Source organism: Dromiciops gliroides, chromosome 3 (assembly GCF_019393635.1).
Source record: "Dromiciops gliroides isolate mDroGli1 chromosome 3, mDroGli1.pri, whole genome shotgun sequence".
NCBI lineage: Eukaryota > Metazoa > Chordata > Mammalia > Microbiotheria > Microbiotheriidae > Dromiciops > Dromiciops gliroides.
The window spans coordinates 281298831-281443009 of record NC_057863.1 but is presented as its reverse complement, the minus strand read 5'-3'; the positions used below and the strand labels follow the sequence as shown (position 1 = coordinate 281443009).

At 37.6% G+C, this 144179-nt stretch overlaps 1 protein-coding gene across 1 annotated transcript; it reads left to right on the top strand.

Annotated features, from left to right (window-relative positions):
- Window positions 1-23376: 23376 nt before the first annotated feature.
- Window positions 23377-138057, top strand: TSPAN7 (tetraspanin 7). Its single transcript, XM_043994625.1, has 8 exons — window positions 23377-23516; window positions 103177-103365; window positions 106374-106448; window positions 108268-108363; window positions 110888-111043; window positions 125286-125369; window positions 136023-136098; window positions 136986-138057. The coding sequence occupies exons 1-7, from the start codon at window positions 23436-23438 to the stop codon at window positions 136089-136091; spliced, it is 750 nt and encodes a 249-aa protein (XP_043850560.1). The 5' UTR covers window positions 23377-23435; the 3' UTR covers window positions 136092-136098; window positions 136986-138057.
- The last annotated feature ends 6122 nt before the right edge of the window (window positions 138058-144179 follow it).

Below are 144179 nucleotides of genomic sequence, written 5' to 3'. Positions count from 1 at the left end.
ACTTTTTCTTTTTTAGTTTTTGTATTTTTAGTCTGTAGCTGCTTCTGAAGAAATGAGCTCCAGAAATTTCCTGCTTCCTATATAAAATAGTACTTCCTTTTATTTGTCTAAAATATTCTATGTTTAAAACTTTAAGAGACACTACAGAGTTCTAGCATTCTGTGATTTGAGATACAAGTCTTTATTTATCCTGTCTGTAACCATGAGTAGAGTAATTCTGATCCAGTCCTCTCTAAGGCAACATGGTGTGGAGTCAGATGACCCAGATTGGAATTTGATTCCTGTTGGGCAAGTCACAGCTTTTCTAGGCCTCAGTTTCCTAATCTGTAAAGTGAAGGAGTTAGATTAAATGATCTCAGGGGCAGCTAGGTGGCACAGTGGATAAAGCACCAGCCCTGGATTCAGGAGGACCTGAGTTCAAATCTGGCCTCAGACACTTGACACTTACTAGCTGTGTGACCCTGGGCAAGTCACTTAATCCTCATTGCCCCGCAAACAAACAAATAAACAAAATTTTTTAAAAGATAGATGAAATGATCTCTAAGATCCCCTCCTTCTAGCTCTAAATCCTATCATCTTTCAATCATGAAAAAACATTATTATTTTACAACACCATTATATGGTAGGTTCCCTGTCCTCTTATTATTGAGTTAACCTTTTCTGGTTCTTATTTAACTTCATTATCTCTTTCTTGAGGGTCCAGGACCAAAACTGCAGTCAGTATTTTAGGTGTGAAACATATATATATATATATATATATATATATAAATAAACAAGGACAGAGTAATATTCTTAGATTGAATTCTAACATGCTTATTTTAAAAAGTCAACAGAATAGTGGGGAGAAGATTGAACCGAAGCCTAAGGCCAAGTCTTATTGTACTATTTCATAGCTTGGTCAGAGCTGGAAGGAAACCTCTAGTCCAACCATTTCATTTTACAGATAAGAAAATTAAGATCCATCGAGATTAAGTGACTGACCTTCATTTTGAAGATGAAGAAACTGAGACCTAGAGAAGCTGTGAGTTGCCCAAGATGACACAGATTTTTTCTATTAAACTGTAAGCTACTTGAGAGTAGGGACTGGTTTTTGTTGTTTATCTTTGTTTGTTTTTGCCTTTCACTGTATCCCAAGAGTTTAGCACAATGCCTGGAACATAGCTTAATAAATATTTACTGACTGACTTACTGTCAACTGAGCTCAAGAAATATTGCCAACTCCTTTCATAAGATCACAGATTTGCAACTCAAAGAGATCTTAGAGGTCGTTTTGTCTAATTCTTTTATTTTACAGAAAAGGAAAGGAGAGTCCCAGACAGATTAAATGCTTTGCCCAAGGTCAGACAAGTAGCCTTATAACATTAGGTAGGATTAGAACCCAGCTCTCTGCTCACTGTGCCCCAAGTCACCTCTTCTCCACAAAGAAGGGAGATGGAAGATAAGAACATGAAAATCTAAAAAGTTTCCCTACTTGCTCAGATCCATACTCTACCTAGCTCAGCATTTCTGAGCACCATGAAATGTGTCATGAAAGCAGAATTGAATTGTTTTTCCTTGATCTTTATTTTTCTTTCTCCATCTTTTCCTATGTCGATCACATCAAAACACCAAGATAAAAACAGAAATATTCCCTCATCCAGGTAGCTATAAATACTTGTCATAATTTAAAGAAAAACTCCTGAGAACATTGATTTTTTTTTGCCCACTTTTCATCTGTATTTTCAGGAAAATGTAGATATTGTTTCTGGCAAAATAATGTGCTCTGAATCTTTTGAAGGTCAGTCATCATGAGTAAAAACAACCTTTGACTCTCTTCCATTAGGTATGATTATAAATAATTAATCTGGCTCTGAGTATCTCTACATTTGGTGAAGTGAAGCTATTGTTTGTCTTTGCACTGTTTTTTAACATATCTGTGTGACCCTAGACAAGTCACTTAACTCTATTTGCCTCAGTTTCCTTATCTATAAAATGACCAGGAGAAGGAAATGGCAAACCACTCCAGGATCTTTGCCAAGAAAACCCCAAATGAGGTCACAATGAGCAGGACATAACTGAAACTACTGAACAACGATAAAAAATTACAAGAGCTTAGCACAATGGTTAGCACATTGAAAGGCCTTAATCATTTTTTATTCATTCATTCATTTTTTCATTCATTTTTCATTCATCAATCCTCCAACACTCTGATTTGCACACAAGTTGATGGAAAGACTCTTTCCCTTTTCCTCTTTCCAATTTCTCAACTAGAATGCAAAGGAGGGTACTTCCTAGGAGGAATTTTTATAAAATGTGATCCTCACACACAGGGTTGGCTTTTTGAGTAGGCAAAGTCATGACCAGGAATATCTTTCCTATAACCTATTGTAAGTGAAAAGTGACCCTTAGAGATTTATTCCTTTTCCCCAGCTTTCCATTCATGGAGAATCATCCACTAAAATGCAAATACTCTTTTTATGCTGAAGTCACATATAGCTTGAACATCTTATCATTCCCGATATTTTGTTAGTACTTTCGGCTGAGCTCCTTTAGCCAAATTAAAGTTAGTTATCAACTCGCATCTGGGGGTATGGATTGAAATTATTTGAAGAGACTAATCTTGGTGGAGTACAATGTGCACTGATGTGGCAATCAGAAGCTCTAAATGCCAGTCCTGGTTCTATCACAAATTAACTGTGTATGTGACTTTAGAAAATGTTTTTTAATTCTTCCTCATCTGCAAAGTGAGAAGTTTGGAATATCTGCTCTCTAGGGTTCTTTTCATTTCTGCAATTTTCTATATGACCCTGGATTTGAAGCCTAATGAACTTTAGAGTCATCCAAATATTAAGTTAATTGTGGTTTTTGTTTGTTTTCCTTCATGCTGGAAGAGGACCAAAATTAGGTTGGGGTCAAGGTACTGCGTGTCCAACAATGGCTGATCAATCGATGCTAGTTCAGAAGGTAAGGCACAAATAATCTATATGAACATTTGGAGTGAAGATGTCTCTAAATTTGTGCATTTCACTTTTGTTTTGAGTTCCTACAGTTCTGTTTTGTTCATAGAGCATAGCACCTTCTTTGATGCAGGCACAGCATGCTGGGTGGTCTTCTGCCAGCGTCTCCCATGTCTCAAAATTGATTCCAAAGTTCTTCAGAGAAACCTCTAGAGTTGTACTTATATTGCTTCTTTTGACCTCCCTGTGAGTGCTTGCCCTGTGGGAGTTCTTTGTAAAACAGTCTTTTAGGCAAATTTATGTTTGGCATTCAAACAATGTGGTCAGCCCAGTGGAGATGCCTCCTCTGTAGTACAGTTTGAATGTTTGGCAGTTTAGTTCAAGAAAGGATCTCATTGTCTGGTACCTAATCTTGGCAGGTGATCTTCAGAATCTTCCTAAGACAATTCAAATGGAAGTGATTCAGTTTCTTGGCATGGTGCTAGTAGACTGTCCAGATTTCAAAAGCATACAACAATGGGATCAGTACAATGGCTCTGTAGACCTTCAGTTTGATAGGCAGTCTACCTCTTCTCTCCTACACTTTCCTTCAGAGCCTCCCAAGCACTGGGTTAGCTTTGTCAATCAACCTCATCATCTATATGCACATTCCTGGAAAGTATATTGCCAAGGTAAGTGGATTTATTGGCAATATTTAAAATTTCTCCATTTAGTGTAACTGACGGTTCCACATATGGTTGGTGTAGTGCTATGTGGTGAACCAGTATTTTCTTGGTGTTAATTGTTAGGCCAAAATTAGCACAAGAAAAAAAAATTAGCACAATCAGCAAAGAATCGATCCATACTTTGTTGTATCTCAGCCTCAGTGGTTGCTTTGAATACTCAATCATCTGCTAATAAAAAACCATGCACCAACCCTCACCCTGCTTTAGTCTTGGCTTGAAGCCTTTTCAAGTTAAATAATTTACCATCAGTGCAATAGCTGACCTTGATGCCATTTTTGTCCTCTTTGAAGGTGTCTGATAACATCACTGAAAACATCATGCTTAAAGCATGGGAGCAAGCACACAGACTGCTTCACTCCATTGGTGACTGGGAAAGCACAAGAATATTGTTCATTATCCAGAACCCGTGCAAGTATGCTGTCATGAAGCTGACATACAATACCAATGAACTTCTCTGGGTAACAAAATTTTGCCATGATCTTCCACAATTCCTCACTATTGATAGTAACTGCAGCTCCGGTCAGATCAAGGAATTCTGTGTATAGACTTCTGTTTTGCCCTTGGAATTTCTCCTGGAATTCTTGGGCAGCAAACACCATATTGACCATTTCTTAGTCATTTCTAAAGCCACACTGGCTCTTGTGTAGATGACCATCTTCCAGGTGAAGGATCAGCCCATTAAAGAGAACTCTGGCAAGAATCTGGCCACATATGACTAAGAAAAAGACCTTTCCCCACATTGCCACACCCTGCCAATCCCCTGTGATTGTCACAAGACAACCTATTTCCCTTTTCTTTATAGAAATGGGCAGTAAACTTGAACTCCTGGGGTATAACCTCCTCTTGCCATATAACCCAGAAATTTTCAGTCAGCTTTTGCATGAGCAGCAGACCCACTGCCTTGTAAATCTCAGCTGGAATAGAATCAGCACCAGGTGTATTGGCACAGGAGAGGAGCCTAAAACCTATAAAACCTATAAAAAACCTAAAACTTAAAACCTATAAAACCTCTTCTTCAGTTGGAAGTTCAACTACAAAAGGGTATCTTCAACCTGAACTATAAATGGTCAATGGCTTCAGCACTGGTTGATGATGGATGGTCTGTCAAGATCATTATTCAGCCCAGATCTCCAGGATCTCGTTGTTATTACCAATGATGCCGCTCCATCAGCCCTGAGTAGTTGAGATGCAACCATAGGTCTTTGGCCCTGTAAATAGCCTTCAGGACATCAGAAAAGTGCTTTGGATTGTTACTAGCAGCATAAAACTGAATTTTATCTGCCTTCTTACTGAGCCGAAATACTGCATCTCTTTCTTCTCATGCACTTTACTTTTGATGGAGAAATTAACCTCATAACAACTCTGTATAACAGGTAGGTATCAGTGATTTATCATCCTAGTGTGCAGATTAGGAAAGGAAGAGTCAAATTTAGCAGTCTGACCAGTATTTCATAGTGAGTGTTCCTAATAGGTAAAGTGGTTCTTTGTATTTGTGTGTGTGCGCATGTGTGCTCGTGCATGTGTGTGTGTATAAGAGCTGGGAGAAAGCTAAAATAAATATTTGATGGTATTACTTTGTGTTATGTGTTCACACATGTAGAAATTAAAAGATTGAAAAAGCTCTGAGTACAAAAGATGGCAAAGCCATAATTGCATCTATAAATACACAGTAAAATCAAAGGCTAGAAATCTAGATTGACTCAATTTTCTGTTTAGTTAAATATTGCCAGAGTAAACATTTTACTTCTGTAGACATGTAATCTTAGTTTGACTTAATATATACAGCAAAGATAATCAGGAGTCCATGTACCCTGCTGAGCTGTTATGGTTCAGTAGAATGGGCTCCTGACTCAGCAAACTGTAAAATAAGTAGGTAAAGGGGGTATATGTTATCACCTTATTTATTTACCTTATATGCAGAGTTCATATGAAATGCCAGGCTAGATGAATCAAAAGCCAAGAAAAATATCAACAATCTCAGATAAGCAAATGACACTATTCTGAAGGCAGAAAGTGAAGAAGAATTAAGAAGCCTGTTGATGAGGGTGAAAGAGGAAAGTGTAATGGCTGCGTTGAAAGTGGACATCAGGGGCAGCTAGGTGGAGCAGTGGATAAAGCACTGGCCCTGGATTCAGAAATACCTGAGTTCAAATCCAGCCTTAGAGACTTGACACTTACTAGCTATGTGACCCCAGGCAAGTCACTTAACCCCCATTGCTCTGCCCCCCCAAAAAAAGAAAGAAAGAAAGTGGACATCAAAGAAACCTAAGATCTTAGCAACTTATCCCATAACTTCCTAGCAAATAAAGGGAGAAGAAATAAAAGCAGTGTTAGATTTTATATTTTTGTGCTCAAAGATAATTGCAGATGGCAACTGCAGCCATGAAATTAAAAGACACTGGCTCCTTGGAAGGAAAGATCTGGCAAATCTGGACAGCATGCTAAAAAGCACTTTGTTACTTTGCTGACAAAGGTTCATATAGTTTTTCCAGTAGCAACATATGACTTTGAGAGTTGGACCACAAGGAAAGTTGAGGTCCATAGAATCAATGCTTTTAAATTGTGGTGCTGAAGAAGAATTTTGAGAGTCCCTTGGACAGTAAGAAGATCAAATCAGTCAATACTTAAAGAAATTAATTCCAGCTATTCATTGGAAGGATAATTTCTGAGGCTGAAGCTAAAATACTTTGGTCACATAATAAGAAGACAAGAGTCATTGGAAAAGACCCTGATGTTGGGAAAGATTGAAGGCAAAAGGAGAAGGAGATGGCAGAGGATGAGATGGATAGATAGTGTCATGGAACCAACAAACATGAACCTGGATGATCTCAAGAGATAGTGGAGGACGGAAGAGCCTGGTGTGCTATGGTCCATGGGGTCATGAAGAGTCACAAATGACTAAAGAGAAATAACAAAGGGGTTGGAGACTGGACCTGTGATTTCATTGGTAGAGAAAGCTCTCTCCACCAGTGCAAACTGACATCTTCTTGGAAACTTAAAGCCTTGGAACTCTGAGACGTTGAGCCTCTCCCAGGATCCCACAGCTAAAGGCTGCCTTTAGCACCACAATTTGAAAGCATTGATTCTATGGGGCTTAGCTTTCCTTGTAGACCGACTCTCAAAGCCATACACTGCTACAGGAGAAACTATATGGCCCTTTGTCAGAAAAGTGATGTCTCTGCTTTTTAGTATGATCTCCATGCCTTTCCTTCCAAGGAGCAAGAGTCTTTTAATTTCATGCCTACAGTTGCCATCTGCAATGATCTTTGAGCACAAGAATATAAAATCTGGGGGCAGCTATGTGGCACAGTGGATAGAGTCCTGGATTCAGGAGGACCTAAGTTCAAATCTGGCCTCAGACACTTGACACTTACTAGCTGTGTGACCCTGGGCAAGTCACTTAACCCCAATTGCCTCACCAAAAAAAAAAAAAAGAATATAAAATCTGACACTGACTTTGAGTCCACATCTCTATTTACTACACAGACAGTTTTTCAAAGTGTGGTCCAAAGACTCCCAGGTGTCCCAGAAATTCTTTCAGGGAGATCTGTGAGAGAAAAACTTTCTAATAATACTAAGACATTGTTTAATCCTCCCTTTTTCAACTATATATCAGTGTGTCTAGATTTTCTTTATATACTTCGACTGAAACAACATATTGCAAAGGATTGAATACAGAAGCAAATATGAGAATCTAGCTGTCTTGTATTAAGTTAGACATTAAAGAGATTTGCAAAAATATGTAAAACAATGTCACTCTTCTCACTAATTTTTAATTTAGTCATTTTTCATAAAATAAATGGATTATTAATCAATATTTTGAAATTTATCAGTTTTAATTTCTAATAGAGTAAAGTATTGATAGATATCATTCACATAACCATTCTTTGGAGTCCTCGATAATTTTTTAGAATGTAAAGGGCTCGGGGCAGCTAGGTGGCACAGTGGATAAAGCACCAGCCCTGGAGTCAGGAGTACCTGAGTTCAGATCCGGCCTCAGACACTTAACACTTACTAGCTGTGTGACCCTGGGCAAGTCACTTAATCCCAATTGCCTGACTAAAAAAAAAAAAAAAGAATGTAAGGGGCTCTGGGGCAGCTAGGTGGTGCAGTAGATAAAGCACTGGCCCTGGATTCAGGAGGACCTGAGTTCAGGACCAGCCTCAAACACTTGACACTTATAATTACTAGCTGTGTGACCCTGGGCAAGTCACTTAACCCTCATTGCCCAGCAAAAAAAAAAAAAAAAAAAAAAAAAGCAAGGGGCTCTTGAGACCAAAAAAGTTTTAGAGTTGCTGCACTACTGTGCTGCCTAAGTAGGTGGTACTTTGTAGCATGTTGATCTCCACATTTCCAGTTTTTCTCCTATATTCCCATCTATCCTTCCTAACTGCTCAAATATTCAGTCTCTCCATTCTCTTCCCCTTCTGACCCTCCTGATTTCAAACCTCTCTAAAGGAAGGATCAGATATATTCCTTCTCTCAATTGTAAATCACTGATAAGGCATAATGTTTTATTCTTCCCAGAGGTACTTGCCTTTTAACTAGATACAAAGCCTTAAACCAAGGGAAATTGTCCTTAATAATGAAATTTCAGGCAACATCAGTTAGTAGGTGAACAAGGCAGTTAGGTGGTATAGTAGATAGAACTCAGGGCCTGGAGTCAGGAAGACCTGAGTTCAAATCCAGCCTCACTCACACTAGCTGTGTGACCCTGGGCAAGTTATTTAACCCTGTTTGCGTCAATTTCCTCATCTGTAAAATGAACTGGAGAAGGAAATGACAAACCATTCCATATCTTTGCCAAAAAACAAAACAAAACAAAACAAAAAACCCAAACAGGGTCACAAAGAGTCTGAAACAATTGAACAACAAAATTATGTGAATAAGTATTTTGTGGGATGTGGGAAATTGAGAGAGGTGGGAAAGGGGAAGCCTGTTTCACCTCTGAGATCTACCTGTAGGCAACTTGCCCCATTTTAAGGTGTGACCTAAATGTCTATTCTGCTTTCATCCCAGCTACTTGAAATGTTTTGTGAAATCAGCAAAATGATTATTTTAGGACAAAATCAGGAATTAATTTCCCAAGGCCATGCAGCCAGAGGTAAGTCTTGAATACTGATTTTCCTTTCTTTGATCTCTCTTCTCTATCTTCCACACCAAGCTGCCTAAGTAGGTGCTATGTTTTTGATACTTCAACCTTTCCCACATACTCAGTCTCGGCTCTGATCATTTATCTTCCTTCCTTTTCTTCATCTGGACATTAGCTATGTGACCAGAGAAACTTTACCTCTCTGATTATTGTTTTTCTTATTTGTAAAATAAGGGGTTTTCACTACACGATCCTTTCCAGTTCAATTTAAATCCCATGAAAACCTAATTGACTTGGCTCACAATGGTATTCCTAGAATTATGTAATGAATGACTGAGAAATCCTTGGAAAATACAAAGAGCTATTTCAATTCTAAGAATAATTATGCTCTGGGGTTTTTAAATATATACTCAGGCCTAAAACTGGATAATCAGCAGCAGCAAGAAAAGATTCCATTTCAATGCGTAGCAGAAAGTGTCTGTAACTTGAAGTACCACCAAAATGACACTATCTCAAATTACATCATCTCGCTTATGAATTTATGTAATCTAAAACCATGAAGCGAGCTGGAAAAAATCAGAAGTTATGATTGCTTGGTTGTTCCAGGTTTTACTTTTCATGTTGGGACATGAATGGATAACTTGTGGTCATCAAATATCTGTGGATAAATTAATTGATTTTGAGAGCTGGTAAAACTAGATCTTGACCATAAAATAGTGGTAGGAAGAAAAATAGCAGAATGCCAGAGGATGACTAAATTTGAGCCTGGGAAACCAAATCAGGGTACTTAATACAAAATTTTTTATTTTTGAAGTGAATATCTTTTGGTTTTTTATCATCTTTATTTCCAAATTTATCCTTCCTCCTCTCTTCTACCTAGACAACCTTTCTTGTAACAAAGGGAAAGAAAAAGAAAAAGAAAGCAGCTTAGTGAAATTAAACAACACTTCAGCTGAATCTGACAGTATATGCAGTGATCTACACCCATAGGCTACCACCCACTACTCCCAAGAGGGGTAGTTGTCTTTTCTCATGTCTTCCTCAGGAAAACTCTTGGTCAATATAATTACACAGCCCTGAGAGTTTACATTGGTTTCTGTGTTTTATTTTCTTGGTATATATTCTTTTCCCTAAACAAAGTATAAGTTCTTGTGGGCATGGACTGCTTTATTTTTTGTTTGTTTTGTTTTGTCTTTGTTTTTATTTTTTGCTTTGCATCATCAGCACCTAGCCCAGTGCCTGGCCCATAGTAGATGTTTAATAAAAGATTGCTGAATGAATGAATTTACAATGTTGTAATGATTTTGTTTTCCTGGTTCTGTTAACTTAGATTTATACAATTTCATATCTCGCCATGTTTCTCAATATTCTTCGTGTTCATTGCTTACAGTACATTAATATTCCATTATATCCGTGTGAACAGGATTTTGCTATTTATGCCCAAATTACTTAAGATGGAGGGTTCTGCTTCTAGAAGAAAGCATCCTCCGTTCCCCTACCATGTGGGTGAGAGCAGTTTCTTTCCATTGGCTGCATAGCCAAAACAGTCTGTGTCTTTAAAACTGCCAGACTTGAACAATCTTCCTGTCTTTAGCAGCATCTAAGAGATGGCGATCCTATTCATCCAAAGGTTAGGTACCATGAATTAAGCTGGGTGTGGGGGAAGGGCTATCTTTCTCCTTTCTTACATTAAGCCCTGTTGCCCTAAGAACTGGGCTTGGGGTTGGGTCTCCTTCATCTGTCCTTTCAGTTCAAGGCTCAGGCAGTGGAATCCCTGGACCTAAGATCTGAGCCATGGTGACCTGGGAAGCAGGATTCCAGGCCACATGTTACCAGAGAATCAAATGAAAATTATTTGTAAAGCACTCAGCACAATGCCTGTCACATAGTAGGAACTATATAAATGCTCTGCCCATCCCAGCCCAGCAGGAAAGCCCAGAGAAGCCAGGGCTTTGAGATGTAAGCCCAGGGAGGTTTTGGACTTGGAACTTGGAGGGGCTGGTGCCAGGATTGGAACTGAGCCTCCTTCCCCTCTCTATCCTAGAGACTAAAAGGGTGTAAGGAGGAATTAATGCACCATGTTTGTTCTTGTTCTACTTGATTTGTTGAGTGGCTAAATAGAACTAGGGTGCAGGAGACCCCTAAAACTAGGGGAATATAATCAGCTGGGGTCTGAGCAAATGGCAGAGATTTTCCCCACCTACCCCACTCCTTGAAAACCCTGGAGGAGGGGTGAAATGTAACTTCCCTTCAGGAGTCGAGGCCAGCATAGTCAAGGTTACCTATGTACCACAATTTGTTTAGCTATTCCCCACTGGATGGGCATCTCCTTTGTTTCCAATTCTTTGCTTCTACAAAGAGTGTTACTATTAATAAATTGGTGTATATGGAACATTTCTTTCTTTCTTTGGCTTCTCTGCCTATATACCTAGTAATGTAATTCACTTTTTTTTTTAAAGCATAATCCTAAATTTCTTTCCAGAATGGTTGGACCAATTCACAGCTTTATTAATAGTGTGTTAGTATGTCTGATTTTAATAGCTTATCCAACATTGTTCATTCACACCTTTTTGTCATTTTTGCCAATTTGCTGGGCTTGAGATGAAACCTCAGAGTTGTTATTTGCATTTTTCTTACTATCAGTGATCTGAAGTAATCTTTCAAATGCTTGTTAAAAATCTTTATAAGGCTATATCTTCTATCACTGTTTACATTACTACGAGAATCTCTATTGGAGTCGAAAATATTTAGAAATGACTTGCTAGGGATTAAAAATCAGAGCAATATATTTTTCAAAAATAGTATTATGACTGGTTATGGTACCACACACTCTGTGCTGATGGGGATGCTGAGGGTAGTAGACCTCTTGAGGAGTTCTTAACTATAGTAGGCACAGTTGATTGTCTGCACTATCTGGCACCAACACAGTGAGCACTACCAGGCTGTCTAAGGAGGGGTAAACCAGTCCAGGAAGCTCCCAAAGTTGATCAGTAGTGATATCAGGCCTTCTGTTACTTCACTGAAAATTGGCAGGCTATGCCTGTCCTAACCTCCTCCTGTTAATCTCCTTATATTATCCTTCTACCTTCATCTTAGGCTTTAGTTCCTTTGTGAAAAGGATTTTCCACACTCCCTGCCCTCTCCTCCTCCTTCCCCCTCAATATGAAAGTATTCATTTCCTCCTCAAATATTCTTATAGAACTTTATCTGAATATGTCCTTTGGGGCAGCTAGGGGGCCCAGTGGTAGAACACTGTACCTGGAGTCAGGAAGACTTCAGTTCAAATCCAGCTTCAGATACTTATTAGCTGTGTGAACCCTGGGCATCTCATTTAGCCTCAGTTTCCACAACTATAAAATGAGGATAATAACAGCATCAACCTTGAGGTTTTTGTGAGGATCAAATGAAATAATAATTATAAAGGGCTTAGCACAATTTCTGGCCTATTTTTATCGTTGTAATTTTTCAGTTGTATTCCACTCTTTGTGACCCTTTTGGGGGTTTCTTGCCAAAGATACTGGAGTGGTTTGCCATTTCCTTCTCTGGTGGATTAAAGCAAACAGAGGTTAAGTGACTTGCCCAGGGTCACACAGCTAATGAGTACATAAGGTAGGCACTCATAAATAGGGTTTGTTGAATTGAATTGAGTTTCAATTTTGGTACTGATATGTGATTCATCTTTTCTCATCTTAATCAGGTTACCTTGTAATTCCGGAATTTGTCAGCAGGAACTAAACAAGAGATTAAATGGTTTTATTGGATTAAGCTGCAGAAGATCTAAATGGATAGATATAGTAATAATAACAAACAATAGTAATAGCTACAGTAATAATGATAATATGAGCATTTATATAGCACCCCACTATGTACCAAACACTGTGCTAAGCTTTTTTTTTTTACACAAATACTATCTTACTTGATTCTCACAATAATGAGGTAGGTGCTATTATTATCCTAATTATACAGTTGAAGAAACCGAGCCACACAAAGGTTAAGTGACTTGCTCAGGGTTACCCAGCTAGTAAGTGTCTAAGGCTGGATAGAATTATTTCTCAAAATTGTTTTTGGTGAGCCCCATTTCATATCCTGTACGGCAGACAGAAGATGGGAATAATTCCATGGAAGATATATCTCTTTAAGCCAATGAAGGAAAGGGAGATTATTTCCCCACCCAGGTAAAGTACAGTGACACTTTGGTTGTCATTCCTGGGGGACACCTGAGTTGGTAAGTATTATTATAGATGATGTTACTTGTTTGTATAGACTCTAGACCAGTGATTGATTAATGAAATTGCTTAGTCAATTGCCTTGGCTAGTATTTGATTGGTGTTGGGGCTGGGAGGATTTGGTCATTAAAGTATAGAAGCTGGATAGGACCCCATTTAAACCAAGACATTTATAGATGAAGGAACTGAGGCTTCTAGAAAGGACTTATTTAAAATCCCTTTAGGAAGGCTAAGAGGTGGGAAGTGGCAGAGCTAGGTGATAAGTACCATATCAGTCACTAAATTGAATTGAGTATAAGCCTATTTTGAGTGGAGAAGGTGGGAGGAGCTTAGAAAGTCTTTTTTTTCTCTTAGATTATTCCAGAGACCACATGCTTTGGACCCTCAAAGAAAGAACTTACATGTTGTTTTTTTTAAAACTATAGGAGGGAGGCATACATATTTATAAACACAAATATCTGAATCTTAGGAATATACAATAATTCTCTTTTTTATGGTATGACTTCACGATGTTGACACATATATTTCTATTCCCCTCCTTTGTTCTATGGAGCATATGCTTCTGGGAATTGAGAGAACAGCTTTTTTTCATTGACTTTTCTAGATTTTCTCTTTAGCCTATGCTTTTGCCTAGCTATAAGGGAAAATCAGATGAATGGACCCAGGTTACTTTGCATAGAATTCAAAGAGCATTTATCACATATAACTAAGTGTTGTAGTTGCTTTTTTGGTATCCATATGTCATCTCCTTTACTGGAATGTAAACTCAAAAACAAGGACTGTAGCATTACTCTGTGTGTGTGTGTGTGTGTGTGTGTGTGTGTGTGTGTATACACATATATATGTGTATATATATCTTTGTATATATTTTTGTATGTGTGTATATATATGTATATATATGTGTGTATGTGTGTGTGTATATATATATATATATATATACGTATATCTATTTACACATACATAAATAGATATATAGTAACAGGAGTAATCTAAGGCTAAGATCAAGTATAGGTTGGGCAGCTGGGTGCCACAGTGGATATAGCACCAGGCATGGAGTCAGAAAAACTAGCTCAAATCCAGCCTAAGTAGCTGTGTGGCCCTGGGCAAGTCACTGAACCCTGATTGCTTCAAACAACAACAACGACAACAAAATAAATAATATTGCAAAGGTAGTTTAGGGCCATTGTGTGAAGGTCTTTAAATACCAGACAGTGGAGTTTATATTGGATTCTAGTGGTGATAAGGAACCACTGTAGTTTATGGAGTAGTAGAGGAACATGGTCAAATCTTCACTTTAGGGAAATCATTTTGGCAGCTGTGCAGAGAATGAATTGAAGTTAGAGAAACTTAAGGCAAGGATACAAATTGAAAGGCTATTAGTCTCAGTCTAATGGCCTGAGGGCCTGAAATGGCATGGTGGCTATGTGAGTGGAGAAAAGGGAATGGAGAACGGCGGTGGTTTGTTAACAGAGGCAGATATGACAAGATTTGGCAACTGATTAGATAAGTGGGCTGAAGGAGATTGAGAAGTAGAGGAGGGCCCTGAGGGTACAATCCTGGGTGACTGGCAATGGGATTGTGTCTTCTACAGAAATACTTATATGTGTGTCTATCTCTGTCTCTGTCTCTGACTCTGTCTTTGTCTCTATCTCTATCTTTATCTATCTCTATCTTGAGAGTCAGTGTGACATAGTAGATAGAAGGTTGGCCCTGGACTTAGGAAGGCCTGGGCTCAAGTCCTCCCTCTGAAACTTAAAAACAGAGACTGTAGCATGTATATATGCATGTATGTTTGTATGTATGCATGTTGCTAGCTTGCTAGCTTCATAATCATCTTCATCTATCATCTATGGACACACATTTAAGATGTATGTATACATGCATAAACCAATTAACAAGCATTTATTAACTTCTCAGTGACCAATGACACTTGTCAAGACTATAAGTAAGATGCTAATGAGTTGTCAATATGTATCAACAGAAGAAATTTCCACACTGACAGTTCCTCACATCACTGAAATCACAGGTCTAGATTTTCATAAATGTATACAACATATAGCTTTGTTTATTCCATGGTACTTAATATGGTGCTTTGCATGAAATAAACATTTAAGTAATATTTTGAAAAATATGAATGAATAAATGAAAAAGTTAAATTATCAAGAAACAGAAATCACATCCTCATAATTTTCCAGGTATGAGACATATGATTCCTTATACTTACCCATAACCATACACACATGTGTTTTATACATATATACACACATATATATACATGCATGTACATATACTTATGCACATATATAGTATGTATATAAAATTATGTGTATAGATATATATGCACATTTTATATATTTATATAATCTCTGAATAGTTCCATTACTTCCCAGCTTCCATATAATCCAAATATAGCTTTTATACAGGAAAAAATATATAGCTGCAAGCAAGTTGGAGGGAGAAATTTATTTTTATCTTTGTTATTCTGCTAGAGAGAGAGAGAAAGAGAGAGAGAATTGAGAGCCTCTAACTCCAACTCTAATCCACAGAGTGTAAATGCTTCATGTCTTTGGAGTTTCTAGAGAGAGAAACTGGTGAAACAGAATTCATGAGAAGCTGGAAACAAGATTCCATGTATTCTGATCTTCTTTAGGTCAGAGGGAAGTTGGAAACAATGTATTTGCCCAAGTGGACTCTGGAAATGATATGTGCACTAAAGTGTACTGGGCTGGACACACTTACTTAGCTTCCTTTCCATGAACTGGGCATGGATGGTTTAGGAATTCCCCATCAGTCCTTACTTCCATAAGATCAAGCTTCAAACTCAGGTCTTCTGACTCCAAATTGAGTATCTTTTTACTTGCTGCCTTCCTAAATCAGTTTATTTGAAAACAAAGCAAAACAACAACCCCCTCTCCTGAAAATTTATGAAAAAGACTTGCCAAAATGCATAGAAAAATATTATTTAGAATTTATAAACAATTAAGTTAGTTAAAAAAGTAAACATACAATACCCAAGAAACCCAAACATTTTTTTAGTAAAAACATTCAGTCAACAAAATTCATTATGAGCTTACCATGTGCCAGGTACTCAAAAACAATGAGTGCAAAAACAACTACGTTAATGAAACTTTTTAAAAAAGTAATAAACATTTTTATTTATAGTTTTGGGTTCCAATTTTTATCCCTCCTTCCCTCTCTCCCCTCCCCCCTCCCTGAGACAGCAAGCAACCAGATATAGGTTATACATGTATGATTATGTAAACCAGACCATATATATTAGTCATTTTGTATAAGAAAACTTGAATATAAGAAAAAATGAAAGAGTGAAAAATAGCATGCTTCAGTCTGTGTTCCATCAACATCAATTCTTTCTTTTTTTTTTTTTAGTGAGGCAATTGGGGTTAAGTGACTTGCCCAGGGTCACACAGCTAGTAAGTGTTAAGTGTCTGAGGCCGGATTTGAAAACTCAGGTACTCCTGACTCCAGGGCCGGTGCTCTATCCACTGCGCCACCTAGCTGCCCCAACATCAATTCTTTCTTTGGAGGTGGATAGTATGTTTCATCAATAGGCCTTTGGGATTGTCTTGGATCATTGTATTGTTGAGAACAGTTAAGTCATTCACAATTCTTCATCAAACAATATTTCTGTCACTATGCACAATGTTCTCTTGGTTCTGCTTTCTTCACTATACATCAGTTCAAACAAGTCTTTCCATGCCTTTCTGAAATCATCCTGCTTGTCATTTCTTATAGCACAGTAATATTCCATCACCATCTTATACCATAGTTTGTTTAGCCATTCCCCAATTGATGTGCATTCCTTTTATTTCCAATTCTCAGCCACTACAAAAAGGGCTGATATAAATATTTTTGTACAAATAGATCTTTTTTTTTTTAACCTGACCATACAAAGATACTTTAATGTAAAAGAAGATCTGGATTCATATTCAGAAGATCATAAGGTTTTTAAAAAATTTTTTAAATAGGTCTTTTTAAATGAAACTTTTGTACCTTAAATGATATAATTTATATTACCTATAATTAACTCACCACCTAGTTTTTAAACTTACTGTTTTAGTTTGTAGATCATAAATCAGTTCCCCCCTTAATCAAGCTTTTTCATCCTGCATTTGGGGTAGGTATCTTCCAACCATTTGCAAATGAGCTCATAGCAAGTAGGCCAATCTCTGAATAAAGTCCTCAACACATAGAGACATAATGACTTTGTATGCTTTTCTGCCCATTACTTTCTCTTATTATTTCTGATTAAATTTTCCTTTCTTAACTTCTTGCTTCTTTTTTTTCTTATCAAACAAACATTAAAAGAATTTGATCATGACCTGAGGGAGAAAGAGATCTGGTTGAGCACAATATTGTAATATTGTATCATTTCACTTCTAAACTCCTATTTTTAAAGTGCTTCTTACTCAAAATAAATAGGTCCTTCTAGACTGGAATTTATCACATTTAGTCTCACTGTCAGAAATACCACTATAGTTTGCTAGGAACAACAAAGTAAATATCTCAACATTTGAAAATGGTGCCTTTGCATTCCTAGCTACTTTATTCAAAATTATTTATTTTAATGTGATTTTTGGTAATTGGTATGTAAAAAAACAAAGGGTTTACCTTTGAGAGAGAAACAATTGTGGTGATAGTGTTTATTTCTTTTTATAGATTAACTTGTTGTTAGGGGAAAATTATAGTTTGGTTTTTTTTAAGTGAGGCAATTGGGGTTGTGACTTGCCCAGGGTCACACAGCTAGTAAGTGTTAAGTGTCTGATGCCGGATTTGAACCCAGGTACTCCTGACTCCAGGGCCGGTGCTCTATCCACTGCACCACCTAGCTGCCCCTAGTAATCTTATTTTATGTGCATATTTATTAGATAAGCACAACCAAAAATAATACCAGAAAAAAAACAAGTGAACCCAACCAAAACTTCGGCCCTAGATCTGCCATCATTGTGTAGACATAATCCTACTTAAGATAACCGACATGTTTATCTGCCAGAAACTGAGTCAACTAATACCATGCTTTGAATGAATGAAATCTGTGAAACTGTGCACAGATACATTGACAGAGTCAATCTCCTTGACTGGCTTCATTTACGCCAAATCTCCATCTCTTTATGTAGTCAATATAGCAGATATAACAGGTGCTGCAGTGAGTGTAATAAAATACCATCGAATTTGAATAAAAGATTCCTACTCAATGAATATTCATGCACCTGTTTTCTAGGGCTGGACATGTGCAAGGGATAAATGTCAGCAGGATGCTTCAGCAGCTGCTACGCTGAAGAGTCTTAGGATAATTGGAAGGACAGCAGACAGAAGTGCTTTAGACTTCACTTTAGATGATGTAACATAATTGCGGAGTATTTGGAAAGAACTGTGGTTGACAGAACAGACATACTATATGATAATCAAAGACTGGGTGGACTTTTTTTGTTTTTTTTTTTGAGAAAAGAAGTTAGGACCACAAATAGTGATGTTCCTGGAATGCCAGAGGAGGGTCTGTATTGTGCATGCAATTTGAAAAGGATCACTCAGAAAAATTAGCCAAGTGTATGCATGGCCAATAAGCTACCTGTGGCATTATCTTGGTATCTAAAGGATGATGGAATATTTTCTAGGGAATATACATAAGAAAAGATTCATATTCCTTCCTTTAAATTTATGTTATGATTTCTCCAGAGGGATGAGGGGGTAATAATAATAATAATAATAATAATAATAATAATAATAATAATAATAATGAACTTAAGGCACCTTGTTCATGTTCTTTAAGGGATATGATGGTATATATTTTCTTTTATTTTTAAGCATCAGTATTTTTTATTGCACTGGTGTCATAATTATATTAAAAGATACATAAAAAAGCCTGCAGCATGTTGAGAAGATCCTCTAAGAAGAATTTACTGAAAACCATGGACAAGAATAATATAAGAGAAGAAGTTACTACACTGGCAAAATCAAAGATCCATAATGCAATCCATCCATCCAGCAATCTACAAGAATGCATTAAGCTCCTATATGCCAAGAATTGTGCTAGCTGCTTGGGATACAAAGACAAAATTGAAACAGTTTCTCTAAATGGCATGTAAGGGGCTAAAATTCTAGCTAGTCTGTTTAAAATATCTTATGAGTGGTCGCCAATAAAATATAAGCTTTAGCAAGGGTATTTAAGTGTTTAAGTATTTATTAAAGAGCATTAGGATCAGAGATAAAACTCAAAATTTAACTATTTCTAAGAGACCCTATCATCCGACCCACCATGGTGAGGTCATGAACCAAAAGAGAAAAAAAGCCCTCTGCCAGTGTCCACTTCCTACTTCGTGTCCTCCTCCCAGAAATGGGAGGCTCCTCGGGGCTCCTCAAGTTGATTGGCTGGTAGCCTTGATAGACAGTACCCAGGAGCAAATGTCACTTCCTGACACCAAAGACCTTGACCACATGGCTTGCCTTCAGATGCCTTCTCCTCAGGGTGGAGCTTTCTTACAGTAGCTCTCTAGCAGGTGGCATCATTCCAAACGTTACAGACAGAGAGATAGACAGACAGATAGATATAGATAGATATATTTAAAAGACTACTGAAGTTACTTCATGTCCATTATATGCCTAACTGGATTGTCCACTTCAACATAGATTGCTATTCTCCCTCTGCCTCCTTAGAAGACTAAGCCATTCAAAAGATATTCTTAATTTTAAAAAACTCATAAATTTTTTAAAGCCCATAAAAGATACATGTATGTATGAACATGTGTACATATGAAGAGGTGTGCTGATAAATATTTAGCTCTGGGAGGGTGAAATGCAAATATGATACACTTTTAAATTTATTTGGCATAATTGACATCTTTTCTATTATGTTCTTAAGTCTAGACAATCAATAAAATGGTAATTCAAGCCCTGATTTACAGTGTCTGCTGATTTCTGAGGTGGAAATATTCACTCTGACAATTTAACAATCAACCCTCAAAAGCCAGTTAGAGCTGGCTCCAACACACCACAGTGTACACTTATACTTATTTATACATACACAGAAAATGAAACCTCAGGCTTTAGAGAAGCCTTTGGGAGTAAGTTATTTTCGATATCCAAGAGTTCCAGATATCTAAGTATTCATAGTTTTCAAGAGCAAAACTGAAACTTTTAAGTATTTAAGATGGAAATCTTTCAAAAAATGATAACAATATCTTACATTTTTATAGTCCACAAAGCTCCTGTGATAGATATTACTCATTTGATCCTCACAACAATCTTTTGAGGTTGGGCAGTGCAGATTTTTTTTTTTCATTACACATGTAATTAATTATTTTCATTTTATTTTTGGGCATCTGAGGCAGAATGATTTTGTTCAGGCATTCTTAACCTTTTTTGTGTGTGCCACAGGTTCCCTGGGCAGATTGGTGAAGCATATGGACCCCTTCTCAGAATGTTTTAACATGAATAAAACAAAATACATAGGATTACAAATGAAACTAATTATATTGAAATACAGTTATAATGTATATTTTTTAAAAGTTCATAGGCCCCAGATTAGGAACCCCTAATCAGCTGATAAAATGGAGAGCTTGGCATCAGGAGCACCTGGGTTCAAATCCTACTGGCAATACATTCTACCTATGGGAGAATGAGCAAGTCATCTTTTTGGTGCACCAGGAAACTCTAAAATGATGTTGTCTATCTAAATTGATGTTAGGAGTTCCCCATATTGATGATATAATAGATCCAACATTGCGTTCCCCCTAAAAAGAGGCACCTTACTTTGGGATTGCTCTAATAATAAGAAATTTTCCCTTATACCAAGCCCAAATAGGTATCTCCGCAACTCCAATCTAGTTCTGGCCTCTGATGACAAATATGTCTAATCTTTCTTCCACATGATCTCTGACTATGTGAAGAAAGTTATCACTGTTCTCACTAGGTCTACTCATCTCCAGGTGCATCCTCCTCAGTTCTTCCAACCAATGCTTATTTTACATAATCTTGAGGCCTTTTTATCATCTTAATGACCCTCCTTGTCAATGTCCTTCCTAAAACATGGTTCCCATAATTGAACACAATCACCCAGAGGTGGCCTGAAGTGTGTGTGTGAGGAGACACCCAAAGTAGACCTATCCCCTGCCATTTTCTGTACACTATACCCTAAATGCAATCAGTTTATAACAAGTCTTTTGGATGCCGTGTTGCTTTGTTACTCATTTTGAACTTCTGTTCCGTTGAACTTTCAGATCTTTTTATTGGTACTGTCTCCCCCATCTTGTTTTCACTTCAAATCTTTGTGTCTTCTGCATGTTCTCCTCTGTATGCGTGCCTTGCACACATGTAGGTGTTCAATACTTTCTGTGTCGTTGTTAAAGGGGGCCCAGTAGACTTTGATTCTTCATTACCTTAATAACCCACCACAACCACAAGGCTGATCCTGGTAATTACAAAAGAGCTCTTCCAAGAAGCCACTGCATTGACTACAATGTCTACCTTAGCTTGAGAAGAAAGGATTGTGGAGTTTGCTCATCTTCTTCCACCTGCCCTTTTGCCCTTCTGTCGGCCCCTCAATTCTACTTTGGTTGATGAGAAATAGTGTCATCTTAGTTATGATTCACCTTTTCCTCAAACAACCTTCCATCTTCCTCACATGACTGTCTCTTCCCCTTGAGTGTTTATACGGTGACCTCACCAGGCAGAGAATGCGTCTAATTCAGTGATAAATAACCCATAATAACCACCACCACCACCACAGACTGCGGCAGGCTTTTCCAAGGCTTGTTCATTCTATTTTTACTCCTAGCTAGCTTCATGAAGGAGATTATTAATATAATTCACATTTGAGTGTGAGGCTCTGAAAATGCTTCCTCAAGGGTTAATTCCTACTTAGGGCAACATCTGATGAGTTCTGTCCCTTCCTTAATGTGCTTAGAACAATCTATGAATTCTATTCTCTCTGTGCATAGCAAAGAAAAATGCCTCCCTCCCCCCCCCCCCCCCCCCCCCCCCCCCCGATCGATTGAACACAGGTCACAGGTTAGCCTCTTATCCGTCTTTTATATCCAGGCAAGTTCTTTCATTACTACCTGATACAAAATGGTGTCTTTTATGTGTAGCTCGATGCCCGTATACAGCTTTTCCTGAATGTTTTTCCTGTTGCTTTAAAGACCAAACAACAAACGATAAGCCAAGCTTGGGCTCCCAGAGAAGCAGCACAAATATATTCAATGTGCAACTACGGGTAAATGACAACCTCTTGAGCTTGTTTCTTCATTTGTAAAGTTCCTGCAGTAGTACCATTACAGGATCCTTCTGAAGATCAAATAAGATGCGTGTTAAAAGCACTTTGCAAACCTTAAAGTGTCATATAAATGTCAGCTCTTATTATTATCACAGCCTGGAGAGACACTGTGAAAGAGAGGACTTGATTTAGGATTTAGAGCTGGAAGGGACGTAGGATGCCATTTATGCCAATCACTTTGTTTCTCTAAAATGATAATTGTTATTATTATCCCCTTGCCATAGTTGGATAACAGCGAGTCATTGAGATTTGTGTCTCTTTCCTCCCGAATCAATGCTTTCAACTCTGCTCCTCCTCCACCTATCAAAGGCTATTTTCCATCAGAACCCTGCTTAGCACTGCCCATCCCATTTGCTCACTGCCCGGTAGGATGATCAGTGGAAAGAGGTGCCATGGAACGAGGGGGCATGAGAAGACACCGTGTGCGTGTGGTTCTGCAGAAATCTAGGATACATCCATGATCCAATCCTCTGCCAGCTGGTCAGTCAATCCAAAAGGCACTGGCAAAGCCCCTGTATGGCCCGGCCAAAGCCCACGGCAGCTGGGCTTAAGACCCGCACCCCGTTCTACCCCTTCCCTCTGGCTCCTCTCCCGCACCAATTCATGCAGGAGACGGGCAGGCAGACGCTCAAGTACAGATGCCCAGGTTCCTAGCGAGCCAACTGGGCATGCTCAGTAGCCACCAAAGGGTTGGTGGGTCGTGTTTATTTGGGGCTTTTTGCTCTTTAAGTGGGGAGGAAGATTTTTGGGAAGGGGCTGGCTCCTCGCCTGGCGTCAGCTGCTCCTGCTGCAGGGAGTTTGGTTGGACCCAGAAGGGTAGTGTGGCTTTGGCCGCATAGAGACGGAGAGAGTAAGCGTCGGCCAAGCTGGTGTTACAGAGGGTAGGGGGGAGCGCAAGAACCCTGGAACTCTGGGGAACCGCAGCCAAGTAGCAGCAGAGGCGGCCCCGCGCTCGTGCCCGCGCTTCTTCCTCCTCCCCCCCCCCCGCCGCGCGCGTGCGCACACAGTACACACGCGCTCTCGCTTGCTCTCGTGCTCCTCCCTCCCCCTCTCCCCGGCGCGCGCGCGCACACCCCACACACGCGCTCTCGCGCTCTCTCGCTCCCACCCCCATCCACCCACCTCCCCTCCTCCCGCCCGCCCAGCCGCTGCCCGAGCTTCTGTAGTATGGCATCGAGGAGAATGGAGACCAAACCCGTGATAACCTGTCTCAAAACCCTCCTCATTATCTACTCCTTCGTTTTCTGGGTGAGTACCTTCGCCGTGCCCCCCGCCCGGAGCTCAAGGAGAAGTGAAGGGGTAGGGGGTGGGGGGCGGGGACTGTGTTGCCCCTACGGTCCGTCGGTCAGTCGGTGTGGGGCTTGGGTATAAGGACAGACGCCGGGGCGAGGGAGGGGGGGGATAACGGTGCGCTCCGCGCGGGGGCTGCTGCTGCTTCTGTTGCACGGGGGTGGCGGGGACGGGGGTAGCTTGCAGCTAGCTTGCAGCAGCAGCCTCAGCTGGGGTGGCTGCGCCAGCTCCTGTACTAGCTCCCGCACTAGCGCTATTACCAGCGCGGGGGTGGCGGGTGGGGGGTGTGAGGGTGGCATTTGGGTCGTCGGGTGGCATTTCTGCAGCAACAGCCATCGTGGATGCCCGCCTTGTCCAGTGTCCGGGCATTTGCAGGGGGTGGTCGAAACCGAGAATGGGTGGGAGGTGGTGCTATTTTTGGGGGGTCCCTGATATTTCCGAGGCTTCTTCTTGCTTCTTTTGGGAGGGAGGAGGGAGCGAGCGTAAGAAGATGAGATTGACGCCCCCGGGGAAAGTTGTGAGGTTCGATTTTTATCACCCCCCCCCATCCCACTTGACTGTAATGGACACCCACTCGCGTCTCCGCCCCTGCGTTTGCTCCTAATGAACCTGTGAGAGGCAGACCCCCCCTCCCCCCTTTGCAGGAGCTGTTTCCTCTGAGAAGACCCTTCTAGGAAACTGGCCTGGGTATTCCCGGGTATTCTTGATTCTCTGGAGACCCACGGGTGGGAGAAAAGGGGCTTGGTGGACCAAACTGGCTGTGGGTGGGAGCCCTGACTTTAGAGTGAGAACAATCAGCCCTGGGGAGCCCACCTTAGGTCCTGGACGACCAAGGACCCACCATCTGAGAAGAGGATTTGTTGTTGTTTTTCCAAGAAATGTTTGCAGGTGCACGTCGAACATCTTCAGTGACTACAAGCAGTCGCAGTTCATAGACCGCCCCCTCTCCTTGTCCACCCCCCCCTCCGCCCCCTCCTGTTTTGTTAATAGCAGATTTCTCCCACCCTGTTTCACGGTCCTTTTCCTTCCTTTCTGATGAACAAATCTTGGGTCCCCAATCAGCTGGTGACAGTGGTGGCTTCACCACTCTGCTAGGATTGTCGTGGGTGTAATCCATCCGTTTCCATTCTGTGCCACCGGGTTTCAGGGTTTAATGCAGAAAGGTGACGTCATGCACGAACTCAGCCCGGGTGCTGGGGGTAGGGGCTGGCGTTTGGAAGGTACAGCTCCTTTTGAAGCTTATTACTGATGGGGGCGGGGGTTGGGAGGCTCAGTGGTGGTTAGTTAGAGCTTATGTCTTATCTCATTCCAATCTGCTCATGTGACAGGTGCAGAGGTGACATTGCAACGAGGCTTTTTTTTGGAGGGGGAGACAAGACAGTAAATAATCTCGAGGGGGATTTAAAGATTTCACATTCGTTATTTGTTCTGGTGCTGAAAGCCCAAACTAATATTTAATGTCATAAACCCACGAGCTGGCTACCTAATAATGTAAAAGTCCAATGTTTCATCAATGGATGTAGATGTAACCCGACCTTTTTCTTCCTGCGATCTGGGTCATTCACTCTTCCAGTCAGTCATCTTGTAAATCGAGACTGCAGAAAAAGCCAATATTGTCTTTGCATTCTTTAGCCAATGTTCTGTCCCCCCTCCCTCATTTGCCCTAATTTTGGTTTGTGACTTAGTGCACAAAGATATAGCTGACAGATATAACTCAGCTCCGAATGAAGCTGTTCATTTGTAATGGCTGAAAAAATTATTTGTAATTTATGGAAAGAAGAAAGAGAATAATTTTTGTGATTAAAAAAAAATACTGGCTGCCCCAGGATTTACAAATCTCTCTAGAATGATAATCTGATTTCTCAGATAAATGGCACAAGTGTTATATCACCCTTTTAGTGGTATCTAGGTAGCTAATGTCTCCCAGCTGTTTGATAAGGTGGGTGGTGTTCTTAATTGATACATAGGAAGATGAGCAAAAAAACAGGTTTTATTTGAACCAATAAAACAGTATGTCACACCCGTGTTGATAGTTATATGTCAAAATAATATCATTTTATTTACTCGATGGAAATTTAGGTTAATTGATAATTGTTTTTAAGTTCACAGCAACCCTAGCCTTAATCTGCTTTGCATTAATTATTTTTTTAAAATGACTAAAATTCTTTCCCTTTGCCTATGTATGCTTTTTTTCCTTCCAGATTTGGATCTGATGTAATTGATTTAGGTGGCTATTTTTATTACAGGAAAATAGAATTTATGATAAGGTTATTGTTAATGAAGACATCCTCATAGAACTATCTGAATCTTACTATCTTTTTCACTTTATATAGAATCATCTTCCTCCTGCCCCCATAATATGTCTTGCAAAATTAATCTCCCCCTTCCCACATTCATCCTTTCTTTTCTGGCTCCATATCTTTATTTCCTTTTCCCTTCCTCATTTTCAGTTCGATGACAATTAATATTGTATAAGTTATTTCAAATACCATTTTAAGTATAATCTATTAGATTTTAAGATATTTTAATCAAGAATAACTTAATATTCTGGAACCACAGCAAAAGATATTAGGAACTTGAATTAAATACCTTCAGTGCTCTAAAAACAATTAGAAGTCATTTTAAACTAAATCATTACTTCTTATATTTCTATGTAGAAATGATAGTTCTTGAACATTTTCTTTTTTCTGATGGTGAGTTTTTTTCAGTAGATTTTCAATAAGTAGTAAGAGGAATTTACATAATTTCACTGATATCCTCATTTGAGATTTTTATGAAAAGGTTTGGTTTGACTAAATGTAGATATAACAGAAAATTAATAAACACGTTTTAGAGTTTTTGTGTCTTTTTTTTTTTCTATAGGAATATGGTGAAAAGATTGCTTAGGGATTACATCTTTGTGTTGTTTGGGAATGTTTTGATCAAATGATCACCTTGGTCTAAAAAATAATACAGTGACTGTCAGTGGCATTGGGGAAATTGAGAACAATTTGGGAATTACTCAGTGGCCTCCCTTCCACTGTTTCAAATGATCAGCTTTCAACACAAGTCTAACAGAATTTTTCTTCAGTGATTGGCCACCTGCTGTCTGCATCTGGCATATTTATAGTGCCAGGCTGTGTGGGAGGTCTGGCAGAGGTGAGCCCACTGTTCTACTTCTTTGGGGTTTTGGATCTGAGCAAAGTGTAGCCTTCTGCTGCTTCCTCTCATGTCAGTTACTATAGGGATATTTTTTATTTCTGGAAAATTTTAGGAAAATACTTGCATAGGCTGTATTCCTCCCTGTCTGGTATGCTTTTCTTTACCATTGTCTTTCAAAATCCCTTTTCCTTGTAGGTTCAGCTCAGGTGCTCCCTCCCACATGAAGCTTTCTCTGACTCCTCAAGTTTGAAAGTATTATCTTCCCTGTCAGAGTTTCAAAGAACTTTTTGATCTCTTCTTTGCCCCCTTCACTCACTACTTTGCATTATTCTTATCTATGTTCAGGTCATTTTCTACCACCTCCCTCTCCCCGGAAACATTGTGAGCAGTAGCCCGCCTCTCATTTTAAAATCTTTATTTCCAGGTCTACAGCAGTGTATGGAGTTATAATGGCACTTTATAGATGGATGTTTTTGACTCGGGAAGTGGTACCAGACTAGATTTAGTGCAGTCCTGGCTGAAATAATCCAGTTCTGGCATCAAAATATACAAATACAACAATCTTTATTTTATTTATTTTTTTAACATACTCTTTAGTCAGGGGTGTCAGTGAAGCAGGAGCTAGACCGGGGTAAGAGTGTAAAAGGGGAAATACTTGTGTCTTGTACTGTATGTTTATTTGCGTCACTTTTGTAGTTCTAGAATTAAGTTGTCATTCCAGAATTGATTCATGATCTTATTAGGTCTAATTTTGTGTCAATAGATAGGTTTGTATTTCATTCAACCCCTCTTCTAAGTGACTTAAATCTGGATCAATACTGTCAAAATTCTGTGCTTATTTACTCTGCCTTATTTGTAACAAGGTGGCATATATTTATTCTCTTAGGTGGTGTGAATGGTTTTCAAGAACAAGGGTATACAATGAGATCTTTGCATCATGTTTGTGCCCAAGAAGATAAGTTAAATAGTGACAGCAATCTTTCGGTTTAAATATCTTCCCTTCCATGCTGTGTAAGCCTATGCTTTATTTAACTTAGCACAATAGCTCGAGAGCTGGAAGGGAACTCGGGAGCCATTGAATTAGACCCCCTCATTTTACAGATGGAGAAGCTGAGCCCAGAGCTGTGAGCAGAGCTAAAATTTCATTTAAGCTTAAGTCGAAAGCCAGGGCACTTGTCATGGAATCATTTATTTGTGCGTTTTTGTTTTGATGTTTACATTCCAGGAAAAATATTCTAATAATAGCTCGTATTTACATACTAACAAATGACCTATTTTTATAGACTCGTGGTTTATTTAGCATAACAGCTTCTCCAGGTTTAGTTCAAATCCTTGAGAGTCAGGAGGGTCTTTAAAAATAGATTCCAGTATGGCTGAGGTGACTTGAAGGTGATACTGCTAGGAGTTTGGGGAAGAAGGATGGACTAGATGACTTTTTGGAGGGTTTTAATCCTAAAATTTCATGATAATACTAGTTAAATTAATGATAACGTATATAGATTAGGTCATCCAAAGAGTTTTGTGGAAATCTTTACACAAATAATGTACTGAATAAAATGTTAATACTTTTTGATATAATGCCCTACTTTTTTAGGGGAAAAAACCCTCAAAATTCCAAACCACTCATACTTTAGAGTGAGGATTATAAGTTTCCCAAGACATATGACTGTTTTGTGTTTTTAAAAAATTGTTTAATATTTAAGGTTTTGCTGTTAGGTTTTCAAATAAAAAAATTAATGACAAAATATAAAAAATGGTTTTATTTTTAAGGCCAGTTTTTAAAAGTGAAATTTCTCACACCTAGACATATTGGGGTTGATTTCTCCCATCCCATAGGAAAATTAAAAAATTAGAATAGTCATTGAACATGAAATGTATCTCAAACTCATCTTTTTTTGAAGAAGAATTGATATTTCACTTTTGGAAGGTCCAATTTTAAAATTAAAATGGAAACTTATTTAGAAAATTAGTACATAAAACCTTGCTTTCATTTGCCCATCTTTTTTTTGTTTCTTTCTAGCCCAAAATGTGTGTGCATATATATTTTATGTGTGTCTAAATATAAATACACACACACACATATAAATTTACCAGAAACTTTGATCTCTGCTGCTTTTAAGACTTTGATTTTTATTGTTCCGCTTTTCACAAGAGATTGATTTTCCTTCTTGGTTGGATTTTTTCCACCTTCATGTAGCTATGGATAAAAATGTTGATTTTTCAAAAAATCTTAACTTTTTGTCATTGAATCTATGCTTCTGGTAAAAACCATTCAGTCAAAGGAATATGAAAAAAACAGAATTCTGATGTTAGAGAAATTTTCTTTTTAGCAATGTCCCTGGGCAGGATAAGAGACTTTCTTACCATGTTACCCCAGAGGTGAGTGTGGTTCTGATCTAAGTTCTAACTAGACAATCTAGGAAGAGCTCAGAATTCAAAAGAAAAGATAGCCTGTTAATCCACAGGTTATTCTTGACTGTAGGTTGAAGATGGTGTTATAAGGACCCATGTGTAAAGTAGCTTGACAAGTAGGAAACTGATTCTGCATTGGTTTTGGAAAGGAGAGTTCATAATTTTTTGAGGTTGGTTGGGGAACAAATGGGGACATATGTATCTGTTGAAAGAGACCCTAAGGAGGTTCAGATTAATTTCTCATCACTCTCTAGTCCTGAGTTCCCCAGTAAGATAAAGTTGATTCTGATTCTCATTCTTCTACCACTACCACCAAGTCTGGTAGGACCAGTGAATTACTTCAGTTGGGATTGGCCCCTCCAAAAACACCCCCTCCCCAAAAGATACCTTAAGCCTGATTGACTAGTACCCCAAATGTGCAGAGACCAGACCTGTGATTTCATTGTTATAGGAAACTCCCAGGTGAGGATATATTCTCTCCCAATATAGGTTGGCACCTTCTCTGCCACTTAAAGTCTTAGAGAGTTGCCTAGAGCATTGAGAGGTTAAGTGACTGGTCCAGGGTCACATAGCTAGGATATGTCAAGAGGACAGGACTTGAACCCAGATGGACTTTGGGGCCATCTCTCTATCCATTATGTCCTGAAATATGTTTCCTTCATCCTTATTTTTCACCTAGCTTAAGTCCCATGTTCCCCATGAAATTTTGTATTATACCTCTATACCACACCAATTTCTCCCTCTCTGAATTTCTACTGGCCTTACCATTTATACTACTTAGCATTTAAGCCAACATTACTTTTTATTATGGTTTTTCATTCTCTGGTCTTTCCAGCTGGCTTCTAATATCCTTGAAAGTGGGGTAAGAGTTTATACTTTAAAAAAATTCCCACGGCTTAGGTAATTTTGTATATATGTAGCAGTGCTCAGTAAATAGTTTTTGAATAAATAAACTGACCTAGACTTTCCAGGATTATAGCCACCAGGGATAAATACTTTGATGTTGAGCCCTCAGCCAAAGAGATGGGAACTTCCAGGCTAGCAGGATTTTAGTTGGAAATCTTTGGGTTTTATTGGACCCAACCAAGAAAGTTGTGAACTGATGAGCTTTTGACTCACATTTAGCTATGATTTATTTGAATAGGTATTTGGGGATGGGAAGGAGAAAATGGGCTATTGTTCAGTGATAGATGTATAAATATCCTCATTTTCCTTTCTAGAGTTAGTAAATTTGACTTAAGTATTGATGCACTATCTATAAAACAAAGGAAGAATTGATGATAATCTTCGTAGTCCTTTGAATTCACAAGGAAGAAGAAAATGTACATGGAAAAAGCAGTGGAAATACAGTGGGCTAGAAAAACCATTGCATATGGGGATGCTAGTGCCTCTACTATGACTTGGGAAAGTTATTTTATCTTGTTAAGACCCAGGTTTTTCTTACAAATATGTATAATACCGTATACTGTGTACATCATAATGTTATTTTGAAGAACTTTAACAAATTGTAAGAAGCTTCATAAAATTGAACTCAAAATTAGAGTTGATCAGTGGAATTCTTTAAAAAAAATTGTAATCTTTTAATCCACATGGAATGAATAATTGTTGAGATCAGGAAGGCCTAGACTTTCAATAAGAAACACATTTTGGTGATTCAGAACCTTTATAATCTGCATTTTTAATCTTACTGACCTTGGCTGCCTTGTTTAAAAAATGGAGCTAGTGGGGGCAGCTAGGTGGTGCAGTGGATAAAGCACTGGCCCTGGATTCAGGAGGACCTGAATTTAAATCCAGCCTCAGACACTTGACACTTATTAGCTGTGTGACCCTGGGCAAGTCACTTAACCCTCATTGCCCACAAAAAAATAAAAAATGGAGCTAGTAATTTTTTAGCTCTTATAACTCTGATGTTATAAGAATGAATATAACTTATGTTTTGATTTTTTAAAGATAAGCTCAGCATCAATACAGAATGGAGGTAATTACTATACTATTAATAACTTTCAAAAAATTCCTTTCTTTTCTGCCAGGTTTCAGTGCAAGGAAATATTTGTTTGGCTTTGATCTAATTTGGATAACAAATGGAGGTGAATTGTGTCCTCTCAGCATGTAACACCATTGAAAAGTTCAGATCAAAGTCTCTTAAAAATATGATATCTGGGATGAGCTAGTAGGTGTGTGTTATGCTAATTATTTTGAGGAACAAAAGCAGCTGAAGGGTGCATGCATAAATTATTTTCACTCCTATTTAAATTTAATCCTTATGTCAGCCTTTTACATGATGGCTTGTCCTTGCTATATGTGGTGTCTTTCTTCCTGTCTCTGAGTGGTTTGAGTGCTGCTTTTGCTGAAAGTAGCATTTGCAGCATAGCAACTGTTTGACCACCTCATTTCTGGCAGGAAGATTCTATGTTTCATGTCATCAGAATAATGCAAAGCAGAGAAACATTTTGTTTTCTACTAAGCTTCTGTTAGCATAAATCTGTTTGATTAGTCTTTGTGCTCTTGTATTTTTGTCATTAAAATATTTATTTCAGCATTTGTAGTACAGTCATCTGCTTATATATTCTAAATTGCAAACTGACCACCTATATTCACACTTAGCACTGTGCTAATTAAGCACGATTTCAGAGCAGACACAGTCCCTTTCTGCTAAGATCTCTCTGGAAAAGAAATTACCTACAAAAAAGGTATTGTTGTTGTTTTTTCCTGATCTCCCCATCTTGCCTAGACTGGAAGTGTAGGAGCAATAATCCCACTACTAAAAGGGAGTCAGCCTGCTAAATTTTTGAACTGGGCTGTTTACTTCTCCTTAGACAACCTGATACCTCTCATCCTTACTCCTGGTTCTGCAGGGCTCACTATGTTGTGCCAAACTTAGTGTGGGCCTCTGGTTGGCAGCTGCCACTCAGTGCAGCTCACAACTGCTAAGCTCAAGAGATTTGCCAGCCTCCCACCCTGATAGCTGGGGTTATAGGCTTGTATGACTACTCCTAACTAAAGTTATGTATTTTTAAATGAACTAGATTTATGATCATGAACAAGTTAAGTCTCTGAACCCCAGTTTCCTTATTTGTGGGAAAAAACGGCGATAAAAATACTGCCTCACATTGTGGTTGTGGTGGAAAACATTTGTAAAATTTTAAGTATTATCAGTGAAAAACACTCTCTGGGTTACCTACCCAACCCGGCACCCAAACTGGCAGGTTGGATCTCCAGGGGGACAGTTATTAACAGATTCAAGGTACTCTGTGGGCCCAGATTCTTAAAATTATATACCATTGCAGGTCCGTCTTTAATAGTTAGCCAGAAGTCACAGTTAGCTCAAATCAAAAGCATTTAATGAGATGTCACAGTAAAAACAAGCTACAAAGCATGCCTATAAACCTGGTGCACACTATTGCACAAATACACACAATGTCAGTGAGATGAGTGGGCATAGGAAGAAAGGATAGAAAGGCACACATATGGGGAACACACATGTCCAAGGGCCCTGATGCCTTTTCTCATGTTGTATTGCTCTGACATAGTTCCCTCCCCAATCCCTTATCCTAGTGAGTGCAAAAGAAATAATAGATGAGACGTGAAAATCATATAACCCAAATAATGATACAGCTAAATAAATAACAAACCATGAGAAATAATAAATTAAACCCTCCAATTTGAGTGTCCCTATATAGACAGAAATAAAGCTATTGTTAGTGTATCTAAAAATCTAATGTTTTAGAAGATGAAGCCTAGAAATGTGAATGTACATCCTGTAATATATGAATTATCTATATTAAATTATAGGTAATAGGGTAAACTAGACATGCTAAAGCAAGAAGGCAAATTCAGTCTCATAGACTCATTGTTGAAAAATCCCCAAGAAAGTTGTAGTCTAGACCTGATTCAGGCCATTGTGGTGGCTCAGATTCTGCTTTGGAATGAAATGATACACTCATAGACCACCGAATAGTTAACAAAAGGAGGTTTACTTAGCCATAGCATAGAAAAGATACTTAGCAAGAAAACAGCATTGATTCTAGTGAGTGCAGCTTTCCCCTTCCCTCCCCTTATGTTGGCCAGGCTGGTTTACCAATTAAGCCTTGAGGGAGAGAAACTCCTCTCCTTATGGGCCAGCTTTTTTGTACATAGACCACCAAGATGCTCTATTGATTGCCCAAGTCTTAGACTCTTTGGCCAGTTAAGTTATTTATTTATTTATTTATTTATTTTGTTTGGTTTTTTGCAGGGCAATGAGGGTTAAGTGACTTGCCCAGGGTCACACAGCTAGTGTCAAGTGCCTGAGCCGGATTTGAACTCAGGTCCTCCTGAATCCAGGGCTGGTGCTTTATCCACTGTGCCACCTAGCTGCCCCATTTTAGTACCTTTTAAGGAAAAACATCTACATGGCAGATATTATTCTTTCCATGGAAAGGTATGCTATATCAAAAGGAATAGTGGTAGAATTACATATTAAGATATAGTCATGTAAAGAAATCAAATTGTAGTGGAGAAGCATGCCTGGGAAAGCTTTTAGATTGGTATCAACATGCGGAAAAACAAAACTAACATTATTGAAGGAGTATACTGCAGGCTAAAGCTTCTTAAACTGTGGGTCATGACCCCATATGGGGATCAAGATCTATTTTATATACCTATGTACTCGGAGCTGAGTAAAAGTGAAAAGGTGAAAAGGGGTCACAAGTGGAAAAAGTTTAAGAAGCCCCATTTGTATATGGACTGGGGTTTCCAACTATTTGAATATTTGTTGGAAGTTTTTATTCCATATTGGTAGTAAATATGAAAGCTGGATGTAGTTTTCTATGAATTCTAGAATTTCTGACAGCAGATTTTACAATAGGGAGTTATATCCTATTACCTAAAATCCTATAGAAGTGGGTATGAGGGTGATGAAATTCTGAAGACACAATGATTCTGAGTCAAAAGAAGAGCTTTCCAGAGAAGTCAGTGGAGGTACACAGGAGACTTGTCCATCTCCTCAGATTTTTAAACAACATGGGATAGAAGATAGCTGCAAAGCATATGGTGGAAAGATCAGCCAAGAATCGCTGATGAAGTGCTTCCTCTGTACCAGTCCCTGTGCTGGATGCTGGGGGCGGGGGGCAAAGGCAGAGATGAAACTACCCTCGAAGTTGAGGAGCTCACATTCTGTGAGCATGACCACCGTTTAGTGATTAATAATAATACAATAGTGTGGACATAGTAAGAACGACATTAGCTGAAATTTCATTAAGGCTAGGGATGAAGGCTTGGGACCAAAGGAAGTTTTTGTTTGTTTTTAAGCTATGTTGGGGACAAGGAGACTGTCAAAGAATGTATAGCGCTAGTTTTTTTGTGGTGGAAGGGACAAAAATAACAGGCTGCAGTGAGGAGACAGTTCCTAGATTCTCTGTTGTTTTCGCTGCTCATGAGAATTAATAGTATTTGATTGGAGGACTGGAAAAATGTTTAGTAGGGAACTGAAACCAGACAAGCTAGCATGAGAGAATAAAGCTGTTCCCTTTGAGCTCAAGACATGAGGCCTGTAGGAAAAGTAGGAAAAGAACTGTTAGATGCAATTAAGCTTCTGTCAGTGATCTCTGAAAGATCTTAGAGAAGGCTAAAAGTGCCATAGGTTCAGGCCAGGTGGTGACCAGGATAGAGAACTGGACTTAGAGTCAGGGAGAGCTGAATTCACACCCTCCCCCAGAAATTTTTTCATTTTGGGCAAGTCACTTACCCTTTCTGTGCCTCAGTTTCTCCATCTGTAAAACGAATTGCTTGGCCCTAAAAACTAATCCCCAGACTGAGGACTCACTATTTGACAAAAACTCCTGGGAGAACTGGAAAAGATTTTGGCATGTTAGGTTTAGACCAAAATATCTTACCCCATATACAAAAATTAGATATGTTACTTTTAGATGTAAAAGGACACGTCAATAGAATAGAGGATCAAGGAAGAAAATACTTTTCACAGTTACAGATAGGGGGAAAATTCATGATTAAATAAGCAAGAGGAGAATCACAGAAGAAAAAATAAACTTTGATGACGCAAAATCTAAAATTTTTCACACATAAAAAACCAATGCAGTTAAAATTAGAAGGGAACCAGCTAACTGTGGGAAACATTTTTTTCAGCAGATTTCTCTGATATAGATCTCATTTCCAAGACGTATACACACATACATACATATACACATATGTATGTGTGTATAGGTATATATACACACATATATATGTATATACACACACATATAAGAATTGAAATTTATATCACAAGAACCAAGTCAAAAGATACGGAGAGGCAGTTTTCAAAGAAAGAAATCCACACTGTCAACAATATTAAAATGTTCCAAATCATTAATAATTAGAAAAATTCAAATTAAATAAATTCTGAGGTTTCACCTCACTCCCATCATGTTGACAAAGTTGATAAAAGTAACAATAGTTGTAGGCAAGGGTATTCTGGAGCCAGCTTGAAGAGGCTCACAAGAGCTTATTATTAAATTTTCAGGGTAAGCATTTATACCTTGTAAGTCAACAAACATTACAAATTAGGACTTGATTTATTGTTTTGTTGATTCTGTAGACCTAAGAAAATGATGAAAAATATTAATAATGCAGATGTGAATAAACTTAATGAAAATATTAATAAACCTAAAAGTGTGTCTTGTTTCTTCAGAGAAGCTGATTGTTGAATATAACAACATTATCAACATTCCCCTAGTTTTAGGGGTCAAGGGAGAATAATTATAATATCTAATATTCATATAGAGCTCTGAGTTGGATGCTTTACAATTATTATCTCATTTGATCCTTATGACAACCTGTAAAATATATGCTATTATTATACTCATTTTATAGATGAGGGAACTGAGGCAACCAGAGGTTAAGTAATTTGCCTAGTTCACAGAGCTATTAAGTGCCTGAGGTCGGATCTGAACTCAAGTCTTCCAGAGTATAGGCCTGGCACTCTATTTATTGTATCACCTAGCTGCCTATACCATTGCCTTACTGCTGGAGCTGTTAATTGTTTTAACTATTCTAGAAAACAATTTGAAATTGTACTCTGCAAAGCCATCAGATTATGCATACCATTTCATCCTACTGTTAGGTATCTAAAGGAGTTCAAGAATAGGTGGAAAGGGCCTATCTGTATAAGAATATTTATAGCAGCACTTTTGTAGTAACAAATATCTAGAAAAGATAGGAAACCATGATTTTGGTAATGGCTGACAAATTTGTTGAATGAATGTAATGGGACATTATTTCACTTTTACAATGACAAATATGATAGTTGCAGAAAAAATATGGGAAAGAGTATGTGAACTGCTGCAGAGTGAAATGAGCAGAACCAGGAGAATAGTTTATCTGACAATAATATGAAGAAAAGTCACCTTTGAAAGACTTTGGCATTCTAATCAAAGCAGCAAAAAATAGTGACCTCAAAAGATTAATAATGAAACATATCTCCCAGCACTTGACAGAGGTAATTGGCTCCAGATGTGGAATGAGATCTGCATTTTCAGACATGGCCAACGTGTTGATTTGTTTTAATGGACTATAGTCATAAGGAAGAGCTTCTACTGGAGGGTTGGGTGGCAGCTAAACCATTAGGCAAAAGAGCATAGGTAAAACATTTTTTAAACACACAGAAGAGAACAAAAAAACGCAACATAGGATACAATTAGAGCAATTTTGTTATGACCCTATTTTTACTATATCTGTCTACATGTGTACATGTCTGTCTACATGTGTATATATGTAAGTGTATTATATAGGTTTATATTCATGTGTATATACACATACCTATATACATATCAATATGTGTGTATGTACACACACTTATTAAAAATGAACTGTACATAACAGAAATTGAAGCTGCTTGTTCTTTTTTTGTATATTGAAATGCTGGTCCTTGTTGATGATTAGTGCAAATAAAAAAAAACCCAGTTATTTAAAAAAAAATAAAATGATGGGATTGTACATGCTGACCTCTAAGTTCCCTTTCAGTTCTAAATCTAGGATCTGTCAACCCATGAATGTGGCAGAGAAAATGTCCTAATCTTCAGAACAGAGAAGAGGGTAGAATCCTCATTATAAATCGGTGAGATTGAATTATATTCCTGGAAAAATTCTAGGACATATAATTGAAGGAATGGTTTGTAAGCATTTAGGAAAGAAAAACGGTGATTCCTGAAAGCTACTATGGCTTTATTAGGCCATACCAGACTCACCTACTTTTCCTTTTTTGATATGGTAATCAGGCTGGCACATCAAAGGAATTCTGTGTATGTATATATTTGCCAGTTTTTCATATTATCCTTGTGGTTGAGATGGAGAAATACAGACTGATAGTACAATTAGGGAGGTTTAGAACTAATTGAATGACCGGTTGGACCCCAAAACTATTCATTAATCAGTTTATGTCAGATTGGAAGGAGGTTCCCTAAGAATCTGTTCTTGTCCCAGTGCTATTCAACATTTTTAATCCATGGTTTGGATGGTGATATTTTATCAGATTTTCAAAGGAGAGGACACTGAGAGGGAGAGTTAACACATTAGATGATTCAGGATAAGAAAATCTTGACAGGGTTGAATGATGGGAACAATGCAACACTCTCCCCCTCCCCACCTTTCCACAGAAACACTTCACAAGTACTGTCAGCATATTAAGTGTTTCCTAGACTGGGGAATTATGACTGGACAATAGTCTGTGTGAAAGAGATCTAAGGATACTTCTGGATTTGCATGTTCAGTAATAGTAGTGTGACATGGTAGTAAAAATAATACAAATAAACCAACTCATGAGATCTCAAGCTGCCCCTAGACAGAGTGTCTAAGACATGGTTGGAGGTGAAAGCAGCATCGTACACCACCTGGGCAGATCACATCCGGAACATTGTTTGTAGGGCGGTGATAAGACTGGAGACTATTCTATAGAAGCATCAGTTGAAGGAACTGGGGAGGTTGAGACTTAGAGAAAATTTGGGGTTGGGACAGGAGGGAATAGAGGCATATATCTGGTGCTGAAAGGAACTTCAAAGATCATCTAGTCCAACCCCCTCATTTTACACATAGGAAATTGAAGCCTAGAGATTTTACACATAGTGAGAAGAGTCATCTGGTTTCTAGGACTCAAAGTTCAGTTCTTTTTCCAAGGTATCTTCCTTCCTTCCTTCCTCCCTCCCTCCTACCTTCCCTCCCTCTCTCCCTTCCTTTTCTCCTAACATTTGGAGGACCATCATGGAGAAGTGGACTTGGTCTATTTTTACCCCAGAAATCAGGACTAGAAGCAATATGTAGAATTGTAGAGAAACAGATTATTTAGATGCTTTTTTCTTAACAGCTCATCAAAATTAGGAAGTGAAATTAGCTGCTTCAGGAAGTTTGGAGGTTTTCTTGGTGAATGACCATTTGCTAGGGATCCAAAAATATTAAGGTCATATAATTACTTAGTTCAAAAATGAAGTTTTTTTTTCTCTTTCCCTAAAAAAACAAAAAGCAAAAGCAATGGGAAATCACCAGCCTTTCCATTGTGTGATAATATTTACACTTGTGGGAAATGGGAAATTTCTACTTGTGTATATAAGGCTGGCCCTGGCCAAAAGTACACACACACACGTACTATATTTTTCCCTAATGCTCCTACCCTCCCTTTCTTATGACCTGTTATTCTTTCTTCCTCCCCAAAACATCTTTCAAAAAAGGTTCTGGTATTCAGTATTTATACCTTCGTGTTACTGAAATGTTTTTCAGTCATTCTTTATCATTGTGGAATTGAAAGGTTTGACCCTTGCTAAACTCAGTTTCTAACATCAGAGGGCCTCTGCTAGAGAGGGGAGAGATCATGGTGGGTTATTGTTCCTTGAGGCACCTTGGAAAAACAAAACTTGGCCTGAAGCTGCATTTTGTAATTGCTTCTTCATGGACTGAGGGAAGTTCTGAAAGGTCTGTTCTTTCCTTAACTTCCCCTTTTTGTGCTTATCTCATTAGACACTGTTATCTTCCATTCACTTTATTTTGATTCATATAAAATCCTATGGTTAATTGATAACGGTTTGTACTAAATATGTGTATACCGCAGTTGGTGCTGAAAAAAGAAAGGGAATGGAGGAAAATAGCTGTAAATATTTAAAATTTATATTTGGGCAGAGTGCTAAACCTCTGTCTGAATACTGAGACTTTTTCTAACTGGAGGCTCTGAGCTGTAATGATTTTATTAATAATTTTTCATCTAATATGCAATCTGTTAGAAAAGCAAAGAGGGGACCTACAGGTTGGCTGAGGAACACTATACTGTTCCTAGGCTAAAATTGAGCTAAATGTTCTAAAGGGGTAGGGGCGAAGTTGTACTCTGAACCATCCTTGTGGATGGGGATAACTACCTAGGAGGATTCAACTCCACCCTTTTCTAGAAGAGAGAGAAAAGAAATCAGCAATGGCTGTATGATGATTTTGGATAACCTACTCCAATAGATTCGACTTGTTTAATCTACCTCCATGATGAATCTCATGTCTGTCCTCTTTGTTCCATTCACACAGCAACCATACTGGTTCAGGCCCTCATTCCCTCATACCTGGACTATTGGAATACCCTCCTAATTGCATCCAGCCTGTTTCATTCCATCTTTCACATACTACAGAATTGATATTCTTAAAGCATTGGTCTGACCATGTCACCCCCTTGCTCAAGACCTTTTTTTAGTAACTTCCCAATGCTTCCCAGATAAAATAGAAACAACTCTGTTTTTGAAAACCATTTACAATCTTGCTATAGTCTACTTTTCCAGGTTTAATGCACATTCCAGACAAATTGGCTGGTGTATACAAAATTCTTTTCTTGTCTCCGTTTTTGTACAGGCTGCCCTCTTCTCTCTTCTTACTCTCCCCCCTTCCAACACCTCCAACTCCACCATCTTGTCACTTCCGCCTCTTTGGAATCCTTAACTTTTCTTAAAGCTTAGTTTAGATGCCATCTCCTACAGGCAACCTATCTTGAGCCTCATTGTTTCCTAGGTAGCCTTTCCCAATCTGTTTACCTGGAAAAAAGAGCAACTGTTATGTATATGTTTTATATGAATTATTGTGTATGTGTTGTTTTCTTCCAGTCGAATGTAAATTCCTTAAGAGAGGCAGGGACATTTCTATGTTTTGGTCTTTGTATACTTTGCACCTATCATAGTGCTTGACATTTAGTAATAACTTAATGATTAGTGAATAAAATTTCACTGGGGTGTCCAACTTGTACTACCAATGAATTTATCTTGTTATATGTAGCCGATTACTAAAAAGATAAAATTCAGAGGGAGGAAGAGGTACTTATTTTCCTAATTCATATGTCCTGCTCCACCCCAGTTCCAGACCCAGAATAACTTAAATATGTTTGTAGGTATCATTGAAAACCTATCCTATTTATTTAGAACGCCTTGAGATTATTCTGTGTGAGCTCTCTCTTCTCTCATTCTCTTCACATCAAAACTCTTGACATCATCCCCCATGCTCTCCTCCTTTTCTCCAGGTTGTGGCAGGGAGATGGTCCTTTTCTTTGCCGAGTCTATCCCACTCCACACGCACCTTTGATCTCATGTGGAATCCTCTCCTTTCTTTCCAGAAGATTGCAGCTTCAACTGTCGTGCTTTCTAACCTTTTCTAATCTTCAATCTCTTCATATTTACTGCTGCATTTCCAAGCTCATGCACTGTCTCTTCTGACCCTATTACGTTCTGACTTTCCTTGCCTCTACCCTTTCTTTGACATAATCACCTAGAATCTGTATGGTACAAAGTTGTACTCTTTGGGAGAGTCTTCTTTGGAACTAGGCATCCCTGGAAATACAGTCTTTAATATCAAGTACCTTCACTAAAAGCAGACCATAGTTAGAACCTTAGAAGTGGAAAGCACCTTAAAGGGGTGAAGTTGTACTCTGAACCATCCTCGTGGATGCCTAGCCCAATGACCCTTGCCTATATATTTTATAAGTGGAGATATTGAGACTTAAAGAACTTAAATAACTTGGCTGTGGCCTCACAGATATCCCACAGGGCTAGAAGGACTTGAACCCAGTTTGATTTTATCTTGGGTAAAGTGTACTTTACTTTATACTATATACCATGCCCTTTCAAGACCAATTCCCTATATTGATGTAATCAACATCATTAAAAGAGTATGTTGCACTAAAAATAACTACAGAAAATTAGACATTTTTAGTTTTAAAAAATTATAAATTTATATTCAATATTTGTATATATCTTATTTATATATAATAAAACATAACATAAAGTTTATAAGTATGTATTATATATTATATAATTATATTTATATATAAATTATAAATAAAAATTATATATAAAATTCATGATATATTTTTTGTCTTTTCGCTTATGGTAATTCTGTCCCCATTTATCCAGGGGACTCCTAATTTAAAAAAATTATATTCCTTTTATCTTTATAAATATCTTGGTAACTGAGTGAATTAAGTTAGTAAGCATTACAGCAAAAATATGCAAGGTGGTATAGAAACCTGGACTTGCAGTAGAGGGTTCAAATCTTGTGTTGAAATATGCTATGTTTGTTTGGGAAAGTTGCTTAATCTTGCTGAACCTCAGTTTCCTCATCTATAAAAAGATGTAATAAGACTTACACTTAGAGGGTTATTTGGAGAAATGTGTTTTATAACCCCTAAAGTTGTTTATAAATGTGAATTTGTATATAATAATGTCAGAAGAGAAAAATTAGAGGCTGAAAATCAGTTACCCATAAATGTATAAATACTAGCCCATATTATGTTTATTTATATCTATTTAGTTTTGTATGTAAAATGTATGTGTAATTTTTGTGGTGATATAGGAGTAGCCCTGACATTTTAAATTGTAAAGCTGCTGAACAACTTGGTGTGGGGGCTAATGTAAACCCGATTATTTATGGTAACATGATAAAGTCAGTTGCTATAGAAAGTCATTGTGATGCTGATTATTACCAGGTAATTTTTTTTGCAAGGTTAATATCTATATAGTTTGAAGTTATTTCCAGTGTATTCAAAATTATTTAATGTATTTTTATCTTTTAAAATAAAGGTAATTTGTTTAATACATAAACAAATCTGATTGAATGTTTATACTTTTACAAGATTTTTGCATAATAAATTTACAACTCAAATCCTTTATCAGACTATGTCTTCTGATTCTTGGTTTAGAAAATGCAATTACTATAATTCTGCTTAAGAGAGATGATAATATTTATAGTCACTTCATAAAATATGATTTTTTTGGTCTATCAGGAAAACATGCTTTTTTTCTTGATTGATGCGTGTGCACTTTGCAATTAGCATATGTTAAATATTACTGAAGGGAAAATATTTGTCTGAATTCCAGGCATATGTATTATATGCAAAAAGAGTAGTAATTCAAAGTTTACATACATAAAAACACATGATTAGTTCCCCGCCCCCCCCCAGCCCTATTATATATTTTGATGTTTGGAAATTAGACTAATTGCCTGTCACTGAACTAAATGGATTTTATCAGGGTTTTATTTTCTGTGATAACTTGTGCTTTAGAGGCATAGTTTGATTTGGCATGTATTATGCAGCTGCATGTGTAGGCCAAAGTACTAGATTTGGAATTGGGGCTTAGATTTGCATTTTAGTGCTGTTACTTTACTACTTGTGTGATGTTTGGCATTACTTCAACTCCTACATTTTACAGGAAAATTTTAAAACTGAAAGATAAAACTGAAAGATAAGGAAGGTTAGAGTTGACAGATTTTAGCTCTAAATGCTTTGACCTAACTCTAATATGTGTGATAATCAATATTATGAAGTTCTGTGAGTAGATTTTTATATTCCTTTCCATTACTTTGTGTCCTCAAATGTTTGTTTTTAAGGTGCAGTATCTATTGCCTAGGGCTGCTAGGTGGCATACCAGATAGAGTGCCAGGCCTGAAGTTAGTAAGACCCATCTTCTTGAGTTTGGATTTGGCCTCAGACACTTATTAACTGTGTGACCCTGGGCAAGTCAACTAACCCTGTTTGCCTGTTAATCTACAAAATGAGCTGGAGAAGGAAATAGCAAACTATTCCAGTATTTTTGCCAAGAAAACCCCAAATGTGGTCACAAAGAGTAGGACATGACTGAAAAATGACTGAAATCTCTTGCCTAGCCAGCATTATACATTTGGATGGATAACTTATATAACTTGTCTATTTGTAAGTATATCTAGGACAAGTTGTATAGCTGTACAGTGATAAAGGCCCAAAGTTGAGAATGAGGGAGAGAGTAACCTGGATTATCTTTAGAAAATTTCAGAGCACCTTCTGTTAATGATTCTAATATTCCCATGAAAGAAAAGATCCATGTTTTTAATGCTAACATTCTACCAGTGATAGTATGGTGGATGTGGACTGAAACAGACTAAGTAATTAAAAGTGAATATCACTTTGAGGTCAAAGGAAAAACACTTGGTGCATACAAATAATGAGAGATTGCAAAGAACAATAAGATAGAGGTCCTCAAGGACTTGTAAGATAGAAAGATAAGATGAGGGATAATCATGCAGTTAAGGAAAGGGATGAAAAGATCAACATTAATATTACCTTGAGTTTCTAGTATATTGATTTCTACAATGTAACTGATTTTTATGCTGTATTAATTTTATAATTGTCTGCGTCTCCCTAAAGCCACATTTTTATGACCTTGAGTTGAGCTCAGGAATTTAGCTTTCCCTTTGAGTTAGTTTTAAGTTGTATTAAAAATTTTTTTTTTTCTTTGATCCACTCATTATTCGGACTATTACCATACCTTTTATATATAACTTTTGCTTGTGCTCCCTGCATTAACTATGTTAATTATGTTATGATTTCTAAAAACCGAAATATTTAGTATGTATTGTTTTTGTTTACTTAACAATTCTCTATTTGCAGTCTGTTTTTGTAAAGATATCATGTGATGCTGAGAAATAGGCATATTCTTTAATGTTCCCATTCCCATTTAATGCTATAACTTTCATATATAAATTTTCCAACATTTTTTTCAGTTCTTTGTTTTCTTTTCTGTTAGATTTGTCCATATTTTAAAGAAGAACATTATAATCTATAATTACAGTGTTATAGTCTGTCTTTTTCAATTTTGACAACTTTTTGTTTATGAATTTAGATGCTGTGTCACTTTACACGAATGCTTACTCTTGTGTAATTTAAAATTCTAAATGTGGGTTCTAATCTGTCCCCCCAGTTTTGGGGGAAACTGACTAAAATCACTAATAAATGAGTTTAGGTTTTTTAAGGGTTTATTGAAAGATAGTAAAAGAGAAATATTGAGAGCAGATTTCCTATAACCTGGCAATCCTAACCTTCCACTTCTGAAGTCCTCTGCCACCACACCAATCTCTCGCACCAGAAGAGGAAGCAATCTTGCCAGTGTCTGCTTCCTCCTTCATGTTCACCTCCCAGAAATGGGAGGTTCTTGAAGCTGATTGGCTAGTGTCATTCAAATTCATTGGTTCATTGGACCCGAAGGTGGTCTCAATGTAAAGTTCAAAGTTTTTAGCTTCTGAGAACAATGCCTTCTTAAGTACCAGCCAATGTGCTTACAATCTAGTAAGCAGTCAACAGTCAGTCGCCTTATCCAATTCAGTCAGTTTAAATCAGTCTCCAGGTGGGCCCCTGAGTATCTGCTAAATCTCATCTATCACATTCCATTATCTTGACACACTATTTATATTGTTCTTTTGTCTGTGGTCAAATTGGATATCCCATAGGTATCTTAAACTAAGCAGGTCAAACACGTGCAAAAATATTTATAGTTGCTTTTTGTGGTGGCAAAGAATTGGAAATTGAATGGATGCTCATAAATTGGGGAATGGCTGAACAAGTTGTGGTATATGAATGTAATGGAATACTATTGTGCTGTAAGAAATGATGAGCAGGCAGATTTCAGAAAAACGCTACATGAACTGATGATCCTGAGTGAAGTAAGCACAACCAAGAGAACATTGTACATAGTAACAGCAACATTGTGTGATGATGATCAACTGTGATAGACTTAGTTCTTCTCAGTAATACAATGATTCAAGACAGTTCCAAAAAACTCATGATGTAAAATACCCTCCACATCCAGAAAAAGAACTATGGAGTCTGAATGCAGACTGTTTTTTTTTTTGTTTGTTTGTTCTTTCTTGTGTTTTTTTCCTTTTTTTCTGATTCTTCTCTCATAATGTGACTAATATGGAAATATGTTTAATATGATTATAATGTATAACCTATATCGGATTGTTTGCTGGCTTCGGGAGGGGAGAGGAATTGGAAGTTGGGAGAAAAATTCTGAACTTGAAAACTATCTTTACATGTAATTGGAAAGAAACAAAATAAAAGTACTATTAAAAATGAAACATGTCAAAAAATAAACTCATTATCATTTGTCTCAAACTCTTCCTTCTTCCTAACTTGCCTATTACTTTTGAGGGTACCACCACGCTCTTAATCACCCAGGCTTGTAGCCTAGGTGTCATACTTAAATTTTCACACTCATCCTCTATATCTAGTGACAGTGGCCCCCTTGAATGTAACACTGGCTGTCCCCCATGCCTAGAATACTCACTTTCCATCTCTGTCCCTTAGCTTCCCTGTCTTCTTTCAAGTCTCAGCTAAGTCCCATTTTTTACAAGAAGCCTTTCCAGGCCTCCTTAACCTTAGTGCTTTCCTTCTGAGATTATCTCCAATTTAGTGTGTGTGTGTGTGTGTATATTTTTTTTTTGTGGGGGCAATGGGGGTTAAGTGACTTGCCCAGGGTCACACAGCTAGTAAGTATCAAGTGTCTGAGGCCGGATTTGAACTCAGGTACTCCTGAATCCAGGGCCGGTGCTTTATCCGCTGCGCCACCTAGCTGCCCCTGTATATATATTTTTTACATAGTTAATTCACATTGTCACTATCATTTGACTGTGAGCTCCTTCAATACTTGCCTGGTTTTTGCCTTTTTTTTTTTTTTTTGTATCCATATTTCCGTGCTTGGTATAAATTAGGCACTAAATGGATGCTAATTGACCTACTGACTGGTTCCTTTAAACAAAATATTGTTTTCCTTTTTATTTCTCTTGATTTTGTTAATTTTTTATTTTTATAGAAGGACATCCCTATAGCAGTGAAATCAGAGGTGTAATCCATATGACTGTCCTTATACCATGAGGATGTTTCCTATTTGGGGGGAATTTATCAGATGTATGGTAAATTACAATTTAGTCTCTCATTTAAAAACCATCTTTTTTGTAAGATTCAGGTTAAAACATGTTTTAGTTTTAAGAATTTTACTTGTATGGTACTATAGATTCCATGTGTTATTAAAAGTGAATTTAATCTAAAATAAATGTTTTTTTTTTTAAAACAAGTTGATGTTAGCACAAAAGATCACAGAATTCTAGGGAATTACTATGAGAAAAAATGTTTTGTATGTTACCAATTTTATTTTGTGTATTGCATTTTGTGGGTTTTCTTATTGTTACAGTGTTAGGAAAGTGCATATGTTTTGTTATAAATACTTTTATTATTAAAATGTATTATCATCAATCTCCAGCAAAATATAGAAGTTTTTGGTAGTCCCCCCATTTCCCATAGGTTCAGTGTATTAATATTTGTGTTTTTTACTTTCATGCTATTTTCAAAGTTATCCCTGTGGAAATTGAGGATTGACTCTAAATGACTACATTAAGTAAAACAATTTAAATGGAAAGAACAGTGAAACACAACTGAATGTTGCAAAATTGTAATGACCAAATTGTTTCTGGAGAAAAGTTGAGAAAATCTACCTTCCTCTCTTCACTGTAAAGTTGGAAAACTCTAAGTATGTATTATCACATGCAGTCAGATGAGGTTCATGTGTTTGTTCATTTTGTGAACCCTTCTTGAAAGATATGGATGGACACAGACACATTCCCCAGGATATCAGTGGGACCCTTTGAAGAGAGGGTACGGAATCTAGAAGCCAGCTATGAAATCTGGAAAGACAAACAGTTTTAAGGGTGAGTAGTCAAAAATACTTTTGGCACACCTCTTTGGCATATGTGTGCCCTCCTTACTTTTGTACTTTAAATTTAATCCCACTCTCCCCAGGGACCCTTCCTTGCGCAAGGGGAGAATGTTTCCTTGTTTGGGAGTAATGTTTTATATGAAATGTTTTTACTATACCTTTTCTAAGAACCCTTTCTTAAAAGCTAATGGGGAAAAAAACTAATGGAGTTTAACTGGTTGATAATGGGAAATATACACTGGTGGGGGCTCAGGAGCTATGCTTTAGAAGTAGCCAGCTTTTCTCTGGAAACTCTATACATGTAAGGGCCTAATTAAAGGAGCAGCCCAGGGGGGTTCTTAATATATTTGGTAACTCTAGTTAATAGAATGCTGGATTATAGATTTCACTTATTTTCCTGATGAGATGTATGGACAGTAGTGCCAGGTTAAATTGAGACTCTTCTTACATGATTCAGAAAAGCTCCCTTTCCCATTATGTTAATCACAAATAATCATTTCATAGGAAACATAAATTCAGATCTGCAAGAGGCCTTAGAGACCATCTAGTTCAAGCCCACAATCTTGCAAATAAGGAAAATAAGTCACATGAAGATTAAGTGACCAGGTCATACAGATACAGTGAACATCAAAGGTGAAATTTGAACCCAGATCCCTTGATTCCAGAGCCCATGTTCTTTCTATTCTTCCATGAAAACAAAAAGACTAGATTGTATATCACAGTTATTATAGGTGGTGTGTTAGATTTTTTTTTTTGTTTTTGGCGGGGCAGTGGGGGTTAAGTGACCTGCCCAAGGTCACACAGCTAGTAAGTGTCAAGTGTCCAAGGCCGGATTTGAACTCAGACACTCCTGAATCCAGGGCTGGTGCTTTATCCACTGTGCTATCTAGCTGCCCCCGGCGTGTTAGATTTTAACCCACAACTGCTGATAGAGGAGGAAGAAAAACCTTGTCAAAATTCTGTTTGGGGAAATCCATTTTCACACCTTTTTAATGGCTTCTCTGTTTAAAGATAGAAGAGTTGATATTTTTTGAGAGTTGAGATAGGTAGGAAGTTAGACTGATCAAAATCAAAATCTGCTAGCACCAATAATAGCTATATTTGCTTAATAGTAAGCCCTCAAAATGGTTCCTTGGAATGTGTTAATCAGTAGTGATGTACTGTACTGCTGCCTTAGAAGAGTCTATTGATTGGCAACAATTGTTTATCTTTATCTTTACTTGCTTTTTGTCTGCCAGTACACTCCGATTTCAATGGGAGAGAGACTTCACTAAAGAACACAATTTTCTTTAAGGTGTGACTTAAAATTCTGTCCAATAAGATTTAATTATTATATATAATTTATATAATTTTATAAATTATATAATTTTATATAATATATAATTTAATTATTATAGTACAAAGAGCATCTTCTTAGAATGTTTTCTTGCTGATAAGGTGGCTCCATGTCATGGGTGCTCAGTTTGGCATTATGGTGAATTCAGCTATAGGGGAAAAAAATAAATATTGACAGAATACCATTTTACTGCCTCTTTCATCACCTGAATACATAAGCTATGTATGTAGAGAGAATGACATATCATTTCAAAGTATTCCCTCTCCTTCTTTTCCCGTGAGGAATAAATGATGTCAATCATTCTTAAATGAGGGCTTAGTGTGGCAAGACTAAGCAGGAGTTTTGCTTTAACCAAAAACTGAGGAAGTAGAAAAGCAAATACATGAATTTTTAAAAATGATTATGCCAGGGGTCTCCTTTGCTGATCGATATATATGGTGTTTTTTCTACACTGTTATCTTGGATATCCTGTTATAAAAATCAGATTATGAACAGTTTGAAAAGTTTATGCTAGACAAATCCATACAGTTTTGGTGAATAATGAACATACTGGATTCTGTCCAGATGGAATTTGACTTAATAAATTTATAAAATACCATTCAATTGCCATTTTTGTTGGAGCAGGCAAGCAATGTGACAAATATAGTATGGTGTTCCTTTATCTGCTGCCAAGGGAAATGTTTCCCATGTCCATAAAATCATTGGCACAAGTTGGTAGCTAGGTTTTTAGCAAGAGGAAATTGTTGTAATGGTATCACAAAGACACTGAAGTCCTTCTAATATGTTTACATTTGGATCTCCTTCCTACTTTTTACAGGCCCAATTTGGCAGTGTTTTGGATGATATGTTAAAAAAAAAAAGTCTGATTTCCTCATCATTGCAATACTCCAGAGATTCATAGACTGTGTAAGAGCCACAAATCTAATTGCAAAGCAATTAACTAGGAAATAAAAGCAACAGTAAATAAATGGATAAATAAGTGGACACGTCAGATACAAATTTCTTGGGATTCTCAAGTTCTGAAATCTCACAAGCTTCCCCCCAGTCCTTTGTTTACTGAAATCCCTCACATGAATATCTTTCTATCCATCCATCCGTCCATCCATCCAGTTAATATTCAGCGTCAAACTTCGTTTTACCTATCCTCTTTATTTTGAATAAAACACACACACACACACACACACACACACACACACACACACACACACACACACACACACACACACACACCCCAGAGCCATAGTCCAGTCATGGGTTTCATCCACTAGGTCTTATTGATACCTCTGAGATCAAATTTGTTCCCTTATATTGGGATCTCTAGTTCTTCTAATTTGTTGCCTACATTTTTGGCATTTATTTTGTATAAACCTTTGCAGTGAAGGGTGTTCCTTTCATGGTTTTTGTCTCCTGTGAATTTGTTGTACCCACTGCTGCTTTTCTTGCTTCTTTTTTGCTGTATCTGGAATATCTAAAAGGACAGTTAGATGGTACAGTGGATAGAGTGCTGGGCCTGGAGTTAGGAAGATTTGAGTTCAGACTTACTACCTGTGTGACCCTGGGCAAGTCACTTAATTCTGCCTCAGCTTCTTCATCTGTAAAATGAGCTAGAGAAGGAAATGGCAGACCAATCAGTATCTTTGCCAAGAGAATCCCAAATGGGGTCATGAAGAACTGGACATTTCTGAAATGACTCAAAAAAAGAATCTTAGGGAGGCTCATAGGTATTCTTCTGCCTCTCATCCTTTTAAAGTTTCAAGTCCTTTTTCGCTTCATTATTGTTAGATTTCTTTTATTTTTAGCAGAAATTTTTAGGTTTCTTCTGGAAGTGAATTGCCTAAAATAGTCATCCTTTTGATAAGGCTTGAGAGGCTCTCAGCTACATCTTGGATATGTGCCTCAGGAAGACAACAGACCTTTCTGTTGTTATGGGGTTGACATACTGCAGCCTCATTCTACCTGAGCAGAAATTAACCTTTTCTTTTTCAAAACTCTGCCTATTTCTGGGTAATCTCTCACCTGATAATTCTTTTGGTTTTCCTGTTGACAGCTAGACACCCAGTGGTTAGAGTGTTGGGTTTGGAGTTAGCTCAGATCTACCTTCAGAGACTAGCTCTGTTACCCTGGGCAAGTCACTTAATTTCAGTTTCTAAAATGGGAATAATATGAACACCTACCTTTCAGGATTATTTTGAGGAACAAATGAGATAATATTTGTAAATATGTTTAGCACATAGTAGGTGCTATATAAATACTTAATGCATTCCTCTCCCCTACCCTCCCTTTCATCTTCTCCAGCAGGACAAATACCTTCTCCCTTACATGCCACCCAGCTCCTTTTTCTTTGAGAAAAGCTTCACTTTCTCCTCTGTGTATGTAACACAATCATCATTTCTCTATCATCTTGATAAAGGTCAAGTCCCTCTACCTCAGAACCTCCTCTTTTCTCCCCATGTTGATGTCTTGCTTGTCTTTCCTTTAGGAACTTTTCATTTCTCTAAGAACCTGGAGAGTGTGTGGAGAGATTTTCTTTTACTCCTCTCTCATTCTCTAGGAGAAAAGTCAGAGTACAGCAGTTCCTTGGCTGTGGCAGAAATACAGACGTTACACACAATGCAAGTCACTGCATAATTCTATTCTCCATAATGGTTGAGAATTTCAGCCTTGTTTCTTGAAACTACTTGTGAGTATTTATACTTCAGCCCTAACAATTGGTTAAACTATTTTATAGCTAGTTATTTTTTTTAAAGTTAAAACTTTTTACAACCAATTTCCTTCATCTGACAATCCACTCTGTTAGTTTACCTAAGTCTCTATTAGTTCCATTTACCTTTTTCTTAACTTGTTTTCCTTTGTCTTGACAACTAACTTCTCCTAATCCTTTGTAAGCCTTCCTTCAGGTTTTATTCCCTAAATCCTCTTTTATTCTCCTTAATCCATTTCTATCATCCCTAATTCATTTATATCTGCTTCACTTTCAACCTGGAAGTAGATCAGTATCTCAATTGGTTGGTCTCCAGATTGTTCTCCTTTAGATTTTCTTCAATTTCTTTCAGATTTTGTCAGATTTCTCCTTCCCAAATTCAGTCTGTGACCTACTTCAGCATCGCAAACCCCTCCATGTCAAACACAGTCCACAATACTTTTGAGTGTGACTGAACAAGCTTAAATTATAATTGGAAAATATTTATCAAAATAAATAAAAATGCAATAAACCCCAGGTGTTAATATGTAGTTTTCTAAGTTAAAATGCCATTATCAGGATATTTTTTGGTAAGGTTTTGTGATCCCAGTTTCTATTTGAGTTTGACACCACTTATCTGATGATTCCTTGCCCCTAATTTAAGTTCTGCCTTCTACCACTCTTCCTTCTTAAGAATTCAGAGATTGAACATCATGGTGGTTTATATCTATAACCTTTGTTACCCAAAAGACTCTAAGACTGGTAGATCTCTTAAGCTTCCGGTGATGGGAGGTGGCTTTGGTTAGAAATAGAGCAGATCTGAGGGCAGCTAGGTGGTGCAGTGGATAGAACACTGGCCCTGGAGTCAGGAGTACCTGAGTTCAAATCCAACCTGAGACAGTTAACACTTACTAGCTGTGTGAACCTGTGCAAGTCACTTAACCCCAATTGCCTCACTAAAAACAAAAACAAAACCCAAAACAAAAAAAGAAATAGAGCAGGTCAAAGCTCCGGTGCCTACCAGTAGTAGGATGGAGCTTTTAAATTGGTGAATAGCCCCCTTGCATTTTCCATCTTGGGCAAGATGGGAAGACTCAGTCTTTTAAAAAAAACCAAACCTTTTTTTAAAAGACAATTTGTTGATTGAATAATCTAGCTAGGTGGTGCTACTCATCTAAGCTTAATAAGATTTTTTTCTTCCCTCCCGCAACCGACTATTAGTGTATCAAAACTTGAATTTAAAAATTAATATCCTTTAGCTTGGTCAAAAAGATATTGCCACATTGATAGTAGACTCTCTTCTGACCCACCAAAAGTCATGAATAGCTTGTTTGAGCCTATCTGAATATGTTCATGTGTCTCCTCAAGATTCGTGTTGAGACAAGCACATTGTTTCTAACAATATTCAAGATTATAGGATCATTGAATTCTGTTGTTATAGGTAATCTTCTAAAATCTCTTTATTTTATAGTTGTAGAAATCAAAGCCCCAAAAGATTGTGACTTGCCCAAGATTATGTAGAGAGAAGACTACAATCTAAGTCTTCTATTTTTTAAAAAAAAATCTTAATAGTATTAATAGTATTTTTCCAGTTGCATGTAAAGATAATTTTCAACATTCGTTTTTATAAGATTTTGATTTCCAAACTTCTCCTTCTATCCCTTCCCTCCCTCTCCCAAAAACAGAAAGAATTTTGATATAGTTTCTATATGTACAGTCACATTAAACATATTTCCACATTAGTCATGTTATGAAAGAAGAATCAGAACAAAAGGGGAAAAACCTCAAGAAAGAAAAAAATAAACTGGGGCTTGGGGGTGCAGCTAGGTGGTGCAGTGGATAAAGTACTGGCCCTGGATTCAGGAGGACCTGAGTTCAAATTCAGTCTCAGATACTTGACACTTAACTAGCTGCGTGACCCTGGGCAAGTCACTTAACCTCATTGCCCCACAAAAACAAACAAACAAAAAAAAGTAAAAATAGTATGGTTCCATCCGCATTCAGATTCCTTAGTTTTTTTTTTGTTTTGTTTTGTTTTGTTTTTTTCTGGATGTGGAGAGCATTTTCCATCATGAGTCCTTTGGAATTGTCTTGGATCATTTTATTTTATTGCTGAGAGGAGCTAAGTCTATCACAGCTAATCATCACACCATGTTGCTGTTACTGTGTATGATGTTCTCCTGGTTCTGCTCACTTTACTCAGCATTCAGTCCACTTCAGTCTTTCCAGGTTTTTCCGAAATCTGCCTGCTCATCATTTTTTTTCTTACCTGAAATATTTTTACTAGCCTTTTCCATATTTAATACATAAGAAAAGTATCAAATATCTAAATTTCACCCCCCAATACCCCTCATCCTAAATAAAAGGTAGCACCATGACATTTATCTGATGTAGCTAGATATCAACTGGTTTTGACAGTGACCATGAGCTGTAGAAATTTAGGATAATAAGAAAGCAGAACATTCATTAGTATTAAACCTACATTTGTAAGGACAATATATTCAGCATGATACATTATTGAAATCAGTAAGTACTAAAGAAATTATGTATTACTAAACTATAAAGCAACATACATTACTATTTACTTAAATCATTTTAAGCAATGAATATTTAGTACATTTTTATCAGTGTATTGAAAATTACTAGGAAAATGAAAGTCCCCTCTTCAAAGTTAAGAAGATAATAGAGAATTTTAAGATGCCAAAATATATCAGTGTGGAAAAGTTAGAGGAAAATGACTTCCCACTCCCTAGGGAATTTAATATTCAAGGAACAAAAACAGTTGAAGATGAAAAAGGGATTCAAAGTATATCAGGTGGGGCAGCTAGATGGCGCAGTGGATAGAGCACCGGCCCTGGAGTCAGGAGTACCTGAGTTCAGATCTGGCCTCAGACACTTAACATTTACTAGCTGCGTGACCCTGGGCAAGTCACTTAACCCCAACTGCCTCACTAAAAAACCAAAACCAAACAAAGAATATCAGGATACCAAATGACCAAATCTAATGTCAACATTAAGCAAAAGAAAGGTAAAACTAAGTAGAAACTCAAATTGGAAATGCTTTTAATTATGTGTATGTAGATTGTGTAGGTGCATACAGACATCTTTATGTAATATTCTGTGAAAATTATCTTGTAATCCTAGAAGCAGAATAAAGGCTGTTCAAGTCCTCATGCTTTCCTTCTGTGCTGCTTTAGAGTTTATATTAAACAAAAACTAGTGTAATCACAAATTCTCTGAGCCCCCAGTTAGAAAAACTCCTAATGGTTAACCAGAGTTTTGGCTCTCTGCCTTAATTTACATTTATATTTATCTCTAGATAGACTCTTAGCCTGTTTGTGGCTGAGACGAAATTTAGATTACTGGAAACACTTGGTTAACTACACAAGCTGATTATGTTACTTTGTCTTTTTAATAAACAAACACCAGGAGGAAAAGTTGGGAAAAAACAGACCTTTCATTTAGAACTTTCCTTAGGACTTCAGGAATAATTGTAATTAAGTAGATGGTAAAATTCACACAACCACTAGCACTTCTCTTTGTAACTGAGAGATAGACCACTCCTGACTACCAACCATAGAAAATGTAGCTTTGACTTCTGCCTTTGACCAGTAGGACAAGTGTAGAATAATCCAGTGAGTAGTTAAGGAAATTACTTTTTGATTAAATCAGTTTTGAAGTTAGGAAGTAATGCACAAATCACCTGGTAAATAGATTAACTCATTCAAATTGATTTTTAAAAAAGAAATAAACCAATCTTAGCAATTATTTGCAAAACAGTTAGCTTTGATAGGTGTCTAATGTACATTAGTGGCCCTTAACCTAGAGTTTTCATATTTCCAAGGGATCTGTGGATGTATTGGGCCTTTGGATCTGGGTTGTTGTTTTTTTAAATTTCAGTAGCTTTATTTCAATATATTTGGTTTGCTTTGTGATACTGTTTTATGCATTTGAAAACATTATCCTGAAATGAGATCTTTAGGATTGAGTAGACTGAAAGGGCTCCATTACACAAGAAAGGTGAATAACCCTTGAGGCACATAGCACTGCTTTAATATTATGTTTTCTTAGAATCTGGAAGGAAGCAAAGGCCTAAAAAAGGCAGCAGCAGTGTTAATGTATACCCCATCCTCTCCTTGTTGTGCCCTTAGAAAAAACTTCCATTTTATAAGAGATATGCTTTCTTTGCTTTTCACTTTGAAACTGATTTTGTGGAAATTGCTGTTAACAAGATTCTCTCTCTTTTTCAGTTTCATATCAATTTTATATTTTTATTTCTTTATGAATTCTTGAAAAATTTCTTTCTAGTGGTAGTTGGCATATTACATGCATTCTTTGATAGCAGGCTTTTAAGGTTTTCACATGATAGAGGAATCCAAATAAACTAGTTTAAGGACACTTGAGACTTCAGTACCTTTCCAGTATCAGAGGTGAACAACTAGCTAAGATTCATGGAGAGAAAATAGCATTCTGTATTGCTTTAGTTTATCCTATTGGCAAAGTGGCTAGTGATACAGCATTTCTTAGCTTCCAGTGTCCTCAAGAATCATTATTAGAGGTACCTTCTTTTTCTTCTGGTCTCTGATAATTTGTGGATATTTTATTTTGGAAGAGCTGTTCCCAGCATTATCAGTAATAGCAGTGTAACTTCTAAGTGGCACAGTAGAGTATAGAGTTTGCCAGTTGAAGGGAACCAGCCAGTGTCTCTTGAACTTCCCTATGTCCATTCAGTGGGCTACCTCAGAGGTGGGGCTTTTTTTGTTGGCCACCTCTGTACCCTTTCCCTTCCTAGAAGGGTGGAGGTTTCTCAAAATGTCCTAGTTTAGAGTGACTCAGCCTGATAATAAGCTGGTGGTTTTCTCCAGAGGTAATGGTCTGAATCTGCCAGAATTCTTTCCTCTGCTGTGCCAGTAGGTGAGGGCAGGGATTCATCATCATCAGATGGATCCACTGGAAATAATGATATTTTTGTATTTACTGACTCCTTTAAAGTATTTCTTAAAGGGACTTAAGAAAGCTTTTTTTTTCCCTATTGAAATAGTCTATTAATATGCAGTGATAGTACTGACTCATCATTAGGTGAAGTGTTTTGAGTTGTTTCTTCAGTAGTAGTTGTTCATACTATATATCCCCTGGTTCTCTTAAACATAACCCATTCCAGTAGGCAGAACTAAGGATGTACTCTGTGGCCTTAGAGGAGAGTTCTGTTTTGTTGGCTCTCTTGCCTCTCCTCCTGAAATAAACTGGTTCATTAGTGAGGAAAACTTGCTTTGTTAGTAACTTGCTCATAAATTTCATATTTAAAGCACTGCATCAGATATTATGAGGAATATAATTACATTTAAGGTATACTACATGACTTGAAGGAATTTAAAAACTTACTAGGTCAAATAAGAAACTAATACAAGTAACTATAAGATAACCCATAATAAATGTGAGATGAACTTTCTACAGAAGCTCAAAAGGAGAGAAAAAGTTTGTCTGATTCAGCAAGTAAAATTAGGTATTCATTCCTCTCTTCCATGACTCTAGAAGTGCTAATGATAATGAAAAGAGTTGGATAATTAGAGGGAATAAAGCAGTGTGTGTAGGGGGGGTGGGGTGGAGTATGGTTGAGATAGAGAGTCAAATCATCAAGCTTCTTATCCCCAGTAACCAGTAGTGGCAGATTTTAGGAAAGAGGTCCTTATAGAAATCCATCCTTAACAAAGCTGTCAAAATAAGCTGCTTAATCAGCAGATCAAGTTTGGACCATACCACTTTCATGCTCAATCTCACTGCAGTTTAAGATTTGAGCTAGTTTGATCTAAAATGTGAGCCTTGGGTATTGAACTTGTTCTACCTCATATCATTCTCATTCCTCAAGTCTACTGGAAAAACATAACTTAAAAATAATTATTATTAAGTAATTAATACAATTTGGCTATTGAAGGGGAAGACTTCTTTTTTTTTTTTAGGGGAAGACTTCTAATTTGTGGGAGTTTGGGATATAAGAAAAAAGATTGTCTTGGGACAGATAAAGGTGGCTAAGTGAGGTGTCAGGGGTGATTAAACCTTAAACCTTCATTGTCCATATTTGGCACATGGATCCACTAATAGCAAAGCTCATTTGAAATGAACCTAAGGGGATATGAAATAGAAGATTCTCTAAAAGTGCCCCAGGGAAGAGATGTATAGATTATAGTACCTTTTGCTGTATTCAGTTCTCAAGGCCCAGGTGGATTTTTATAAATGATGTTATGTAAAATCAGTAAGAGAGAACCTAAGCATACTTAGATGTTGAATATATATATATATATACATATACATATATATATGTATTATATCATTATTAGAAATGGATTTTGATAAGCTTACCTATCCCAATTGTCTACATAAGCTAGTATTGGCAACCTTTGTTTTATCAGAATACACATTTGGTTATGAAATATCTATTCCAGATTCCTTTTTAAAATTACTGTTCTGCAAATGGATAGGTGAAAGTAATTTAATATACAATCTTTCTTAAAAATAAAAGTATTTTATTATTTTCCAGTTACATGTAGAGATAGCTTTCAACATTTGTTTTCATAAGATTTCCAATTTCAAATTTTTCTCCCTCCCTTCCCCCCTCCCCAAGACAACAGGTAATCTGATATAGGCTATATATGTTTAATACCCAATCTTGATAGAAGGCAGATGATGTACTGATCTTAGAAAGTATAACATAGGCAGAAAAGCAGGCAGCCACTTTGAAGATGAATACTTATAAGCTTTAAAATTTTCTGTTCAACCATAATTAAGTAGCACTTCAATTTTAAGGAGTTGTAAGCTGGGGTCAGTTTTGAAGGGTAGTTGATGATTATAGGGTGGAACTTCACACACCTCTGCAGCCACCTTGCATTACTGTGATAATGAAAACAGTTCTCTTATTAGTTGGAGTCCATGTGATTTATGTTGTGCTGTGCCTTGCTTGTAGTAGGTGTCCAGGATATGTTTGAATTGAATTGATTGCATCTATATTCCAGAAATGGACCACACAAAAGCCTTGTGAAAACACCTTTGAGTCCTTATTCGTGACTTTCTATATTCTCATAATCAAGAAAGCATTATAGTGAAGGAACTTTTTTTTGTTCATATATTCATTTAAAGAAAACTTTCTGGTGGTTGTTATTTTTGAATAGCCTGAAGTAGGCGTGGAGTTGTATGTATTACTGAAATAATGGAATTTCAGACTATAAAAACTGATCAAGTCAAATCCTTTTATTTGGCCTCAGATACTAGCTATGAGATCCTGGGTAAGTCCCTTCATTTCTGTTTGCCTCAGTTTCCTCATCTGTAAAATCGGGAATATAGTAGAACCTATCTCTGAGGGTTTTTGTGAGGAATAATGAGATAATACTTGTAAATAGTTGTAAAGTGTGTCATGGGGGAAATAGGGGGTGGGGATCCTTAGGTATTCCTCTGTAAAGAATTACACTCTCCACACAGTCCAATTAGATTTTAAATGGTCTTTTACTTGGGCACTAGAGAAAGTGACCAAGAGGGGAGTCTAAGACTTAGCCTCAAGGGGAGGAAATGGCTTAGAGATATCTTTCTCCTTGAACAAAAGAAAGGCCAAATCTTTTATAAAGGATAGATGGGGTGACCACCTGACAGTGGAAAGTTCTTTTTGGAGGTGGGGTGGGAAAAGATTGCTGAGAGTCAGGGGGATTTTCTTTTTTTGGAATGATAGTCCTGACTTCTGAAGTTATCTATGTCTTCTAGTTCAGGTAGTAGCCACACCTAACTGACTTTCCTGCTGTAGAATTTTATCTCCCTTTACTTCTTAGGTGTGTCTGTCCTGATGTCTACCTGGCCAGTTTAAACTTTAATAGTCTGTAAGGGGTTGAATTCTAGCTAAACTATCTAAAATCTCTAATGAGTGGTCACCAATAAATTATAAGCTTTAGCAAGAGTTAGACTTTTAAGCATTTATTAAGGAGAATAAGAATTTGGTAAAGAGAGAGAGAAAGCCCTACATTCATCTATCTATTAAAGGGAGAGCGCATTTCTAGTTCCCTTCTCCACTGGAGTCCTCAGGAAAGAGCGCGAGTCAGTGCACCAGGCTCCCCCTTCTTCCTCCCACAAGCAAACGTCACTTCCTGACGCCGAAGAAAAGACACATGGTCTTGCCCTCAGAGACCTTCATCTCATGGCAGGGCTTTTCTACAGTAAGTCTCCAGCAGGTGGTGTTATTCCAATTGTTACAGTCCCCCCTTTGTTTCTTCAAGAAATGGGGTGTGTCCTGGATGAAACAGTCAAAAATAACAGAATATAATATCCTATGCTAACTAACAATATGTTAATAACAATATAGAAAAGGGAGAGAGGAAAGTTTTGTCCAGGGGGCAGTTTTTTGTCCTCATGACCCGGCGCTTTGACATTGGTCTTGCAAAGGGAGGGCCTCTGCAGAGAGTACATGTAACAGATGGTGTATATTATAACAGAAAGAGAAAAGAAAAACAACAACAACAAAACAAAACTGTTCATTTAAAGTCTCTGAAAGTCTTTTCTCAGATGTCCTCTAGGTGTAGTTGTGGAATGGAAGTTTTTTTAGGGGTTGATGTGTGGATGCTGGTAATCAGCCAGGAAAATTTCCTACAAAATTGAGCTTAATACAACTTTAATATAGCTTAGTCAATAATCAAATCAAACAATGAAAGTTTCCAAAACATGTCTAAGGGAATTCATAATCTTAGTTGTTATGCATGAAACATATAATGAAACAAAAATTGAAACATTCTTTAAAACTTAATATTACTATAGTTCCCCCTTATGGAGGGTAAATTGAGAAGACAATTGCTGTGATATTAATTTCTAAAAATAATTTTTATCTTTGTTTCATCACTTTTTGCATCATCTGCCTAATTATCCTCATGCCATTATAAGAAATTTAAAAATCTAATATAATTGGTAATAGATGTCAAGGCCAAATCCAACACTGTATTTATCGTGACACCTGAGATAATTATGGGGGTTACCATAAAAGAACAGAGAAATGATGTGATATGAGCATTCCCACACTTGAGCTATTGCTCAAGCCATGCAGTATGCCAGACTTAAAATAGGTGGATGGAATACATGTCCATGCCACTGAACACATTGGAGGAAAGAATGAGATGGGTGGGATCAAAACTTCCAGCCATCTGTACAATATTGTGGGGAATTATATTCCCTTGTATGAGCACCTAGCTGGCTCTTCTAACAAAAATAAAAATAAAAATAGGAAATCCACAAAAACAAAGCATTAACATGATTTTATCCCCCATTTGTCTGGTTAAACAGAGTAAAATCAGAAATAAGGTATTTAGGGAGTTGAAAAAGGGAGAAACAGCCAGTACTTAGCAGTTTAAAGGGACAGGGTAGGGGAAATTTCTTACCCAACAGGAAGATCAAAAGACTGTGGTTCAGCTTATCCCTTCATGGTCACCATCTGTAATGGGTTGAATTCTAGCTAAACTATCTAAAATCTCTAATGAGTGGTCACCAATAAATTATAAGCTTTAGCAAGAGTTAGACTTTTAAGCATTTATTAAGGAGAATAAGAATTTGGTAAAGAGAGAGAGAAAGGCCTACATTCATCTATCTATTAAAGAGAGAGCACATTTCTAGCTCCCTTCTCCACTGGAGTCCTCAGGAAAGAGCGCGAGTCAGAGCGCCAGGCTCTCCCTTCTTCCTCCCACAAGCAAACGTCATTTCCTAATGCCAAAGAAAAGATGCGTAGTCTTGCCCTCAGAGACCTTCACCTCATGGCGGAGCTTTTCTACAGGAAGTCTCCAGCAGGAGGCATCATTCTAATCATTACAAGTCCCTTGACTTTTTGATGTCTCTCTTGTCTTAAGATCCATGTCATGTGTTTAGCACAGTACCTGGCATATAGTAAGCACTATCTGTTAGCTACTACTACTACTGCTGCTGCTGCTGCTGCTAGTTGGGAAACTGAAATCCTGAGAGGTTTTGACTTGCCTAAAGTCATACAGGTAGTCAGTGGTAGGACAGGTATTGCCTTAATTTCTCCATCTCCAACCCCAAACCCTATCCTTCCTCACCACCTTAACCCATTTTTAGTAGTCTTTATACTAACATAATTCTTTTAAATATTAGAAAGATTGGAATAGTTAGAGGAGGGAGCTTTAGGTATTAGGAGGATATTTAGAAGTACAAAGACAACTGATTAGACTGGGAAAAGACTAGGCCAGGTGAAAAAAAATACAAGTTTTTCTAAATTGCAATAGATGTTTGGGATATTATTGTTACTGACTTCATTTTATTTATTTATTTATCTATCTATTTATTTATTTAGCATGGCAATGAGGGTTAAGTGACTTGCCCAGGGTCACACAGCTAAGTGTCAAGTGTCTGAGGCTAGATTTGAACTTAGGTCCTCCTGAATCCAGGGCCTGTGCTGCCCCCTGTTACTGACTTCATGAAAGAGATGAAATTTTTGTCTTTAAACGATATGTAGGAATTCAGCAAATGAAGAAAGAGAAAACATTACATGGTAGGAAGGGAGAATAAAAAAGCATTTATTAAATGCTTATTATATGCTAATACAACAAATTATAGGAATACAAATACAATAGCATACATAACCAATTCTAAAGCACATCAGAATCTTTAAAAATTAAATACATATGGGCCATTACATTAAAGAGAATTAAACATACATACACACAGCACACACATGAACCCAAAACTATTCCAACCTTCTGTCCTTAAATTTGAATATGCATCAGAGCATATTAATTAAACACAAGAAGTCCTTGGTATGTGAGGTTACTTGGTAATGGGAAAAGGCCCACTTTTTGACAGTGAATCCATTTAAAAAAAAACAGAAACCAACCTTTCATTACAGCTAGTTGTTTAATTCCCTTTAATGTAATGGCCCATATGTATTTAATTTTTAAAGATTCTGATGTGTTTTAGAATTGGTTATGTATGAAAAGACTCTTGACCTTCAGGCCTGGGCTTGATTCATGTAAGTATCCCCATTTAATTCAAACTTCCTATAGCCTCAGTCCACTTTCACTTTGATTTTGAGCCATGTGCTACGGGCCCTATTACAGTGTGGTCAGCAGAAATGGAATAATTCATTCGGTAACTTTTCATAGGACATGTACCAGGGCCTTAAGAAGCTAACAAGAATTTTCCTCTACTCTTGTGCTGCTCTTAGATAATTGTCACAGAGATATAAATACAAGCTTAGACTATATGGCATCTGAGTTTCCCTCTAGCTCTAAATAATAATATCCTATGATCCTAATGAGAGCTTTGGCTTCCTTTAATCTCTCATACCTCTCTGTTCCAACTTCTAGTGGAATTCCTCCCCTCCCCCATTGATTCCAGAAAGATTTATACCAATGTCATTTGTACTAGTTTAATTTTTTAGTTTTAATTTATATAAGTTAATGTAATACAGTAAGCCAAATATAGAACCATAGATTGTCAGATTTTGAAGATCAAGTTCCTGCCTGACCTTTATCCATACTTAACAAGAATCCTCCTTGTAATAGCTCAAAAAGATGTCATCCAGTTTTTACTTCAAGCTCTGTAGTAATATGTAACTCACTATCTCCCAAAGAAATCCTTCACCTTTTGAACACATTTAATGATTAGTAAGTTGTTGCTTATATCAGGCTGAAATCTGCTTCTTTATAACTTTTATCAAGTTCTGCCTTCAGTGGCAAAACAGAACAAAACAGATCTTCTTCCATGTTACAACTCTTTATAAACTGGACTAGAGCAATCATACCTTTTATAATTCTTTTATACATGCCAGATATCTTCAGTTCCTTCAGCTGATCTTTCTATGGTTGATTTTCAGATTGCTCATGATCCTGATCACCCTTTTCTGGATGCACACCAGTTTGCCTATTTCCTTTCTAAAATGTGGCACCCACAACAGATTACAGTATTTTAAATATTATGGGACCAGGGCAGAGCACACTAGGACAGCTAGTACTTATTGTAAACTTTACCTAAATTGAAGCTAATATAGCATTAGGCATTTTTTTAGCTGATGTGTGTCACACTGTTGACTTGAGTTAAATTTGTATTAAGATCCCCCAGTTTTTGCATATCAATCAACTGTCTAGTCATTCTTCTCCATTCTGTATTTGTGAACATGCTATTTTTTAACCCAAGTGTAGAACTTTGCATTTTCCTTAATAAATTTCATCTTTTTAGTTTGAACTCATCTTTCTAGCCTGCAACATTATTTTGGATCCTGACTCTTATCCAATGTGTTAGCTGCCCCTTCTCGCTTCATAAAATCTTCACATTTAGTGAGTATACCATCTGTTCATTTCTTCATCTAAATTATTGGTAAAAATGTTGAACAACAGAGAACCAAGAACAGATCTCTGGGACTCTATTTTAAAGATCACTTTCTGGGCTAAGATTAACTAAATTATTTTTCTTTGTACCTAATTATTCAGTCTTAACTCCACCTAAGTATGCAGTTATCCAGACTACTTATCTCCCTATTATCTTCAGTGATACTATGGGAAAGTTTGTCAAATGCCTTGATATAGTCCAGGTATGCAATATTTACAGAATTCCACTCATTTACTAGTTTAGTAACCCTTTCAAAAAAGAAACAATGTTATTCTGGCATACATGATTTTTTCTTGATGATTCATGCTGACTCTAGTGATCACTATTCTCCTTTCTAAGTGCTCACAGACTATCCTTTTAATGACATACTCTAGAATTTTGCCAGGAATTCTGAAGTTAAACTCACTGGTCTACCCAATGTCATTTGAGTGTGTTACCTCTAATTCTTCAGCTTTCTACCAGAGGGTGGGCATCATGTTTCACCATGCTTCTGAAGTCATGCTTGGTCTTTGTTACAGCAAAAAAGTGCTGCTGTAAATATTGTTTTTGCATATGTGCATCATTTTTGACTCTTTGTAAAACTATTTGTTCATATTCTTTGATGGAGAAAGGTTATTATATCTTCTTAACAGGACACATAGTCCTGATTTTTCTAATAACTTAAATGACTTTGGAGTATGTCATTTAACTTCTGTACTTCATTTTTTTCATCTATGAAATGAGGTTCTTGGGCTTGAAATCATTTTGCATTTTTTCATGCATCACTGAAGTTCTATATGAACACATATGCAAATATTATTTGCAAAAATATCTATTGATATAGAAAGCATATTTTAAAATAAAAGAAATAAAGACATGGTGTACTAGAAAAGAACATTAGACATGGAGTCAGGAGACTTGGGTTCAAATTGTGCTTACCATATGCTAGATAGGTGATCTAGGTTAAATGATTGATCTGATTCTCAGTGTTCTCACTAACCTGAAAACACCATGTAAAGGTCTACTATTATGTGCAGTTATTTAAAAAATGAATTAAGAGGACAATTGGGTGTTCTCTGTTTTTTTCTTCAAGAGCACAGAAAACTCTCAAAGTAACAGGATAAAAAAAACAACAACCTGATGCACTTTATTTTCATATATCCTGCATTACAAAAAGTATTCTGGTTATGGTAAATACAACACTCAAATTTTGCACTGATGGTCTAGCAACTCAAAGACAATATATTAAATGACTGAGAAGGGTGGACACAGTCAAAAAAATGTCTCTGAGTCATGTTAAATTTTCCTTTTAGGCCTCAAAGATTCCATTTTCAAAGAAACTTGAGTAAGAGAGTTTATTTACAGTTGCCATAGAAAGGGGCATGAGCTCTTGCACCAAAGTATGAACTGGGTCATAAAGTCAGATATAGCAAAAGATAATTTTGTTTGATTCTAAATTATTCTAATTTAACCAGTTCATCTGCAAGCTTCTTTAAGAGGTTTGCAAAAACTGGCCTTCTGTTATAGCAGGCATTGAGCTCTTGATATGGATTAATTAATATTCTTGTTGTAAAACGAATGTGGTGGTCCCTCTAAAGATTCATTGACCTTGGGTAGGTCATTGGCTGGTAAGTAAAAAGAAATGTTAAGTAAAGGTACTGTAGTAGTTGCATTTTAACATTAGATGTACTAAAATATTTTCAAATGTTGAATTAATTCATGTTTGATAATTTTTTTTAAGTGAAGCTTTTTTGTTTTAGAAGGAAATTACTCTCCTACATTCATGTTCTGGTCATAATGACTTGAGGAGAGTGTGTTTCTACCTAATATACTATAACGCAGATGTCTGTTTTACTTAAAAACGGTGAGGACATGATGACCTCATTCAAGTCAGTGTATAGTTGATTTTGATCTTCAGTATCTAAATCCTGAAAGCAGTAAAGAGAAAACCGTTGGAAATAAGGAAGGACAAGGCAAGGCCATATGGCTTACACAGCAAGATACTTGCATTGCATTATCTGCAGTGACATAATCCTTTTTTTTAAGCCTATTACAGTATTTGATACTTTCCATGAATATATATTACAATAAAAAGAAAAAAAAATGAACAAGCACGAAACTGGGAGAATACATCTGATTGCTGTTAGAACAGCTTGTAATAATATCTTTCAGGGAAATGTATATTTAATCTTTGAGGTAAATATACAAGAATGGAGGATATTTTTCATACAGTTATGCCAATAGTTACCGGATGTGTAAGTATTTCCAGTGTAATCTGCTTTAAAAATTGTTGACAAAATGAGGCTGCTAATCCCCATTTTATTTTAGTATAGACAGTTTGTTGAAGAAAGAATGAAGCCCTTTGAAATATAGGGTAAAATCTCCCAATACATCTTTTGACTTGGAAATGGCAGTTTTATCCTTATGTTTTACCTCCAAAATTACAAGGATCTCACTGGCTCCTGATCATTAAAATAGGGCATTTCTCATTAAAGCTAAACATGACACTAAACTCTGTAAGATCCTGTTTTGTTTGTTCTTGTCATATCTAGGTATTCTGGGCCAGTCCTATCCTAGGCCTATCTAGGGAGTTAGGCTCTGGGGTGAGGGTACAATAAGGTACTCTGACTATAAAATACAATGAAAACAAGTTTACTGATAAGGGATTAAAATAATACAATTTTTAAAGGATACTGCCTCAAAAATATTTCTCTCTTCTTCCTCCACAGTTGGTCATGGCTGTAGTAAGGCCCTTAGGATGGGAAGGCAGTTCCTGGGTGGTAGTAGAAGTTTTGACAAATCCTTTGACATCCCCTCCCCATGGGCTGAGCCTTTATGTCTTTTTTTTTTTTCAGTGAGGCAATTGGGGTTAAGTGACTTGCCCAAGGGTCACACAGCTAGTAAGTGTTAAGTGTCTGAGGCCGGATTTGAACTCAGGTACTCCTGACTCCAAGGCCGGTGCTCTATCCACTGTGCCATCTAGCTGCCCCAAGCCTTTATGTCTTAGGGAGAAAGGAAGCCAAATGGGCTCCTCGGCACCTGAAAGGAAGCTGCAGGGCCCCCCCCCACCCCTCCACGTAGATTAAGAGTTGTTCTTACCACATTCAGTATTTTGGGGAGCTTTCCACCTCTAAATAATCTTAAAAAACTAATATATGCTTCACTGGAGGCAGAGCTTGATGGAAATAATTTAAAAACACCACAATCTAAACAGGCTTCTTAAAAGAGAGGAAGTAATGTCAGGGGACAGTTCACTTGTGGTGGTTTTGATGTGAAAACAATGGTGATGAGCGGGGCCTCTCCCTCCCTCTGGCTGGAGAGAGTAGAGAGTGAGTTGGAGAGCTCCTCCCAGATGCTCCACCATGTAAGGAGGGTGCCCAGGGAATGCATCTCATCTTTTCCTACCCTCCTGTCCTCTTGGACTTCATCATCTCCAGAAACTCATCATGCTGCAAGATGAAATCAACTCTAACTCATACCCCCTGAGATCATTTGCTATCACAACTGCAGGGCTTCATTATGCCTAGCACAGTGTGGGGTATATGGGCTGTTCAGGCAGAGATAGCTCCTCTGGTGTGAGGGCTTGTCATTGCTCATCTACTTTTTTTTTTTTGGCGGGCAATAAGGGTTAAGTGACTTGCCCAAGGTCACCTAGCTAGTACGTGTCAAGTGTCTGAGGCTGTATTTGAACTCAGGTCCTCCTGAATCCAGGGCCGGTACTTTATTTGCTGTGCCACCTCTCTGTTCCCTAGTGCTCATCTACTTTTTTTTTTTATAAAAGTATTTTATTTTTTTCCAGTTACATGTAAAGATAATTTTCAACATTTGTTTATGTAAGATTTCCAGTTTCCAATTTTTCGCCCTCCCCTAGACAGCAGGTAATCAGATATAGGTTACATACACATACACATATACATACATATATATATGTATATACATATACATATATAGTAACATTAAACATATTTCTGCATTGGTCATTATAAGAAAAGAATCAGAGCAATAAGGAAAAACCTCAAAATAGAAAAACAACAGCCCCCCAAACAAAAGAAATAGTATTGTTCAATCAACATCCATACTCCACAGTTCTTTTTTTTTCTGGATTTGGAGAGCCTTTTCCATCATGAGTCCTTTGGAACTATCTTGTACCATTGTATTGCTGAGAAGAATCAAGTCTATCACAGTCGATCAACACATAATGTTGTTGATACTGTGTACAATGTTCTCCTGGTTCTGCTCATCTCACTCATCATCAGGTCATGCAAGTCCTTCCAGGTTTCTCTGAACTCCTCCTGCTCATCGTTTCTTATAGCACAATAGAATTCCATTACATTCATATACCACAACTTGTTCAGCCACTCTCCAATTGATGGGCAACCCCTCAATTTCCAATTCCTTGCCACCACAAAAAGACCTAGTGCTCATCTCCTTTTTTTTTTTTTAAGTGAGGCAATTGGGGTTAAGTGACTTGCCCAGGGTCACACAGCTAGTAAGTGTTAAGTGTCTGAGGCCGGATTTGAACTCAGGTACTCCTGACTCCAGGGCCGGTGCTCTATCCACTGCGCCACCTAGCTGCCCCCTGCTCATCTACTTTTAATGTCCACCTGGCACTCAGCTCTTACCCGAGACTCCAAAAAGCTGTAGCATACCTGGTGGCCATACCCCAGTAAAACCTTGGCAGAAGGGCTAAACCAGGTTGCAGGTAACTTACACCTCAGATCCATTGGTGAGTTAGAGGATTTCAACCCCAAGCATGTGAAGACTTCTCCCTGTGGACTGGGCAGATGAGAACAGTTTGTTCTTATGGCCCCGAAGGCAGCTGAAGCAGGTGCTGTGGTCAGACATTGAAGATGCCAAAGTCATTCATCTATTGCATGCTGAACCATCTCCATTCGTCTTGACTTTGTCTTGTCACTGGACTTCTGTGACTCAGGAAGAGAGATTGAGGCTAATGACTTCATGCAGTTCTACCCCACTTAAATCCAATTCATGTGCTAGTCAAGACTTTACTCTGTGATGTCATTGGTCTTCTTTGAAAATGAAGGACCAACAACAGCCCATAGTAGGTGCTTAATAAATGTTTATTAACTCTGACTCTGTAGCACTGGAAACATCAGATCCACAGCATAAATAAGTATACTTTTGTTATTGGTCCCTATCACTGGTCTAGGTCATCTGTATCATGGGAGTTAAGCGGTCATAGGCCTCTTAAGTCCATACTGTCCAAGGGCTTGAATTGATTGATACCAGGACACACCTTTTAATCCTACCCACTCAGTGTTTCTGGCCAATTACGCAAAACTTTCTTTTCTGTAAGAGCATCATCCAGGTGCTTTTTTATTGACTCCTTCCTTCAGCCTACAGAAATGCTCAGGTCTTCGGGTTTCCCCTTCCAAAAAAACCCCCTAAACATCAGGAAGTCCAGAAAGTAAGACGACATTGAAAGTTCCAGGTAAATATATACATAAAAAAGTCATCTTTACGTAATAGAGATACGCAGTTAATATAATTTTATATTATTTGTTGTTGATTTGGGGCCATTCAGTCATGTCTAACCCTTTGTGACCCCATGGACCAGAGCTTTACAGGTCCTTTGTTCCTGCACTATATGTTTGTTCTTTCCATGATCCTATTTCATCCTCTGCCATCCCCTTTAACTTCTGCCTTCAATTTTTCCCAATATCAGGATCTTTTTCAAGGAGTTCCATCTCATCATTATGTGGCTAGAGCATTTAAATTTAAGCTTCAGTATTTATCCTTCAAGTAAATATCCTGATTAAATTTAAGTAATGACTGATTTGCTCTCCTTGCTGCTCGAAGGACTCTCAAGAGTCTTCTCCAGCACCACAATTCTAAAGCATTGATTCTGTGGGCCTCAGCTTTCCTTTATAGTTCAAGTCACACTTTAATATATTGCTACTAGAAACTAGTAGAAAGCTACTATGTATGTTACTTTGACTATATGGATCTTTGTTGGCAACGTGATGTCTCTGATTTTTAATATGCTGTCCAGATTTGCCAGAGCTTTTCTCCCAAGGAGCAAGTGTCTTTTAATTTCATGGCTGCCGTCTGCAGTGATCTTTGAGCCCAAGAATATAAAATCTGACACTGCTTCCATTTTCTCTCTCTTTTTTGCCAGGAAATGATGGGACCAGTTGCTAAGATATAAGTTTTTTTGATGTTCAACTTCAGGCTAGCATTTACACTCTCCTCTTTCACCCTCATTGAGAGGTTTCTTAATTCTTCACTTTCTGCCATCAGAGTAGTATGGTCTGCATATTTAAGATTGTTGATATTTATCCCAGCAACCTTAATTATGGCTTTTTATTCATACAGCTTGACATTTTGCATGTTATACTCAGCATATAAGTTAAATAAGGTGACAATATGTAGCCTTGTTGTATTCCTTTTCCAATCTTAAACCAACCAGTTATTTCATGTTTGGTTCTAACTGTTGCTTCTTGGCCCATATACAGCTTCCTCAGGAGGCAGGTACCATGATACAATACTCTCATCTCTTGGAGGATTGCCATATTTTGTTGTGAACCACACAGTCAAAAGCTTTAATGTAGTCAATGAAGTAGAAGTAGATTTTTCCTCCTGGAATTCCTTTGCTTATAATCCAGTGAATATTGACAATTTGCTCTCTCGTTTCTCTGCCTCTTTGAAAGCCAGTCTGTTCTTTTGGTAATTCTCAATTCACATAGTACTGAAGTCTAGCCTGCAGAATCTTAAGCATAACCTTGCTTACATGTGAAATGAGTGCAATTGTTGAGTAATTTGAACGTTCCTAAGTTTTGCCCTTCTTTAGGATTGGGATGTAAAGTGATCTTTTTCAATCCGGTAGCCACTATTGTGTTTTCCAAATTTGCTGACATATTGTTTGTTGTACTTTAACAGTATCACCTTTTATAATAGCTCATCTGGAATTCTATCACTTCCACTAGCCTTATTGTTAGCAATGTTTCCTAAGGTCCTTTTGATTTTGTTCTTCAGCATGTCTGGCCTTAGGTAACCATACCATCATAGGCATCAATGATGTTAAGATCTTTCTTTATAATTCTTTTTGTGTGTTCTTGTCACCTCTTCTTAATCTCTTCTGCTTCTGTTAAATCCATACCATTTATGTCTTTATACATACATACACATGTATGTATGTATGTATGTATGTGTATATATAATGTGTGTGTTTGGCAAATTTGGCCCTGGAGTACAAAATGAAGCAGGTCAGAGACTAATAGAATTTTGTCAAGATGCCTCGCTGGTCATAACAAACACTTTTTCAACAACCCAAAATGTGATTCCACACATGGACATCACCAGATGGTCAATATCTAAACCAGAATGATTATATACTTTGCAACCAAAGGTAGAGAAGCTCTATATATAGTCAGTGAAAACAAAATCTGGAGCTGACTGTGGATCAGATCATGAACTACTTATTGCAAAATTCATACTTAAATTGAAGAAAGTAGGGAAAACCATCAAACCATATAGGTATGACTTAAATAACACCCTTTATCAATATGAAGTAGAAGTGGTGAATAGAGTCAAGGGATTAAATCTGGTAGATACAGTGCCTGAAGAACTATGGACAGAGGTTCATAATATTGTATAGGAGGTGGCAACAAGAACAAAAAAAAATTGCAAAGAAAAAGAAGAGCAGGAAAGCAAAATGTCTTCTGATGAGTCTTTACAAATATCTGAGGAAAGAAGGAAAGGGAAAAGAAAGGAAATAATATCCAATTGAATGCAGAATTCCAGAGAATAGCAAGGAGGGAGAAGAAGATTTTTTTTTAAATGAGCAGTTCAAAGAAATAGAATAACATTATTTGTAGTTTTATATTATTTAGTGTTAATGTTCAAAACTTAAAAAAGGAAAATAAAAAATGTTTTACAGAATGAAATATCCAGGTTTCCTTTATCATTAAGGAAAAAAACAGTTCTTCCCTTGATTCCCTCATACCATTGTACTATTTCTTGTCTTTAAAAAATTTTTTTATTGTTTTAATCATAAAAGTGTTTTATGATTTTCTAGTTACATGTAGATAGTTTTCAACACCTGTTTTTATAAGATTTCTAGTTTCAAATTTTTCTCCCTCCCCCCTCCCCAAGACAAGTAATCTGATATAGGTTATATATATACGATCACATTAAACATATTTATAAATTAGCCATGCTGTGAAGGAGGAATTAGAGCAAAAGGGAAAAACCTCAAAAAACCAAAACCAAAACCAAATAGAAATAGTATGGTTCAATCTGCATGCCACAGTTCTTTTTTTTTCTGGATTTGGAGAGCATTTTCTATCATGAGTCCTTTGGAACTATCTTGGACCATTGTATTGCTGAGAAGAGTCAAGTCTATCATAGTTGATCAACACACAGTGTTGATATTGTATACAATGTTCTCCTGGTTCTGCTCATCTCACTCATCATCAGTTCATGCAAGTCCTTCCAGGTTTCTCTGAAATCCACCTGTTCATTGTTTCTTACAGCACAATAGTATTACGTTACATTCATATACCACAACTTGTTCAGCCATTCCTCAATTGATGGGTATCCCCTCAATTTCCAATTCCTCGCCACCACAAAAAGAGCAGCTGTAAATATTTTTGTACATGTAGATCCTTTTCCCTTTTTATGATCTCTTTGGGAAAAAGACCTAATAGTGGTATTGCTGGATCAAAGGGTATGCACAGCTTTATAGCTCTTTGGGCATAGTTCCAAATTGTTCTCCAGAATGGTTGGATCAGTTCACAGCTCCACCAGCAATGCATTAATGTTCCAGTTTTTTCCATAGCTTCTCCAACATTGATTATTTTCCATTTTTTTCATTTTAGCCAATCTGATAGGTGTCAGGTGGTACCTCAGAGTTGTTATAATTTGCATTTCTCTAATCAATAGTGATTTAGAGCATTTTTCATATGGCAATAGATTATGTCTTGTCTTTTACTTAAAAGCTTTTCATAAGAACATTTGCTTCCTCCACTTTTTTAACCCATATTCATTTTTCAGCCCCTTGAAGTCTGACTACCCTAGCTTAGCCCAGTGCCAGGCACAGAACAGATGCCTAATAAATATTTGTTCCTTGATTGTTTCCACTTCTACCATGCTAGAGAAATGGCTCTCTCCAAATTAAGTTTTAGGGGGAAATAGAGAGAAAAGGAAGCTGTGGTATATGATGACCACAGCTATACAATTTTAAGACATTTTTTTCTACTTTGTTTTATCTGCTTGCAATTCATGTAGAAGCTCAACAATTGAAACATTAGTCAAAGAACTTTCAAATCACACCAAGATATGTTCTAATATATACCGATATACAATATTGTATATTATCAACTTTTGAACTCCTATAGTCTACAGCCAACTAATCATCCATGAATTTTTCTTTAGGGGAATTAAAAATATCTCTCTCTGATCACGCTGGTTAGTTTTGATAAACTTTTTTTTTTCTTTGTTACTAAGGATAGCTCTTAAGGGTGAGGTAATACAGTGGGAAATATAGTTGAGGTAAAAACAAAATATAGCAAAAATATATTTTTAAATTTACAAAGTGTTGTATAAATATTTGCTCAAGTTATTACTAGTGTGATCTTAGGTAAACTCATTTAATTTCTTTTGGCCTCAGTTTCTTCATCTGCAAAATAAAGTGAATGGATTAGGTAAACTCTAAGATTTCTTTAAACTCTAAATCCTGTGGTTGTAGGAGCACAGGTGTAGAGCTTATCTGGTATAGTACCTTTATTTTACAATGAGGAAACTGAGGCTCAGAAGGGTTAAATGGCTTGTGAAATGTTATACAGATAGTATGTGGCAGACCCAAGCTTTTAACACAGGTCCTTTGATTCTAAGTTTAAGTCCTTTGATTCTTAATCTATTTCAACATTTGGCCACCTCATCTTATCTCCTGAACCCTAAACTTCCTCCCCTCTCCCCCAACACAGTCAGCTTTAAAGTGATCAGGACATCAAGACATTCATTCTAGTCTTGTGTACACCTCATTTAATACAATAATAATTATAATAGCTAACATTTATATAGCACTTGCTATGTGCCAGGCATGCTAAGCACTTTACAAGTATCACTTCATTTGGTCCTCACAACAGCCCTGTGAGGTAGGTACTGTTATTATCATTTTATGGCTGAGGAAACTGAGGTGAACAGAGGTTAAATGACTTGCCCAGGGCTATACAACTAGTAAATGTAAAGATGATGGGGATTACAGATGAGGGAGGGAGAGGCAATTAAAGAGCACTTACTTGGAGTCACTGGCCCTGAGCACGAATTGTGGCTCTGTCACTTAGTTTAAAATTCTGTGGGAATCTGCTTCCTGTCTTTAAAATACAGAAGTTGCACTAGATGATCTAAGGTCCCTTCTAACTCTGATTCTATGTACCTACAATTAGATTAAATTCCAGTTTTTATTCCAGGTTGGGTCACAGTTTTTATTGAATTAAACTTTGTTCTGCCCAAGCCCTGGGACTAGTCTTAGTGTAGGATTTCCTTTTCCTATGTAAAGCAATCTAAAATTTTTAGACTGGGCTGAGCTTCATGACCTGTTTTACTTGAGATTAGTCCTCAATTTCTACAGAATTAAAAACCTTTTTCTACCTGAAACTCTTTGCTTCTCACCAAGACATGTTAGTTCTTCTTTAGTCCATTTTCTCAACACAAAGTTAAATGAAAACGTATGTGTCGGTTAATTAGTGAACATTTATTAAGTTGCTGACTATGACCCTGCCTTCGAGGATCTCAAGCCAACATCTCTGGCTGTACATACACACATGCATATACGTGAACATACTGCTTTAACCCTGTGCCACAGATGACATATATTAAATAGGTATGTAAAGGGGGATTATTTACAACAACACTTTTGGAATTTTTGTTTTAAAAGGAAAAAAATCATGTCCTATAACATTGAAATGCAAAAGAAATATTAGCCTTATTTTTGCCAGGAATTTCAGTGCCAGATCTGTGAGAACTCACAAATTAAGAAGAATAATACAAAGTAATTTATGTAGGATTTTGTTACAGAGGATTTATTTCTCCTATACTTCATCTTAATTTAGTATTTTGAGGATCAAAGCTGTTTCAAATCCTATTTTGTAGCTATATATAAATTATTTTTTCCATTCTCTAAAATATTCCTACCCTTTTGACCATATTTAGTTTGATTTGTGAGCTGATAATGTGTTTTATCTGCTTTCAAATATCATCAACAATGTATTTGAGTCTTTTAGCATAACTAGTAGGATAGATACTTCCATGGGCACACACATAATTCATCATTAGAGGATATTTAAAACATTTAGACCTTCTGTATTTAAGTGACCCATATTGTACATGTCCAGGAGATAAGGTTTGACTCTCAGCCATACTGTTTCACAAGTTGTGAAGGGGTTTTCCTAGTCCCTGTTCTCTCATGAATAAGGACTCCTTCCTTACATCAGTTGGCATTAAGGGAATTTTATCAGAAAAAAAGTATCAGTATTTTGTGGGTAAGGTGGGACATGAAAAGCAGAACATGAACTTATCTATCTTCTGGTGACTTTATCATTTACTGTTTTATGGGGGAAAAAGAGTCTGTTAAGTACTGCTGGCAGTCAAAACCATCAACAGTGAAATATAGGAATTAAAACCCAGGTTTTTATTCTGCTTAAGCACAGACCCAGAGTTTTAAAAAATTACTCTAAACCTCAATCAGAGACATTTACAAGGCTTATGTAGTTTCAGTTACATCAGGAAGACAAAAATAATTCTTGGTTTTTAAAATTGTCAAAAGTGGGGACAGAATCTCACACATTATTCTAAGGAAGGAGAGAGTTTTACAGAGATAAACAACAGAATTACATTTCAAAGTTAGTTTCTGAGATTTACACTACAAGGCTACATCTGGAGAGTTTTCTAAGGACTAACTGAAAGGGGGGAAGATTTATATGCCAAAAGATAACTACAGAGGCAGAGTTGGTTCTAGATTTATAAATAAACAAAGAGAGAAGATTTGTTGGGGAATTCATAGCCACCAGGCAAATGTCATAAATTCTACTTTCTTAGTTCTTGTTCCTCGTCTTAGATAAACAACTACAACAACAAATGACTGAGAATCCCAGCTAATTTTAACACACCATAAGAAAGAACCCAGCTAGCTATGTGACCTTCTCAACAGTAGTGGCAAATCTGGATTCCAAATAGTAATGTATAATAAGAAGGATCAAAAACTCTTCTGATAATTGCTACTGGCAAATCACTTAGAGATCTCTTTTCTTTCTAAAGAAACTGAAATACTATAGTGTATGGGGGTGGAAATGGTATAGAGGTAGGGTCGAAGTATCTTTCAACTTTTGAGGGTATATTTAATTTAGAAAAAGAGACAATCATTCAGAGCCAAGTCTGGTAAATGGTTGAGCAATCTGGGTAATTTCATCTATATTCACAATTCCCTCAAAAAAAAAATAGGTATCACTGTAAAGTAATGAATAATTTCCTTATGTGGTTCGTAATGGGTTCTGAAGGCATTTCTGAAGATGAGTTCAAAGAAAGTTTTGAACAGTAAAGCATTATAAGAAATGGTAAACATACCTCTCAGCACCCCACAAAAAAGCAATGCTCATTTTTATATCTAAGTTGTGATATGTTTCAGTACTTGAATGGGTCCATCAACTCAATTGCTAAATAAATTTTGTTAAAACACAAATACACAAAATGCTTTATTTACTCGATAGACTCCATATTTAGAAAGAAACCAAGTTTGCTAGGTAGGTTATAATGTCAAACTTTTAAATTGCAAGATTGCTTTTTTAATCAAATATTTCTGATTTAAGGAACTCAGAACCTATCAGAATAACAGTACATGCATGTATGTATGCTTTTTAAAAAGTTTAAGTTGTTTGTTTTTAGTTTTGTCTCTTTTTAACCCTGCTGAGTTTAGCTGTCTTCTATTATAAAACAAATGTGTCTGCCAAACGTTCATTATTTACAAGGTCTGGAAACCCTATCATTCATTCCTTTAAATGTCAGTGATTCTACGCCCCCAGCCCCTGCCCCCCCCAATCTGGAATATTTTTGGCAAGAAAATGGGTATGGCATCCAACATTAAAAGAACATCCTGCAGAAATGTGAGAAGACTTATGGATGTGAAAGGCACATATTTAAGAGAGAGGATGAAGTGTTTTCTTAAGTTAAAACATCATTAAATAGAAAAAAGAAAAAGTAATGCTTTTTAAACTTGTTTTGCCACTGTGATTTCATTTTGCTAATAATTCTCTGCCAAGTAAGAACATTCTAAAATTGATTTTCCTAAATCTTGAATTCACATAGTAAGCTTGATATCTTTTTATGCACTTACATTGTTGGGTAGGGATGTTAGTTTGAAGGTTTGGGGAAGTTTGTTGGGGCAGGAGAAAGAATCAGACTCTCCTGCCCACTTTGCCTGTCATTTAGTAGTAAAAGAATAATTTTGTGGTAAGACAAGTAGCCACACCAGAGAAAGGAAAGACAGCCCACATACAAAGTGTCTATCTTTGAAGCTAAATTTATTGAATAATTTTTTGATTCATAAACAAATGGACCACAGATATTGAGGCTAAGAACATAGTTGTTAACTCTGTCAGTATTTACCTATGCAAAAGCTGTTTTTAATCTAACCTGTGGGCTTCTCAAGTCCTGCACCAGCTTGTGTGTCAGTTTCTAAGAAGCACAACCTTTGGGTCCAGCAACAAAATGATTTTTCATATTTCTCCTCATAGATGGAAAAAACCTTCATCTCTGATTTAGGCTGCTTTCTCTTAATGGTTTGAAATTATGCTTGAAATATTTGCCTCCTCACTAATAATAGACTTATAATAAGGATGGCTACTTGGAAAAATAGCACATACAAATAGATACTAGTGTACAAGTGTAGCTTACATTTATATTTTGAATTTAAATTTAGTATTTGGGGAGGGATGGCTCTATCTGCAGGATCACAGTTGCAGAAATGACGATGTCTTCAAAACAGGATGGGCACTGGAAATTTAACAAGGAATATAAGGCTTACATTATTTAAAATATACATTATTTTATTATATATTACATATATAATACACACACATATATATTATACATGTATATTTTCCATATTGAAAAAGGGCCCTGCCTGCATACACAGGGGTGGTTGTGTTTGCATTGGTTAGTGAGGGTAAGAAGGCCCATAAGATGTGCACTTTGAAGGGACACATCCTGGCTATGAGATCCTGGGTAAGACACTTAAAATTTTTCAGTGTCCCAGGTAAGAATAAAATTTGCAGAGAAGTGCTTACCTATATTGAAAGAAGAAGTTCCTCACTAAGGGTTCCTTATGCCAATGAAATCACAGGCCCAGTCCCTAACCCTAGCATTATCCCTAGGAATTTAAATAAATGAGCCCACTAAGACAACTGGAAACTAGAACAAATTGATGTTAACCATCAGACCACAATTAATGTTTAACCACAAATTCGGCCGAGCTGCTATTTCAGAAGTTCAACCTCATTTACATTTTGTCAGCAGGACCCAAAACATTGAAATATTTGTCCAGTTGGCATTTATTTAGTCTTGGAAAAGTTGAAATTTAACCTTTTCTTTGAAATTCATCCATCAATTTTATTGGTATTCTGCCAGTGATTTCTGTTAAATAGGCAAGCACTTATTTTAAAAGCCATGAGTTGTGGAGTAATTACTTCAAGTTAGTGTTGTGTTAGTCAAGTAGTTGTCCACTTTGGAGGAGAAAGAAGATTGAGCCCAAGAATGCAAGTCAGAAATCTGTTAACCTTCCATATGGCCTATGGTAGATTAAATGTCATAAAATCAAGAATAAGAAGAGACTTTTGAAATCTTCTTGTTATAGAGCTATCAAACATGAGGCCCTGAAGGTCAACACTCCCTAAGGGCCAACATTCCTTGAGTGCCTTCCTGCCTGATAAAATGTAACTGAGAAATGTTTAGCAAAATAAAGGTGCAGTACAACATAATGTTAATTTGTGGTTTTTTAAATCCATATCTATAGGTCTGGGAACTGTTTCTGTTATTTTGATACCACTCATCTAGTATACCCTTACCTCTGTAACATTAATCCCTTCTACAAAATTGTGATAGATGGCCCTGCTTAGGTATCTCATAATGTGTCCTGGTATCGCTGTTACCTCTAGTTGGAAAGTCCTTAATGTTGGGCTGATAGCTGCCTTCTAATGCCCATCCATTTAGTGTAAATTCTACCTTTGAAAACACTTCAGAACAAATATTTTATATGACAGTCCTTCAAATACTGCAAATTTACTAATCAATTTTCATGACACTTAAAACAATCCAACATAAATAACTAGTCAATTACATTTTTTTCTTTTTCCTCAAAAAAACCAATTTCTTCTTTGATATAAACACAGAACCATCTTCCCAACCTGTAGGTTTCAGTTATAGGAGTTATGAATAATGCATTTTGAATAAATGTTTTTTGATATTTGTAAGAATGGGGGTCGTCCCCAACCCAGTTAAACACAGAGACCCTAGGCCTATGAATTGAATCACTCAGATGTGTAAAAACCAAGTGTGAACAAGTCCTTATTCAATTTGGAAGTGCAGTCTTTTGATCATTATTTGAAATCTGAAGATTCCACACAGGAAATATTTTGTGATTTCTTGGAGATCAGCATTCAAACACAGCCACTATGGAGCTAAGTATAATACAGCAAGCTAATTCAGCATTTTTCTATCTAGATGCAGTGAGTTAAGGGAATTTTCCTTGGGACAAGGGGAGGATAGAATTTCTTTCTTCCTCCCCATTAACCAGGTGATGACCTCTTGACTATAAAAGGTCAAAAGATTTGGAATTCTCATTGGGAGCTGAGAACAAGCCAAAGACACTGAGGAAAGAGGCAGCTTCAGGGCTGTCTACCAGGGCACCTATAAGTTTCCTTTTAAAATTAGAATTTAAGAAAATAACAGCAGGATTTAGTATAAGCAGTCAAAAGACTGTTTAAACTGTTCAGAAATCTTCTGGATTTCCTTTTCAAAAATCAGAGCAATTGATCGGTCCTGAAAGCTTTAATGATAATTTTATTCTTCAAAAGACTGAGGGTTCATATAAGCATGGTATAAAAAGTTCATATCTAGAATATTAGTTAACAATATAATACTCTGGGTAAGCATTAAAGAAGTTTGATATTGACATGTATAAAGATTGACATCCAGGAGTATAGATTTGCAACTGGAAGCTGTCTTAGCTCATCTAGTTCAACCCTTTTATTTTGCAGATGAGGGAATCGAGATCCTTGAGAGCTGAAGTAGATTGATAGGGTTCATTGGGGTAGTAATTGCTAGAGGTGGGATTCAAGCCCCAATCTTTTGTCTCTAGGTTAGAGGTCCTCCCACTGTACGATCCTGCCTCTTGCCACAGGAAACTGTCCCCAATTTCACTAGGGAATATAAAATACTGAAAGTTTGAGGGAAAAATTAATTACAGTAGAAATAGTAATATACTTTGGAATAAAAACTAGGTTTAAACCCTTTATATTACTGTCATCACAGAAAAAAACAGAGAAAATAGGAAGGATACTTAAATATTTGATTTTTAAAACTAATATATTATCTCTTATTAAAGTTGATATTTGCTGTAAATTTGAAGTGCCTCCTCAGCCTAATAAAAGTGATTTTGGTTTTCAGTTAAAATATGAATGCTCCAGTGAGCATGGTAAAATTAGCAGAGCCCTAAACTCCCAATTGTTCTAGAACTATGCTGATGTCAGTATAATATACACAAGGGAAATGTTTTGTATCAACAAGGTTATGTATAGGTCATAGTTTTTCTGAGACAGCCATTTTTATAATCTTTTTGCTGGGATGTGCTAATATTTGTGACCTTAACTTATAAGGAAGTCTTAAGTTTACAGAAGACAAGCCATTATAGAAGCTCCCCCCCATGCTTAGAATGCACTATTCTGACCCTTGTACCTTTAGAATTCTTGACTTCCTTCAAGGTTGAGATCAGATGTTATCTCCTAAGTGTGAAGGCTTTCTTCATCTGTCTCTCCCTCAGTTGTTTAGTTTTCTCTACCCCCTCAATTTATCTTATATTTTCTTATCTGTGTACATCTCTCTCTCTCTCCACCTCACCCCCAAGAATATAAATCCATTGAGAGAGATAGTTTCTTATCCCCAAAACCTAGCAAAGTGCCTTGTATATACTAGCTGTTTAAGAAACGTTTGTTGAATTAAGTTGAACAGGAGACTACAAACCATTTTTCATCCTCTTCCATTCCTTTTTTGACATTTTGTGGGGTTAGGTCTTTACTTTAGCTCTGTGTATCTTAATAGAGAATTGAAGAAAGATGTCTGGAAATAATACAAAGGAAATTTCTTCCTGGATTATGGAAGGAACCTTAAAAATCCACTTAAAGTTGCCCTCCTGTGGAGGAATCCAGCCAAATGCCAGTGGTTTTGTACAAGTTGGAAAGATGTAACAGATTAGGTGGTAGGTCTACTTATAACCATCTTAATGCCACCAATAGAGAGAAAGCTGTGGTATAAAAGAAAATCATTGAATTTGGGTGTAAATCTTAGCCCTGATACACACTAGTCACAGATCTTTGAGGCAATCACTACCTTGTCTAAACCCAAGTTTTCTTCTGTAAACTGGTGATAATGCCTACACTCTGCAGATTTGTACTGAAGAAAAGTCTTTGTAAACCACAAAATAGCTGTTACAGCTTACAGTAATGCTTAGTTTGATATTTTCCAAATTTGTAGTGCTTTTTTCAATTCTCATTCTTCTTTGAGCCCTCTGGTTCATTTTTTCCTCCTGGATTCTATTATTTAGGCCTTTATAATATTCTCTCTCTTTTGGTTCTTCTCTTACTTGTCTGCTGTTCCTTCTTTTAAGACATATGACAGAAGACTAGTACGAGCACCTTCTCTGTAAGTATAGAAAGGCGTGTCACCAGTAGAATGGTGGTGAGGTCTTTGTCTTTCATAGACTAGGTAACAAAGAAAAATACACAACAGTCAACTTTTAGGAACATGGTGATTTTGTTTTTTAGTTGGTCTGACTCTTCTTGACCCTGTGGACCATAGCACACTAGTATTGTTCATGGGGTTTTCTTAGCAAAAATACTTTTCCAGTGGATTGTGGTGAACAGAAGTTAAATGACTTGCCCAGGGTCACACAATTAAGTAAATGTCTGAGGCCCAATTTGAACTCAGGTCTTCCTGACTCTAGGCCTGATGCTTCATCCATTGAGATACCTAGCTGCCTTCATGGAGAATAGCCAGAATCAGTGAGATCACACACCAGAGTCACCCAAGTATGCATAGAGCCTTGTAGTTAGTAGACAGTTAAAGGTTTGATTGAATTGAATTTGTTGTTGAATTGATATAACAGAATGATTTTAGTCCCTTGTATCAGAAACCCTGTTTTCAAATTACATAAATTACAATAGTCTATATTGAGGTGTCTTTTGAAAGTGCCCTATGCTGTTTGTTATTTTCTTTGCTGTTTTTGAATTTAGCTTTTAACTTCCTTTGACCTTGAGGATTGGTAGAGGATACATTTGGCAGGGAAAAAACGAGATGCTCTGATAATCCTTTGTACCTTTTCACAGACAAGGTCTCATTTTAGTTGTGACCTGATTACACTCAACTTGTATTTCAGAGTATGAAGTGAAATTACATGGTTTATTACTTTCTTTCATAGATCAAAGGAAATGAAACTGCAGAGTTCCAAGAAATTGTTCAGCTATATTCCTGAAACTTCTGTTCATTAGCATAAGAAAAATCTTAGGAAAGGAAAATGTACTGTCTTCTATACAACAATACAGATCATAATCCTTTTAAGAAAAAATTGCAATGTAACATTTCCTGTGAGTTTAGCCATTTCGGCAAACTGATAAAAAATATCCATCAATACTAATGTCAGAATCTACAGGATTCTCCATGGCTAACATTTTATGTACTTATGCTATTTCTACCTTATGACTTTCAACCAGTATATCTCTTAAAGACTGGGAAGATCTGGAATTTATTTATTCTAAAGGAAAAAAACCAACAACTTCTGAGACTCCATTTCTTTTTTCTTAAAATAATAAACATTTTTATTTAAAAGTTTTTGTTCCAAATTGTATCCCTCCTCTCCCTTTCCCCATGTGCAATTATGTAAAACAGTACCATATTAGTAATTTTGTATAAAAAACTTGAATAAAAGAAAAAATGGAAGAAAATGAAAAATAGCATGCTTCAGTCTGTGTTCCATCAAAATCAGTTCTTCTTTTGGAGGTGGATAGTATGCTTCATTATTAGTCCTTTGGGATTGTCTTGGATTATCGTATTGCTGAGAGTAGTTAAGTCATTCACAGTTCTTCACTGAACAGTATTACTGTCTCTGTGTGCAACATTCTCTTGGTTCTGCTCACTTTACTGTACATCAGTTCATACAAGCTGAGACTCCATTTCTGACCCATTCTAAAGATAATACAGATCTAAATTTGAAAAAGAGCCAGAATGTTTCTTCAAGACTTGAACTTGGTTAAACCTCTGAGGAAGATTCAAAACTAAATAAAAGATTGCCTTTACCTTTAAGGAGTTTATAGTCTAGTAGGAGTTATGAGATGTAAATAAATAATAATACTAAAATGTATAAAAGAATAACCCAAAAGAAGGCCCTATGAGTTTGGATGTGTGGAGTGAGGAATAATGAGGATGTGAGGATGATCTGAAGTTGTGAGCCTGAGTGACCAGAAGGGAAGGGATGTACTCAACAGGAATAGGGATGGTTGGAAGAAGAGTGGGTTTTGTGGGGAAAGTAATCAGTTCTGTTTTGGACATATTGTTTGAAATGTCTGTGGACACCTGTTTTGAAGTGTTTGATAGGCAAATCGAAATGTGCAACTAAAAGTGGATTGGATCCAAACTGAACAGGCCCTTGAACGCTAAGCTAAGGACTTTGGACTTATTGGTTAGGCACTAGGAAGTCATTGACAGTTTTTGAGCAGTGAAGTAACATCATTAAAGCCATGAATTGGAAATAATGTTCTGTATCCCATCATGGATTATGGATGACCTGGGACTTAGCACTTTCATTAGTTGGTTACTTTTATTTGTTTTTAAAAGTATTTCTATTTTTTGTTTCGACATAATTTCCAAAAGTATCCTTCTCCCTTTCCATATGAGCAAATACATACAAAGAAAGCTATGTAACAGTAATAACAGCTAACATTATATAGTGTTGCAGGCACTGTGCTAAACACTTACAATTATTATTTCATTTGATTCTCACAAGAAGAGGGAGATAGGTGCCATTATTATTTCCCACATTTCACAGATGGGAAAACTGAGACAAGAAGTTAAGTAACTTGCCCAGGATTGTACAGCTGGTAACTGAGGCTGGATTTGAATTCAGGTCTTCCTAACCCTAGACCTGATGTTCCTCCCATGACACCACCAGCTGCCTGAGAATAAATGGTCACAATGGCAAGTCACAACCCCTCTGGGCCTCAATTTCCTCATCTGTAAAATGAAGGCTGAATAGGTGACTTCCAATTTTCCTTCCAGGTGAAAATTTATAATCTATAATGGGTGACATTTGTTCATTCTTTTTTCACTCTTAACTTCTCTGATAATAGGAGCTCATCCTCTTTCATGTAGTTGTTAGTAAAATTTAATTAGCATCCTTATGAAATAAAGCTTAATAAATATTAGCCCCTGTAAAAAGCAAAGAAGCTTAATAGGCATATAGAATTTGCTCACCTTTTTTATTCATTTTGATTTATTTCAGCAAAGCCATCATCAGATCATCTTTTCTGTTATCATTGGAAATGGGCATCTTTGTCATTGAACATGAGTTCAATATAGCTGAGTATACCCCAACCCTACATATATAGCTCTTCATACCTATTCCAAAGGGCAGAATACCCTGCCTACCCCCCATCCCCTTCTTAGTAAGGCAAGTGGTTTGTGTAGCAACTTGTAATCTTCCTTTCTAGACACCCTGCCCTTATACCATGGTGAAATGAGATTTTTAAAAATGCAAGCCAAACTTTGCTTAACTTCATGCAGTCCCTACCCTCTTCCCCACACCCGCTATCTTGACATATAAGAAACAGTCTCAGTTCCTTCTTTATATAATTGCACAGGGACAACAGAGAAATTGATAGAAAAACTGTAATTGAAGTAAAGTTAGGGAGACTTGTTCTGAATGTATCTCGGTGACTACCTTCCTGAGCTTCAGGTTCTTCATTTGTGAAATGAGAGGAACAATTGCCCCAAGAGATTACATAAGTATTGTCCAAAAAGTACTTTGCAAAATGGGAATAATTCCTATACTTTCTCATAGGGTCTTGTGAGGGAAAAAAGTGGAATTCTGTAGATGGTGCAACCAAATGGTTCCAAGCTGAGCATGAGAAAAGCTCAATTTCCTTTCACTTAACCTCGAAATCTGGGAGCTCTAGCTTGGGGATGGGAAGGAGTTCCATGTTGGAAACTCTGTTTTTCAGATATTTGCTTTCAATCCTCTGCATTTCTGTGAATAGACGAATGAGTGAAAAAGTATTTATTAAATCCTTGCCATGTGCAGGGCACTGTGGTTAGCACTGGCGAAACAAATAGGGCAGTGTCAAAGCTGCTGTCAGGGAACCTGCATTCTAATGGGGGACACAATTAGGAGGGTTCTGTCAAACTAAGCCTCTGTTGTACCTAATAGTTTGTTAAATTAAATTGAATGGGTTAGGACATCAGATTTCTGAAAGCTTAGTCATAACCAATTTCAATCCTACCTAGGAATTCACATGGATGGTGTGGTGGTGAAAGATGAAATGACTGAGGAAACAAAGGTTTGCTTCCAAGTATTTTGATTTATTGAATAGTACATGCTAATGCGTGACAAACTGGGACAAGGTACCTTCTTCAGTTTAGGCCTGGACCCCAGATACAGGGGGAGACAGACTTTTATACATTGAAAACAAATAAGGTCAACTAATTAAAAGGAAACAATACAACATTAGGTAATCTAATTTCAAATTGGAGGAAAGGTTAGGGAATTTTCAAGCTGGAAGAAGAGTAAATAGGTACAATTCTGTGAAATGAAAAAAAGGAGGTGTCCCACTGCCCCCAAGTATCTGTAAACAATCAAAGGAATATGGAATAATAATTGATTCATTAGTATGGGGGACAGTTTTAAAATAAGACATGTGGGTTGCTGAGATGTACAGTTATGAGAAAATTCCCTTGCATCAATCTTTGGATCTAACCAGGTTCTGGTCAACATAAATCTAGGTCCTTAGTTAAGAGTTTCTAAGCAGAAAGTAAAGGTGGTCCAGCTGGGGACAGCCACACAAGGCTAGGTTCAAGTAATACAATATGAATAGAAAGTAAGCTAGCTCCAGAATTGAGTCACAAAATGGAGTCAGTGTGGTTCACTCAATTCTCACAGTTAACCACTTGTTGTCCTGATCCCCTCAATTCACTCAATGGTAGCCTACTTATAAGGAAATTGAATTTTAATGAATAGACTAAACTAATTATTTTAGGATGCATTGAACATCCGCTTTGTAATTGGTTCTGTGTTGTAATGTTTCACAAAGTCATTCTGCTTTCCAGGACCCTAAAATCTGCTTGAGAAGAACAAGGCATGAAAATGCAAAGCAATATAAAAGAAAGAGCTAAAATGATTATAAATCAAGGGCCAAAATATACACTATAGTCAATACTGTAAGCACTCTGGAAGACTGTGTTGGTTATAAACACAACCAGTGTTGGTTGTAGTATTGAGGGAAGCTTCCTAGAAGGGAGACTTGCAAGGTTGGAATGGTGGCTAGAATTTGGATAGTTGAGATAGGGAGAGAAATCATTACAGGTATGGAGTATAGCATGAGATCCTTCGAGAATGAGACCATCTTATATGAATAAAGTAGATGGAGGCAGAAATAATATTGCTGTACAGTGGGAAAATTCATTGCTCTTATGTATCTGTCTTTCTGTAGGCAAATGAGTAACTCTATTCACAAAATCTAATGAGAGATGAAGGAGTGGGTCTTTAGTGGGTCCTTCAATTTGTTTCAGCAATACTTTTGAAAGGAATGGAGTTTGTGTTCCTTGCATATTAATTTTATGGTGAAAAATATGTGATTACAGACAATCTGTTTTTCATCATAATTTAGGCTGAGATATAGATAAAGACACCCCCCCCAATTAAAGGTAGGTCACCATTATAATGCTGAAAATAATAATTGTGAGCTTATGACCACCAGAGCCCTCCTTTGTCAGAAAATGGAATTTGTAGATCTTGTTGAAGGGCATTTACATACTGTTCCTCCCTTGAAAGTGTCTTTGTTACATACAGTATTTCTTTGCAGTAATCTGCAGTAAGCTTAGAAAGAATGGCAAAAGACAGTCCTTGTTCTCAAGGAGCTCACAGTCTAATTAGGGATGCAACTTGCAAATAAGATAGCTTGATTGTTTGGCAGTTACCCAAGGTTTTCATGTGAGCAGAAGATCATGGGGGAGTGCAGGAAAATCAGTTTAATTCCAGAGTTCTTGTGTGAAATGTAGGTAAGTGGCAAGCCTACTAATGTTAACCAGTGTTTAGGTTACTAGCCTTTAGGCCATGAATGTGATTTTTCCAGGACATTACTCTGCTAATAGGTTAAAAAGCAGCATGGATATCAATTTGGAATTTAGGGATAGGGAATTGAGGATACCCTAAATATCAGACCTGAAGCTCTTTAAATTACTACAGAAGGTACTGCTTTCCAAGCACTTTATTTCATTTTATGAAGCTTTACTAGCCTCTCTTGCCAATAGGCATTTTCCTGAGTGCCATCTGTTTCTAAATCTGTTTTATCAGTTAAACCAGAGCTAGGAACTATATCCTGCCAAATTTAACCTTCACTTTTTCACTTCCTACTTTGAAATCTCTTGTAGTCTTGGGAAATTGAAGGAGTAAGTTCATATGACTTATAAAGCATATTTTGTAAATCCTTCTGATTAAGGTAAATAAAGAGCCAAGCTATTATTTGTGTCCTCTTTTGAAATGTTTTAAATGAAACATTAAGGTCAGGAAGCACACACATTAAGTAACTCAGAAATCCACCTTGATTTAACGATGCATTTATTAATGTATTAATAAGACTAAAGTTGTTATATTATGCACATATTGCCTTTTTTTTTTTTTAAGTGAGGCAATTGGGGTTAAGTGACTTGCCCAGGGTCACACAGCTAGTAAGTGTTAAGGTCTGAGGCTGGATTTGAACTCGGGTACTCCTGACTCCAGGGCCGGTTGCTCTATCCACTGCGCCACCTAGCTGCCCCCCACATATTGCCTTTCATCAGAGGTTCTTAGAAAGAAAAAAAAATCCAAGTCTTTTAAAATGTAAGGGGCTAAAATTTTAGCTAAACTATCTAAAATCTAATGAGTGGTCGCCAATAAATTATAAGCTTTAGCAAGAGTATTTAAATGTTTAAGTATTTATTAAAGAGCATTAGGATCAGAGAGAAAGGTAAAAATCTAACTTTTTCTAAGAGACCCTATCATCCAACCCACCATGACAAGGTCAGGAACCCAAAACCAGATAGCACCCCTCCACCAGCATCCGCTTCCTACTTTGTGTCCTCCTCCCAGAAATGGGAGGCTCCTCAAGTTGATTGGCTGGTAGCCTTGATATACAGTACCCACGAGCAAACGTCACTTCCTGACGCTAAGGACCTTGACCGCATGGCTTGCCCTCAGAGACCTCTTCATGGTGGAGCTTGGCTACAGTAAGTCTCCAGCAGGTGGCGTCATTCCAGTCATTACAAAAAGTATATGAAAGGAGTGAAGAGTGATAGGGAAATAAAGCTCAAAAATTCAGAGAGAAAGAGGGGAAAGTAAAATCATAGTTTTAGAGCTGAAATAAACCTTAGAAGTCACCTAATCCAACTTTCACATTTTATAAATCAGGGTCCTAGAGAGGGGAAGTGATTTGTCCATGGTCGCACAAGTAGTATGTAAGAGAACCAGGAATCACACCAAGGTCTTTAGAACCCAAGTAAGTGTAGATTTCTTTCCACTCACTGGGGAGGTGCAGTACACAATGGATTAAGCCCTAGACTTGGTTTTTAAGTCTGTTCTCTCCCTTCTACTAGCCATGTGACCTTGAGAATGTCACTTCTGAGCCTGTTTTCTCATCTCTAAAATAATGATAATGGTCAATTAACCACCTACTAAGCCCGGGGATATAAAGAAAGGCAAAAGACAGTTCTTGTTCTCAAGAAGCTCACAGTCTAATTAGGGATGCAATATGGCAAATAATAAAGCTTGTTTGTTTGCATGTTGTTTCCCTCTTTCCATCATAAACTCCTTAGGACAAGGATTTGTATTTTGCCTCTTTTTATTTCTGCAGCACTTAGCACAGTGCCTGGCACATAGTAGGTGCTTAGGAAATGTTTATTGATTGACTAAATGAGAACTAATTAATTGAGGGAAGGCACTAGACTAAAGCGGATGAGGATAAGCTTCTTGCAAAAAATGAAATTTTATCTGGTACTTGAAGGAAGTTGGGAGACAAAGATGAAGAAGGAAACCATTCTGGGCATGGAAAATAGCCTACATCTGTAAGGCACCCTCTAAAATACTATTAATAAACATGAGATATGATTCCTTCTATAAGAACCCATCTGACCCCTATTTGTGATGCTGTTAATTTTTAACACTTTGCACCTCTCTTCTTAGGTGCTTAAGCTACTTTTTTTCTTTTTGGGGGGCGGGCAGTGGGGGTTAAGTGACTTGCCTAGGGTCACACAGCTAGTAAGTGTCAAGTGTCTGAGGCCGGATTTGAACTCAGGTACTCCTGAATCCAGGGCCAGTGCTTTATCCACTGAGCCACCTAGCTGCCCCCTTAAGCTACATTTTTAATGAAATTATATCACACTGACTTACACAGATCCTGACTTCACAGAGCCTGATGTCTTATTTATTGTATTTCTTAAAGCTCAATTGTGTTAACCCAGAAGTATTTAATAAATGTTTGGTTGAACTGAGTTAAAAACAGTGAAATGAAGTATAGGTGAGTCTTAAGCCTAATCCAAACCTTTGGGAGTTAGGTACTGAAGTAACAGAAAGGCTTCATTGTAAGAGGGCCTCACCAATAAGGCCATGCTATATTACGACTTCCAAAGCATTGTATAGGCTTTCAACCCCACCTTAAAAACAGATTCAGATATTTCTAAGCAACAATTTTATAAAAAAACAAAAAGCAAAAACCACCTGACCATGTATTAGGACACAGAGATATATCAAATAAAAAGAAGAAAATTAGATTATAACAGAACCAAGATAAAAAGAATTATCTGAACCAACTCTCCACTGTTATATGTCAGCAAAATTAAGAACCCCAAAGGGGGGGCCAGCTAGGTGGCACAGTGGAACAAAGAAAGACAAGTACTTTAAAAAAATAAAATGCCCAAACTAACAGAACACTAAATTGACATTTTAAATAATCCACTCTCACAAAAGGAAATAGAATTAGCTGTGAAGTAACTACCAAAGAAGTCCTAGTTCTGATATATATGCAGGAGAATCGTATCAGACTTTTGGAGAATGCTACAAGTTATTCTTTCAGATAATGTTGAAAGCCAAGCTCCTTTTATGAGATATATATAGTCCTTATACCTAAACTACTGAAGGATAAAGCAGAGAAACAATACAGACTAGAATCATTAATGAATATCAATTCCAAATGTTAAATAAAACTCCATCAGACTATAGCAATTTATCCAAGAATCATTCATTATATGTCCAAGTGGGATTTATACCAGAGATGCAAAGGTGGTTCTAAGTTAGGAAAACAACAATGTAATTAATCATATTAAAGACAAAAACATCCCAAACCATATGTTTACCTCAATAAATTAAAAAAAAGCCTTTGACAAAGTACAGAACTCATCACCACCATCACCATCATAATCATTATCATCATAATTATTATCATCACCATATGTTTGCAATTTATATAATGCTTTAAGACTTATAAAGCGGTTTTTTATGTTATCTGATTTGATCCTCACAATTGCCCTGTGAGGTAGATGATAGTAGACCCCATTTTATAGAAGAGGAAACAGACTGGGAGAAATGAAATGACTTTGCTAGAGCCAAGGCTAGTAAGTGACTGAAACAGGATTCAGACTCAGGGCTTCCTGAAACCAAACCCAATGATGTAGCTACCGTATCCCCTGCCAGCCCATTTGTACTAGAAACCTTACAAAGTATAGACTTAGATATTTTTGTTGTACTAAAAAATTCCTCTATCTAAAACCAAAAGCAAGCATTACATGCAATTGGTTTATACTAGAAACCTTCTCAATAAATGTAGATATAAAGCAAGATCTTTACCTCTCCCCTCAATTATTTTATGCAAGTATGTAAGATAATTGAAATACAGAATTTTATATTTTTATATTCATTCTATATAAAAATGCTAACTATATTAATAAGAGAAATGAAATGTATAAGGGTAGACAGGAGACAAATGAACTCTGATGATGTGGTTTACTTAGAAAATACTGGGGAGTTAACAAAGAAACTAATTGAGCTAATTAATAGCTTCAGCTAGTATCAGGATATAAAAATACTGCCTCCTATACATTAAAATGAACTTGGCACATCATCTCCAGTTTGGGACCCGCCTAGCTATATACTTGAAGCACACAGCTACCCACACACTTGAGATTAAAAGCTCTCTCCGGGCACTAGTGAAATGCTTAACATGAAGTAGATACCCCATAATTCTGTTCACTGGCTGGCTGTAGATGTTTACATCTCCTTTTGATAATGGTCGTTATATAATGATAGCTATTTCCCCATAAAATCAGAGCATGTTAGAGATGGAAGTTATCCCAGACATAATTTCCTCCATTCCATTCATTTGGAATCAAAGTACAGATGAGGAAATCAAGGTACAGAGAAGTTAATTGACTTGCCTTTGATCACATAGCCAGTTAGTGGAGTCTTAATGCTAGCTAGGCATAAAGGAATCTAGTTCATTATGAGATGATCATTTACTCTACTTCATAAGTAGAGAAATTAAGTATATTGAACTTGGGACCCGTGAACTGTCAGATCTAGAATTATAACTCCCTAGCAACTCATGTGCCCTTGTATGTGTTTTTTAAAATACCTATTATCATTCAGTATACAATCTGAACATCCCATGGCAGAAACTGTCCTTTAAAATCTAGGTGGAAACCTAGAGCTTTCAAACAGTTTGTTTTGTGCTTATGTCCATATTTCTGTCAACTGAACTTGACTCCAAAAGCTCTCCACTAAAGTAATACTTTAAATACAAAATATAATTAAATGAGGCTTAAGGGCAGTACCAGGGTACTTAGTTAAAGAGGGACATGTTTAGGCTGGTTTAGTTGGAACAGAGCATGATGCCATTGAAGCCAAGATTGTGTTTTCAATCATCCTGACTCTTCTTTCTTGGCTTCGGTTCTTTTCCTCCAAACTCTCTTGACAGTTTGTTCTGCCTCCTTTGAGGCAGAGGAGTTCTTTCTTCTCCCAATCCCTAAATGTGGGCATTCCTTAAAACAAGCTTTTGGCCCTTTGTTCTTCTCTCTCTCTCTCTCTCTCTCTCTCTCTCTCTCTCTCTCTCTCTCTCTCTCTCTCTGTAATCTCTTTTTCAGAGAGACTACTACCAGAATTGTAGCAATAATCAGAGAAGTTTATTTTTTTTTAATCTTACAAGTAATAGAGCGCCACTGGAGTTTATTGAATAGGAAAGTATTATTGTCATATCTGTGTGTAAGGAAAATCACTTTGACAAATATATTGAGGATGGATTTGTGTAGGAAGAGACTTTGAGACAGGAAGACCAATTAAAAAGTCATTGTCTTGTCAAGAGAGGATGAGCACCTAGACTAAGGTAGTGGCTGAGTAGTGAGAAGGGTAGATGGCCGACATGTTGTAGAAGTAGAAATGGAAAGATTTGACAACTGGTTGGTGATGGAAAATGTGGAATCAAGAATAATGCTGGGGGCAGCTAGATGGCGCAGTGGTTAAAGCACCGGCCCTGGATTCAGGAGTACCTGAGTTCAAATCCGGCCTCAGACACTTGACACTTACTAGCTGTGTGACCCTGGGCAAGTCACTTAACCCCCATTGCCTAAAAAAAAAAAAAAAAAAAAAAAAAAAAGAATAATGCTGAAGTTTTGAACCTGGGAGGATGGAAGGGCGAGTGGGTTTCTTTATGAAAATAGGGAAACTCAGTAGAGATGAGGGTCTTTTGGGAAAGTCCTATTTTAGACATATTGAGTTTGATGTATCTGTGGAATATGTAGTTTGAAAGGGATATAGTTGGTGTTGTAGACCTGGGACTTTGAGAGGAACTAGGGTTGTGTATTTAGATTCTTTAATCATGTATATAGAGATGATAATCAAACACTCGGTGGCTTATGAAGTCATCAAGTGAGAGGGTAAAGAAAAGAAGGCCCAAAGACTTGGTGTATGCTTACAATTAGGGGGTGTCACATAGATGGTGAACTAGCAAAAGAGACTGAAAAACATCAATTAGGTCTACAGACTAAGGCCCATTAGTTAAATATGGCCCACCATCTGCTTTTATAAGGCCCAAGAATTGAGATTTTTTTTTTTTGCAGATTATAATGTAGTCATGCCCACTTGTCCTCTATAATAAAGCATGGAAAATGAAAAAAAATAGATCAGGATTCTTAAATATTGGTCACTAGTCAGAACTTCAGAATCTGTAGCAGTGACATGATCTGAGGGACAAATCATAGAGGAGTCATTGCCTATTGGCACTTTTGCACTTGCTATGAGTTCCTGGTAGTCCTGAAGGAAGGGGAGGTTGAGAACTTGCACGTCACAGGGAGCAGATGGATTACAGTGGTGTTAGTGGATAAAGACAGGTATGGTTGAGTTGGAGATAACCACAGCAGTTGCAGTTTGGCAGTTGTAGTGAGGATGGGATGTACCTCATCTTCTCATCCTTGATTCATCTCTTACTTTGGAGATCACTGATCTAGATGAAAAGCTCATCTAGAATTATGTCAGAATGATCTCTTCTCCCTCCCCTATGTATGCATATAATGTGTAGAACATAGTAGATACACGATGAATATGTGTTGGTTTAATGAATAAATGAAATTCCAGGCCATTTGTCACAAGGGCAACTGTGCAGAAGAGTGTGGGTGAATCAGCACAAACCATTTCCTCAAAAAAAAAAAAAACCCAACCAAAAAAACCCCCCAAAACTCAAAACACACATCCTGCTTATACTGGGTCAGCAATGTTACCTTTGTATACAGAGGACATTTTTATGATCAGGATTAACAAAATAGTTGGTGTTTGGACGACTATCTGAAGATATAAATGCAGTTATGAAAGCTGCCTTATTGAATCCTCTATACTTTTTTTTGTTTCTTGCTTAAAGAGAAGACATGCAAAAACATGTCCAGGATACTAAATGCCTTTTATTTTTAAGGTTGAAAATTATATTTGAATAAAAGTATATCCCTTTTGAGTATTCCATAGCCTTACTTGGTCACATATCCAAGCTGTAACCAACCAACATACCAATAAATTTGGGGAAATAACCATTTTTTTCAATTTAAAAAATAAAGTATTAGTGGAATTAAAGAATTAGTGGAAAAGTGCCACATTTAAACTAGAATTGATTAAATGTTAAAGGTTAAGCTATAGGATCCTGGAAAATGTTAATTTTTCTTTATTTGATCTTCATTGTCTTTCAAACACCCAAATAAAATTGGGTCTGTTAAACACAGGAAGATTTCTTTGTCCCACCTCCCCTTAGCACAAATCAACTGGATAGACCCTTTTTAAAAATCATCCTTTCCAGAAATATATGTAACAATTTTAAGGGTGCCTAAATATTTTTATTTCATATATTTTTTACTTTAAAAAAAACTGAAGTTGTAAAATGACCTGGTAAATAAATGGAACTTCACAATATTGATGTGTATAGTCACTTGAGTGCTAATTAAATGGCTTACAAACCTCCAGAGACAATTAGGCTGTAGTTTTCATTAAAGCCATTAAAGTTGGGATCCTTCCATTAATTTTTTCGACTTGAACATGTCTTTCTGGTTTGGGGTTTCTGCGTCTTATCTGTTCTACCCCCATACAGCTTCTTGTGGGTGTCTACTCTTGATAAGAGTACCAGGTTTTCAAATGGACCGCTGCTTATATTTATAGTTCTGCTATCTTGAATTTTTTAAATGCTGTATTTTAAAAAACAAACAAAAGGCAGCAATGCAATTTTTCACATAAGTTTGTGGTATCAACATTAAAATTGTTTCTGTAAGTTCTAAGAGAGGCAGTAGGAGTGGTGGATAAAGAACTGGCTTTGGAGTCAGGAAGACATTTCAGTTCCCACCTCTTATTATGTACTGGCTGTGTGGCCCTGGACAAATTATTTAATCTCTGAGTGTACCAGGAAACTCTCTCCAAAATTGAAATCATCATCTTTACCCCTGACCCAAAGGTTCTTAACCTGAGAGTCAGTGGATAGATTTCAAGGAGTCTTTGAACTTGAATGGAAAAAAAATCACATCTTTTTTTTTTTTTTTCACTAACCTCTAACTGAAATTTAGCATTTCCTCCAATTATGAATTTTGAAAAAAACAAAATAACATTCTGAGAAGAAATTACCTCACTGCCAAAGGCATCCATGACACAAAAAAGGTTAAGGGCTCCTACCTTAGACATTTTTCTCTTCCAAAATTCCTTATTTCTATTGAAGGCACCACCATTCTTCTAGTGTCTCAGGTTCATAATTTTGGTCTTACCCTGGACTCCTCACTCTCCCCCACCACACACATCCAATAAGTTGCCAACTCTTCCCATTAATACTTTCACAACAATTCTCACATCCAGCCTCCATTACTCTCATGGCTAGCCCCTTTGTTCAGGCCATTATTGTTTCTTGCCAAGCCTCTCACCACTGTGGTGGATCCTGCAGACTTCTGCCAAAGTACATTCCCTTTAAACCCAGATCTGACCATGTCATTCCCATACTCAATCAACTCCTGTGACTGTCTGTTGCCTGAATGATAAAATATAACTCTCATCCCTATATCCCCTTATTTAGCTTTTAAAGTCACAATTTGACCACAGCTGAGTTGTGAACTGATCCAACCACTGTGGAGAATGGTTTGAAACTATGCCCAAAGGGCTATGGAACTGCGCATACCCAGCAATACCACTACTAGGTCTGTATCCCAAAGAGATCATAAAAAAGGGAAAAGGACCCACACGTACAAAAAATAATTATAGTAGCTTTTTGTGGTGGCAAAGAATTGGAAATTGAGGGAACACCCCTCAAGTGGGGAATGGCTGAGTAAATTGTGGTTTATTAATGTAATGGAATATAATTGTGCTATAAGAAATGATGAGCAAGCATATTTCAGACAAACCTGGAAAGACTTAAATGAACTGATGCCGAATGAAGTAAGCAGAACCAGGAGAACATTTTATACAGTAACAGCAACATTGTGGGATGATCAACTATGATAGACTTAGCTCTTTTATTTGTTCAGTCCTAATTCTTAGGCAATGATTTTTGTCAGAGAGCTTTTCCATTTGGCTTTTCAAGCTGTTGACTTTTTTCTCATGTCTTTCCTGCATCACCCTCATTTCTCTTTCCATGTTTTCTTCTACCTCTCTAACTTTATTTTCAAAGTCCTTTTTGAGGGCCTCTATGGCCTGAGACCAATTCATATTTTTCTTGGAAGCTTTAGATATAGGGGCCCTGATGTTGACATCTTCCTCTGAGGGTACCCCTTGTTCTTCCTTGTTACTGAAGAAACTTTCTATGGTCCTCACCTTTCTCTGTCAGCTCATCTTGCCTTTCTTTTACTAGACTTTTAGCTCCTTAAAGTGGGGCACTGTTTCCAGACTGCAGTATCCCAAGCTTCAGAAGTCTCAGGTGGTATGATTTAAGGAGGATCAGATACTTCACTGGCCTGGCCTGTTCCCAGGCCCATAGATGACCTCAGAACAACTAGCTAATCAACCAGCTTTGTGTGTTGTGGTTGTCAGCTCTGATGAGCCTGTGCCCCTCCCCCACCTGGGCTACTACTACTCAAGCCTAAACCCAAGTTCTGTCTCAGCACCAGCATGGACCCCTGTAGTCTCCCCCCTGCCCAGGGCTCAGCCCACTCACCAGACTGTGAGCTTAGTTCCAGACAACACTGGTGCTTCAGCTGATTCAGAGGCTTTGGGGGTCTCCTTCTCTGGTGAGCACTTCCTGAAACTGGATCTGTGTCAGGGTGACTGTGGGGTTGGGCTCCACTCTTGTCTCAGCACAGCAGCTCCCTCCTTCTGACCTTCCAAGCCATTCTTGGTTAGAAGATGATTTCAGCACATTCTTCTGTGGGTTTTACTGCTCCAGGCATTGTCCTATGGCATTATTTGGATGTTTTTTTGGAGCAATTATGTCGTGAGTTTAAGAGCTCACTGCCTTTCCTCTGCCATATTGGCTCCACCCCTGAAGTAGACTTAGCTCTTTTAAGCAATACAATGATCCAAGCCAGTTCCAAAAGACATGAAAGAAAATGCTGTCCACATTCAGTGAAAGAACTATGGAGTCTGAATTTAAATTGAAGCATACTATTTTCACTTTTGTTTTTTTTTTTCTTTTTCATGGATTTTCACTTTTGTTCTGTTTCTTCTTTTACAATATGTCTAATGTGGAAATTTGTTTAACAGAATTATACATGTATAACCTATATCAGACTCATTGGTGTCATAGGGAGGGAGGAAGGGAGGGAGGTAGAAAAATGTGGAAATGAATGTTGAAAACTATCTAATCGAAAAAATAAAATAATAACACGTAGAAAAAGACAAACAGAAACAATTTGACCATAGCCTTCTATCTTTTCCGCCTCACTGGACAGCCAAACTGATCTTCTCTCTGTTCCTCACTCACGGCATTTTACTATCTTTGTGCCTTGGTACTGGCTGTCCCCCATGCCTAGAATGTAGAAGGCTGTCCCTTCTTACTCTCGCCTTGCCTAGTCACTCTCTTTCTTTAAGTCATACATTCTGGGCCACGTATGTTGCATCCCTCTACCCCTTCCTTCTAGGGAGACTGAAACTCATCATTGAGAAATCTCATCTTACAAGAGATCGCCTTTTTTCTTACACCTCATCAGTACCCTCTACCCCTCTGATTGGAGAGTGGAGCCATAAACTCCTCTATTTAAGGAGGGGGACAGGATTACTGTCTTCCCAGACATCTTATTTTTCATCTGGCTGCACTCATGTTGGACCTGACTCTTCTGGCAGCATTCATTTTGGATTTCGTGGGCTTTTCCACCATGGGTATCTCTCCTTCCCCTTTTCAGTTTTTTTTTGTGTGTTGCCTCCTTCCATCAGATTGTAAGCTCCTTGAGGGCAAGGACTGTCATTCTTTTTCATATTTGTATTCTCAGCATTTAGCACAATGCCTGGCACATAGGAGGTGTTTAATCAATGTTTTTAGATTATTGATTATTGGTTTTCCCTTGAGTTCATAGCTGTTGTAGTGTTAAATTCAATTAGGTATTTGTACTAAGTCCAGCACCAATATGGTGGGGGGGCCACCAAGCTACTTAAGGAGCATGAACTGACCCTAGGTCGGAAAAACAGAGCAGCTTAAAGCTTTTCAGTATTGGATTTGGCAGGTTCCACATAGTCAAGATAGAGAAATTTAGTCTCAAAACAAACCAAAAAGATTCATTTTTGTCAAGAAGCCTTTCCATATAACTCCAAAAGCTCATGCCCTACCTCCAAAACAATTTTATACTTAACTACTTTGTATATATTTGTATTTATTAAATTTATGTTTATGTAGGATATATTTTTATATGCACTTTTCTCCTCCATTAGAATATAAACTCCTTTCTAATAGGAATTGTTTGGTTCTTTGTACTTGTATCCCCAACTCCTAGCACAGTGTCTGGGACATAGTAGGTGTTTAATAAATACTTGTTGATAGATTAAATTTGCAGAAAAGATGCTGATCTTCAGGTTTTGAGGGAGATTTCTCAGGGAAAAATCCTTATGCCATTGAAATTAGAGGTCTTGACTGAAAAGAAAAATAATTATGGCAAATAATTTTTGTGTCTAATAAATTGATTGATAAGGATCTATGATCTCATTGTAAACTTTTAAGGGTATAAAAATAGCCTCTTGTGGATCTAGTAGAGTTAAAATATCTACTCCCTTGGAACTAAAAATAATGTGAGCTAGAGAGGTAATGGTATCATCTTCAAGGGCATTTTATCATGCCCTCTGGCTCTTGATGAGATGAAGTATAGGGTAAGAGCAGTTGATACAGAATGTGAAGGCACAAGCAATTGAAGAGTAAACAATGGCTAGAAGAGATGCCCCTAAATACAGCTTTGAGACCTTGGACAGTTTGCTCATTTCTAAAATGAAGGCATTGGACTAAATTATTTCCAGGGTCCCTTTCATATTTCACATTCTCTGATTCTATTCATTATTTCCCTGCGTCTCTTACAACAGTTTGTGTAACCATGGTGAACGGAGCATTGTTATTGGGCAGTAAATTGACAATATATGGCCTACACTAAGTGAAGCTATACATCATGTATATAATATATATATAAACATGTATATGTTATAAGGTGTATAAGCAGACCTAATACATGGCCCCTTGCTGTCCCATCTAGTCCTTATGAAGACTAAAATGATATAAAATAAACTTTGTCCTAGAAAATGTTGTGGCAGTCTTTGAGATAATTGGAGAATATTGCAAGACTTCAATTGTTTATTTACTGTACACAAACATTCCACATTCTTGGTCTTATTGTTTCTGCAAAGGAATACTGTAATTCATCTTGATCATTAGGCTTACATTTAGAATAAGCCAGAAGTGACCTAGTGACCATAGATTTTGAACTGCTGGTATGGATAGGAAGTATGTAATACTGGAAAGAAGACCTGGGTTTAAATCCTTACTCTCAGCTTCCTTATTCTCTCAGGCAACTTTAGGACCAAATTCTATGGTCATACAAACTCTGAAGCATCTACTAGACCAAGAACTCTTAAATCTATGAACCTGTGTGAGAAGAAAAAAAAAAAAATATATATATATATATATATATATATATATATATATATATATCTTTATTTTCACAAACCTCTAATTGAAATTTAGAATTTCCTTCAATTAAGTATGTAGGCAATAAACTACAGTAGTAGTATTTAGGCTTCATCAGATTGCCAGAGGGGGCCATGACACACAAAAGGTTAAGAACCCGTATACTAAAGGTTGAAACTGAAACATTAGTTGAATTAAATGATCTCGAAGGTCTCTTCTAGTTCCAGTGCTTTGATTCTAAGACGTGGTTAACCCTAACCACTGCTGCTGATGGATGTTCTATTAGATGTGGTGACTTGTGGTTGACCCTAGAGGTTGTAAGGTGGTAGTATTTTCAACAGGCCACATAATGTGGTTTACTTTATGTCTCTACTGTGTCTTTTTCTAAAACCACAGAGTTTACTCTTTTTTTTTTATTGTTGATAATTGGAAGCAAAGTACATTTTTTTTCTTAAGAAAGAAAAACCAGTATAGTCATAAAATAAGGTATATTGACTTACTTGGGGAATGGGTGCCTCTTTCAACTCCTAGCAACAATAGTTGTTTCAGGTTGTTATGAAGTCTGCTTTAGTAATGGAAAGCAGAAAGTGCCCATTCTAAATCCATGACCTTACTGTAGATCTTGAGATTCCCAAAAGCAGAGAATATCCTCCTTGTGACAATGAGTATATTGCAGAGGAAGAAAAGGAGAAAGAAAAATTCACACACAAAGTACAAGTGTTGAGCTGGGGGGGGGGTGGGCAGTATGTGTGAGAAGGGAGGGTGGATTGAAACAACAAATATTCTATCTCATTGTAGACCTAAGGCTAAAACCAGCTTAGATGTAAGAATAGGGAAGACTGTTTTTGAGAGTGACTCCAGAATGACAGTGGCTATTCAAAACCTCTACTCATCTACTCTCACCTACTGTTACCTTTCCTGCTGCTTACAAAAACACTCATAAAACAATCATTTGATCTAAACAGCCCTACTCACTACTATGACATATATTTCCTCCCCTTCTTAGCTATATTCCTTGAGAAAGCCAGCATATTAGGTGGCTCCACTCACTTTTTTCTCAGCTCTTTATAGCTGGCTTCTGACTTCATGATTCAACTGAAACTGTGCTCTCCATGCTTATCACGGATCTCTTTAATTACCAAATCTCATCTTTCCGGAACTCTCAAGCCTTTTGACAATTGATCACCCTTTCCTCCTAGATACTCTTTCCTGTCCAGATTTGTATAACATTATTTTCTCTTGGTTCTTCTACCTGTGCAATTCCTTCTGTTCAGTCTTTGCTGAATCTCTATTCAAATCATATCCACTAACTTTGTGTGGGTATGTCTCCCAAGGCTCTGTATTGGCTTCTCTTCTCTTTTCCCTTGATATTATCAAACTTTCTTATGTCATCAGTTCCCATGAGTTCAATTAGCATCTCCATGCAGATGATTCTCAGAGCTGTAAGTCTTAGTGCAGCTTTACATACAGGACACTGTATATAAATTCATTGACATCTATAAATTTTATACATTAATGTTATAACAATGATTGTGGATATTAGTATAAAGTATAGCTTAATTTATACTCCCTGTGTTCCCAAGTTTGGATCAGAAATTATACCTTTACAGAATTTGAGATGAAAGAGACCCCAGAGGTCATTTGGCCAATCTTCATCTCAATAAGAATTCCTTCTACAACATCTTTGCAACTCCCCCCAAAACAGTTATCCAGTCTGTACTTGAAAATATTCAGTGATGAGGAATGTATTACCTTCTGGCAGCTCTAATTTTCAGGAAGTGTTTTCTTTACATTCAGCATGTATTTTCTAATATCTGTCTCTTTGCAGCTTTCAGAGGCCAAGTAGAACATAAGTATAATCCTTCTTCATATGACAACCCTTCACATACTTGAAGACTTGTATTATATGTCCCCCCCAATATCTTCTCATATCCAACCTCAACAGTTCCAGTTTCTTCAACTGATCCTTGTAACCTACTTCAATTTGTCTAAAGATGCAGATGTAGGTATAACTACAGTAGATCTATACAAATACACACACACATACACACACACACACAAACATAAGCACACATATACATACATACATACATGCACGTGCACTATTCTTTCCTATCCAGCCTTCCAAGCATATCTCATCTTCATGGTAACTCCAAGTTACTTAAACACCCATATATGAGATGAGGTAACATTTTATATTTTCCGCCAATAAGTAGGTATGAAATGGGAAAAAAGAGAAAGGAAATAGAAATGTTTTCTAGTTCTCCACCAGATGTCAGCAGAGAACACCGAACGTGTCATCTGACTTTTTTCCAATGCCTATTGTACTATCAATAACAGATCACCACCAACTACAAGGTTTATGTATTTACTTCTGTTTTTAAAAGGGTGCCATATTGCTCATTCCATCTTCTTAATTACATTCGAACCATTCTTCCTGAATGCCACTGTCTCTTAATAAAAGAGGGAAATGGATTTGAAGAATAGCATACTATGTATTTGGACCTCATTTTGGTGATCCAGTTTGGGGATTTGGGCAAATACAATTACACCTAGTTCAGAAAGACTCTTCAAATTCTTCTGTTGTTCTAGAATTCTATTATATTGAACATTGCTTAAGAAAAAGAAACTCCCCAAATGATCTATCAGTAGGGCTTGGAAATATTCTTTTGTTTAGAAATTTTTGGTATAATGTCAATTTTGTTAATAAGATTTAACCTGAAAGAGAAAATTAATCATCCTGTTCTCCAAAGAATAACATTACTGTAGCTTGAATTATATAGTCATTGAAATACACTTTTCTCACAATAGTCCAAGGGGTTAGTATACTTGGCCTTGTTTTACAGATGAGAAAACAGCCTTAGTAAGCTTAAGTGACTTACCCAAGACCTCATGTTGTTCAATCGTTCTTTCAATAGTGTCTGGCTCTTCATAACCCTATTTGGGGTTTTCTTGGCAAAGATATTAGAGTGGTTTGCGATTATCTTTTCCAGCTCATTTTACAGATGGGGAACGGAGGCAGACAGAGTTAAGTGACTTGCCTAGCTCCTACAGCTAGTAAGTGTCAGAGGCCAGATTTGCACTTCTTGACTTTAGACCCATTTCTCCATCTACTACATCACCTAGCTGCTCTGCCCAAGAACTCACAGTAAATTACAAAGCTGGGATTCTAACTATATCAGAAGAAAGTCTTGAATTTTTAAAGTTTTCAGTGCTAGAGGATTGGGAATCTACATAATGTTGAGATACCTAGTATGAGAAGGCATTTGGTGAGAGAAGATTTTAGCTTGTAATTCTTACATGTATTTTGCAAAACTAAGAACTGAAATGCTTCTTTGAACTGTATTAATCATTAGATAAACATCATCAATTTCATACATCATGGTTTGCATTGGATATATACAGGTTGCGTTTAAAAAAATTATATTTGTTATGAGATGGGAGTACATTATGACAGACGGATTCTGGAATTGGAACCATCATGTCTCTAGACACCCTGACTTTTTAATTCCCCCCTAAAAAGTTTCTTTCCATTAATCCTTCTAATGAAATGCCTCCCCTTTTATTCTCTCTCCATCTCTTTCAGATTACTGGTGTGATTCTTTTGGCAGTTGGAGTCTGGGGCAAGCTTACTTTGGGCACATACATCTCTCTTATTGCAGAGAACTCTACCAATGCCCCCTATGTGCTCATTGGGACTGGTACCACCATTGTGGTCTTTGGCCTGTTTGGATGCTTTGCCACATGTCGTGGAAGCCCATGGATGCTAAAACTGGTGAGTGTGTCGGTGATGTGGATTCTAATATTGAAATTGCTTTTGCTGTGATTTTAAAAAAAGGGATACAAATGAACAGTGGTGGTTCTTTGGGCAAGAAATGCCTCAACATCCATAGACTCATTTAGCCATTATCTCTGCTAAAAGCAAAGCAAACATTCCGTTTTAGCCTAATCTAATTAATACAGAGAAGAATGCTAAAACAACAGTGGTTCCCCTCTGAAGCTGGCTGGCAAAAGCTGTTGCTAGGGAACGTAAAGATGCCCTTTATAACCTCATGTAAAAATGCCCTGCTGCCAGCTTTATGTGCCACACTGCAAACTTCCTTCACCCGCATTATACATTTTCACCAAGCAGCTCAGGAGCATGACCAGCAGCCTTCCATTTGGAGTGACCTCTTTGTTCTCTTTTGGGAAATCAATTTTCTTGTCTCAACTGTGGCTGCATTTGGCTGTTCACCCTCTTCTCTAAGTCAACACTGTCTAGCCACAAACCATGGAGATCCAGCTGTGTCACAGAGCACAGCTTGGTTGAAAGTTTGCACAATGTCAGGTTGCTTTCTCCTGGCCCAGAATTACTGCTGTGCTTTTCACCCCTTAAAGGCTGTTGTATTATTCCTCCATGACTCTACATTTAGAGAAACGTGAAAGAAAAGAGGCAGAATGATAAACAGTAGACAAAATGTGAATCTTCTGAGGCACTAGACTCATCTTCCTTTTGCTCACTTGAGTTGCTTTGTTTCTTATCACAGTCATAAGATATCAGCTGCCAGGACCAGTGTTAAAAGTATATTTACACTTTTACACTGTATTTACACTAGCAAGCAGAAAAAAACCCAGTTAGATTTTGAGGTTGGGCTGCTGGGGTTATTAGTATTTTGGCCAGTTATTTGTCTACATTTTGTGCTCAGGGTGCCTTTTATAACACTCTTCATTTCTGAGGATTATTGTAGTCATTTTGATAAATGAAAGGAGGTCAGTGTCCCTACTTAATGTTAAATTACATTAAATAGGGCCTGCATTAAATGTGCCACCCAGTGAATGGATGAAGCAATAAGTTTTTCAGCCCCACTTTGCTTGGTTTAGCCTAGCCTGGGAGGTAATGACTCAACATTCCACTACTAACTGATGACAGAACTTCAGCTGTGTCCAGTTCACATCAAAGAACCCACCTTGACAATTGCTATTAATTGGTCTCTTTGTTGTCAACCTCCATAGGAGGGATGAACAGTAGGACCTCATCCACCTTCCGTACTTTCACTCTAGAAGTAAAATGTGCAAAGAAGAAATGGGACTAGAGGCTGAGATACATCACTGCTGTCCTTCTCTTTCACATATGTGAGGGCATGTGCATGCACTTACACTAGGGTCCTTTGCCCCAAATGCACCAGCCGCTGTGAGCTAGGCATATGCATCTAATGATTTTCAAAAATAAGGTTATTTTCCCTTTTAATACGTCCAGGGATTGGGGGAGGGTTGACCTTGGGCCAGGAGGACAATGTGGGAGAGAAATGACTATTTTCAAAGCATTGGGTACTGCTCTAGTAAAATAATTTAAGCCCAATATAAATACACATCTAGATCTGTGAAATGGCCATGTGGATCCTGGCCAAACTATAGAACTTCTAAACACTACTTGAGACAGTCTATGACTTGAGATAAAAGTAAATATTTGGGAGAAGTTCCCTTTGGGACAGAAAAGAGGAATGTAAATACTAACCGTTAGAACCTGGGTTCTAGTTCCAGCTCTGCCTGTATCCTTGGACAAGTCATGCATCTCTCTGGGTTTTATTTTTTCTTCTTTAAAATGACAAGAGGCAGACTAGACAATCTCTAGGGACTCTTTATTATATTATTCTAAAGAGCTGATTTTTAAATAGTGGAACATTAAGGAAAGGGAGCTGTATACTCCCAATATTGTCTCTATTTTTTCACCTGGCAAGATTATGTTACCAGAGCTGGGAGTAAGAAGAACTTACACATGGACTGAATAGAATAATTGTGTGATCCTTTGATGATTTTATCCCCATAAATACACCAGTAATTTAGTGGCAGGAAACATACTGTCTAGTTGAGGGAAAAGAAAACTGATGGGAGGGTAGGATGGGTTATATAGGAGTAGCAGCTTCAGCTTCTGGCATCTGTAGCTAACACAGGCCATTCTTAATGGCCAAGTACTTCAGGTACTACATCCTCCACCGAGAAGACACAGATATCCCTAGTGCTGTGTAAAAGGGTAGAATTTCCAGGATTAGTACTTTCTTTCCTCATCTTTCCTCTCCAATATGAGCTCCAAAGCATAAATGGAAGGATCTTTGGTTACCTAAGTTGAACCTGGTAAAAGATTTGTGGGCACTGAATACAGAGCTGAAGCTTTTCAAGTGAATATTCTAACGGTTGAGGTGATATTTTCAGGAGCCTATTGGGTAAGGTCTAGTACCTATGTACAGTGATAAGGGAGTGCAGAAAGAATTCTCTTAGAGATTAGGAAAACATTGTGATATGAAAAGTGTTGAACCATGAACTAGTTACATTCAGATGGGTTCCTCTACATTGTTTACCCCAGTAATCGCTAATTCCATATTGTTGTTTTTCAGTTGGGATAATCCCAAAATCTTGTGTTTAGAAAAGAGGAATTAAATTAATATTTCCTGCCATTAACATTTACAAAGCTAACCTAGTAAAAAGATTTTAAGCTTGGTATACAAACATATACATATATATGTATGTTTATATATACAGTCAATGGAATGACCACATAGTGATTGCTCAAACTGTAGAACCATCGAACACCATTCAAAACCTGTAGAACTGCCAGCTGTATGACTTAAGATAGAAGTAAATGTTTGGGAGAGGTTCTCTTTTGTGCAGGAAAGAGAAATGTGTGTTCTAAAAGTTTTTTTTTTTAACCCCTGATATCTATTGCTCAGCTTCTAGCTCTAAATCTCTATTCCTAGAAGTGTCCTGATTTTAATTCTTCACATTTGACATTGTCCCTTTTTCCCCCAGTATGCCATGTTCTTGTCCCTGGTGTTTTTGGCTGAGCTGGTGGCTGGCATCTCAGGTTTTGTGTTTCGCCATGAGGTAAGTGCATACAAATCAGGGGACAGGAGCCACAGGGTTTTTTTGGAAGGAAGAATTCATTGACACCTCTTAAATGTGTGTAGCACATACAAAATGCTGAGTTTGGTTTATTTACTTTGAGTAGTGATAGTTTTCTAGTTGGATTAAAAGCTGAAATTATGATTTCAAATGAACAGATTTGGCCAAAGCTTAGAGCCTTAGTTACTGGATATTTGCTCTTAGGAAATCTTTATGTTTCCATCATTAAAAGTCATCATCAAAGCGTGTAACGTGGAATAAATAGACCTTTCAAACACAGCTCTTTCTGTAAGATACTGCCCACATAGGTACATATATGCACATGCACACATAACAGAGGGAGGATTTTCAAGGCTGCAAAGCCAAGCCAAATTAATTTCTTTGATATATTGTAAATATTTTGTCTTCCCAGAAGTAATAGTAAAACACATCTAGATATGTGTGGTGATGATTTAAAAATTAATAAATTAAGCTATACCACAAATTCAAAGAAGGTGATTAAGGGAAATACTTCATCCGTTTTTTCTTAAGCAAATCTTGGACAGTGAAGTCTGTCAGTCTTTTTTTCTTCTTCCTGAGAAGCAGTGGGAATTTCTACAGCTGGTTTTAATATCCCCTAAAACGACCTGTTCTTTAGAATTCCCCTCTGAGTGAGAATGAGTGAAACCATGGAAAGGAACATAAATCCAAATCAGATGGTTGGAGAAACTAACCAGTCCCTGGCTTAAAATTTTGTATTCCCTTCCCCTTGTTTTGGCTTTTCAGCCACAAACTCTTCCTTCCCTAAATACTATCCCATCTCTGACAGTCCCTTCTTCCAATTCATTAAATATCTTTTCACATATAGATGACAGAAACATGCCCCTAGTATTCTCAGGCAGGTGATAAGAGGTACTATTTCAGAAACTGATCATTTTCTTCAGTCATTTCCCTACTATCCTCCCCTAAGTCATGCGTTTCAAGTGCTCACATAAACCTATGATTTCATGAGTTTGGATATCCCCTCCAGTGAGGTGAGATTCTTCTTGTCCATGATCTCCCATGAGTTTGTTACAAGGGTCCACCCAGTGTACTGTGAGTCTTCCTCGACTCCCACCATCACAAAGATAACAGGAGTGTACACCTGCCATCTTTCCCCTTAACTAGGTCATCAGCACCAACCTCTCTATATATTTCCCTGATGACATTTTTTACTTCTCTTTGAAGTTATTCCTTGATTGTGCGTCGCAGGCTGCTTACTGCCCCCTTCCCCCCTGCCCCAGCACCTCTTCATTCTCTTTTATTTATCTTGAATTCTTAAGTCTGTTGTGTTCCATGTCTTACAGCCATAAAATAATGCTGGTAGAATTTTGGTATTAAAAAGATGGACTTTTCTTTTTAGAAGAAGCATGGAGTATGTAAAGGTGCTCTTCAAATTCCTAAAGAAAATTCAGTTTGCTCTACTCCTTCTGTTTAATTCTGGGCCCAACTTACCCATTTATATTGTCAGTCCCAGACGGTCATACTTTTGCAGCTCATGAAGCAAAGTTAAGTTTTATTCTTGATTTAAAAAATTGGAAAAAATCTGGTTATAAAATAGTGTAAGGAACATCTCTAGGACTTATTTACTTCTTGTAAAAAAAGAGGGGATTGGGCTGAGTGATCTTTAAATTCACCATGAGCTTTAAGAGTTGTGTGTCTACTCCTGAGGTCTAAGTCTCATTAGCCCATAGAAATCATTTAAAAATGCTTTTGTTGTTGTTGACTGAGATTCTCAAGTGGCGGAATAACCTCATGTTGCCTATCTACTCTCATTCCTCAGATCAAGGACACTTTCCTTAGGACATACACTGAAGCCATGCAGAATTACAACGGGAATGATGAGAGAAGCCGTGCAGTGGATGATGTGCAGGAGAGTGTAAGTTTAAAATGGCAAGAAGAGCAGTCGGAGAAAAAACTCTTAGCAAAGCCATTCATCAGCCGTAGTTTGGGGTTTGTGATGTGTTACCATCCTTAATTTTACAGCCTTTCCCACTGTGAGGATCTACTATCATTTAAAAATTTTTTCATCATATCATTGCTTGAGATAAAATAGTACCCCTGAGCTCATTTCCTACAGATTGATTTTCAGCAATTTACCCAGATACTAAGAACTTCACAGAAAAAGTGAATCTCTCGTGGGTCACATGCCTTTGTAACTAAACACATGCCTTTCCTTCCTGAATAGTTGCTGTGATAATAGCAGAATTGTGTCCACTGGAAAGTTGATATGCCAATAGGCAGGTGGTAATGTGGGGATTGGAGTTCAGAAGAAAGTCTGGGGTAGCTGTGTTGATCTAAAGGGTGACCTGAATTAAGGTGATAATTAAATCCATAGGAGCTTTTAAGTTCACAAAGAGAATGAAAAGAGCTCCCAGGATAGAGCCCTGGGGTATACCCAAAGTTAAGGGATATAATATGTATGATGCTACAACTAAGAAGGATAAAGAAGCATTGAATAGATAGGTAAGAAGAGAATCAAGGCAGAATAGTATTATGAAAACTCAGGAGAAAACTTCCAGGAGGTCAATGGAGGCAACAGGTTGAGAAGGATGGAGTATAGAAAAAAGGCCATCAGCTTTGTCATTTAAAAGGTAATTGGTGATTTTAGAATGAATGTATTCAGTTGAATGTTAAGGTAAGAAACCAGAATTCAAAGGGTTGAGGAGCAAGAGAAAGTAAATGAGGTGACTGTAGACAGATTTTGCTAAGAGTTTGGTTGAGAAATGGAAATAGGATGATCTCTTGAGTGATTGGTAAGATATAGTGAACTAAGAATTGGAGAGACTTGGGCATATTTGAAGGCAGCATGAAAGGAATCAGATAGGGCAGATAATGAAGATTAGAGAGGGCATATATAATTTTGAAGGTAGTCAGAGAAGATGGAAGAGAATGGCATCAAGGACACATATAGAGAAGGTAATCTTGATAAGGAGAAAAGCTATCTCATCAGAGAGTAGTGTAAAGGAGGAGAGTCTGGGAGACAATATCAAGGGGTTTAGATATGAAGAGAAGAAGAGAAGAGGAAGTTCACAATGAATGGCTTCAGTTTTCTCAGTATAATTGTGCTCTAAGAAATGTTTAACTGTGAACTGATGCGGAACCAGGAGAACAATTTGTATAATAACAACAATATTGTAAAGATGAAAAACTTTGAAAGACGAGAATGCTGATCAATGCCACAACCAGCCATTATTTGAGAGGACTTAACATTGAAAGATGCTACACACCTCTTGATAGAGAGGTGATGGTCTCAGATTGAGATATGTATATATTTTTTGGATATGACCAATGCCAGACTTTATTTGCTTGACTATGTATGTCATTAAGGTTTTGTTTTTCTTTCTGTTTTCCTTAGGGTGGGTTAAGAGGTAAGGAAGGTGGATTTTCATTATTTAAAAAAAAGAACAATTTGATTTTTAAAAAATCTGGAAGGGTAGTTGATAAAAAGAAACAGTTTGGAACAACCTTTGTGGGAAACAGTATAGAGAAAAACTTCATAAACTGGGTCATGACTTAATATGGGGTCATATAACTGAATGTGGGGGTTGTGAAAAATTTGGCATCAGTAAAAGGTTATGTTTACCTATTTTATATATTTATATGCCTGGGGTCACATAAATTTTTTTTCAGGTGAAAAGGAGTTGGTCACAAGTGGGAAAAGTTTTAAGAATCCCTGGTCTAGAGAATCAATTAGAAAGAAGTAAAAGGATTGCCCTGACAGTGAAAATCCACTTATTTATGACATAGATTTGTAGTGGACCTGGTCAGTTTGTTTGCTTGAATTGTTCCATTCCACATTCAGCAGAAGTGAATTCAGATGGTGGGAGTAATCCAAGGTTGGGACTTGGTAAGATATAAGCAACAATGGGACCAGGGGGCAAGGAAACTCAAGGATAGAGGAAAGTATGGACTGGAACTGGTTAACTGTAGGGTCAAAACTGGAAAGTGAAGTCAATGCAGAGCTTGAGGAAGTACTGAGCTAATGAAGGGACTGAAGGTTAATAAAGAATTGACTCAGTGAAGGTTTAGGAGGAGAGAGATGGAATGATAGGAGATTAGCTTTGTATTGTGTAAGGGAAACACTTCTGAGTAATGGTGAGATCTAGAGTCTAGCCACTCCAGTGCATGGCTGAGGTGGATTGAATCACTTTAAAGTGACTGAGGAACTGTGGGAACGAAGATGTCTGAGGAAGCATCAACATGATGTTGAAGGCTGCCTTTTTAAGCTTCCAGCTGGAGAAGAGAGGAAGATGGTGAGTGAGGTATTCACTGCTTGTGAAAAATTAGAGAGTAACCACTTTGTGATTCTTGGCCTCACTCACTTTCCTATAGACAGTGAAGAGAAGGCAAGGGGATCATGATGCAAGTAATTTCCCAGGTCTTCTTTTTGTTCTTTGTAGCTGAGCTGCTGTGGTGTTCAGAATTACACTAACTGGAGCACCAGCCCATACTTTGTGGAACATGGGATCCCTCCCAGCTGCTGCATGAATACCAGCGATTGCAACCCCCAGGATCTGCGCAACATGACTGTGGCGGCCACTAAAGTCAATCAAAAGGTTTGTTTCCTTGGAATCTGTGAAAAATTTTCCCTCAGCACCATTATAACTTTGTTGCTTGATGAGGTGGATTTGGAGCAGGGTGAAGGGGTATAGGACTCATGAGGTAGTTATTTAATATATTTTTCCATGATTCTGGGAAATAATGTTGGCAATAGAAACTGATAGAAGGGAATCAGGGTCCTCGTGTTTTTGATACATCATTCTGTGCCCATTTTCCAAAACATTATGAGTGTAGCAACCCATTACTCAGTTCAGTCTGCCCTCTCTTCTTGGTACAACCCACCAAAAAGTTACATAGCTTTAGATTTAGCAAGTGTATATAATTATTTCTTATGTCAGGCAGTGGATGTCACTTTTCTTTCTGGGTTTCTTTTGCAAACATAAAAGTGTTAGCAGCTGGAGGCCAACACTTAGATAAAAAGAGACAGAGTGATGTTGGCTGATTGATGGTGAGTATTGTGGTTCTTCTGAAAATGTTAGCCTGTACCTTAGTGGACTCCTGCTTCTGTAACAACAAACCAACAAACCCTTCCTCAGCTTACTATCCACTCCTTGAACCTTGTGAAATAGAGGGAAAAGATTGCTACAAAGAGAAATCTAGTAAAAGGCAGCACAGAGTAGTAATAAGGGAATTTAAAATGCAAAAATGAGAAGACTGGGAAAGGGATTCTGTATTGCAATTTGCCAAAAGATGTGGCAGAGCAAAAAAAAGGATAGCTCACCATTGTTCTTAGAGAACTATTTTAGAAAAATCCCATTTTAATTTGTGTAAATCTCTTTTGGAAAAGCTGAAGAAAAAATTAAATTACTTTTTAAGTCATCTATGTTATATAAATATAAGTTTTTTATTCATTCTAGCATGTTTTTTCTGGTTTTCATTTTATTACTTGTGTACATGAGTGTGTGTGTGTGTGTGTGTGTGTGTGTGTGAGTGTGATAGAGGGCAAGAAGGGGAATGATGATTGGCTCATGCTTATATCCTACTTTATAGTTTACAAAGTACTTCATTCACAAGAGTCCAGTGATGTATGTGTTGCAACTATTATTGCCTCTGTTTTACATATGGGAAGACTCGGTGGTTTTAACCTTCTCCAGGTCACACAGTTCAGTAAGCTTTTATTAAGAATCTAATATGTTTAAAAAACTATATTGGGCACCAGGAATACAAAGACACAACCTATAGTAGTCTCTCAAGGAGTTTATATTTTCTGAGGCATGGAGGGCTACAATTTACCTACAGATAAGTAAATACAAAGTATATATTTAGTTACTGGAGCATATAAAACTCCACAGATTTTACTGGAAGTGGGAGGTGGTCAGACAAGTTGGAGATCAGAAAAGGCCTCACTTTGGAGACAGTTTCGGAACTGAACCTTGAAGGCACTGAGGAATTCTCACAGGCAGTGATGAGGAGAAGAGTGTTTCAGGCATTCTGGACCACAAGTGCTCCGGCAGATGTGGGAATAGAATGTTGCATTTAGCCCAGAGTGAGGGGGAGTGATATGACCCAGGAAGAGGTAGACTATATGTATTAAGATTATGTAGGGCTTTAATGCCAAACAAAAACATATATTTCATCTTAGAGGCAATTGGCACCCACTGAAAATTCTTGAGCAGAGGAGCGACATGGTCACACCTTGCAGTTATTTGGAGAAGGGATCAAGAAAACCAATAAGACTATTACATTGTGCAGATTAGGGGTGATGAGGGCCTGAATTAGGGTGGTGGACTTGTGAATGGGAATAAAAGGATTGGGAGAGAATGAAGAACCAAAAATACTCTAAGGAAGGGTGACTGGAAGGGTGATAATTCCTATGACAAAAAGAGAAAAGTTAGAGTGGAAGGTTTAGGGGGAAAGATAATATTTTCAGTTTGGGATGTATTAAGTTTGACTTGGTATTTGAAATGCCTATTATCCTATCTTTCTTCCTTTCTCAGAGAGTTCAGCACCTGGCCCATCATCTTTCTCTCCTTCTCAACTCCTGTCCTTACACTGGGGGCATTTCTTTTCTTTTTTTTTCTTTTTCTATTTTTTTTTCATGCGGGTGAAATGAGGGTTAAGTGACTTGCCCAGGGTCACACAGCTAGTAAGTGTCAAGTGTCTGAGGCCACATTTGAACTCAGGTCCTCTTGAATCCAGGGCTAGTGCTTTATTCACTGTGCCACCTAGCTGCCCCCGACTGGGGGAATTTTAGTGGCCATGTTGATTCTTTTATAAACTCCTTACCTTTCCAATTCCTCAGTCTTAGAGTAATGGTGAATCCTTGCATCTCACAATTACCTATTTCCCTTTAAAACAAAAACAAATAGACAACAAAAAGCCAAACTTGACATTTATCTATCTGACCATAACCTCAAATTGTCCCATCTCTCCTAAAACTGTTCTTTACTCTCAAGACCTCCAGTACTTGCCAAGTACTTTCTCAGTATTTTCTCAGGCCCTTACCCTGTAGTTAACCATGCTAGCTCTCCACTATCATTGACTCTGGGATCTCTAACCTCTTGTCCTATCAGTAGTCATCACTTGCCAAACTTCAGCCCTGCATTACTCCTACCATCTGCCTTCGCCACTTTCACATGCTACTGAAAGGAGCTAGAGGAAGTCATTTGACTAAACTAACTGGGTACACTCTAATTCCCTGTGATCCAGCTTGAACTGAACTTTTATTGCATCATGATGATTCTTTTCTTCTTCTCTAATTGATTCTCTCTCTTACTCCCCACAGAAACTATTATAAACCCTCTCTTCTCTCAAGACTCCTATACTCCCTCCCACCCTTTACTTAGCTGAAGACCATGACCTATTTTAGTGAGAAAATCAAGGCCATTTGTGGTGAGCTCTCTCTTTCCCCCCTTCTCTTTATTACATAATTCCTTGACATCATCTCCCACTCTCTCCTTCTTTGCTTCCCACTCTGACAATAAAGTGGCCTTTCTTTGTGCTAAGGCTAACTTTTTTACACACTCTACATATAGCCTTAATCCCACCCTTCCCATTTTCCCTACTACACTATCCTCTCAATATTTTTCTCTCTATAATCTTCAATTTCTCCCTATCTACTTACTCCTTCCCTACTGCTTTCTAACATACCCAAGTCTACCACGTTAAAAAAAAAAGTTCATCAGACCTTACCATTCCCTCAAACCATCACCCCACATTTCTCTAGCCTTTCTCAGAAAAAGGCTTTTTATACTCATTGCCACCATTCCACCCTTTTTAACACCCTTTGCATTCTGGCTTCTGACCTCATCACTCAATTGAAACTGCTCTCTTCAAAATTACCAGAGGTCTTTTGCTATGTCCTCATCCTTGAGTTATCTGCTACATTTGACACTATTAACAGCCCTTTCCTCCTCTTCTCTGGGTATTTGTGACACTGTTCCCTTCTGGTTCTCTTCTTCCCTGTCCCACTCCTCAATCTCCAGTTTATCATGCATCTCTCACCTCCAACAGTGGATTTTCCCTAAGGCTCTATCATGGGGTCCTCTTGTCTTTCATAGTGACCTCATTATCTCCCATGAGGTTAATTATCATCTTCATACAGATAACTCCCAGATATAGATATCTCTGGAGCTCTAGTTTCTGCATTACCAATTGACTATTGAGCATTTCAAATGGGAGTTTCCAGAGATATCTCAAACTCAGTGTGTGTAAAACAGAACTCATTATCTTTTCCCTGTTCCCTAGGACCACCATTCTTCCAGTGTCTCAAGTTTGTTGCCCTGGCATTATCTTCACCTCCTCACTCTCCTCCACCTTCTATACCACTTAGTCACCATATTTTGCCATTTTTACCTCCACGACATCTTATATCTGATACCTTCTCTCTGTTTACACAATCACTACCTTAGAGTAGTCTCCATCTCTGGCCTAGACTATTGTATTGTGTGTGACCTCATTGATTTCTCTGTTTCAAGTTTCTCTTCACTCTGATCTATCTTCCATACTGCTGCCAAAGTGACTTTCCTTGACACAGAACTACACTAACCTTGCCACTTCCCTACCCAGTAAACTCCAGGGGCTCCCTAGTGCCTTTAGGATAAAATATAAACTCCTCTGTTGAGCTTTTAAAGCCTTTACAACCTGGTGGCACTCTTTCTAGCCTCACTTTGCATTGCATTTTGTAGTTCATGATCCACCCAGACTGGTCTTCTCCCTGTTCTTACACACAAGACTCCATCTCCTCTCTCTGGGCCTTTGAACTTACTGTCCCTCTCCCAACACTTCCCCCTCACCTCCTCTTCATAGAATTACTCTTTTTCTACAAGATTCAGCCCAAGTACCACCTACAGAAGGCTTTCCTGATCCCTCATTGCCCTAAAGCTCTTCCTCCCAAACTCCCTTATATTTAGCAACTTTGTATTTATTAGCATTTATTCTCTTCATATTTGTTCTTTATATACTTATATATGTACTTGTTCTTGCTTCTGTTTATATATACATATACATATATATATACATATATATATATATATATATATATATATATATATATATATATATATAAAATAGAGAGAGAATGTTTTGTTTTTTGGTGAGGCAATTGGGGTTAAATAACTTGCCCAGGGTCACACAGCTAGTAAGTGTCAAGGGTCTGAGGCTGGATTTGAACTCAGGTCCTCCTGAATCCAGGGCCGGTGCTGTATCCACTGCGCCACCTAACTGCCCCCTTGCTTCTGTTTGAATGTAAGTTACTCAAGAGTAGCCATTGTTTCCTGCTTTATATCCCAGACACTCAGCACAGTGCCTACAATGATCAATAAATACTTGTCAATTGATCTAGGTGAAAATGTCCATCTGAGACTAGAGCTTAAAAGAGATATGAGGGCTGGAAATCTGTAAATTTGGGAGTTATTTTTGTAGCGATTATAGTTGAACCGGTGGGAGCAGATAAGATCACCCAGAAAGAGTGTAAAGAGAAAAGAGATGAGAGCTGGGAATATCACCTTGGGACATCCACATCTAAGGGATAGGACTTGATTGACAGTTTTGCAAAGGAGATGGATAAGGCATGGTCACACATAGAGGAGGAGAAAGTAGAGAGAACGGTGTCACAAAACCCAGCAAAGATAAAGTATTCAGGAGGAGGGGATATGTACACCATGTCAAATGCTGGATTGAGAAGAGGCCCTAGAATTTAGCGACTAATAGATTGTTAGTTGAATGTCTCACAATAGGGGAATGAATAAAAACATTTTGGTATATTTGTATAAAGCAATACTATAGTGCAATCAAAACTAACAATCAGAAAAGAAAACTGAAAGATCATTATGAAATAATGCAAAATTCAGTTCAATTCAGTAAATATTATTGAGAGGCACTGTGATAAGTGCTGAGGGATACCAAAAAAGGCAAAAGACAGTTCCTCCCCTCAAGAAGCTTACAACCTAATGGGGGTGGGGGGAGAGGAGTAGGGACAAGATGGAAACAAATACAAAGCAAACTATATACAGAATAAAAATGAAGCAATTAACAGAGGAAAGGCACTGGAATTAAGAGGAGTTGGGGAAGGCTTCCTGTAGAAGGTAGGAATTTAGTTGGGACTTAAAGGAAATTAGAGAGGTCAGTACTTGGAGTGGAGAGAGAGCATGCCAGGCATGAGAGACAGCTGGAGAGAATGACAGAAGTGGAAGTAGAAGCATTGAATATATGCAAATTATGACCATGTAAGAGGAAAAGTAAAGGAGTATGAATGACCTGATTATCTTGAAGAGGATTTGGATGGGATGATTGAAAAATCATCATGATACTTTATACATTTAGATTAATTAGTTTAAACGCATAAAGTTACTGAGCAAATTAAATTGGTTTTATTGATGTTCATTATTTTTCATAAAACATTTCACCTTTTTAAAAAGAGACCTTTTTGATCATGCGACCTGCCAGATAGTTGCTTTTGGCACACTTCTCCAACACCAGAATCTCAAAAGAAAAGGATTGTGGAGTACTTATAACTAAATCCATCAACAAGTATTTATTAAGCACCTGCTGGGTACTAGGCAATAGGGATTTAAAAAAGCAATAGTCACTTCCTCCAAGAATCTTAAATTGACAGGGGAGACACCCCTCTACACACACACACACACACACACACACACACACATGTCTATACAAAAACTTTGGCAGGGAGACTGCTAGTAGTTGGGTTGATTAGGAGAGGTGTCACTTGAATTGAGTCTTGAAGGAAATTAGGAATTCTTAGAGATGAAATGAGTAAGAAGGGAATAACAGGAAATAATTCTAGGAAACTGCCCAGTACTTCTGAATATAGTCCGGAAAAGCTTTAATTGAGAGAACCCACAGATTGCTACCAGAATATAAAGGACACTTCAAATTCTAAGACGTATAAGTGGTTAAATTTCACAGTTTCAGCAACAAGCACATTTTGAAAGCAGCCAGGAGAGAAGAATCTCAGGTGTGAAAGAAAGGTAATTGGAGTAACACAGGACCATCAACAAGCATTTATTAAGTGTTTGCCTGGTGTAGATCACAGCACAAAATGGAATAATATATTCCAAAAGCAAAGGTGTTGCAGTGAATAGAGCACTGGGCTTGAAATAAGGAAGACTCATTTTCATGAATTCATCTAGTCTCAGACACTTAGTAGCTGTGTGTCCCTGGACAAGTCATATAACCCTGTTTGTCCTAGTTCCTCATCTATAAAGTAAGCAGGAGAAGGAAATTGGTAATTGCAAACCATTCTAGTATCTTTGCCAAGAAAATAGGATCTTTGCCCCAAAATAGGATCACAGAGTCAGACCCAACTGAAACAACTGAACAGCAACCACAGCCACAACCACAAAAGGAGCTTAAGATGTAACCCAAAATGTATCCTGCAAACCTGACCCTAATCAGAAGTGGAAAAAGGACATTTAACAAAATAAAGGCATTTAAGGCATTCCTGCCCTCCCCACCCAAATAAATAAAGTATATTTGGTACAATTTTCAAACACTTTTTTATGAAAGGCACTAAAAAGGTAAATATAATTATCAAGAAAAGAATATGTGAAGACACTCATTCCAGATGTGTAGATTTATTGCTTAAAAAAAGAAAGATTCATCTGGGGTAAAGAAGGGTACATGAGGGGCTGAAAGTTTAAAAAGAATTTTAAAGAATCAAGTGAAGGGGCGATAGAAGAGCTGGATGAACACTGCGTTGACTGCATCTCCCCACTCCCCAAAAGCAAATCTCTTCTGTGGAAAAGAACAACAGAATAGGAACTCCTATGAATGAAGAAAAGAAGAGGTAAGGGATAGAGGGGAAGGGTCATGGACCTCTACCAGATCCACAGGTGAAGAGCAAAATGACAACTCCTATAGTCTCTTGACAAGAGGAAGTGCTACTAACAAACAGGACAAAAGCAAAAGAAGAGGGAAGAAGTTTGGGGTGTGGGGTAGGTAGAAAGGAGTTTGTCTCACCTGAGAAAGAGAAGGGTGTCTCTGAAGGCCAGTCCCTTGAGAGAGGAGAGGTCTATCTACAGTATAAGATAAGGGACTTTATTATGGGTGCATCTGGATGGAGATTTGCATATTAGGGAGACCAACTTCTCTGGGAAAGAATTGTACATCTTTGGATAGCATCTCACCTCCAGCAAAAGGTTCTGTTTGATTACCTGTGGGCAATTAGAACCCAGAGTAGTAGAGTTCGAGCATAAAACCAGAGCCAGAATAACATGGTTTAGGATTAGAAACTGATCATAATGAGAGCAGCGGGTAGGACCAAGCCTTAGGACTAAGGACACAGTCACAGGACACTGCTTAGGTCTCACATTTGCTTCCATCATAAATTTCCATTTCTGAGAACAGAACACAACAGGAAACAAATAGTGTGGGGTAAAATCTACATGGGCAATAATGTAGAAATCAAAAAGAAGAGGAAGTTTAAACCTGAGTTTCAGAGACTTTAACCCCATAAAGGGTAAAGGGAATATAGAAGGAGCCAGCAAGGATATAATTCATGAATCAGAAAATGAAATCCGTAACATACTGGAAGCAAGACAAAACAAAAGAAAACATCTTGGAAAAATGTGCGTGGCATAAAAGAAAGTTTCTAAGAGACTTTGGAGGGGAGGCAAGGAGGGAGGATTCTGAGGTACTCAACTAGACAGGGAAAGAAAGAAAAGGAACAAAAAAGGAGAAGTAGATAAAGAAAAAAGAAAGGAAACGAGGGCAATTTAAGTAACTAAGTCTCAAAAGTCATAGAACTTGGGGTAGTGAGTGCAGGCCATCAGGAGGCAGAGAAGCTATGGAAATACTAGCATCAGAGTATTGCTATCACAGAGATAAAAGACTGACTTAAAATAGATAGGGGATAGAAATAGAAAAGACCTGTATTCAAATTTCATTTTTCATGCTTGCTGCCTTTGTGACCTTTAGTAAGTTGTTTAAACACCCAGGGTTCCATTTTCCTCATCTGTGCGATGAGACTGTTGGACTGGCTGGTCTCTGAGGTCCCTTCTAGCTCAAAATCTAGGATTCTATGACTAGGGAGCTACTGTCTATCCCAGCAAGACACATGTGAGTCAGCAAGGTGCCAAAAGCATGTGTCCCACAGGAAGTGGGCAGAGAACAGGTATAGCATCATGGGAGGTGCTCTAGATGAGGAAATCAGGGGATCCCCATATCACCTCTTTCTACTTTGCAAATAACTAGTTACATAAAAAAATGTAACAGTTAAGTTTACTTTCAAATCATCTGTGCACCCAACCTGTCAGACTGCTGAGGTTTTAACACAGCTGTTCCTTACTGTGCACATTTCCAAAAGGTTGAATGTAAATCAAATTTGTACAATTTGAGCCAGTTTCAGTTGCCCTTAGATAAGTTCATAATTTAAAGCAATTTTAAGACAAATCTTTTTATAAAGTATAAGCAGTTTAGTATACCGGAAAGCACCAGAGCTAGCCCAAGAACCCTAGTTTTAGTTTTAACTCTATTACTGACTTTCTGTGTGACCTCAGAAAAGTAGTTTAATCTTATATTATTGTAGATGTGTATATTGTTTTGCTTATTTAGCAGATTCATGCCTTCTCTTCTTTGAATTATTCATATTCACTGTTTCTTATGAAGCAGTAAATATTCATGGACCAATTAGCCACTCTCCTAGTCAATGAGCATCTCCATTTCTTTCCTACCATAAAAAGTGCTTTTTTGAATACTTTGTTATGTTTGGGAACTTTCTTTCTGTCATTGGCCTCCTTTTGGTATATGCCTAGCAGTGGGATCTTTGAGTCAAAGGGAATCAGCCACAAAAAACAAAAACAAAAACAAAAAGAGCAGTTAGGTGGCAAAGTGGATAAAGCACTAACTCTGGATTCAGGAGGACCTGAGTTCAAATGCGGCCTCAGACACTTGACACTTACTAGCTGTGTGACCCTGGGCAAGTCACTTAACCCTCATTGCCCCACAAAAAAACTCCAAAAAACAAAGGGCATCAGCCTTTTAGTCAACTTTATTAATTTCAGATTGTTTTCTAGGACAGTTGGAGTAATTCACAACTTCACCAATAGTTTCTGGTTGTCTCTGTCTTTCCACAATCCCTACAACAACATTGATCCTTCTTTTCTCTGAAAAAGTCTCTTGAACTTTCCTGTTTTGTAAAATGACAGATTTAAGCTTGATGACTTATATGGTCTCTTTCAGCTCAATTTATATGACACTGTGAAAAACCCTATCTGATTTTACAAATCTTAGGTTTTAAAGTTTGCTTCAGTGTTTGCGTATTTTCTAGGTTTTTGGCAAATAGTATTTTTAAACTCTTTATTCCATTTGTATTTTTTAATCCCTGGGGGAAAAGGCACCAATGATGACCAGGAAAAAATATATCCTAAACTTTGTTTTTATAAACTATTCAAAAATTCATTTTCCTGCCTCTTTCTATTCCTTCTTTGATCCTAACCTCACTTCTCCCCCTGCAGTAGAAAATCAGCATGAAATTATGTCCATGCTCATAAAAGTTAAAAGCCCAATTGCTAACTATAAAAGGAGTGAAACTTCAGAAAATTCTGTGAGTGATATTTCAATTATTTCCTCTAAAATTTGCATCAAATAACTAGGGATCATAGTTTGTCAATTGCAGTGAAAACACGAGTCATACAGTAGTTGCTAAGTTAATGTGTATTTCTTTGAATGACAGATTGTGGACATGTAAAACACAACTTGTCAGGAGATATAACTCAGCTGGAATTTTCAGACACCCCAGGGAATGTGCAAAATAAGGGGGAAAGCAGTGAAAATGTTAGCCTGGCAAATTGCTAGGAACTAAATTAAGATAAACTAGAAAATTGTGCTTTCCTTTGCTTTAAAATTAGACAAGTTATTTTAAAATTTGCTCAACAGCATGTTTTTCTTGTTTTAACTAGCACAGACTTTAATGAATTAATGTAACTTAGTTTTTAGAAGATGTAAGATCTTTGCAAAATTAAATTGATAGGCTTTCAAGAAGAATAGAAAAATACCAAGTCCTATTACCCTTTCATTTTTAGAATGAAAGAGTTGTTTCTAAAATGAAGACTGTGATATTTAACTTAATTTTGTACCATATAAACCATAGAACAGTGATTGGCTAATGAAGTAAATGGAGTGATCCCAGGTGGACTAAAGAATATGGCAGTTTTTAAAAATGTGATTAATACATGATATTAATGTTGAAAGAGTTTTGTGGTTGATCTGTATCCCTGGTTCTGCATAATCACTATCAATGCATATTTTAAAATCAATTTAAAAACTATTGCTGAAGTCTTGCTATTTGGATCTGAAGTGTTAAGCATTTGACATGGGAATTCATTGGAACTTTACCCCCAAAGTCACTCAACTATGCATAATTTTTGGCCTAGACATATAACTATTAGGTTTATATTCTAAAGAAATGATGGACGAAGGGAAATGAGGGGAATGACCCTTTCATACAAAAATATTTATAGCAACACTTTTTGTGATACCAAAGACTAGAAACAAAGTGGATATTGATGAGTTGGAAAATGGCTGAACTGATTATGGTGTATGAATGTAATGGAATATTATTGAGTTGTAATAAATGACAAAAGAGATGAATTCAAAGAAACCTGGGAAGACATATGAACTGATATGGAGTGAAGGCAACAGGACTGGGAAAATAATCCATACAGTGAATATAGTATTTTAAAGAAAAAGAATTTTTAAAAACTTATGAACTCTGATCAATGCAATGACCCAACAGTGATTCCAGAGGACTGACAATAAAGCATACTACCCACTTCTTGGCAGAGAGATGATGAATCTGAGATTCAGAATGAGATCTCTATTTTCAAATACGTCCAATATGTGAGTGTGTTGAGTGTAATGGTACTTATTTGATGCAAGGGAGAGTGGGGTGTTTTTTCTTCGTTTGAGATTTTTTTTTAAAGAAAGGAAGCAAGTAGAGAGAGGTTCAGAAAGGAACACAGACAAGCAGTACAGCAGCTTGCTAAATTTATGTGTTTTTTTAAAGAGGCTATTCTTAGTAAGTAGTCATGGTTTCATATGCATATTCCTCTTTCTATTCTCCTTTCCATGAAGAAATATTCATATTAATTGATGTTTGTTAAGTACAGAATGACAAAACATTTTTTTAAAAAGACAAGGTAATTCGTTTTTATTTTATTTTATATTTGCCATGAGCCCATGCATAAAAATCTGTCACTTTCCACTCTGACCAGGTTGATGTGACAAATCTCAGAAAGGAACAACCATTGTCTAACTAGTGATACCCTTTTCACCTCCAAACTAGTTAAGTTTAAAATCATCCATTTTAGAAAAACGTTAATTAACTTTATCAGTCATAAACAGCCAATGTTAAAAATCAACATTTAACAGTTACATTTTGTCTCCTTCATCACCCCACCCCTCCACCACAAAAATAAAAAAAAAAAACAATTAAAAAGCCCACAGTCACTCCCTTTTATCTATATTGTAAAGTTCAAACTCCTTAGACTGGCCTTTGAGGCCTCCATAATCTGGCAACATGCTTCTTGTCCTTGCTTATTTCTAAATTTCTTTAAAACAGGAAACCTTGTCATCCCATCTGCTTTAGGTGAGCTTATTTTTCACTATTCTCTGATAGGATACACTTTACCTTAAGAAAGAGGACCTGGCTTCCAATCCTGACTCTTCCATTTACAAGTTGTATGACCTTGGACATTTCACTACACCTCCATGAGCCTCAGTTTCCTCATCTGTGAAATGGGGAAGTTGGATGAAATGGCCTCCAGGCTTCCTTCCTTCTCTGAATCTATCATGACCCTCAAATATTCCATCCTTGGCTAAGACTTTTAACTCATCCTCTGGCCTCAACCTGGAATTGCCCTTTCCCTTCTCTCTAAATCCTCATGTCAAGTAAATAGTCCAAATCCAGGCCTGCCCCCTCTGTGAAGACTATTTGAACCCCTATGTTGTGGTTTTCTAAATTCCTATAGAATTTACTGTCTAAACCACTCATTTCAGGGCTGCTGTATCCTGTGTCCCTAATACAAGGTCAACAGTAATTAATTGTGGAAAGGGTAGGGCTAGAATGTAATGTCTCATTTTAAACAGATAAAGTTTTTATAGCATTGCTACGTTTATAAATTCATGACTTTTAATGTACCTAGTATAGAGTTTAAAACAGTAGTACTTTTCATTTATTTCATTAAGTAATCATTATATGTGTACTACAGGCAGAGAGAGCACTTTCTGTGCCGGTGGAAATGCAAAACTGAACGATATGTTTGCTGCTGTTTTTATGGACCTTACATTCCACGAAGAGGGCTTTTACACAAACACACAATATTATACAATAGTTATGTACCATGATGACTCTACTGTGAAATAGGATAAACTCATAAAAGTAGCAGAAAATACTTTTTGCAGTTAGAAAAAGGAAAAATCATTTCTGAATTGGGAGGGCAGGGCATCAGCGAAGGCTTCATACAGAATATGGCTTTTGAGTTCGACCTTAAAGGCTAGAATAGAATTTCTGGGGTAGGAGATGGGAGGCAGGAACATTTCTTTGTGTAGGAAAAGATCTCTGAGAAATGGTACAAAAGAGGGAAAAGTAGAAAATGGATGTGGGGTTGATGGGAAGTGTTCAATTCAACTAACTTTTATTAAGGTTGGTATAGTACCTGACACATAGTAGGTGCTTAATAGATGTTTATTGATTGATTTAGCATCTATTTTGTGAAAAGAAACATGCTATATACTGAGTGTATATAGGCAAAAGCAAAATAGTCCCTGTATACAAGAAACTTATATTCTAGAGGGGGGATCTTGGTTTACTTAGGTTTGAGGTAGTTTTGCTATAAAACTTATACAAATCCCCTTTAAAAACCTAATTTTATCCATATGTGGGTATTTGAATGTGTGAGCAGAAAATAAAGTGTAAGAACAAAAAACATACATACCTGTGGTTCTTGTAGTAACCATACAAAAAGGTGCGGTTATCTTTGGAGTACGTGTGACAGAGAGAGCGTGCGCAAGAGCTGTGCCTAGTATTTATAGAATGTGCATCAAGTGCAGAAGTACTTCTCAAGACATCACGGTATAGTGGAAATAGTGCTGCATTTCAAATCAAAAGATGTGGTTACATATCCTAACTCTGCTACTTAGAATCATAGATCTCGAGCTAGAGGTCATCTTATCCTCAGCTTGCTCATTTTGCTGATGGGGAAACTGAGGCTCAAAAAGTCTAGACTTACAATTCACTCAGAGCACATAAACGCTCAAATATGGCACAGACTAGTACACATGTTATTATAATACTTTGATCTTTTGATGGCTCTGTTCATGTGAATACTGCCTCCAGTGAGTGATAGAGTTCAATGTTATGAGAAAATAAATTTCTTAATTGGCAAATATGGTTTTAAAAATATTATTTAGTTTTTATTAAGTTTGGTGGACTATTTCAAGTAATTATTCCTTTAATTAAAAAAAAAAACACCTAGCACCAGCCTTGGATTTAGGAGGATCTGAGTTCAAATCCGAGCTCAGACACTTGACACTTACTAGCTGTGTGACCCTGGGCAAGTCACTTAACCCTCATTGTCCTGCAAAAAAACCCCAAACAAACAAAACAAAACAAAAATAAAACACCTCTACTGCTCCAAATGCTAAATGCTGACTAGATCATATTTCATATAGTAAACTTAGAAGGAATCATGTGAAAAGTGCTCAGGAATCAGATCAGATCCAGGACTTCATATACCATGTATCATAAAGTGTTATATCTTGTCTTTTTTTTCCTCCCAGGGTTGTTATGATCTGGTGACCAGTTTTATGGAGACAAATATGGGGATCATAGCTGGAGTGGCCTTTGGAATTGCATTCTCCCAGGTATGGGATGTGCTCATTTGTTCCCTGGTTTACATACTCGTTGATTGATTGATGGCTACTTGACTCTCTTTCATCCCCATCTCTTGTCCAGCTTCCTTGCTACTCTTCCAGTTTACCTTTTACTTTAGGAAAAGCTTATGGAGCTTAATACTTATTAGTCCTCAGGTCATCTGTTTATTGATTTTCCTTTTTCAACTTAAATGAAGTTTTTCCATCAAGGGAATATCAGTTACAGTTCAACTAATGATTAGCTCTAGAAAAACAACTTGTCTCTCCATTAGGTCAAGTAGAGGTTAACTCAACAAAGCACTGGCTTAATTAGAGCATAAACAACTCAAAACATCAAATAACTGATCCATATTTAGGAAAGTCTTTTTTTTTCTTTTACTAGTTGACCAGCTCCCTCCTTTTCCCCCCTTTGTTACTATGGATTTTCTGGGAGGTCTCTGCCCTTAATGGGGTCGATTTCATTTCACATTCTTTCTCAGCCTGAGTAGTTGACTAGTGGTTTTCTTTTTTTCCCATTAGCTTCTGAAATGTCAGGTAAATTTTTTCATGTACCCATGTTCTAAAAAGGATTATAAAGCCACCTTTTTTTTAGGGCAGTCATGTAAATAAGACCTATGGGCCCAGGAATTGAAGAAGATTAATAAAACAGCTCTAGAAACTTAAAACATATTTAAAAGGGGCAGCTAGGTGGCGCAGTGGATAGAGCACCGGCCCTGGATTCAGGTGGACCTGAGTTCAAATGCGGCCTCAGACACTTGACACGTACTAGCTGTGTGACCCCAGGCAAGTCATTTAACCCCAATTGCCTCACCAAAAACAAACAAACAAACATATTTAAGAATTTTTACAGAAGTGGAAAAATCTCACCTCTAGCACTAAAATTTTCTTTGGTCCTCTAAGGGTTTCTGTCAAGAGATGCTTGAGAAAGGCTGAAAACATATTTGTAACTTGATAAACATCTTAAAGAATTTCATTCAATTAATGTTTAACTCTAACTCAACTTATCCAAACCCAAACAATAAAAATTAGCTCTCCCTTAATAAATATAGTTCTGTAACAGCTTTGAGGAACTATAACTTTCACATGTATCTCTTATGAAAGTAGAATGATTAGGCAAATGAGCAGCTTTTTTTCCTTTCAAATAATGTTTTTAAAAACTAAAGGCATGGGGCAGCTAGGTGGAGGAGTGGATAGAGCACCGGCCCTGGATTCAGGAGGACCTGAGTTCAAATCCGGCCTCAGACACTGGACACTTACTAGCTGTGTGACCCTAGGCAAGTCACTTAACCCCAATTGCCCAGCAAAAAAAACAAAAACAAACAAAAAAAAACTAAAGGCATTCATCTAAGAAAATAATGTGGACCCATTTATTGCAAATGTGTATGTATGGTGATTTCTCATTGCAGTTTCAGAATTCTTCATTTTACAATTAGTTGGGTTTTCTAACCCTCTTAAGTGCAATAAGTATTAGCATGAAATCACAGATCAGCTAGAAGTGATCACAAGCAAAATTGAATCAAATACCCCAAGCATTTCTGAAACAGTATCATAAATATCATAGTCCTTTCTACTCTACCACAGGGTCTCTTATGAAGTGGTTATCAATTGTCATAGTATTATTACAATAACAGTTGGTGTTTCAATAATGTATTCTCTTCCAGGATGGCACAACCTTTTACAGTGTATCCTGAACCATATGGATGATGCCAATAGAGAGGGGTCACTGTGTGGTCCTTGAAATATAGTGTTTTCTGAATGCTTAAAAACAAGCTAATATTTCGCACACTGGCAATGTCAAGCTGTATAAATCAGAAAGAGCAGATTTGTATTTAGTATAAAGGAGGTCTCTAGCCCTGGAAAAAAAGCTAATTTTGTTTAAATTTTCCCTGGGAATGTCTGGAGAAGCAGCATGGCTTGGAGGCTAGAGAGTGAGATCCAGAGTTAGGGAAAGACCTGTGTTCTAGTCCTGCCTCTGACACACACTGGCTGTATGACACCATCTAAAAAGTGAAGATCAAAATAGCCCCTACGTGATAGGCATATATTATATAACATTAATATATAATATTAATATAACATATATACTAATGTATATAAGAATTAAATTATTATGTTTATTCCTGTTCCATTTTTTAATTGCTCAGATTGTTAGAAAGTTCTTCCTTATAGGAAACTGAAATCTTCCTCTCTGTATACCCCGCTATTGTTCCTATTTCCTCCTTTTAGGGCCAAGCAGAAACAGCCCACTTTCTTACACCAACCTGCTAAATATTTGAAGCCAGTAATTGTCTCATCCTTTCTCTCCCCAACAAGTTTTCCCTTCTGCAAGCTGAAATCTCTAGTTTCACCAGTTTGTCCTAAAATGTAGTACCCAGAACCCAGCACTCTATATGTGCTGTAACCAGGCAGTCAAGTGGCACTGTCACTTCCCTTATTTTGGACACTGTGCTTCCATTAACATAACCCAAGGTCACATTATCTTTTGGGGCTGTCATGTTGTACAGACCAAACTTGCAGTAGTCAACTAAGTCAATGAAAATCTGTTTACCACCCCCTTCCTTCTTCCCTTCCATAGCCATATGAAGTAACATGGACACTTGAAATTCGTCTGGCACTTACCTTACAGAAGGCACTGATTGGCAACCATGTGTCATCATTCTGGCTCTTTCCCTTTAGCGCAAAGTGGAGAGAGAGTAGATGCACCGTCCTAAACTTCCAGCCAATTATTGGGGAAAGTTGCTGCCATCACCAAATCAGCAGAATTTATATACCAGGGATAAATAAAAGCTGGTGTCTGCGGGGTCTCTGTAAACCTTAAAGCATCTTACATGTATTTGTCTGAGTTGGTCCTCAGAACAACCCTATGAAGTAGGTACTACTAGCTGTGTTTTGTATGAGGAAACAGGCTTAGAGAAGTTAAGATAAAATGTTTGAGGTACTCAGAAAACCAACCAATAGCCTTAACCTGACAGTAACCTACCTTAATCAGCTCGGATTAGGAGAGAAAAGGGTGGATCACCATCTTTATCAGTAATACATTAGCAGTTGTTATAGCTTCCTGTCACCAGTATCAGTACCTGGACTCAGTGTCCCCTGGACTGGTTTCATTTCCACTTCAGAGAATTCTGATCTGAAGACTACAGAAATGGTGGTAACTGTTGCCTAGGTAGGCCATTTGGGCTGCAAAGGACTACTTGAGAGGAACTAATGTATAATAAACATGCACATGTATGTGAAAGACCTTAAATGCCAGACGGAGGAATTTGTAGTTGATTCTGGAGGCAATAGGGAGCCACTAGAACTCTTTGAGCAGGGATGTGGCATGATGAGACCTAGGTCAGCCCAGTCTTTGCTGGATGATCATCCGTGAGCCACCCAGCTGTTGGAGTACCCAGAGATTCTGTCCTGGCCCATTTTTTCTCTGTACTCTCTCTTGGGAAAAATGAAGAAAGAGGTTATTAGAATAGTCCATACAAGAGGTGATGAAGGCCTGAACCAGGATGGTGGTTGTGTGAGTGAAGAGAAGGCAATAAATGCAAGAGATGTGGGAGGCCACTTGATAGGATACTGGAAGTGTTTGGATGTGTGGAATAAGGCAAAGTGAAAGCCTGATGGTGACTGAATTTGTCGGTGGCTGACTAGAAGAATAGTGATGACCCTTGACAGAACTAGGGAACTTTCAAGATAGATGGGTTGGTAAGGGAGGGAGAGGGGAAGATGCTCAGTTCTATTTTGGACATGTTGAGTTTGAGATGCCTGTGCGACAGGACAGGAACTCAGCCGGGGTGGATATATAGATCTGAGTTATTTACATAAAGGTAATAATAGCACCTATGGGAGCTGATGAGCTGAGAGAGAATCTAGAGAGAAGTTAGAACCTCTGAGCATTCCTACAGGTAGAAGGCAGGGCACAAATGATGATACAGCAAAGGCTGTGATGACATAGGTTTCCCCTTAGCCAAACAAAAATGACCCTTTACCTTGAATTGTGAGTTTTGGTCACATATATTAAAGCAGCTTAGGCATAGAGCCTCAAGGGGAACTTAACAAATGCTAATTAAAAACTTTGGTTTTCTAACCAGGAGGATGAAATGAAAACCTCAAAGTCTATGAGGCAGAGTATGTATAACCTACCCACTCCCCATTTTCTTAATTTTTTCTTTTTTTTTTTTTCTTTTCTTTTCTTTTCTTTTTTTTTTTGTGGGGCAATGAGTGACTTGCCCAGGGTCACACAGCTAGTGTCAAGTGTTTGAGGCTGGATTTGAACTCAGGTTGTCCTGAATCCAGGGCTGATGCTTTATCCACTGCACCACCTAGCTGCCCCCATACCCTCCCCCCCCCCCAATTTCAGAGGAGGAAACTAAGTCTCAGATAAGCCAAATGACTTGCTCAGGGTCTCACAGCTAATAAGTGTTATAGTTGGGATTTCAAATCAAGGCTCTCCTGATTTTATCCCTTCCTGTTCAAACACAGGACCTCCCCACCAGGTCTTACTTACTAGGTAGTGTGGTTAAAAATCTCTGTACAGGTAGACAATGAAGAAAGGTGAAGGTAGTTGTCCTTTTCCCTATACACTGATCTTTTCTTCCTCTTGTCAAGTCCCTGCCTAGCTGGGTCATGACCCCTGTGGTACTTATTCTAGGAAAATAGTATCATTTCCTAAGTGCTGAATACAAGAACAATTGAATCCAAGTCTAGTCTTGTGCAAGTGTGGATGTGATACTGTGAGCAAGCATTTTGTTTACACCTACCTTCAGAACCCTCAGATCCAATCTTGTTTCTCTCTACTTGTCAGACTGCCCTTCTGAACTTTGCTAACTTGTAGTGTTGAGTTTTAGCAGCATTTGTTTTCCTCGAATTTCTCCTTCCTGACTGAATTATTCCTATATAGTCGCAAATTTAATTCTAAGGAAGCCAAGCTGCAGATCAACCTAGAACCCCCAAGGATTCTTATGTAACTTGTGGTTGGGATGTCACAGCAATGATAAGTAGCTCCTGTTATTTTTATAGCATTGTAGGGTTTACAAAATACCCCTCTCACAGCATCCCTATGAGGCAGGTAATAATAACTTATCTTTATACAGCATTTTAAGGTTTGTAAAATATATTATTTTGTTTGAACCTCACAACAGCCTTGCAAGAGGAGTAAGATTGCTACTATTATCCCCATATTGCAGATGAAGAAACAGGGACTTAGTTTGCTTAGGGTTATGCCAGTGTTAAGCATCAGAGTCAGGAGTTGAACCCAGGTCCTCTGACACCAGGCCTAGGCCTCTTCTTCTGTATAAGACTGCCTCACTATGAAAAATCACATGTCTTGGGTTTATAATGACTGAGAGAGTCCTATGCGTAGGTTTTTAGTTCCCCTATTTTCTCCTAGGTTTTGTGATCTATACTGGAGTTCCCTCAAGGTGATGTGGCATTTAATAGGTTCAGGACCTAGGGTGATTGTCCCACCCTTTTTCCTACCCAAGTTTAGAACCCATTTGCCTGTACTTGAAGTTGAGCAGATAACCAGGTCCTCTGTCACTTTCTTCCTGGTGTTTAAGGAAAATGAATTGCTTGATTGTATTTGATGACAAATTCGATACCTCAGGTATCCATGTGCAGTTGAGAGATGGGGGCAGAGGCAGTGTTCCTTTGAGAACACACATTCCCCCTCGCTGCTTCCTCTCCTTCTATGCCTTCTTTCTTCCACCTCTCCCACATCCTCTGGATGACCCTGCCAGAGTTCATGGGCCTCTTTTGTGGCTCCCTTTAAAGGCAGTAACTTGTGCCCCAGGAGCGCCTTGTTCCATTGGGCACATGTACAGCTAGGGAGCAATTGCTTCTTTTGGTACCTGTTTGGCATTATTTCACCATTTCATGCTAATGTTAATCTGAAAATTTTGGAATTACTTCTGGTCATCCTTGACTGAGTCAGGGAAATTTCCCAACCAGCATTTATTCACTTTCAGCTTGGCTTAAAGTGTTAGGAGTTTTCCCAAAAACCCAAAAGAAGTTCTCAGTTGAGTCATTAACATATAATCTTCCCAACATCAAAATAGTTTCAAAGAATTTGAGCTAGTGCTTGTCACTCGCCTCATTAGATCAGGTTTAACTTTGCAGCTTTTCTTACCTGCCCTTTTAGGCTCTGGAAACTGGGATTAGATTAGGCCCTGGAGAATAGAAGCATTAACCAGGGGAAAATAAGAAGCGTTCTTGACATCTGAGGGCCTTTACTGGTTGTATTTCTGCCATGACCCTTGTCCCTCTGGTCCAAGGCTCTCCCGACATGCTTTCTTAACCCTCTCTGTGTTGATTTGTTACCAGCAATTTTCATTGCTCCTGTGCTGAAATCCACATCATGATTGCTACTCCATGGTTCTAAACAGCATTGCAGCTGGTGCTAGAGGTGACTCTAGAGCTTGTTCTTAGGTAATGATCTAAAACACAGTCTTTGACGTGAGAAAGCCCTTTGCTCTTACATTTCCCTACTTTGGAAATAAAATATTAAAGATGCATAATTCCCCAGAGGAATTACTGATGAGAAGAAGAATAAAACCTTGACAAGGCAGGTAGTATGAAAGTGTGGAGTTTTGTCAGTCATTAGATTGGGACAAATTACTAAACCCTGTACAACCAGATGTAAATAGTGGTATGTATCTCCCTGGGTGACTAAACTGTTCAGGTCATTGGCCCCAAGGAGTCTAAATGGCCAATGGCCTAGAGAATAGGCTCCCTCTTGCCTATATTTCTCTTATTTTCATTAGAACTGTGGGGTCATTTTGAAATCCTGGTAATAATACATCAGTGGGAATTTTTTTAAAAAAAAAGGTTCTTTATAGTATGATGGTAGATTTAAGTTATGTGGCTCTAAGAAAAAAGAAAGAAAGAGGGGCCATCTTCCACCTGTAGAATAGAAGAACATCCTGTGGAGGCCAATTAATCTGGTATTGGCTTAATCTGAATAAAGATGGATGGAATTTCCATTTTTTAGTGATCCAGGCTAAATGAAGGGACAGCTGCAGCCTGCCTTTGTGTGTAGAATGTCACTCTACTCTTACGAAGATAAAATATTTGGTTTTGTATTTTTTTATAATAAAATACCTTGTACAGCATTTCCTCCCTTTAGCATAGCTTGATAAGTACGGAACTTTGGGGATACAATAATTTTTCAACAGGGAGAAAAAACACTGATTTTATGAATATCAAATGTCTCCTCTAGTAGGAATAATAATAACTCACATTGTGTGGTACTTTAAAGTTTACATGGCTCATTCCTGATAATATTATGAGTTAAGTAAAGAAAACATGGTCTTGGGGACAGCTAGGTGGTGCAGTGGATAAAGCACCGGCCCTGGATTCAGGAGGACCTGAGTTGAAATCCGGCCTCAGATACTTGACACTTACTAGCTGTGTGATCCTGGGCAAGTCACTTAACTCTCATTGCCCCACAAAAAACAAAACAAAACAAAAAAAGAAAACATTGCCTCTGTTTTATTCCCTGTTCTCCCCTCCACCACGAGGGCAATGAGGGTTAAGTGACTTGCCCAGAGTCACACAGCTAGTAAGTGTCAAGTGTCCGAGGCCAGATTTGAACTCAGGTCCTCCTGGATCCAGGGCCAGTGCTCTATCCACTGCGCCACCTAAGTGCACCCCATTGTCTCCATTTTACAGAGGAGGAAAATGAGACTTGAGGTTGATGATTAATTTGTTCACAATTATAATAGGTGATAATAATATGCTTGGGATCTGGAATGTGAACCTAGGTCTCCTAACTACCAAGTCCAGGCTTCTTTTCACTGTGCTGTAGTTCTAGTATAGAAAGATTAGCTACACCCCTCTAAGGCCTTCAAAATACTAGATCTCAGCTTTTGTTGTCTAAAATCAAATCCAGTGTAAAGGCAAGCCCATGCATATTTTAATGTGACTTGAATAAGCTTTAATTTAGCACAATTTTTAGAAAAACAAAATTCTTTTTACTGAAGGATATAAAATGTAAAAAATCATTTCCCTCCAGGCATATGAGAATGTGTTTATGCCCCAGAAATGAGAAGCAGAAATGAATTTCAAGTGAGCAGCATTTTTCTGCCTATTTTGTAGTTGTTGTTTCAATGATAAAGTTACTAGGTCCAACATTTAAGGGCAGGATGTCCCTACTTTACTGAAAAATGCAGAATTCTGTGTTTCCCTGAAGGCCATGGATTTGTGTACAAACAATATTTAACATAATGTGCTGAAGCATTTTCTGGATCTGTTGTCCCTAAATTGCAGCTAAGGACTCTTGTGCTGGAATATTTTTCATGCCAAATGTCTGAGAACTACCAAACATGAAGTTAAAGATTGTATTATGAGCACACAAACCCGTATGAGATGACAGAGAGAAAAGGAAGCAAATATGTCCAAAGATATATTCGAGGAAGAAAAGATTGGGGCTGTTAAGTAAAACAAATACAAAAAAGATCTTTAAACCCTTTTCCAGAAATTAAGTAGCTATAGCCTGTTGAAATTCAGTTGCAGAAGAGAATTTAGGGCATAAGAGAGAGGTGGCATCTTGTAACGGGAAGATTTTTAGAAGATGTGTGTCTTACAGCAGCAATTCCAAGAGTGGGAAGCATTAAGGTGGTTTGGGGGGAATGTTTTTGTAACCCAAGCCCCCAAAGCCGATTGGTGTGGGCCTCTCTTTAGTAGTGGAGATCTGTGTCCCTATATGAGAGGTGGGGCAGAGCTGATAAGAGCAGGAGAGAGGAGATATCTGGTCACTCTTTTCAGGGCTTCTAGCTTCCAGTTTTGAGAGAGAAGGATGCTACCCTCTCTTCAGGTCACTGCAGAGAGATAAAGACTCTGGGGAAAAGCCAACATAATAGGAAGCCAGCATGAGAGGAGATGACAGTCTCTGTCATGTCAGCCTTTCCCCCATTTTTCTGCAGTTTCTTTCTAGACTCTCCTGATCTAGCTGGAATCTAGAACCCCCTAAACAAAATGGCAAAATCAGATCTCTACTCTCTCCTGCTTTCATTAACTCTGCCCCAATCCTCTTGCAGGAATGGGACATTGATCTCCACCAATGAAAAGAATTCCACACCAATGGGCTTTAGGGCTTGGGTTATATGTGTAAGAGGGAAAGGGAGATTCTGCTTTGGGCAGAATCATGTCCTAATTAAGGGCGTAGGATGACAGGACTAATTAATAGAGTGAGGGAAGCTGTTTTGAGCAAGATACATGGAGTTAAGAGATTAAGGCAAAATATATGAAAGTTAAAAAGAGAAGGATGTGTGTCCACACACATACATACAAAGGGGTGGACTTTGCTTTTTCATTACTTTACATTTTCATTCTTTTCCTAATTTTGCCATTACACTTCTCCCCTCCTAACTCTTACTTTTATGACTCATCTGTTCTTGAGAATGTCTAGGCTTTGCTCTTCCATTCTATCCTCAGTACACCACCACTGCCTGGGCCAGATTTCTTTAGTCTCTGTCATTGACATTCTTTCTCTTATTTTATTGGTACTTGCACAGTGACCATACACTTCTTGGGGATGTTATAAACAGGTACAGGTTTGGATCCAGTGACCATGAAGGTGCTCTTTGATTCTGTGAATGCTCTAGAATGTTATTGTGATCACCCAAGAGTAAGCATGGTGATCATAAGTAAAGGAACTAACTGTAAGGCTCAGATGCTCTAGAAACATGATAATATCTTCTTCCCTGTTAAAGCTGCGTAGACATGCAGCAGCCAAATTGATCCAGTATTCTTAAGCCTGTCATCAAAGCCAGAGGTGACAAACCTCCTCTGCTAAGTACTGCCCCCACAAATGCAGTTGGGAAATGTTTAACAAAATAAATCAAAATAAAACAATGCAACATAGATAATGTAAATTTGTGATTTTCTAAGCCAATGTGTAGTCTTCAAGGCTCCCTTTCTCTTTGATACCACTGATCAAGGACATCTTGATTATTTGATACCTGTTCATCACTAAAACAAGTGAGGGATGTGAGGATGACTATAAGAAACCCTGGACAGATTTTTCTCTCTCTGAGTTACATTGGCTGAAGCCAAGAACTATCATTAAGCTTACCAAATAAAATAATAAATATGGCCAGATTGTTTAAACAGTAGTTGTTTGGCAGAGAAAAAGAATAGACTTTCAAGATTTTACTTCTCTATAGATCACAAACCAGACTTTGCACAAGAACTCTTGGTGTCCCTTCCCCTTTATCTGATTCATTTGTGCCATAGCTTGAATTAAGGAAAGAACACGTTTCTTCTGCTGAAGCAGCATTGGTCTATGACAAGATTATTCTGATTTTTAATTTATTAACATGTTTTAATATTTTAGGAGTCAGTGTTACAGCTGAATTCTTTTAAAAATTTCTTTTGACAGCTAAGCTAGAACCCCAAACCTAAAACAGAATTCATGTTGCTTTAGTTTCCCTTGTATTTGGGACCAATGACCCTGAATTCCAGGTATTTAATATGATTTCCCTCCGTTGTACCTGTTTACATAAAAACAAACAAACAAACAAACAAACGAGCTAGAGAAGGAAGTATCCAAAATAAAGTCCCAATTGTCCCCAGTGGCCAAAATCTGTTCAGGGACATGGAAGGAACATATTTGTGTGTCTTGATTCTCTTTTGCATTTTTCTTCCCTACAATAGTTGATTGGTATGCTGTTGGCCTGCTGTCTGTCCCGGTTCATCACTGCCAATCAATATGAGATGGTGTAATAAAAAGGTAAGTTTTATTTATGCCAATATGTAGTTTTACTTATATTTATAGGTAAACATACTCATACAAATATGTATATGTCATAGAAGTGTTGCCCTAAAGGTTCAGTTAATGGGCAGATATTATACTGCTGAGGCTTGGCAGCTGGAGGGACTTTACTAGGGAATAGCCTTCTGGGATTCCATCACAATCTTGATACCTTTTAAGGCAGCATTGGTAAAAAATAAAGTAGATTAAGTGATTTATCCAGGTTTGCACAACTAGTAAGTATGCTTTTAAAAATGTTTTCTTTTACTTGATCCATGTTGTTTAAACAAAAAAAGTATTTCTTTTTCTTTTTATTGTTTTGTTTTTGTTTTTGTTTGTGGGGCAGTGAGGGTTAAATAACTTTCCCAAGGTCTCACAGCTAGTAAGTGTCAGGTGTCTGAGGTTGGATTTGAACTCAGGTCCTTCTGAATCCCAGGCTGGTGCTTTATCCACTGAGCCACCTAGCTGCCACAAGTATTTTTTAAATGGCCTACTGTGTGTCAGGTTCTACACTGATAGATAAAGCCTTTATTAAGCATTTTTGATTTGCCAGATACTGTGCTAAATAAATACTAGGATACAAATAGATAAGTACATGTAAGCAAGATGGTCACCTCAAGGAGTTTACATTCTAAGAGAGAAGAGAGAGAAAACAATGCATAACAAGGAAGCAGAAGAGGGGCAGGAAAAACGGTGCAGCATCAAGGAGGAAGGAGGAACCAGCAGAGAGACCTATGAGTGCTGGGTACTAAAGATACAAATACAGGAGTGAAACAGTACTTGCCATGACACAGCTTATAAAACAAACCCACAATTGTGCTTTGTTACCAGCCTGAACTAGCTCATCAGTTAATTTTCTTCCTTAGTCTTTCAGGGATGTGGGGAAAGAAGAAACCTGTTTCCAAATTGGGAGCTGCAGCAATCTAGGAAGAGTTTCAAGGAACGTTAGAGTATACTAAACACACACGCACACACACACACACACACAAACACGCGCTCATGTGTGCATACATGTACACTTGAACGCCAACAGACACAATGTCTCAGCTCCACTTGTCAAATCGTACCATGCTTAGAGTTCCATTCTGTGAAGTACTGTTGTGCCACAGAGTAGCCCAAGTCGTTCTGCATCTAGTACTGTACAACACTCCATCTTCAACGGCTCTGCATAAGCTGGGCGCTGTCGGTATGCCCTTGGCCATACTGTAGCTGTATTGTAACCTAAAGGTAATCCATTCACAGCGTTGGTCAGACTCTGCATGTAGTGGCTGGAGGGCATCCTTAGCCTTTCACCATGGTTAATAAATGTTGCACATGTTCATCTAAACAAGTATATGAAATATATCTCTTCTTTTGGTTTAATCTTCTATGGTTTTGTTTTATTTACTGCTTTACCAAGGACTTTTCCTCCCCTTCCTCAAACTATCCTGATCCTAGAAAGAAAAATCAGTAATTGACCATGAAGATATTCAGAGGGAAATTTTTGAAAGTGTCCTGCTCAAAGGAAATTGTTTTTCTTGATTTTTAGACATCTTTGATTATTACTCTGTTGTATGCCTAGTATGTATATAGACCGTTTAGTGAATTTTTGCCTCTGACTTTGAACCTGTGTAGTACATTGCAAATCTGTGTTGTTGCTCACTATAAAGGCAATAATGTCACCTCTTTTTTCCCTTAAAGATAATATGAACTAATCCTGATTGTGCTGTATTTTGACCTTTTTCTTTCTATAATTATATTTCTTTCATGCATTGATGTGACAGTCATCAAGAATATCATCAAATTGATTAAAATGAGTGTATGGGGAGGAGCAAAAAATTCAAAACCTTTAAAAAATAGAAATTTTAAAATAATGCCTCTGTCTAGCATGCCAAGAATGCATTGATATTGTGAGCATTTGTGATACATGTGTTAATAAATGGAGCCAATATGGGTTTATTTGTGTTTGTTTTGCTTTTATTACTACCCGATTTCCTTCTCCAACTTCTCTCTCTCCCCTCTCAAATATAGAAGGTTTGATTTATCAGTGAACATTTTGAAAACTTTAGACACCCTCTTGAAGTGCATGTTTTTTGCTTGAGGAAATAGAGCTGCCAAAATGATTTTAAATCACTACCTCAAAATCCTGTGAAATGAATATAAAGGATTTTGGCAGAATGAATTGCAGGCTCTCCTTCCCTGTTTCTCATCATGTGGATGAAACTCAGTCTGTGGACAAAGGGATTATATTATTCAATTTTCCTAATGCCCAAATAAAAATTTATACCATTGTACAAAACTATGAATTTCTTACACTTGATTAAAGGAGCATTTTACTTTAAAGGATCAATGAGTTTCAGTGATAATAGAACTCATTGGTTTCCCAATTCAATGACTCAGTTCCTACATAAATGAATAGGGAAGGTCAATAATATCCTCACAAACTGAAGAAAGATGGAATAGGTTTTTTGGGTTTTTTTTTCAATTTTTGAGCATCCTATAATTAGTAAATAAAGGAGGTGGTTTTCTTTTCTTTTTTCTTTTTTGGAGGTAGTAAGGGTTAAGTGACTTGCCCAGGGTCACACAGCTAGTATCTGAGTCTGCATTTGAACTCAGTTTCTCCTGACTCCAGGGCCAGTGCTTGATCCACTATGCCACCTAGCTTCTTCAAGGAGGTGACTTTCTAAACAAATCTAGGCATTTATTAATTGTATTTGTTCATGAGAACTTACAGAACTTAATAGTCTACAAAGCAATTTCATAAGCATTCTCACTGGGTCCTTACAACCAGAGTGTTGTACCAGTAATATCCTCATTTACAGGGAAGGAGAAACCAATGTTTAGAAAGTTAATGTCCCTGTCCAAGGTCACACAGCTAGTAAATAGCATTGCTGAGTCATAAATCCTGGTCTTCTGAGTCCTAAGGCTAATGCTTTTCCCCACTGCAATACTATATAAAAAAGAGAACGCATAACCATTCTCAGTGATAAATCACGTACCCATCAGGGAGCCAGTATTTTCCCAAAAAAAGGCTGTTTTTTGGAAAAATCTATATTTCCTAACTTTCCTGCCAATTAAAAATACTATGCACAATTTTTGCATAGAGTCATATGGGCAGAATTTATGTAGCACTTTAAGATTTGCAAAGTGCTTTACAGGTTATCTTGTTTAATCCTCACAATGATCCACTGAGGTAGGTTTGCTTCTCCGGTTTCTCTATAGCAAAGGAAGCAGAGAGAGTTGATTAAATGATTTATCTAGGTTGTATGTATCTGAGGCAGAATTTGAACTCGGGTCTTCCTGACTTCAAGTCCAATACACTATCCAGTAAGCCACTTTTGTATATTATGTAAATTGTACTCCCATGCTACTCTTCCAACATACTTATGGTTTCATTTCCCAGAGGGTAGCAGCTAATTCAAGTTCTAGGGGTGACCCTAGAACTATGATCAAGAATGTGATAAATGTCTAAGAACCAGCTCTCCACAAATAAAAAGAATGCCCCCACACACACGCACATGTATGTTTATGTGTGCTCAGTGTATATAGTAATATATATATGACATATATACATAGTAATATATATATATATATGACATTCTTGTAAGTTTAATTTACATTATTAACATTTTCTTCATCACTTTCCTAAGTCTATACCAGGGCTTCTTAATCTTTTTCCACTCATGACCCCTTTTGGTCCAAGAAGTTTTTATGCAGCCCTGGCATGTAGTAAAATATGTATACCTAAACTTTTACTGTTGCCAAATTTTTTGCAAACCCCATATACAGTTATGTGACCTCATATGGGGTTGCAACCCACAGTTTAAGAAAGCTTCGATCTATACCATCAACAAAACAATTAAGTCCTGATTTATAGTGTACTGATTTCTAAGGTTGTAAATGCTTGAACTGCATTGAACACAAGAACCAGTTCCCACAACCCCCTGGCTATACCTTTTACTAATAGACCATGACCCCCCACAAGTAGATTTCCCCTTAACAACAATACCCATTAACAACAGTACACACAATTAAAGGTATTTTAAGAACAGTTGTACAAAACAGGCCTTCCATAAATCTAGGCTTCACTATCCCCTCTCACTTTCACAAAGTGTCTGTGTGAAGAATGAACTCAAACTATAAGTACAGTGCTAGTAAGTCAAGTGTATGATAAAGGCAACTCACAGCTCCTGGTACTAAAAAACCTAAAAATTTTCTTCACAGAGTCCTCACAATTGCTTCATAGGCTAGGCTCCTTTCCATGGTATGACTCTTACCAGGAATTGTCCATGTTTATTTGGAGTGTCTATATTCCCCACTTGATTCGACATCTCCTTGAATTCGACATCCAGTAGCAACTCTTCAAAGGTATGTGGGGAAGGGGAAGAAAAATATATTCCCCTTTTTCTGTACCCCTTTCAAGGGTCTCCTTTACAAGCCGCTCCCAGTTTACCATCTTTCCCATTCTCAAATTGCTGAATGGGCCATTTATGGAAGGCAGTAGGTGGCGCCTATGGATAAAGTGCTGAGTCTGGAATCAGAAAGACTCATCTTACTGAGTTCAAATCTGGCCTCAAACACTTACTAGTTATAAGTGGCAAATCACTTAACTCTGTTGGCCTCAGTTTCCTCATTTGTAAAATGATCCAGAGAAGGAAATGGCAAACTACTCCAGTATCTTTGCCAAGAAAACCCCAAAGGTGTCATAAAGAGTGGGATATGACTGAAATGACTTAACAGCAAAAGGTTATTTCCTATTTGGGGGTTAGGTTTGAGGGGAAAGGACAAAAGAAAATCTCTTCTCCCCACCACCAAGGGCCTGATTTCATAACTGCCAAGTTTTAAGTGCTTTGAGTTTGGGCTTAGTTACATAAAGCCCTTAGAGATTTGGCTAATTTGTTTTCTTAGCTTTTTTGAGTAAGTTTACACCAGAGTTGAGCCTTGAAAACAGGGAGGAACTTCAGCAAAGATAGAAGATAAGTCCATTTCATGAATGGGACCTAGTATAAACAAAGACAGAAGAAAGCATACAATCCTGTGAGGTAGGGAGAGTTGTTCATTTTGACTGAAAAAGGGTAGAAATATAGTTTGAAGTGAAACTTTGGAATACTACATGCCTGGAAAAGAAGTCTATACTTTATTTGGAAGGCAAATGGAAACAAGAAAGACTTATTAGTAGAAGAGGGATATAATCAGAATAGTACATTAGGGAGATAACTTAAACACTGGTGTGAAAGATGGATTGAAGTAGAGAGATATTGGAGATAGATCAGTTCCAACTTGACTTGTGAGCAGTTTGTCCTTGATAAAGGACATCAATGGGTAGATGCATCTATCTCTATGTCAGTCTAAGACTTCAGTAACACTTTGTGATTACATTCTGAGCCTTCCATAACTATATTCACAAAAGGGAGGAAGGAAGAACCACCCTTCCCTTATAGCTATGCACACATACAAATTAGGTTTCCATTAGGAAAATCCTAAATAATTGTTCCTGTAACATTCAATTATTTGTACACTAAGAATTTGGGCTCACAACATTGAATACTTTTTTTGCATTGACTATTTAGATCATAGAACCATGTACATGATATAAAATTCATTGTTCTCATGAAAAATCTTGTATAATATTACACAGATCAACCATTGGGGTGAAGGTAATGGCATTATGGGAGTAATCCCTATTCCATACCAAATTCTTCTCTGATAACAGAATCATGGTGGAGACCATGACCTTGCATGTATGCTAGGGTTGGTAGGCCATCAAGGCCATGAACAGTCATCTGCTAGCTGGCAACATGTTAGAGAAAGACATTAGAGACAACTGTAATATTAGAGAAATTAAAGACTGGCACCTTTTGGAGTGGACCAACCCCAGGAAGTGGTAAAGGTGGCAATGCTAATTAAATCACTGGTATGGAACAGCCCTGGCATTATGCCACTCATAATCTCTCCCTTGGAGAGCTCCTCCATTCCCGTAGTTTCTAGCTAAAATGTCTAAAACGGAACTCCTAGCACATCCTTCCATAAACCCTCCCCCTCCTCTGTTATTTCTGTAAATGCAGTTGAATCCATGCCAGCCAGAGACAAGTCAAGAAAGCTTCCACTTACTGCTATCTTAAGTAGAGCTGCTGGCATCCACAACCACTGCCCAGAGCTGCCACCTATAGCTAAGCAAAACTCCCACTATCTCTTACACTCTCACACCCTGTTCTAACAGGGACTAAGGGTTGGAAATGTTTGGATAACAAGGAGTTTAGGCTGCTCCTCCCACTCCCCACTTTCCTTTAAGCCTCTGCTAAATCTCCACCTACTAGAAGCTGTTCCTAGGTCCCCCTTAATGCTAGTGCCTTCCCTTTGGGATTGCTCCAATATATCTCATATGTATCTTATTGATACAAAGTTGTTTGCATGTCTCTCCTATTATACTGTGAACTCCTTAAGCAGAAACTATGTTTGCCCTTTTTTTTTTTGTAGCGCTTAGCAGAGCCTCCTAATAAAGGCCTTTTGACTTGACCTTCCCCCATCCTCTATTCAGCGGCTAATGGGATTTTCCTAAAGTACAGCTATAACCATATTCCTCCCACTCACCACTCCACCACCTCCTACTCTATAAATTCCAATAGTTCCCTATTACCTCCAAGCTAGCACTATCTAGATAAATGTTTACATCGATCTATAGATCTATAGATGCATCTATAGATGTATAGATAGATGCATATATGCATGTACATATACACATATATTTATGTATATATAGGTCTAGATAGATGTGTCTCTATCATCCATTCTTTCTTGGTGCCATCTCTCATATCTATCCCCTTCCCTTTACTCAAATAGTCACCACCCTAGTTCCGACCTTCATCACCTCTAGCTTAGACAATTGTAAAAGCCTCCTAATTGATATTACTGCCTTTATTCTTTCCCATCCATCTGCCACATTGCTGGCAGTCATTTTCCTAAATCAGAGTTCTAATCATTTCTCTACTACTCATTAAATTCAAGTGGATTCCTGTTACCTCTAGAATCAAATTAAAATCTCTGGTTTAGTAATTAAGGCTCTTCACAACTTGCTCCCTGTTTACTTTAATGGACTTACTACAAGGATTCCCCTTAATGGTTCCAGTTAAATGATACTCTATCTCCCATCTCTACACCTTTATATTGGTCATACCCTCATGCCTGGAATATACTCCCTCCTTGCTCCCATGTCTTAGAATGCCTAGTTTCCTTCAAAGTTCAGCTCAAGCATCACTTTCTAAAAAGGACCTTTCCTGATTTCCCTCAGAAGCCATTGCTTCTCCCAAAATTGTATTTATGTCCTGATTCTGTATTTCTTTCATATAGGATTTTATATATACTACATATTCTCCTCCTGAGAGAATGTAATCTCCCTGAAGTCAGGGGTGGCTCTTTTTTGTTTTGTCTTTGTTTTTGTCTTTGTATCCCAAGTACTTAGAATGGGCCTTACATAGTAGATGCTTAAAATGATTGCTAACTGGCTAGTTTCTTAGCCAGGATTCTAGGATTGTCACTGGTGTCACTGATGCTCCTCTTCCAACAATTACTTGTTAAAATCTGTGTTTCTACTCCCAAACCTGCCTAATAACTCTCCCTTTTTGACCCTCCTCTAGTTACACTTCATTCTTAATTCCAACAGCTACTTTTCTCTGGATACAACCCTCTCCTGTTCTATTGTAATAAATTCTTGGTCTTCCTAAACTCCCAGTTGATTCCCTCTCCAGTATATCCTCAAGTACTTGAGTAATCTTTCTAATGATGTATCAAAGGTCACTCTAATGTCACCTCTTGTAGCTGCAGGTTTTTGTTCAGCTTGTTTTTGGTTCTTTATAACCATATTTGGGGTTTTCTTTCGCAAAGATATTAGAGTAGTTTTTATCATTTCCTTTCCAGTTTCATTTTACAGATGAGGAAACCTGAGGCAAACAGGGTAAGTGACTTGCCCAGGGTAACACAGGTAGTAAGTATTTGAAACAGAATTTGAATTCAGGACAATGTCTTTCTGACTTCAGCCTGGCACTTATCCACTGTGTCACCTTGTTGTTTTTCTCTCACTCCTG

Excerpts from the sequence above, each read along its gene's own strand:
- TSPAN7 (XM_043994625.1), top strand. The coding sequence starts at position 23,436 with ATGGCATCGAGGAGAATGGAGACCAAACCCGTGATAACCTGTCTCAAA. Across the intron at positions 23,517-103,176 it reads TCTACTCCTTCGTTTTCTGG|ATTACTGGTGTGATTCTTTT; the intron begins GTGAGTACCTTC and ends CATCTCTTTCAG. Across the intron at positions 103,366-106,373 it reads GCCCATGGATGCTAAAACTG|TATGCCATGTTCTTGTCCCT; the intron begins GTGAGTGTGTCG and ends TTTTTCCCCCAG.